Below are 110,790 nucleotides of genomic sequence, written 5' to 3' on the forward strand. Positions count from 1 at the left end.
CTGAGCCGCGTCTTCAAAAATGTTGGGGGGGCTCGGGCCCATGGGCCCTATAGAAGTTTACGCCTATGGTGCGTACCCTAATGGAACGAAAAAAAAGTCCTAGGGGCTCCTTATTTTCCCAGACACACAAAGTCAGTCAGTCGGAGCGGCTCAAGATCTTTAATACAGCTTTGCAATCAGTTCAGTATTGTAGCGCCATCTGTTGTCAACAGAGAACGTTTTTGTCTTGATGTAATATGGGCAGAGCTAAGCTTGTTGAACTGGTAAAAAAATATAAAAATAACATATAAAATAATATATATTTGATATAATTTAATAATAATATATATTATATATATTTGATATAATTTAACAATAATATATATTATATATATTTGATCGAAATGTTTTTCTGGTCAGTAAACGAAAAAGTCAACATCGATTTTAGTGGTCTTAATCGTAACATTAATCGTAATCGTAGCGATATTCAGGGTAGAGAAGCAGAAGAAAATCCAAGAGGATAAGGAGAATTGTTTTATTTGGCAATCGCAGAGTATTGTGTGGAGACGTGAGTTGAATGCTCCAGTGACATTGCAATATTTACTTCGTAGAAATAAATTGAACCATGGATATATATTATTATTGTTATTTCTCCAAAACAAGTGCTTTGTGTCGCGATTATTGATGCACTGCAATAATTATAATAATTATCACCGTGAAAAGTGAAAAAAGATTAGAACTGAAGCTTCTGTGTTATGAAGTACCCAAAGCCATACTGTAAGCATGGACGAAGAAAGCGGAAGTACTCAGGTTGGTAAAAAAAAGCCAATAACAATCATTATTATTAATTTCAGTATGAATACATTTGTCTAATATTCATATTGATTTCATACAGACCTTGTATATTTCTTTGAAATCACACGCATATCATTCTATGACCCAGTTTGACAAAAAAAAAAAAAGATTTCCCAGTTCCAGCTGTAATAATTCCTTTAAATTTAATAATTCTTTTTAATTAAACTTCGTGCGGAGAAACCTGTGTATAGAAAACCTTTGAACTTCAAAACTGATGCAAAATCTGTTACATCAATTTTCTGTAATTCAATTTGAAGGAATTTCAATTTATTGGGTTAATGAAGAGAGACTTCATTTTTTAAATATGTTTACATTGGATGAGCACTGGTGTCGGGGAGATATGATGGATTCAAAATTTTCAACGGGATGGATAGGATGGACCATGAACTTTTAGTACACCGCCAATTGACTGCTTTTACAATGGGACTCCAGTATGGATTGGTAAAGGACAATGCGAGATTATGGTGTCTGTCGCAGGGAGTTTCCTCTAATAGGGTTGTTAATAAATGGAATAGCTTATCCCTGGAGGTAGTAAATTGTAACATGATTGACACGTTTAAAATGAAATACAATAAACATGTTGGAGTAAATCGAGAAGCTATCCATACTTGGAATAAGACAACCATAATTTTCTTTATGGGCATTGTATCATGTGTATATGTTGTTTATAATTTTTGTGATTGTGTTTTTAATTGGGTTGCTGTATTTTTGTGGAAATATATGACATCCATATTTGTTATGGGCATCTTTTTCTCAGCCACCTCGTTGGACATTTTGCCTGTTGTGGATTTGTATTCTTAGTTTTTTTTGGAGTAAGGTAACTTGCACAAATGCGCACTTGCCCCCATGCAAAAATTAGGCCTAGTATTAGCCATGTCCAATTAGTCTTTTCCATGTACAGTTAGACCCCTGTATAACATCACCCATGGGGACTGAAAAAAATGACTTTAAAAGCAAGGTGACTTAATGAGCAAACCCAATTCACTAATTATTCTAAGTAGGGCCCCCACAAAAAATGCACACTTATTTTGCATAATGACTCTAAGGTGTTCGCTCAAGGAGTCACGCTACACCCTGTATAGGGGCATAGAAATGTTATATACAGGATGGTGTTATAGGTGACTGATATTAAGTACTCAGGTTGGTAAAAAAACCAATAAAACACTTATTATTAATTTGAGTGTGAATATATATTGTGATCTAAATATTCATATTGATTTTATTAAGACCTTATATATTTCTTTCAAATTGCATGCACATCATGCCCCAAAGCAGATTATGCTGATATCTGTGACATACTGCACAGACTATCAGTGTTACTGCCGAACAATCTGGAAAGATTTCAAGAAAAGTATAGAAAACACTATTATGGGAATTGTATAGAAAACACTATTATGGGAATTGTATAGAAAACACTATTATGGGAATTGTATAGAAAACACTATTATGGGAATTGTATAGAAAACACTATTATGGGAATTGTATAGAAAACACTATTATGGGAATTGTATAGAAAACACTATTATGGGAATTGTATAGAAAACACTATTATGGGAATTGTATAGAAAACACTATTATGGGAATTGTATAGAAAACACTATTATGGGAATTGTATAGAAAACACTATTATGGAAATTATCACCGCAGAACATTTGTAGCCAGTAAAGGGCTCATTGTGGATCAATGCAAAACATTCTACTTTGGTAATGATTATGACCAATTCAAAAATAAATACAAGTATGCCTGGGCTGGACAAATCCTAGTCGCCAGGTCACCATGGCAACTAGAAAATCTGTATTGGCATCTAAAATTTTCTCAATGTGGTTGCTAAATTAGAGTTTTAGGATAACACAAAATTTTCAGATTTCATTACACCATGGTAGGGACTTGCATAATGAAAATGTTATTGGCAAGATGATGTCATCAGCTATTGATATTATATTGAGGTGTTACTGTCCAATGAAACCTTGCTACTACGCGATACTTGATATAACAATAAATCCCTCTACAACAATATTTTTTCAAGTCTTGTATTGAAATGTCTGTACCCTAATGTTAAACTGCTGCCTCTCGATATAACAATCCTGCTACAATGATATTTTTTCTGGGTCTGGAGATTATTGTTATATCATGGTCTCATTGTTATTATACAGTTAAACCTCTCTTACCATCCCCAAAGCAAAATGTTTTGCATTGTTCTGCAATGAAGCCAGCCTTTGATGACTGGAAATTTTCTGCAGTGAAAGTTCCCATGATAGTTTTTTTACATAACAGTGTTTTTTTTAAACTTCTTCCTGATTGTGCCGCAGTAGCACTGATTGTTCTGCAACGTACATCACAGATTTTTAGGCCCTTTGGGTTTTTTCGTTAGGACTGGGAGCATTATATCCACTATAAGGCAGCTATTGCTTCATCTCTGGTAATGTTAAATACAGTGAAATGACTTTATTGAATTTGTTTACTGTGTAATTTATTCATAAACCCATTACATGGGAAAATAGTTTTTCCCCGTCATATCCAGCATGCTAGGAAACATTTGGGGAGACCAGCATGCTGAAAAACACAAAATTACAGATTCTGGAAAATTCTTAAATATCTTTATTATAAAAATCCATGGGATTTGCTGAATGCATATGGTGATCCTTATTAAACTTCACTTTTCCTGGCATGCTGGGAATGAACTAGACCCCAACATTAAAAAATCTGGTGGCGCTCTACATTGGCGGCATGCTGGCTAATGCAGTAAAACACAGTATTTGATTTTTATCCATCAAGACTAAAAAAAATTATACTAATGCAGTATAGGCTACTTGTGTGCTGCTATGGTGGTTGAGTGGTTATAGTGACGTACTCACATCACAAGGACCCTTGTTCAAACCCCACTGTCACCACAGTGGTGGTCGGCTGAAGTTGGTTTTCTGTGGTTTCCAACTTTGAGGCACGAATGCGAGCCAATCTCCTTCTTTAAAAGGTCTTCCTGCAGAGAGCAACAGGCTTACTACGGTTATACAATTATTCAATCATTGCACTTCACTCATAGTTAGAAAAATTGAGGGAAATGGCAGCGCTACACATAACAAGCATTACACAGAAAACAAATTTCACGTCAGATTCACTACACATATACACGCGCATTCCAACATGTACCAATTTGTTAGAAGTTCCACAGAGGAATATGAACAAGGTACATGGGGAGTTTAGTAGAAGTAGTTTTATCTAATTCTCATCCACTAATATATTTATCACTGACTAGCTGTAATACCCAGTGCTGACTCGTTTTCCCTCTATATACTGGGAGCATTAAAGAAGTTACAAACAATTGTGGAGAAGTGAACATGTCTGCAATGCATTGGGGTTTGATCTTGGATCCCCCACGGTGGAAGTCCATCACTGTGACCACATGACTGCACTTTACCTGACTTAAAAAATAGGCCTATATGCTTATATATCTGATACCTACAAAAACAAGAGGCCCATCTACATATTTGATTCTTATCTACTGAAACTCTGTGTCCACTTCTCCAATATTTCTTCACTAACACAGTAGGCCTACTATTCACTTATTCCAATTTTTCCTTTTTAAAAGAGTAGGCCTACCTGCTTATCCGATTTTCTCGTACTAAAACAGTGTCATTATCAGACTTTTTCACACAAAAACAATATCCACTTATCATATTTGCAACCAGATCATGACCCGCTGCTCTGTCTCAATGAAGAGATATAAGCAGGTGATTGAAGAAGAGCTGTGTTGTGAGCCTAACCTGAAGGGGGGGGGGGGGTTTGGTGCAAATGCTTGTTACAGTGCTGCCATCTGCCATCAATTTTTGTGCCATAAGTACAGGTGAAGTGTAATGATTGAATAATTGTATCGTTGTAGGCCTAGTACTCTCTGTGGTGAGACATTTTAACGAGGAGATCGACTCTCATTCATGCCTCAAAGTTGGGAACCATAGAAAACCAAATTCAGCAGACCATTACTGTACTACTTCACCAAACACTAACTCTGGCTATATCGCTATATTGCAATTTACTGTCATTAATGAAATGAAGGCGCTGTCTATCAGTGGTCGCCTCAAGTTCGTTAGGGAAAATATCTTGTCTATATTCTGCCTTGGGTTCAAACCCGGGACCGTGACAGCAACCTTCACGGTAGTAGGCGAACATCGTACCACCACGCCACTTGGCCGTGATCATTACTGTACTTGTTGCTGCTGGTGGGGGGTTCAATTCTGTGGTAGTCCTGATGGAGGCCGTCACTATGATACACTTATCTAAATTTCAATCATGAAAATAGTATCCAGTCATGCAGTCTGGGCATAGGAAAATATTTCAGACCTGTGTAGGTGCTCATCATGAACTTTACGTAGGAAATGTTTTTGATTAACATTGGAAATATTAAATTTGATTATTGGAAATGTCTTTTTTATTTAAATTTAAATACATTAATTGGTATTAAGATTCTTGACCTCTGATTTATCTGGCGTTGAACAAAATTTCTCAGATTGTCTTTGTCCACATTTGCAGAGAAGTTTCTCATTAGCTCAAAAGTTATGTCAGTGTATCTCAGGGCCGTCTTAAGAGCATCATGGGCCCCCATGTGCCAAGTGATTTTTCTGAGGCCCTACCAAGAAAATTCTCGAAAGTTTCAACCAGATCTCATTTTTGTGAGGCCCCTCTTATCTTGAGGCCCATGCCATAAGACGGCACTGATATATCTGCCAACAGAGAAAGACAGTCATTACACTCTAGAAAAGTTGTAAAAACATTATTTTACGCAGCTTTCTTGAAATGAAAATAAGTGTGCTTAACACCTAAATTTTTGGCATAGTGAGATAATAAAAGTTGGGTTTTATTATGAATGCTAAAAGGTATCTGAGAAATATGAGACATCCAACTGATGGCTTGTTACTATTTTACCGGACTATTGATTCTTTTCAAGTGCGCATTCAGGTGTAGGGGATATTGTGCAGTGTTTGTGATTTCCTTACATTTTTTAAGTTATATGTATATCATCAGACAAAGTTTATGATCTGAATAATATAAATGAATATAAACTGTTGCATTATTATACTGCACCATGGGGCCAGATCGACGGATAGAAAAAATAAAATAATCAATGAGAGAATGGAGAAATTAAAGAAAATTTAAAAGAGAATACAAGTTATATTGAAAAAACGTTATTACAAAATTAGTTGTTGTGCTTAGATTTACACAGATATTCGGCAAAAGGGCCGAATACCGAATAGTGTCCGAATATTCGTCCTATCTCTAATTTTTATTTAAATTATTTTGAGCAATATTTATATTTGGCTATATAGCCATATAATTACCAGTGTTCTGTTCATTTTCCTAAACCAGACAAATTTCCACAAGCATTTCAGAATAATAAAATAATTTTTCAAAGTACTCAAAACTATTTATTTCAGTGAATTTTTTTTTTCTGTGCTAATGTCCATACCTTATAAAGCCAATTTTTTTTCCATGTCCAGAATTTTTTCCTTAAACATTATTTACCTATATTAAAGAACTAGGCCTATCTCTCCAAAGGACCGGTTTTTATGAATAACTGAGGATGACCCTCTTAGCGGTATGGTTATGTATGTATCGGGGATTGACAAATCGTAAGAATATTTAGGCTGCGGCCAAATTTCTAAAAAGCCAAGCAGATTTTTGCTCAAGAACAATAGTTCTTGATAATTTTTTTCCTATTACTTTTTTGGAACTTTGTAACTTCTTCTCATATTAAAAGACTAACTGTAACGCAATCAGAAAAGTTTGTTTTATCCTTATAAACTACACTTCAGCAATCACATTTAGAAAATTTTAGGCGCCAATACAGATTTCCCAGTCACCATGGGAACTTGGTGCGTGGGATTTGTCAAACCCTGTTATAGATGATAATTCAAATTTTATCAGAGGCATGCTTTGATCACTTTGATCTATTATAATAGTGATCAAATCATGCCTCTTGTAAACTTCAAAACAATCGTGTTTTCCAACACGCCTTATTTCAGTGGTTTCCAAGGTTTTTGTTTTTCATTTGAACCCTCAATAATGTACTGATCTCTAGAATCTTCAACATTTATTTCCTTTGACCTTATTTTTTTGTAAGTTTATAGACATCAACCTAGAATTAAATTTCCTGCCCGTTTTCCGGTCTCGCCCTATGTACATAGGAACTATGTAATTTTTTTTTGAGTGAGTGATTTAAAAAAAAATTCGTTTAAATGATAAATGAAATGTTTTCTTCTAAATTACGTTCAGAGTCTCAAACCTTCGGGGGGGAGAAAAACTATTTCATCAAGGAAAATATTTTAAAAAAAATTAATGAAACAAATGCTCCCAATTAAGAACATTTACCGTTAAAATGTTAATGTTTATCCCTTCAAAGTCCATTTCTTTAAACAAATAAAATTTTATCTTTTCTACCCATACAAAAATGATACTCTCTACGAGTTATGTAATTAATTCCATTTACAGAGTTCAAAGTAACTGGATATGGAAGCAATTATTTTTGTTCCAGTAGTAAGAGGTACGTGTAATATGGGTATAAACGAAAATTCCACAGAATAAATTGGGCCACACGAATGATCGCGTGCCCTAAGGCCAGTGACTAAAACTTCTTTTTTATATGTTTGAGAAGAACGAAAAATCACTTCCTCTTGAATTGAAAGCAAAAAAATGCGCGTACTATATGAGAGATTTTGTCTCGCATTTAAAAGGATGACGAAAGAACATTAAAAAAAAATCTGATCTCTATCCTTTGATTTTTGTTCAATAACACCACGAGGAATACGATTTTTTTTTTAATACGTATCATTATTGCCATTGTGACCATCAGACCATTGAAAATGATCACGAGCTCTAAGAAATAATAAAGGGGAGGGAGAAAGAAAAACATATCCAACTTGAAGAGCATTACTATTCAAGACACGGACCAATCGAAGAATTTTTTTTTTTTTCCAACTCCCAACGAAAAGTTAAAAGCAAGAAATAATCTTCTGGAATATATTTTTTTTCCTCTCTCTCCACGTGATAGTAACGAGAGTATGCCTCTTTACGCTGTTGAGTGTGACGTATGTTGCGTCATCTATGACATTGGAAACTCATTAAGGAGTTTTCATTATGGGTCGAGAATGACGTCACGCGATTATTTAAAAAAAAAAGTGTCTTCATGGATTATAATACAAGGTTAAGTGCAGTAAAACCTCGCTAAGAAAAAAAAAATGAAACAACCACTCTTCGTTACTTTTGTAACGAGCCTGGCAGAGAATTGGCCTTTAGCCGTGGCTTGACAAATCCCAGGCGCCAGGTCGCCATGCTGACTATGCAATCGATATTGGTGCCTAAAATTCTCACACAATTTCGACGAAATTTTCTGATTTCCATGACTGTGTGTATTTTAACATACGAAAAGGATGTAAAGGAAAAAAACGGAAAAACACTCTTTAGGTCCATTTTTCTTAAGATTAAAATCATTCTTGGCTCCCAAGAAATTTAGTTGGCGCGTAAAATGTTTATCGATTTGTCAAACCCTGCCCTTAACCACTTGACTCCCGCGTACGTCCTCTCATTTAAATATTAAGCGACAAAGACGTACACCCTGTACGTCGTTCCTGTAATTCCTGACTATTTAAACCTAATTAATCGGTGATAAGAAACTCAAATAACACGATTCTGGTCGGGAGGTTAAAATAAGATCCCGAACAAAAACACCTGTGGGAATAAAGCCTGGGAGTCAAGGGTTTAAATAGAGTTGCACCGAAGAATAGTGTTTCAGGCTACAAATTTGCAGAAATGTTTTCCTGTCATTTAATATCGTATAATTATATTGCATTGAAAAAATACCGGCGGAAGTTACTTTTTTGGCATGAAATGGTTAGAGAAAACATTGTCAGCTAAATGTATTGGGTCCTGGTTCGATTCCAGGTTTCGGCAACGGCATGTAGCGTCCGAGTAATGGTAAGATGCTCGTCTGCCATTGTGAAGTGAAGATTGCCGTCAGGTCCCACGTTCAAACCTGGGGAAGAATATATTTCCCTAAATATATTGTGTGAGGTGACCATCGATAGATGGTACCTTCATTTCCAACCTAATTCGTTAATGGCAGTGAATTGCAGTATAGTGATATGGCCGAAGTCGGTGTGTGGTGAAATACCAAAATGTCTTGAGAGCCAAGCCCTTTTTTTCCTGAAAAAAAAAACCTGCCGAAGTTTTGTTTGACTTTTCCGGGACGTTCGTATAATATGGGCTCTAGCCGCAACGGGATACAACAATGAGCTCTTTCGCCAGGGCAAAACCGTGCATTTTGGCGCTTCTTGATGTGGCATCCAAGGCGCCAGACTCGAAAAAGGACCCCACCCCCCGTTTCTTGATTACGGCCCTGACCTTACCCGTTTATAAACAAATACATTTGAATCGGTACGGCAACTTTTTTGACAATCAAGTCGATAGTTCTAAAACTTTTGTGACTGGTGGCTCTCTTGCCTCTAATGGCCGTACACGCACAACGCTTTCGTAGCTGACATTTGTGCAAATATTCGGATAAATTCTGATTTCTACTAATCACTATATGTAGGTGCACACCACAACGTTCTCTGCCCTTCTCTTCGTGAGGCCCTTTGATAGTTTCGTCCTGCCAAGTCAGAGAATCGCCAAATCAAGTACAGTCGAACTTGGTTAATTCGAAGTAAAAAGTGAGTGTAATAAAGTTCAAATTATCCAATTAATCCACCCTGGATCACGTAAAATTGCAACTTATTCATCAGCATTCACATAGGACGGGCATCTTCAACCCGTTGCTCGCGAGCACCATCGTGCTCCCTGAGTGCTCGATGCTCGTGTCCAATTTCGTGCTCGCGAGCACTTGATCAACGTTCAAAATTAAAATACCTTGTAAAAATTGCATTCAAGGATTGAAATCATCCTGATTTCACGCATTCGCATGTTAAACTTGCCGTAAGAGTGCTATTCTTTTGAGGACGGGTACAGGGCTCGCGACTAGAAAATAAATTGAAGGCCTCTGACGTAAAATAATGATTAGGCCTATCAGTTATTAAAATTTTGACAGTTATGAATCTTCCCCAAATTTTAATTCATTTATTATAACTCTTAGCTCTTAAATTATTGACTGTTCTGGGATCAACGTAACCGCAGAATTTCTCGATTACTGATTCTACATTAAATTGGATAAAAAAACTCAAGGACAGTTCGTAAAAGTTCGAATAATCTAGCATCCGAACTAACCAATTTCTACTGTAATAGCAATATGACATTCATTTAATTTTTATGCCATACAAGTGTGAAGTCAAAGTCGTGAAAGAGAAGGAAGCCGTTCGCCCCTCTCACCAAACGTGGCCCTTAAAGGGAAGTAGCCAGATGGAAGTGGCTCTTAAAAGGAGGGAAAATTAAGAAAAAGTATGAACCAGAAACAAAGTGGCCCCATATAGAGATTTGGTCTTTTAGAGACGTTTATTATTCTGTTCAGTGCGTGAGAAATTTATTCATAGAAATCGGTTTCTAAATGTAAGGAAAGAAAAATTAAGAACATCTTTTTGAAGCAGGAAGTGCGATTTACGAACGTGTTGACCATTCTCCACTTTTAACACAAGTTCTTTTAAAGATGCATTGATATAAATTGAAAAACGAGCTCTAATAAAAGACTATCGTCGCTCTTTGAGTCATAAGGAACAAATCCCCGCTCTTCTATTTTACTTTTTTCTTGACAATTGAGATATTTACAATACTTTTTGTAGCTCTCCTAAAGTATAAAAAAAAAAAAATCGTGTACGAAGAGACATACATGCACAAAAGAGAAAGTCTATGAATGTATAATAAAAAGATAAAAGATTTTTTTAAGCTTTTGTAAAACGTCTATTTCATTATTGAGATGACCTACTTTCATGATGCCCGTAAAAACTGTACATCTCTCTCATTAGGTGAATACGCTTCCTTGTAAGATTGTATAAAGAAGAAAAACAATTCTTTTCATTGCTTCTTCCGCCTTCGAAGAAACATTTAAAAGGTTTTTTTTTTTTTTGCAGCATTTCTAACATGTAAATAATTTTTTATTTCATTTCTCTGGACGTAATGTGCATACACTTTTTTTTTTGGTGATTCATACCCTTGCGGAAAGAGAAATTATCGGTGACGTCATTGCAGGGTCAGTGTTACCTCAATTAATTCAATGTATATGTTCGTCTAGGGCTTTTTTTTTTTTGGTTCGTCTATTTCAAATTCGCTTTTCTCTCTCTCTCTCTCTATTGTGAACCTGGTAAATTGTGTAAGTTATGGACAAAGCTGGCTACCCTTTAAGCTGGTCTTTAACCAGCTTTGGGTATGGAAGAGCTTTTGTTGATAGTTTTTTTTTTTTGTTATAAACAAGAAAATGCGTGCATTTGAATACATAAGGCATAAAGAGTCGATCAAAATAAATCATTCAGATGGATTTCATATACGATGCATATCTAATGGCCTGGGAAAATTAAACGACGCAGTAGGCATGTATAAAGAAGTCAAATAAAGCAATTTAGCTCATAAACAGGGTGACCATACGTTCCGTTTCTCCCGAGATAGTTCCGGGTTTTTTTTTGTCCGTCCCGACTTTTTTTGCAAAAAAATGTCCTGGTTTTTCCCGTTTTCTATACAGTTTACTTGAATTTGTTATTTTCATCAAAAAAATTTGAATCTATTTATGAGAAACAAAATACTGTATTCAGAATTTTCGAATCTCCACAAACGAACTCATTCTGAAAATCGTTTCAAACTTGGGGATTGAAAACAGCTATTTTTGCGGTAGTTTAGTAAAGTTTTGTGCCATAATTGGCAATTTCGCGCGTAATTTAGTGACAGTTGGGCCATGCCCCGTATGTTCTCGTATTTTTCTCGAGGAAATGTGGTCACCCTACTTATAAAGAACCAGGAATACACTTGTGTAAGTTGGAAGAAGTCAATACAGACCTGAACATTTATTTAGGCAGGCGCCGAACTTCTTTAGAAGATAGATACCGAGGAATGAGCATTCGGACGGTTAGCTATACATGCCACATTGGGAATCCTCTATAAAGTCATAATGTTTTAGCGACCCGGTATGCATTCATGCGGTGGGAATTTTTTTTTTCGACCGACAATGCTTGTTGTCATGATGCGATCATTGTACAGAATGCTTTAGTACAGCGGTTCTCAACCTTTTCTGCTCGCGGAGCCCTTTTCAGTGAATAATTTCTATGGCGGAGCCCTGCTTAACACGAGGAGTCCTTTTTAGGAGCCCCTGGGAAGTGCACACTGAGCCCCAAGGGCTCCGCGGAGCATCGGTGGAGAACCGCTGCTTTAGTATGAGAATAACATGAAGTATTGCACCGTCTTTGCACAATGTTTCTTAATCTTTTTTCTGCCTTTGCCCCCATCCCTTTGGTCCATATTTTATTCTCGTGGCCCCCCATCTCATCCCCGGCCCTTACCTTCACCCGGGAGCGAAAACCTTTCCACTTATTAAATGAATTTATGGTGAACATATATAGCCGAAATAAAAGAGGGTTATAAGAACGTGAGATATCTTGTAATTTCCGAAATAAAAGGCATCAAGTTAAACGAGATGTCTCGTCATTGCCGCTGTAAGGGTTTATAATCCACTGGGAACGAGTTTTACTTGATTCATCCTTATAAAATATCGATATAATATCGGAAATGGGAATTATATCAGTTCTCAGGATATAATAGTTTGTAATCGAACGTTAACTGCGCTGATCGAATAACGTGTAAACAAACACTTCGATGATGAATCTCAAATTGTGTTCGTGCTGTTGATTGGTTTCGGTTTCCGTGCTTTCACGATTGAACTGAAAATCTAAACTTTTTTTTTTCTGGGAAATTACTTAAACCGTAACTTGAGTAGTCGTCTAGCGTTTTCACGAATGGAAGTACGTAGCTACTGTAGGTATCGCATTCATGGCTGCAATTAAATAATTTGAAAGCAATATTGTGATTATAGGTTTGTATGTTTTTTGGCGATCAATTGATATTCGTATTTTTGTATACTTGCATTATGGAAGTGGAAAAGAAATATCTCGCATCCTAGAACTCCGGATTTTGGTTTTATAGGAGAACACGTGGCCGGAAAGGATTAATCGCGTAAATAGGCCAAAAGTAATTGGTTGTGTTCTGAATAACCAGAATCAACACAGCTGCAACTGTCTCAAACATCATCTTGTCGAGTCTTTTCCGAAAAGAATATATTCCCTTTTATATCTTTTTTTTTAAAGAAACCAGAGGAGTGAGAATGTCTCAAACCAATAATTACATAGCGAATATCACCGGCAAATTATGGTTACGAAGTACATTTTTTTTTTAAAATTGACATAATTTTATAAATTATCCAGCAAACCAGTTGATTCCGAACTCTGTGCCTGAGGAGTACGCAGGAGGGGGGGGGGGGACACAAGTGGGTGGGCTTTCCCCCATAATCGGATACAGGTTCCTACAACGGAAGGAGGGCAAATCACTGAAATGTAGTGAACGTGAATGTCCACCTCCCCTCTCCCACCTATGCCAATAACATATTTTCTTCACTAAACGGGGGGGGGGGGGGTAATTGCTACCTTCTCTCCCTCCCCCACAAGATTATCAAAAATTAAAAAAAATACTTCGTACTTATTAAAAAAAAATTTCGGAAAGAACACGCCTTTATACTCTTTCTTAATGAATTTCTGTTTGTTTAAAATGCTCTTTTGCAGGTTGGTCACCCAAAATTTCTACGGAAGAGATTCTTTGTGCCCCTGTCGATCCTGGGTGCGTTCCTGGTCGCAGATAGGGCCAAAACCAAAGAGGGTACGGGGGGGGGGGGGTGCAGCTGCCCTTGGGGGTACAATGTTGAAGGGGCGGTAAAATTATGAATAAAAATAGAAAACAATATTTATAATAAAATTTTTTCAAAACTATTTGAAAAATAAATGAATAAAAACGAAGAACTTTGTCAGTGTTATAGTAGAAAAAGAGGCGGCAAAATCAAGTTTGCCTCTTCTGAAAAAATTCACAGTTACGGTGTTGGTCATAACACCCTCAGGCATGGCCTCCACAAGGATGGGGGGAGCTGACAGGGCTCTAGCCAGAGGCACGACATGATCTTTTCCAATTTTTTTTTTTTTTTGTATTCTCGTACTATGAATTCACTATAAAGGGGACTCGTGATAATGCTAGCCTGAGACTCCTCTGCAGTGCCGTCTTAACACATGGGCCTATCCGGGCACCTCGAGAAGAGGTGCCTTACAAAAATGAGAATGGATTGAAATTCAAAAATTTTCCAGATAGTGTCTCCGAAAAATCACTTGGCCGGGGACCCATGATGCTCTTAAGATGGCCCTGTCCTGTTGTAGGATGTGGGGGGGGGGACATGTTCCACACCCAGGGTTCCGTAAGGTAGGTCAAGGATGTAATTGAAGTAGCCGATTCAACATAAAAATTGTTTCACCATCAGTTGTCTCCAATTTTTTGAATCACTAGCACCATCAGTGGCCATTATCAGAATAGCCCTCGCATGTAGGATGACCAGATTTCATAGTGACGTAACAGAACATCTAGCGAATTCTCGACCAAATTATTAATTATGTCCTCCCAGACCCCTCTCCCGAAACAATGCAAAAATCGGCCTTGACGCCAAGCTAGTCGCCCTACGGCCATATAGCAAGTATGACGTACGTGCAATACTCAAGTCATCACAATGCTAGACCTTGAATGGGTTGTTTAGTTGGGATGTGTTGACCGGAACCCTCGAGAATCAGACTTTACGCATTGAGCACTGTTGGGTGCTTAATTTTGTTTGCGAGCGAAAAGGTTGAAGATGCCTGGTGTATATAATTTATTCTATAGAGCCGTAATTATTTTAAAGCGTTTACGAGTGTGGTGTTCGAGTTTGGCTTATTTTGTAAGTCATTAGCTTGTCAGGCTAAATATTTGTTATTCTTCTGCATCGTACGTCGCGTCCTTCAATGGAATTTGTAACAAGAAAGAAAATTTACCGCCGCGTGTTGTTCCTAGCATAAAAATGCGGATTCTTGTCTTTCTACAAAAATACGTGGATTCCGTCTTATTGTGTTTTTCTTTAAAATACCTTTTTTGGGGCGGACATCGGTGTTTATCCGAGCATAGAAAAGAGGTTAAGCGCGTTTCGGCAGAAAAGAAAAAGCAGCGAGGCTTTCTTACTATATGCGTACGTATTTTCGCATAGCTCTCAGTAGAGAGGGGAGCTTTTCTTTTCGCCATGGGATAGTTAGCAAGGCTTAAAACCTAGTGAGACGAACTTCACAGATGGACTAGAAAAAAAAGCGCGTATTTTTCTCTTATTATTCTCTCTCCTACGTGGATTCCTCGAGCATGTACTTACGAGTATATTTTCGCATCTTTTTGACCGCAGCCGACGGTGCATGATGCGTGTCACGCTAGAAATCCTTATGAATATATTAAGAGTCTTTTCTCACTGTTTTGTTTTGTACACCCGCTACCTTGAAAGGAATTAGTAAATGCGTGTGCATGTGCGTGTGTGAGAAAGTTGAGATCTTCCTGGGATACTGCTATACAGCCTAGAGGGGGTTGCGGAAAGTAAAATAGAAATTGTGGAGTGCCGGAACATCCCCGACAACATGTAAAGCAAGAGCGAGTATGGATTTAACTAATAAAAAAGTGATTAATCCTACAGCGATGGGAAGAAGAAACCCTGGAGGATCTGTAGAAATTTATATTGTCTTATTATATTTTCGCGGGGAGGAAGCTATTTCAACTGTCCTCTCGGTGTTCGTTTTCATTCAGGGCTATACTTAAGGTTTTGGATTTTTTTGAGTATTGTATTGGTTTTATTTATCTGAATCTTTATTGCAATGCGAAATTCAACACTAAATTATAAGATTTGGCTGAATATGATTTTAAAAAAAAAATCATAACTTTGGTGAGAATTCTGCACAGTGTAAGTTCAGTCTATAGTCAACTTATAGTGTTATGAGATATTTCATGGAAGCGTAATCGTCAGCGATTTTCTCTGATCCTTGGAAGCAAGAAAAGGATTTCAAGATAAACTTGCTTCAGTAGTGAAGCTGCATGAGGGTTCTCAGCTGACTTTTTATCAGTTAATGACTGGAATTAAAAATAAAAAAGGCTATAAGTGCCATTTTTCAAAAATTATTTTTTCCCGCAAAAAAGAATAAGTTCAATGCAATGAAATGAGGCTGAAAGTTTTCTGGCAATTGGTTAGTTTGTTGTAGCTCCCACTATAGGTAGCGCTTGATGTATCTTCCAATACATCCGTTTTACTCTTTACTATGCCCCTATCCTTCTCATACGTTTTCAAGTTTTTTTCCATTGCGGGATTTTAAAAAAACTTGACAATGTGACTCCCCTGCCCTTGTGGTCATGTACCTACTGCTCTTTCAATTCAATATCAACCGTTAGTACAACCTTTATGACAGTGAACGCATTTGGAGCCCTAACAACGGCACAGGCGAGGCTCATAGATTCTAATGTGTACCATCCGAAAAATGGCGCTCATTAACCATGATTTTCAGTTTTCCCCGAGTAAAACATTTGATTTGGTAAAGGGAAAGTTCCGCAAATGCAACCTGAAAACGTGTCTTAGGGTATGAACGTAGTGCACACTGGTTTCTGATTCCGCTAGTCGGTGCCGTTACGAACTGGTTAAAAAAAACTTGAAATTCAGGTTCTTAACCGATCCGTAACGGCGCCGACACGCAGAATCGGAAACCAGCGTGCATCATGTTCGTATCCTTAGTTGTGAGAACCGTCGTCATCCACGACTCGTTGATGCTAGAGGAGATAGGTGGCCTGTTACTTATTTTTCGCCGCAGCTGCATGGTAACAGTGCATGAACTGGCTGACAATCACATCAGTGGTGTCCAGAACAATTTATCTGAGCGCACTGCGCAACGGAGCCCTTTGCGTATAGGTCCCGCATACTAGACGCAGACCAGCGTATTAGAATGATGGTGCGAATGAAATCGCTTTCTGATGTACCTGTCCGGTAAACTCTTGATTCTTAGAAACCACTGGATATATACAAATCAACATCCTAAGCTCGGCGCTGTATCATTCACAGCATTTGAAGCCTCGTCGCGCACACTGCTCCGTTGCTAATTAATTTCTGTTATTGTTTGAGTATATTATTGCCGCAATCGAGCAATTCGACACCTAAAATGGTTTTTGTCACACCCAAGCTGCACGAAGCTCCACTGAAACATTCTGACCTTTAGAGAGAGAAAGAAAACGCAGTGCTCTTTATTTTTTCGTATTTGTCATTGGTGGGATGGAAAAAGAGGAAGTTCTACCAGACCAAATAAAAGAAGTAAAACAATAGCGGATGGATTTAACAGCTACGGGAAGCGGCTGCCGGTTCGGACACAAACACGGCATTCGTCATTTGGCCTTGATGGACCCTATATATATATTTTTTTTTTCATTAAATGATTCCGCATCCCGTGCTCTGCTCCACACCTTGTGAACTTTACCAGAAGCTCTACTTTTTCATGACACATCCGTTTTTTTAGTTGAGAGGACTCTCCATGCAAGCGAGTCGTTCGTTTTACGCTTCGGTTATTACTGATTTGAATGCTTTTCTATCAAAGATGGAAAAAAACTAAAAAAACCTGTTACGCAATCATTCCAGCTGATAGATTGATATGTACGATGTAAAAATTCATCTGTGTATAGTCAACGTCCATGGGCTACGTAAGAATCTCGTGTTGAGGGAAAGGAAGGAACTACGACGTTATTAAAATCTATACCATATTTTTTCCGCTATTTATCAAGTAGCAAATGAATCTTGAAGTTGAAAAATTATCGCTTCTTCTCCATACTCGGATTCGCTTCGCTGATATACGCGTTTAGTTCTTAGCTTATTTATGCACACGGGTTCGAACCGGAGCGAACGCTCGATTAATCAGCCTGGAAGATTCTGTTACTTTATTTTTCGGTAGAGATTCGTGGCATCATTATAACTCTTTGATGAACGAGAGTTTTCCCGCCGCCATGCCCAGATGGACACTGAATCGATTGCATCCGTTTCGAGTGTTTGGTTTCTGTTGGCATTAACGAAAAAGAAGATTCAAACAAAAATGCTTGAATTACCCAAGTAGATCAGTTTATCCGTAGCGTTTCACAATGATATGAACTCCCCCCTTTTTTAATGATAAACAGAAACTTCTAATGCTGCTATACAACAATTTTTTTAACATAAGCAAGGTTATGTTCTGAACTTAATTTTGTAGATATTGGTGCAGAGATGAATTTCAGATAGAAAAATTGTTTGTCTCCATCGGGAATAAAATCCAGGTGTACTTGCAGTCCGGGCAAGCGCGAGCCAGCACCGTCATTTAGGGGGGGGGGGGCAGGGATCCCCTGGCTTTTGAAAATACACTAAAAATGGTATATATATATATATATATATATATACATTGAGTACATGTGCTTTGCCCCCCCCCCCCATCCCTGGAAAAAGTTGAAATGACGGTCCTGGCGCGAGCTACCCAATAACATCAGAAACAAAACTCCGAGTAAACACTCATTCAGTAACATCTTTCTCCTTTGATACTTGCGATCACAGGGCAAGGGTGCCACTACTATTAATATTTGCTAATTTTTCCGACACACCCCGGCCTCTTTTGAGGTAACGGAAGTTAAGTTGCTTTGTATCAGTCCGGGGTTGTGAGCGGTTCTATCTATCCATTTTCTGAACCGTTTCTTTCAAAAAAAAAAAATATTCGAAAGTATTATAATTTTTCTGAAAATATTGAATACGAAATCCTAATTTTCATTTTTTCGAAATCGTATGGACACGTTCAATTAATAATTTGTGTATCCACCGGATTTCTTGATGACTCCGGATACACGATTTGCCTCGTTATCCATAGGATAACTCAAGTACGCATATACTCCTGTTGTCAAAAACCATTTCGCGTGCTATTGGCAACATGTAAGCAAGCTTTATCTTTTCGAAAGATCCGGGAATGACGTCCAAATGCCTCCTTTGCAAATATAAATAAAACACTCTTCCCTCCCAGCATCTATTGATGCTTCACCGCATTTATACAATCAGATGGAAACGCAATGCTCATTTTTCCATTGCTTCCGAAACTAGCCCACGCCATGACTTGCTACAGCGAAAAACATTTTTGTCTCTCAACCGTCTTGAAAGAATCATGGACCAGATGGCCTGTGGCCCTCCACCTAGCTGAAAATTCCCACGCTCTTACTGTGCAAAATCGTAGTAGGCCTACCGAATTTTATGATCACGAGTTCCATTATCTATTTGAGTCCCAGATGGGCTCGCGCGTTAAGACGGCCATGCTCTCAAGGTTTTTAAGTGATCTAAAAGTCTGGTCCTCTGTTTTATTTTCAGCGAAACTCTCTTGAGGGCCACTTCTTCCCGAATGGCCAGTTTATTTATAAACGGGTTTGGCCGTCTTACTTGGAGGTTTTTACTGATTAAGGGAATTTCGAAAAAGATCAGCGGGAGCAAGCGGATTCATATGGGAAACAATTCGTACTGAAACTCTGGAAAAGTCATGGGAAGGCCAGTTATCCGAACAATCCCCAGTTTAGATAACCGCATACGAGCAATTAATCACGAATAAAGACCCCCCCCCCCGTGCTTGCTGTTCTTAAGTGGTTCGGATCGTATTAGGTCAATAGACGTTTCTCGGGTGATGCAAGTCACGGAAGTGACCCCGGTGTGTAGAATGTAGAAGGGGGTTCACGCGAAGACCGGACTGGAAATAATTTCTCGGGATCCTTAAATATTTCTTGAATTTTGTATTTTCAATTTTTTTTTCAAATGGCTTCTCTACGTCCCAATTTTTCTCTTTTCTATATCATTTAATACGTTTGTTATACAACCCGAGAAATATTCTATACACTGTAAAGAAATAATTGAATAGACTTTTCTGTGTTATTTTTACGTTATTCCAAAAGAAAAAAAAAATCAACGTGTTGGAAATCCCACGATTGTTTTCGAAAGTGTATCTCATTTCTGTATTGTTTGTATATAAGAAAAAAAAAAATTTCACGAATAATGGGGGTTTTCTATGTGTATATTCGCTAAGTGTGACATGAATGGCACTGTGTCATTCAGCTTATGTCACTGCATCGCGTCATACCAAAAATAAAATAAATAAATGGGTCCTAAATATGGCTTTTTAACCTAAATCTTTTGTTATGTGAGCAATTGTATAGGCGTCAGGAGGTTTTTATTTCGTATCCACGTTTTGGATTTTTCCCCTCTTCCGTATTATGGTTTGCTGACTCCGTTGTTCGATTAATATATTTGATTCCTGTCCTGAGACGGGTCCATTACTCATCAGAAAAGGCACACGTATTAAAACTATAAGGTAAGGGGGTCGTCGACCTGTTCTGTGGATAAACGGAGTTCTCCCCAATTTAATGCTTCTATATAACATGCCTTGCCCGTATTATGTTATTGCCGCGTATAATAATGTTCGCCCCCATTGTCCTTGGGCATCGATCGAATGCTGGTCAGCGAGAGGTTTTGTGGCTTTTTGTCACGCGATGAGGCTGCCAAGATGCTTCGAGAGGCCCCTTCTTCCTCTCGGAGCGCATTTGTTATGTGCTATCGGGTGTGATTGTTTCGAACGTCTTTGAATAATTTATGAAGACACTATTCCTGTCTGGGAAAATGTCTTTTGGTATTTTGCAAGATTGGTATTGAAAAATGGCTTTTCTCCAAAAATTTTCGCACATGATGAAAAGATCATCCGTATTTAGATGAGGGGTGTGAACACGATTGTCCTCCTCCCCTTTCTGGAAAAATCGTTCGGAACAAATCCGTGTGGTGCCCGTGCATTAAGAATGCTAATACCTTTTTCTGAAAATCGTGAATGTTTCACTCGTCGTCGTCATGCAATTGAGTCATTCTAAGTCAGAACCATTATTTTTTTTCTATTGCTGAGTTTATATTCTTTTGAATATTTCATTGTGTTGAAATTTCCCAGAAGCTTCGCGATGAAATTTATTTAAAACAGTGTAAACACGTTCTTTTTTGTCTATGTCAGTTTCCTAAGGTTTCATTCAAACAGTGTTTCCACTATGTGGACACGAGTCCTGTAATTTTTATTTCTGGAAGGGGTGTGGGAAAACCCGGAGAAAGAATTATTGAAAATATTCTGTATTGCAGCGTTTTTCAACCTATGGTCTGCAGGCGAAATTTGAAAATTTTATTTTATTTGGAGCTTCAAATGAAAATTATTCGATTTTGTAAACCACAAAATATTCATATAGGTTCGAATCAAAGATTAGACCTGCATAATGTGGGTTAAGAGGTCCGCTAAATTGTTTCATTCTTTTCTACTACTACTTGACCCCTTGAGGGGCGGTGGTTTCATTGTTCTATCCTCAAGTGGGTGGTTTTCGATTTGGAAAAATATGTTTTCTAAGATGCAATAAAGCTATTAGATGGCTGCACAATTTTTTTTTTTTTTTTTATTGACTTATACGTGAACAAACTTATAGTACAGGAAGATAGAAAACATTTGATTTTTCTCGTTTAATATCCAAACAATATGATCGATAATCTGGGCAAAAATTCCAGATAACTTTCTGTAATTTATGATTTTATTTCGCACATTTTCTTATGTTCAGTAGTGGCTGATACAAAATCGTACGAAATAGAATCGGAATAAATACAACATTTATCGTTACATTTTTAACTAACCTAAAAGTTTTCGAAAATTTTGTTTTTTTTATAAATATTCACCAATGAAATGATAAATAATTATTACTATATTTATACTTTTCATATAAAACGAACATCTTAAACATTCATCAATATCATGATATACAAAGGTGCTAAACCATTACCCACCTTCCATTTCCGGGATGCAAAAAAAAAAAATTGTCACCATATTTTCGCATTTATAAAAGGCCCAGACATTTATCAAGTTATTTTATTAAATATTGCAGAAAATGAAAAGCGCCCCTCAAAGGGTTAAACCATACACGCACCTCGTAAACATTTCTCTGCTGAATTTCTAACGAATCGGTACATGTTGGAGTTCGTGTCCTTACTGTGTAGAGCACCAACGTATTTACGTTGCCAGAGTTACGCATTTTTTTAGCATTTTCTAAATAGTGCTGCCATCTGTCTTCCATATTTTGCAGAGGAAATGGCAGATGCCTGCATTTTTCATGTAGTACCGTAATAGCCCGAAGCATACGGGATGGGTGAGACCGACGACAACCGCGTAGTGTCTGATACAATTTCGCATAAGAACACAAGTATCAGTTAACTGAGACCAGAAATTAGGGAAAGCGCGTGTGCCCCCCCCCCCCTATTACAGTTGGTCTTACTTTCCTATGACTGCATAAAATTGAATAAACTTGCCCTCTAACTGCAATTCCGTTTTCGAAAAAAAAAAAAAAATTCTGTAATTCCCTAAAATCCGTGCAAATGAGGATCGCGCTTTGAATGTTAACACTTTGGGCTATCGTAAAAATTGAGCTGTTTGTGTTTGTAAGCAAGAAAACAGCTATCACCCCTGGGTTGAATTAGTGTAGAGTTGCAGACCAGGCACATTGTAAATAATGGGAATCAACATCACATTAAACGTTTGGCTTCAGGAATAGAATTGTGACCACCTCTGCCAAAAAGGTACAGACACCAAATAGATTTTTTGATTCCATTCTAAAATCATCTTTATGTACTGTAACCGCGGGGGCCGTCTTGAGAGTATTATGGGCCCCTCGAGCAAATTCATTTTTCTCAGTTCTAGCACTGACTAAAAATGACTGCTTAACAATTTACATAATCTCGAAAATCTTAACCTATTCTTTTCGCCCCGTCCCCCAAAGCATTCGTTGTTCCCGAGTGTGCCCATTCGTTAACACGGCATTTGTAGCCCCACAAAAATCAGTGTACAGTAGGGCATCGATTATCCGAATACCAATCAACCGAAAGCGTTCTAGTCGGTGAATTCACTGCCTTAAGACGGCTATAAAGAGGTTAGAACAACAAGAAGAATGTGATGCTGTCCAATTGGTGTCTTTAATGCGGTTGCGAGATTTAGCGGCAAAAAAGACGAGTCTCAGCTCTGAAGCAAATAAAATTTTGGACTTTTTCTTAAATTGTAAGCCTACTTTAATGGCCATTTTGAACTTTTCAAACTAGGCTAGTCAGTATTCTGTGTTATGTGTAAGCCGTGTGGCAAAAAAAGGTATACAGTTTTGAGTTTAATATAACTGTTTCTTTGTTTCATATTGCTCCTATGACACTGGTACAATTTTTTTTTTTTTTCGTGAATGATCGGTTATCCGAAAAATCAGTTATCTGAACACCCCCCCCCAGTCCTCAATTGCTTCAGATAATCGATGCTCTACTGTAATTTCATTAAATAGTCAATTCGCGATAACTCGAATATCTGTTGAAGTTTGTGTGAAGTTTTCAATCAGCCCCAGAACTTTTTCCGTATTTTAGTGTTGAAAGTTTTCCTTTAATTTGACGTTTTCTTCCGAAAAGTCGAAATTTTCGGAAATGAGAGGAAATTTAAAAAATAGCATCTAAATTCAGCATTTGGCAATAGAATGTCGCAGAATCATTTGTCTGCTTGCAAAAGGTGAATGACTTTCTTACGAAGAAAGAGAACGAAAGAGACAGACAATCAAAAATCGCTGCATTTTTTTGACAAAAGAATCCTGTATACACTTCATTTATGTAATTCGTTTTATTTATACGATTATCATGTATGCGTCCGTATCCATAATAGCGTATGTACGTCTAGTTTTATTTCTAAACATTCTCTTTAATAATTAAATATGAATAAATTAGAATAACTTATCTCTTTTTTTTCGAATTTCTTAATCTCCAGTAGTTTGACATGTTTTTTTTAATAAATCTTTCTTTTTCCTACTCTGAAATCGGAGTTTCCTATAACTCGAAGTTTTCTGTCGGCCGCTGCAAATTCGACTTATCGAGATTTGACTGTATTGTCATACTTTACAGTAGATGTCAAACAATGCAAGTCCGAGATGGATTTAATACTATCAGTATTCCATTCTCACTATAAGATCTTAGCGTGCAGAATATTTCGAACTAAATAAGTTGTTTAATGAACAATGCACAGTCATTATATTGTTTGCGAATGCAACATTATCCCATTTTGATGTTAATATTTCCGAGATTAATTCCTGATGATGTGCAAATAAGAGAGCCGCGGGGGTGCCCGTATATTTCAAATACTTCGAATTTCTTTCATCTTTTACGCTATTGGATGCCGTCGAGACAATTATTGTGAAAAGAAAATTATTTCGGGTTAACAATGGTTTTCTTCGATCATGCATCATTACAATGACTTTTTCCACACTTATAACGTCTTTGAACAATCAGTATTGGCATGTAGGAGAACAAAAGTCCATGTAAATATGAATTGATGTTCCATTGTTTGATATATTTTATTTTTCTTCTAAAGCTGATGCTCTAGATATGCTTAGTAATTTGTGCTTGCTTGAGTGTGCAGTCACCAGTTTTTTTTATGTGTGATAATTTCATCACGGAACCGTGAATATATTTTGTCAGCCTCGTTTAAATGACTACCATGTAATGAAGTGTGCGAGAACGAGTTCCTTACTAGAGTTCGATGAATTCTGTGTTGTTTTTTTTTCTTAAAATGGTGTTCGGATACATTTTTTTTTTTTCGCGTGTGTGCGTTCTCGGCGTATCTGTGCATTTGTACTTGGACTTTAGTGCTTTAATTCTTTTCTTATTTCGTTAAGAAGCGATTCGAAAACGAAATAACAAGAGATGGGGCTGTATATACATCGCCTGTGGTGCTTCGAGAAAAATTTCCAGCAAGCTACCAACATCACCACAAAATTGCTCGACGCGTGTTTCTCCAAGCGGAGGAATGTTGAGGATATTTGCCTCCTTAGCATCGTCTTTGGTCCGTGAAGGTTACTTTAAAAGTCATCTTTTACTCATACTTTGTGTTTTTGGGTAATGGGTTATTTAATCGAGCATTCACTTTCACCATTACTCTTTTTTGTTTTATTTATATATTTCTTTTCGCCATTCTCTATTCAAGATGTTTGCTTGGGTGGATTGCCGTAGACCATAATTCTATTGGAATTTTCAGGGTATTGTCTTCTCGTAGTTGAGAGAAAAGAAAAGATTTTTTTCTTTGTGCTGAAAAATAGTAAGGTTGTAACAACATCTCGGCTATAACGTCAATAATTTTTGGTGTTCGCTCTTACTCCCATAGAGAATAGTGTTCGGGAATCTTGCTTATAATGTCGAAGAAGTGTCGACCTTGGATATAACGACACACGTTTGGCCAAGTCTGGACCGCACGGTGGATGTTGAACAAATCGATTGACCTTGATGAAAGGTCAGCTACTGCACATCGTAGACGAATGATGCTTATGTTTTACGTCTATGTGCTGCATCGTTTGATGATGGATAATGCATCCTCTGTCTTTGGACGTTGTTGACGACTTGGAGAAAAGCACTCGTGGGAAAATAAGTTGACGAGCGTCATACGACATTGATATGTTTCTATTTTAATGGAAGGGGGAGAGACTTAATGGCTATAATTTTCTTGAAGGAAGAGCCTATCATTTCGTGACCAACACTTCTAAAGATTTTCTGCGGTGTCTCGTCATTTTCGAATGATCTCATTGACGGATTCAAAAGTTTCATAATTTCCCTAAACATATTTCCGAAACAACTTTGTCAAATTTGTCCATTTTAAATTGCACCAATATGATACTCTTTGCTGATCGGAACTGTATCAATAATATTAAATATCGGTAATCTGTTTTTTGCTAAACTGAATTCACCAATTTCTCTCTTGCTTGTACGAAATGTACTATCTCGTTTGCCGATCTTAATGTGACACATCAGTTCGTGTTGTTACTAGAAAAAATGATAGTGAAAAATGTTATTCTCCGCTGAAATGCTCAAGGCACATAGCTCTCCAGTTTCTCGACTACTTCACCATACGTCAACTCTGGACATATGACTATACCGCCATTAAATTATTTACTGTCATTAACGAGATGGGTTAGAAATGAAGGCGCCATCTATCGGAGGTCACCTGAAGATCGTTAGGAAAAATATCTTGTTCCATATTCTTCCTCCGGTTCGAACCTGGGATCTGACAGCAACCTTCATGCCGGTAGACGATCATCTTAACACCATGCCACTCGGGTGCTGAAATTATCTGGTCTCCGAAGGGATTCGAACCCAGACCCTCTTGCAAACCAGGCAAGTATTCTACCATCTACGCCACTGGAGACATTGTTTTTTCATCAAGTCACCTTGCATTGGTGTCTACAGTAGTAGTGAGTCTTATCTCACTACTACTACTGTACTTAGGGCATTTTGACGAGTCACAGCTGCGGAAGGTGGCTCGCTTGATTGTTTATCTTGCAGACCTATTCTGGCACAACGAAATTCAGTAAATCGCCCTTGTTTGTGAAAAGTTATGTTTCTTCCTCCATTTTTGTAATTATGCAAGTTCACAACATGTTCCATAATTACAAAAATGGAGAATGAAAGCTCGCAACATGTATTCTCCCACATTTTTGTGCCCTGGGTTACGCCGGGTATTTCTGCTATTTATGTACGAGGTATTGATTCTCTGGAGTTTTTTTCCCTACATCCCGAAACTCTGTGTTACCTACGTGTTCATGAACCTGATTATAATTCAAACTGAACACTCGGTAAGAGAATCTCTTACCCATGCGAAAGGGAAAACGCTGTCTGTCTTCGTAAGCGGGTAAATTGGAATGTACTGTACACCCCTTTTGTGCCGACAGTTTCTTGGATCCGAGCCCAGCTATTACCTTTAAGTACCGACTATTCCACTCGATTAATTCCAAAATTTTCATGGAAAGAGGAAATCGATATTGTAGAGATGACGTCAGTTGCAGTTTCGTGCTATTCTGTCCCGTCTGTTATGAAAGAAATAGGATTTGAATGTGATTTTTTTTGGGCGGCGTTTATCTGATTGTGTGTGTGTGCAGCTTCTATATGGTGCAATACGATTTTTTAAACGCCATGTTTGAGGAGAAAAATATCTTCCATGCTCGACCTGTCGCCTATACGTTATTGCAAATTTGGATTACGCGTGATTTGCGTGGTTGAATGTGTGGTGGTTTCTTTAAGTACGTGACTGTGAAACTTTACTTCGATAAGCTAGTTCAAAGGAACTAATGAACCGTGTTTTATGTGTCTCTCTCTATCTCGATCTGTGAAAGTAAAATGACGCTTCGGTATCACTGTAAAGTTGTTGAGGTTACGCTTTGGTGTGAATGTGCGTATGTTTGCGTTCTTTGTTTACCTTGAAAAATTCTGAAATTTCTTTAATTGGAATAGACTCATTAGAAAGGTCGGCTGTCGGAATTTAGATAATTCGGTGGCCACGAGCCTGTTTACAATTAAATATTTTCATAGTAACATCAACCCCCCTTTTCTTTCTGTTTAGTGTAAGTTAATGTGTCGCAAGAGTACTCTGCAGTGTAGGACGGCCTATAGTGTTACGCAAAAACATTTTTTTGTGTCATGGAGCTGAGGCTCAATTCATGCACGATTCCTGCATGATAAAAAGTATTATGCATTCGGAGAAGTAATTGAATGATAAAAAAAAAGCGCACAGAAACAATGGCAATCGTAATAGTTATTGTTTGCTCTAGCAGGCGTGACCCGAACGAATTTTTTTTTTCCCGACGCTTTCACTGCAGAACTATATCATCCTATATGAGCCATGGAAATGCCCTTTCTTTTATTATCGCTTATACGTGAAATTTTGATTAATACGAGTTTCGATAAAGGGATTTCAAAGCGTCGCCTTTCGACATGGGGGAAAAATTGTCAACATATATAATTAGATGTGTGTGACATGTCACAGATAGCGGAAAGTTGACAAATGTGACCGCGAAGGGTCATTGTTCACGAATAACAATAATTCTTGAGTATTGCCCGCCTTTTGTTGTTTATCGGAAGGAAAAAGGCGGAGTTTAATTATCGATCTCTTTTCTTTTTTGCGTAGTTGACGTCATTTATTTTATCGTTGATCTCTGTATTGTGTGGCAAGTTAAGAGAACTTCAATTTTTGATGTGAGCGTTGACATAATGATGCGCTTTTATGCTTAAACCGCAGTTCATAATACATAATGGTCTTCGCCATTCCATTGGATTCCTATGACAAAGGATCAGGTTTTTTAATAATCTGATGATACTTGTTAGCGGTGCTTGAAAAAAAATCAAAAAAAAAATTTGGCGCCAAACATTATTTTTTTAGAAAAAAGTTGTCCAAAATAATAAATTTTTTTTTTTTTTTCGATTTTTCTGGGATTTGCATGTTAACCGACATTGAATAGGATCCACTAACATGAAACTCAGCAAATATTTGTTGGACAGGGACTTAATTTAGTTTTCACATACAGAAAATGTATGGCGCAAATACCAACCTATTGCGTGGGATTTATCCAGCCCAGTCAAAAGCCTGGGAAATCAGAAGGAAATTTAAGCATCAGTCAAATTTCTTGGGAGCTAATAATTATTATTGGATAGTTAATTAATAATTATTAATTAACTATCGATTAATTTTTTTCCTTCTATTTTTCTGCCACATATTGACCTATTGGTATGTCGGTAGAAATGATAGCAAATTCCAAAAATTTTGTGTTGCATTCATGCTCTCAGGTCTGGTCCGATTAATGGGATCGGTTAGTCGATCATTTGTTAATCGTAGTTAAAATTTTTAGTTGAATTAATCGTTTCGATTAATCCGATTAAAATTTCAGTAGAAAGTTAATAATTTGGCTTCATTTATGTAACGAAACCGATTAAATGTCCTAAATTATTGTAGCAATATATAACATTTTCAATAAATGGCCATATTTAGAAATATTTGAATTAATATTTTGATCAAATTTTTCGGCATTGGGAAATGTAAGTCCATCCAATAAAAAATTGTGATCATTTAAGCTTCAAATCGTGTTTAAGATGGGAGTTTTAGAATTAAAATTACCAAAATTTATTGTCTCCACTTTAAATAGTAGTTGTTCGTATTCGGAAGTATCAGTTCCTTTCCTCGCTAGAAGAGTTGTTTGAAGGAAAACTAGTAACATTGTGATCAAAAGTAGTTTCTAAATCAGTGACTAACCTAAAATAATAGATAACAAAAAACACCACAAAATCCAAATGAAATTCCAGGTTTTAAAAATATATTAAATGTGTTTAACGTACGAGTATTAAATTGCTTCATGTGTTAGCCTTAATTTCTTAGCCTATTACTATACCTGTTTACATCTAGCGAATAGGTGCGTGAAATTAATAAATTACATTTTTATAGCATCAATTAATATCATATAGCTACGCAAAAATAACCGATTAAAATTCGATTAATCGGTCGATTAAAAAAAAATTTTGATTAACCAGTTGAAAATGTTAATCCATTCCCACTCCTGAGTGAAGGAAAAAAAATTGTGCCAATCGAATTTCTTACGAGCCAAGCATATACGAGGTATCCCATAAATTCGTAAATAGTTTGAAAATTGAAGGAATTGTTACATTTAAATGAGGTTCTCGAAAAATTCATTCTCGCGAAGGGGATATTTTTGGTACAGAAAAATTGGTCCAAATTTTCGTCGATAGAGGACGCTGCAATTTTTTCACCATCAGTTATTGGACCAACCTTTAATATCCTTTGCACCCGAAACGTTCGTAAAACATCAGCCGGAGATTCAGGGTTGAAGTAAAACAACTTCGCCAATAACGCTTTATCCGCCAGTAACAGGAAAATTAGAAAATGAGCTGCTAATCGCGAACCTTGCACTTTATAGGACTTTGATTTGCATATTTCCATTGATTAGCGTGGTGTAGATCCCTCTATTGACGAAAGTTTGGACTTTTTGTATCAAACGAAATTCCCTTTGTGAGAGTAATTTTTTCGCAAATCGCATTCAAGAGTATACCAATTCTTTCAATTTTTTTAATTTTTTTAACTATTCACGAGTTCATGGGACATTTTGTATTTATTATTTTTATTTTATTTTTTTTTTTTGAGAAAAATAGTTGAAGTAATTTTTTGAAATATATATTTTCGTCAAAATTATAAATGCACACCATTAAAGGATTTGTTTTGCCATCGGAATCCTGTTTGGTAATATCTCGGTACAACGATACTCTGCAGTACCAAGAAAAAATATCGTTGTAGGGGGATTATCGCGTTATATAGAGAGGCAACATTGTCATTACATGCCACCAAATTTATGCTGTTATTGGCATCTTTTCCAAATCTGCGTCGTTAGAACCAACACTGTAATTAATTAGTAGATTAATGAAATTTATTCCAGATGCATTGCCCTGTAAAGAAGTTTGCCGTTTTGCACTTTGTGTCTTACCGAAAAAAAGTGGCAATACCAACACCTTCGTCGACATTGTTGGTAATCATGTGGTGCAAAACACCGATGTTATTAGACGCTCTCTTGGATGAATGAAAACAAGTGATAAGGTTAAATTCAAGACGATTTTGAGCGAAATATAAAACAAAAGTGTCGTTTTTTTAAGAGAGAGAGCGGTATCAAAATCTCTAAAAAATAATATTATAGAGGATATCGTTGCATCGAGAGGAGTTTAAAATTAGACTATGGGCAATTCCAAACAAGATTTGAAAAAATACTAATTGTAGAGAGATTTGTCGTTATATCGAGTATTGTTGTAGAGAGGTTTCACTGTATTAGCAAATTTAAGGTCCCGATGCACATTTTTTAGTCCCCTTGGTGAACTGATGACTAAAATTTATCAGTCCTGCCGTACAGGGTTGTTCATTCATCATATTGGAATATAAAAGATCGTATGGAAAAAAAAATGAAATTTTCAATCGTTTTAGTATTGAATAGAAGTGGCATTAAAAATTATATTACGTTCGGCGCCCCCTGTGCAAGGTTGTTATGCGGAAATATCCCCTATAAAATAGTAGTTATATATTTTTTTAATTCGATTGAATTTTTATTCAATTTTCAAGGAGAAGAAAACAGTCGCACGAGGCCGCTTTGACCCATGTTGCCATCATCCATGTCTGAAATGCATAAATAAACGTGTTTCAAATGCTCCGTGGACAGAAGAATGGCGTTCTATAAATTCTTTCGAAATATGTAGTTTTATTCTGACAGAGAAAGTAATTCGTCCTCGAAATTACTTTATATTTCGAATAAAAGGCATCTTACGTACATGTATACGCATTTTTTACACATACTATCAAGAGAAGTGACAGTTGTATATACGCATATACTTAAAGGCTTGTATGGAGAATTATGTTCTAGTGGCCTTCCTACACCTTGTGTGTGTTGTTTTTATGATTTTTTTTTTTGCATTTCCATTCACTTCAAGTGGGTGACTGCGCAAATAGGTCGCCTTGATTCATAGCGCTACGCCTAAAGCGAGAGTCTGTCGTATACAATACATATTTACGTATTGCTCCTCTCGTGTATATACATATATTTTTTTACGGGTCTGGGAAATATTGCATATGTTCAATGAATAATAAGAATGACCTTTTTTCCCGTTGATACGAAAAAAAAAAGATAGTATCCAAAATTCAGGTTGTATCAGAAACACGTGAACTCCAGAGTTCGTTTTGCTTTTTCTTGTTTTTCGTTTGGGCCGGTGGCCGGTTTTACCCGCTGCTCGTTGGACATGCCCTTCGGGCTGTTCATGAATTTTTACCGTTCCACGGTCGATTCGCATCATCCGTAGAATTGAATTTCGCCCACTCGTTGGTTATGATTGCTCGTTTTTGATTTGAAAATTATATGCCTTATTAGATTCGGTGTTTAGTATCGATCTTTCCCTGAGGTTTATTTCGAATGATGAATGATTTACGAACTGGTTTATTTCAAAGATTTAATATAGAAGAAGTGCCTTTGAATGTTTAGAATATATTTCGTTTAACAACGATCAGTTGTGCTGCTTATTATCGTTCATATTCCCCCCGGTGAGGAAAATATTCGGGTCAAGTTCCAAAAAGTTTAGGCTGGCCATGTCTTCTCGCGAGATTACGTGACATTACGTACGGTCCAACTTCGGATTTTCGGTTTTTTTCCCCGAAACATTTTCGAGACTTGTACCTCGAGACGAAACCTGTAGTTTGATGGAGTAATCGTTGTTTACACTGTACGATGTGTCCGAATTTTTGTGTCAAATTATGGATTTTCCCCTTGCATTTCATGCCTATAAGTTGAATTCATTTTTAAGTCGAAGCATTTTTCTTTCAGTATTTTATGCTGTAATTCGGATTAATCATTGTACAAGCCTATAAGGGAGAAAAATAATAATATAATGAAATTTTATTGGGTAAAAACAACCATAAACCTCAGTTTCCTTAAAATAAGCACTTCTAGATGGGGTTGCTAAACATTCTGATTTTGAAATTACCCCCAGTTGAACAAAATGTCTGTATAGTTATGTTCAACTATATTGGTGATACTGTGAGAACAATTTCTATGGGACCGGAAGAAATTATCCACTATAGAATTTCCGTATTCGTTTTTCACAAAGAATCACGTGTGTAACTATTGGGCGGTCTATAGTTACCCTGCTGTATATATCTATATATATAAAATAGCATGTCCTGACTGACTGACTTTATCATCGCCGAGCCGAAACCACTGAATTTATAAAATTCGGTCAGTACTATTCCATGACGTAAAGACTCATTAAGAAAGGTTTTTTTAATTCGACCCCTAAGGGGGTTCAAACATTACATAAAAAAATCACTAAGAGCCGAAACCACTGAAGCCTGTAAATGAATTTGGTCTGTAGTTTTATTTTATAATGTAGAGACTCACACTGAGAAGGGATTTTTCAAAATTCAGCCTCTAAGGGGTGGGAGTCATAAGACGGTTCAAAGGTTGTATGGGGCAATCATGGGAAAGAGCTGAAGCTATAAATATGAAATTTGGTCAGTATTATATTTTACTAAGGTATTGTTTGTCAGTATATTATATTTCGTTATTACCCACTAAGAGGGGGATTTCTGAAAATTTAGCCCTCAAAGGGTGAGGGGTCATCGCAGAGTAATTTTTCAGATTTCTAAATCCACGGGTTACAGCTAGTACACACACACACAACGTGGTAAATTCGAATTATCTATAATTCGAACTCGTACGAACTCCCATTGAGTTTTCTATCTAACTTAATGTTAGTTTCTCGTTTAATTCGGAATGTTTTGGGTAATTTGAAGATGCAGGAAAAAAATGATTTTTTTTTATGAGCAAATTCTCAAAAATTCTACAGGTAAGACTCCGCTTTTCTCGACCAATTCATTAACAAACAAATCTTTAAAGAGAAATAAAAGTTTTGAAAATTCAGTTTTTCTCTACTCTTTCTTCTATAGTTTAATGTCTATTTTCACATTGTTCTACTGGAACGCATCTAGAATGAGTACCACCTATAGAGGCTATATATTGCTTAACCTGTGAACCAAAATGTACCATTCAAAATCTGAATTTTTTTTTAATCGTGTATCTGAAAGTACAAATTGTAATACGTTAATGATATTAATATTTTCTTAGTAGCATAATAATGATGAGCAAAATGATCATGTACTGTTTCCCTTAAATCAGGCTTTGACCATGGTCAAGAAATTGTGCAGTGATGCTGATTCCAGAACAGTGGAAAAGGGAAGCAGCTAAGATCAATTATTATAATTATAAATTATTAAAATTTGTTGAACAGTTTCGTAACTGGTGATAAAATTTTAATAATTGATAATTATCCTATGTCAGTGTTCACGATAAAGTTGCAGTTTGTAGTCATTTTACTGATCCAGGATAGATCAATTAGATAATTCGAACTTTTTTCCAGTTACTTTGGATTTCGAATTAACCAAGTTTGGCTATTTGACTGTATATTTGGCGAGAATCGGCTGGATGTACCGGTAATGTTACTTTAAAATCTTAGAAGCCGAGAGATACCCAAGACCCATCGTCATGCCACAATATCGGCTCTTTGTCCTCACGGACACGGGTATCTCTGTAGTCTTCATTTATGTTCAGGATGAAAACACAAGTCCGTTTCAGTTCAAATAATCCGTTAACCTACGGTTATAGAAACATACGCCTGATGACATCCATACTGTATCTGTCATGGGTAAGTATTATAAATATTATTAGGTATTTTGCAATCTGGTAACCGTACTACTATACACACTGAAGTGCCAAAAAAGTCATGCGATACCTCTTAATATTGCTGCACTTTTCGCCGGGTAAAAGGAGGTCCCACACGATATTAAGAGGTATCCCATGACTTTTAAAGTCATGGATATTTCTTAATATCGTATCGGGAAACTTACACTTATCTTTCCAAATGTATATGGATAACACTGTCTTTGGAAATTCTACAGTTTTTGCAACAATCACTTCCAATCAGTGGTCTTTGACATGAATGGGGCTCACTACTGGATAAAAGCTGGAGAGTGCTGTCATAAAGTGTATGTTTTTCATATTCTAAATAAATTCTTTTTTGCAAACAAAATAATTTCAAACCCAAATTTTAGGCTATTAAGAAAAGCCTCTTTTACGAGCAATAAAAATTTTACTGATTCTTTTTTTAGTAAGCATAAAACCATGTGAAACGTACACGTGTCTGGAAAAATGAAAGACTGCGAATTTCATGCTATCAGTCTGACTGAAATCAGTTTCGGTAGTTTTATATACCGGAAATTTTATGAATGCGTGCTTTTGTATTGTGAAAACAAACAATTGAAGAAGAACAAGTTCTTTCATGATGTTTTTTTTCTTTTTTAAGAAGCAGTTCCACCGTGAAATCTGATCCGCAGTTCAGTCATAGATACCTATCAATATGTGATCAATCGGAAGTTGTAGAATGGTGACTATTGTTCTATACAGATTGAAAAATGGATAAATGCTATCAAGTGTTTTGACACATAACCGATGACGTTACGCTATTTTGAGGATGATCATCATCATATTTCGTAGATAATAATTTATATTTAAGACGGCTTTGGGTTTATCGGACCGAGGAGTTCTGATATCAGCAATTGTTTCGTCTTATTATTATTTTTATCTTATCGATTGCAACCTGTTTTCTTAAGATTGGTAATTTCATTAATTTATATTTCTGAATAGTTTCACATTGAATCTTAAGTGCAATTATTCAATATGGTTCTTGCGGTGTTTTTTTTTTCTAACGTTATTTTTCCCACTGCCCATTGGATCGAATCTTCCATAGAGCTATTTGCTTGGTTGGCCCAGTTTCTATCGTGATCGACTTGACTGACAAAAAAAAAGTATTTTTCTTTCCTCCAAGAAAAAGATGCCAAAATGAAGATCAGAAAAAAGGAACAAAAATTCTAAGTAATTTTTTTCTCTCACATGTATTTGTGAGACTTTTGGGAGAAAAAAAAATATTTTTCTTGTATCCAACGTTGACGTGAGAACAGGGAAGTCATTTTCACATAATGATTCCTTTGATTCTCTTTTCCTTGATTAGAAATTTCATTGTATTTCACATCATTCTAACCTTAAAAAACACGTTTAAGGTATGTAATGTGTCTATATATGTAAAAAAAAACGTTTAAAAGAAAATGTATGTTAGTGAAATTATTCTTTTTTCCTCATTGGAAATTTTTCCAAGTAGGTTATGTGTCTAATGAATTAGATTCTAATTATGCTATTTTTTTCCCATCTTTTCCATGGATTTGAAATTTCATTATAATTGTGTGTGTGTTGATAGTGATGTGATACATTGAATTTCTTTTTTTTCTTTTGGATCTGCGATTTTCTATGTGTTCTCATAATTAGGTCTTTGTTCTAAAATAAGATGTCAGAAAATTTTTGAAAATTGTGCCTTGAACAATAAGAAAAAAAAAACTGAGGTTTTACAAGGATGATAAAATAGCTGAGGTTTTTTTATTTTTAAATTATATTTTTTTCGGGTCAATTTATGATGAGAAGTCGCTGACCCCTGTAAATCTAGAAGGGTTATTCCAGATTTTTTTCTTTCTTTACGTATTGTGAATGATTGTTTATAGCTGCTCTTATAAATATTCATAAAATGTCTAAAAAGGCGTGGGAATGTTTGATTTATCCTTCAGAAAGGAATGACGTTCCTTGAAATTTGTGATTGACAATTGAAGAGTTTACTGCAAAGAAGACCTCACTTTGATAGAAATTTTCATTTGTATAAATTTTTACGAAGCAAAAAAAATGTGATTTCAATTTTTAAGTTTCTGTTTGCTATTTTTCCTTACAATTAGGTTATATTTAGCACGGAAAAAAATATCGCCTGTATGCTTTCAGTTTTTGGAACTAATCTCCTTTTCTGCCTATAAAATTTTTTGAAATTTGAGGAAAGAATTATGTAGCATTATAAAACTCGTGTCACTTTTTAGAATTTCAATTTCCAAATAAGAAATGCGAAATTCACTTTTTTCTTCTTCAATCAATATTGTTTTTGTCGGCGGACATCATTCTCGATGTCAAATGCCTTACTGGTTTGTTATCGGTCTTCTGTAGAACCACATTTCATTCAGTCTGTTGTATTTTCGAGCATTGGCGGAGATACGGGGGGAGGGGGGGGCAGCCTCAAAGGTGGAGTCGGCTGATCTAATGTATATGTGCATATACGAATCGACATCATCGTGCGGCTCCCCCCCCCCCCTCCAGACTTCCAAGTCTATCTCCACCTATGTTTTCGAGGAATTTTCATCTCATAAGAAAATTAATTTACGTGCCAGCCAGATTTCTTGGGAGCCGAGCCTGTTTTTTTTCATAAGGGGAGGAAAGATTCAAAATACAGTAGACCCCCGAACTATCTTTCATAATGTAACGGAAGGGTGGGCCGGATAACAGAAAAACCGAATAGGTCGGAGTTCTATAAATACAGTCGTCCCTACCCATGCCATAAATATATCTTTTTTTGTACCAAAACCCGTTCTTATTCATATTTACTGACCTTGAGGTACAGGCGAATATTTAATAAATGATTGCCATGCACCTCTTTGAACAGTTCTGTTCTAAAAATTTACTACAGAAAACGAAAGTCAAAGAACAAAAATATGTGCACATTTCAAAATAAACTTTATAATGTCTAACTTAATTGCAGGAAACATAAAATCATATACATTGTACGGCAATGTTTCTTTAACTTACCCCCGTGGGTCCATGGGATCGTTTTCATTTACTGTTATTGTATGAAGGGCACATTTAGTATTGTGAAATCGTAATTTACTGCTTTTCAGTTTATCATATGTAAATTTAATTAGCATATTTAATGATATTCCAAATTAAATTTGCATATCATAAAAAATTGAAATTGTTCTATAATTTAATTATAAAAAACAACACTTTTTGGATTTCATGGAGAGGCAGCGTGGATATTAACCTCCGCTACAGGAATTCTGTGGTGCCTTGACCTTTACTAAAGGGGGTCCACTAAAAGTTTGGGAAACACTGCTATTCAGTACAAATACACATACTTTCGAAATGAACAAAACATAATCATGAAACGTAGGCTAAGTTCTCACAAAAATTATTTAAACTTATTTTACTGTTCATTGATCAATGATTACACAAATGTGAAAATTAATATTGTAATTTCATTAATGTATTATTATTGTTAATAATAGACACTGCCGTTTTCCATGTTAGTAGGATACGCTGACACAATTTCTAAACATTCTGTGTTGCCGTCAGACTCCAGTTTAGTAACCACACGTAAAATATTTATGGTGTCTGCCGATTTCTCAGGCACCGCGGCTCCCTGGTGGCTGGGATTAGTCAGCTCTGTCCTTCAAGAAGGGAGCATCTCCCGCATCAGCCTCTTTGATACAGTCGATCAAAAGGTCCAGCTTTTCCAGTCGAGGTTATGGGTCCCTTTACACAATAATATCCATATTTTTCATGGACATCTTTTTTCAGTCACATCGTTGGGAATTTGGCCTATGTTTGCGCATTTGTATAAATGTAAAAACAATAAATAGTTCCTGATCCAAGTCAAGATCACAGACTCCCCTAATCTCTCCAAACACCCCTGTTAAGAACCACCATCACTACTACTTTATCTTTACATGCGCCTCTAAATATTATTCTAAGAAACTTCTAACGAATTGGTATATGCGTGGCCGTAACGCATGTTGTCAGATTTGTGCTTGCTCCATGTTCTTGCTGGTGCTGCCATCTGTCTTCCATATTTTAAAGCGAATATAGTAAATGTGCTTGAATTTGTGTTATGTATCATGTTGAAGGTCTGCCTGCTCTCTGCGGAGAAACTTTTTCAAATGGGGGACCGGCTCCCATAAGTGCCTCGAAATCGGAGATTAAGAACCACTACTATACAGGGCCGTACTTGATCAATAGGCAACTTGAATACCTTGAAAAAAAGTTCTATAAATGTTGGAAAATATCCATATATTCGAACTCTGTGAATGTCACATACTCAGCGGTGTCGCATAGTAGGTGTCACGCAACTTAGACGAATCGTTGGGAAGATGGGAGAGGAGAGAAATTATTTTTGTGACATCATCGCCAATTACTAGGCTTGAATACATCCCATGTTTGCATCACTAATATCGCGTAGGACGAACTTTCTTTCGAAATCATACAAACGTCGTTTACGAGGTGTTCTTCATCTGAGACCGTTGTCATGCGACGTTTTCTCGTATTGCAGCAATCGGGTAAATGGTCCAGAGCTTATTTTGTTTGAGCCCATCCCCTGGTGGTGGGTGATTTCATGCGCTGTAATATCTCTCGTAGGAGTGAATTCGGGCGTCTATTCCGTTCGTGGTTTGTTTATTTCGTTTGAAAATCACTGTTTTTCAAGAAGGGTGTCGTGGCAACCAAAAAGTGTTGTATCTTTCTCTCTCCCGAAGGGTTTTTGCACGCAACCTAAATCTGGTGTTGAGATCGGGTCATTTTATCATCGTTGCGTGTATAAAACCTTCTTTTTTTTTACGATCTTCCCACCTTTTCATCATAGTATTTTTTTTTTCCTCCTTTATTTATTACTTTGCTCAGCCATGCGAATACAACGAGCAGTTTTGTTGGTTGGATGTAAAGTGTAATGTTAGCAGTATACATATAAGACGGATTGGTAAATGGCCATACTGCTTAAGGGATAACACAAACCGCAATATACGATACGTATCATTACCAAATGAAGTTTGTTGCTTCATCAGATTGTTGTTGTTGAGTCACACAATTACTTGCTTCTTTGGCAAAATACCGAAATCCCTGGGTGTCCTCATACGTGACCGACGTCGAATCAAATAGAGCTTGTTGATGATCACGATCGGGGGAATGTCCATCATCCGGTATTCGAAGCATTTGAAATTCAATGGAGTTCATAATTGTGTCGCGGAGGAGAAAGAAGAGAATATCTACCCACGACTTCTTACCTGAATTTTGACGGATCCTTCTCTTTAAGTGGAGGGAAATTAGACCGGCGTAAACGATAATTATACACAGAGAAAGCACAATTAAAACAAATCTGTTTATAGAGAATCTCATTATCTATTGAACCGAATCGAACAAGATTCGGTGGAGAATAATTTGAAAATAAATGTACACATTGTATTTTCAATAGCAGGGAAATGGGAACGTGACGCTCCAAATGGTGCGAAAACGAAAATTTGTTAATTAAAAATGTGCATCAATTCATCCAATTTCTTTTGCATAAATACAGTCGACCTTCTTGTCCAATTACCCTGTTTTATTTTTTTAGTTTGTGGTGGATTGAAAAAGTCCCTGCAGAGAGTAAACAGACCTTCAATATTATACGTGCACAACATAAAGATTTACCATCTTCACTTCAAAAAAATGGAAGACAGATGGCAGAACACGAAACAATCGCAACTATGAAAACATAACTGTTAGGAGGAGGCACACATTCACTCAGAACGTATATTCCAGCATGTACTGATTCGTTAGAAATTCCGGAGAGGAATGTGTACGAGTTGCATTGTAACTAGGATTTACTTAATTGTACTACGATTAAGTAATAGTAGTTTGTGGTGCACATTTGCTTTTTTTTGTCATCCTGAATTAGTTAGATCAGGGGGTTGCAAACAGAAGGGCCATATACGGTCTCGAAAGCTATGTACCAGATTCGCAACTCATAATGTGATTGAACTTTCAATTTTAAGATATTTTTTTTTCTTCATATGTTTTTGTATTTTGAGTGAGAGCATAGTTGTATCACATTTTTTCCTGCATATATGATCCGTAGATTACGTAGTTATTTTGCTTTTTGCGTAGGTTACTTTAAAAAACATTGGAATTTCTGTGCGGATTATATTCCGCTACGTATTCTCTGCAGCCTTTCTCCCCCCCCCCCCCACCGAGAGGCTGAAATAGAAATTAATATTTTTAAATTGGTTTTTAAAAATAATCAACAGATTTTTAAAATAGTTATTAGTTTTTAAGAATTACTACTTATTTTTAATAATAGGATTTACAGATGGTGTATAACACGTAGAAAATCGCGCCCGCCATTTTTTCGATAAAAAATCTCTTCCTTTCCTTAACCCTTTACGAGCCAGTCAAATAAATTCAAAAACAAGTTCTCTGTTTTTTTCCTCTCTCTTCACCATCGTGAAGCTTTATTGTAACTATAATTTTTTCCCCCTCCTCTGTTTTTTCCATATTCGTGGTAGTGATTTCTTTACCCATGTGTAATGCATCTTCCTACTGTATATATATATATACATACACGTAAGAGCGGAAGAGAACAAGTAGGGTGAGAGTGAAAAGAAACTGAAAAAAACTCTTATGGGGTCATTCAAGTATTATGTCAGCATCGAGGGGGAGGGGATTTCGGATTTGCTGACTTTTGATGACAAGGAGGGAGGTCAAAAATGGCTGAAAATCTGCTTACGTAATACTTGAATGGCCCCTATCTATACTTTTTTTTTACCTTGTCTATATTTTTTCTTATGTATTTTTTCCTTCCTTTATTCTAACGTGCGGTTAGATTAGGACGAGGTTACCAGATTTATCGCCAATTCATCAAATACAGATAATCCAAATTTCTTACCAAAAGCTTTTACGTGAAGTGGTTAAAATTTCATTGAAATTCGCATCTGTGGATTATACGCAGGACATTACGGTACATTCAAAATTAAATTGGCATTTTGGAAAGATGGGGGGAAAGAGGTAAACTAACGTAGAGGTAAAAACACTGGCACCATAGGAAGGTAGCACTTCAGTGTGTCACCCCCCCCCCGTGCTAGATGGATCTTTTGCTATAAGCTTACTTCTTTTTTTGGTATCAAACGCTGCAGCATTATAGATATCTACCGCTGTTACATCTAATCGTGGTTGTCGAACCTGGGTACTCCTTGAAACTTTGTTAGAGGCGCCTATATAATTTTTCATGAGTATGGACCTGGGCATCCATTGAGCCTCTTAAAAAAATTCGTCAGGGTTGCCCAATTTACTTGATGTGAAATCGAGCGCAATTCACAGGGTGATCCATAAATTCGTAGTTTAAAAATTGAAGGAATCGGTTACTTTTGAATGATGTTCGTGAAAAAGTTATTTTTATGAAGAGGGATTATTTTGGAAAGAAAAACATTTCAGTACTATTTTTTGTCGTTGATATTTTAGTCTCGATCCGGAGTTGTTGTTTGTGCCTGAACCTTTCTCTAATCTCTTCTGTATTTGAAACGTTCGAAAAGCTATAACCGGATTTTCGTGGCTGAGGCAAAACAACTTCACCAATAGTGTTTTATCCACCAATGTCAACATCGCAATGAAAACCATAATATGTAAGAACCAGTAACAGTAAAATTCAGAAATGGGCTGTTAATCGTGCGCCCTGGATTTTATAGGACTCTGATTTGCATATTTCCTGGAATTTGCTTTTGTTGAGTACCCTCTACCGACACAAATTTTAATCAAATTTTTTTTTCTGCACCAAAAAAATTCCCCCTTCGTAGAAATAACTTTTTCGCAAACAAACCTCTCAATTCCTTCAATTTTTAAACTTTACAAATTCATGAGACACCTTATTTATGGTATGTAAAGCAACCGATGCCAAAACAATCGTTTCCCGGATTATATGATTGTAATCATTATTTGAGCTATGTGCCGAAACAAGTAAAAATTAATAATTAACATAACTTCCAGTCACCCCCTCCCCCTTCGTGTCGGCACCCATCAGCCCAATTCATACACATCGTTATAATTAGTTTTTGTGAGATAGTCATATCTTGTATTTTGGTTGTGATGGTGGCGTAACATGTAGGTGTCTGTTTGGCGGAATAATTGACGTCACGACGACGCAAATTCAAAATACGCCGCTCTGTACACATGAAATTACTTTTCTAACTAAACGCGTTCCAGATTTAAAAAAAAAAATACAACTGGATTATAAGGATTGTTCTGTGTTCAAGATGACAGTGATATAGTAAATGTGAGTAAACATTTGTGTTTTCTAAAATGTATTTTAGAACTTCACATTGTCATCAAATTCATTCAACCGTTAAGGATTAATCACCATTTCAAGAGGAGAATAACTAATTTACTCAATCATTTTTACTGTGGATGATTTTTTTTTTTTTGGTGGTGAGATTCAAGTTTTACAATTTAATTATTAAACTTGATGAAATTGTTTTCCAAAAATAGAATTTTGCTCGGATAGTAACGACGTCCTTAAAAAAAACCTCCTCACTTCGTAAATTGTTTCAACTTGGTCGTGTCATCATTGAGTGATCGGGAAGTACAATAAGAAATTATCGCTGCAAAAATATATGCGCGATTATATTTATAGAAAATCCTGTCATTTTACGTTGATAGATCATCTAAACTATTGCAGTCTCTGAATTCAATTGATTTCGTAATCGGTATATTTCTTAAAAATAGTATATAATTTTGTATTTATGCCAATGTGTGTGTGTGTGATCCAAGTCATATGATGGCGTATAAAATTACATGAGCGACTGTTTGCTTCCTCGATCTGTCTGATCGTTGTTGTGATTATTGATTTGTTTTCGTGTTCGATGTTTCCTCGTATTTTTAAAAATCTTTATTTTTCCTTCTAAGAATGTAAGTCGATTATATTTTAACTTGAGTAATAAGGGTTTAGTTTATTTTAAAGGGAACCTCGAAATAGCCGATATAATTTTCTAAATTGGAAATTCAAACTCTGTTTTTTTTAAATGACAGTCGGTTAAAATGTAACGACCTCGGATATAACCACACACTTTTCAAGACATTTTTAATATAACTTTTTAACTTAACCGATATATTACCGGATTTCTAACCCTTTCAATACCGTATTATAAAAAAAATTTTAATGTAAATTTTTTGTTAAAACATTTTAGTTCTAATTAAAGCCCTTAAAAATCAATTCACAGCGAATTAATTACTCTACTTGGAAGTACTATACGCTTACAATAAAAGAAAATTATATATCAATTCTCTCAAATGTGTTAAATTAATATTTATCATTACGCTTCAATAATTTCAACCAAAGAACGCCATAATGTGTTTCATACATTCGTTAGGGAACATTTTGTAAAAGCAGTGTTTTATTGCCTCGCACTTTTGTGTAATGCGCATTACAGGGCGAAACATTTAATTTTATTTTATTAACATGGCGTTTTCTCAATCTTTCTACACCCAAGGACCAGTAAAATCTCGAACAATTTGACGGACTAATCACAACACGACTAGTGGCCACGTGTCCAGTATTTTACGATACGTTCTCGTATTTTCATACCTTTTAGGCTTTCCGACATTCTTAGAATTGTCCCTTTTTTTTAAACGAAGCTTATTTAAATTTATAATCTTTACCGAAATCGTTAATGAAGAAAGTTTTCATAACTTACAGCCATAACTATCATATAATTTATCTCATCTACTTTGTCATGTTCAACATTTTTTTCCGTTAACTACATTCCGATTTACTGCAGTTTCCAAGAGCCCACCCATTGGAATTTTTTTAATTATTTTTATCAGCAGTTGCCGATTTATGACAACGCTTTCGGCGAAAATTACTGATGTTTCGTATTTTGCCTTTTAATATTCCAGTTCTCCGTATTTGGCGAATTGGCCCTTTATTTCCTCGCATTTCACAATTTTGGTAAATTCGTCCAAAATTTTGAATTTTTTGGCTACTGTGTACTATATCCTGGATTTTTCGTGATGTAATATGCTGTAATCATCCGAAGTATGAATTTTTCATTCGGATATTCTTTTTATAAACTATCGAATATTTTTTAATTCATTTAGAATTAAAATATCGAGTCAGCCTGCGGACTACAAGTTGAGAAACGCTGAATTAACAAATTAAAAACTAGCTTTCCCACTCTTGAGCTTTCACCTGGTAATCGTATAGTTATATAACCTTTATACTTGCCGCTGTGGTGGTCGAGTGGTCATAGTGACGGACTCGCCTCGCGATAACCCAGGTTCAACCCCCCACTGTCACCACGATGGCCTGCTGAAGTTTGTTTTCTGCGGTTTCTAACTTCGACGTGCGAATGCGAGCCGATCTCCCCTTTAAAAAGCCTCGACACAGAGAGCAAAATGCACGCCTTCAACGATACGAATTAATTATTCAATCATAATTCATTCATAGTTAGAAAAATCCATGGCACATGGCAGCACTACACACATTACTAGCATTACACAGAAACAAACCACGTTACGTTCACTACATACACGTTCTAACGTGCAAAGTAAGTTACATTTTATTCATTCATGTAGGTATACAAAATGACTTAAGGTCTCCCAGAAATATGAGTCCCAGCCCAAGCTGCCGATATCGTTAAGACACTTCTGAAACCAGTGGTGCAACTAATGGATATATTACCGGATTGCAAGTGCATTAGTACAACCCGTTTCGGTTTTAGGATCCTAGGACTGCCGAGTATATTTTTCATAACGATATCTTAAAACACTCAACGTTGGTTACAACAGCATAGTTTTGCTGTTCCCAGGATGTAGTTATAACAGAAGAGCAAGATAATACTAAACAGTTTAACTTGGTTGTAACATTCAATTGATTGCAAGATTTCGTCAGTTTAAAAGAGATTATGTCAATGCCGCTGTAAGGGTTAAGGATATCTATCCCTCCCTAACTGTATGCCTTGTATTTCGGTAATTACGAAACATCTCACCACCTTAAAATCCTCTTATTTTGACAACGACGGGCGCAGTTATCTCTGCCAGGCAAGCTTTGTCACAGTTATCGATTTACGAGGCAAACATTTCGTCAAGGTGAGCAAAAATTCGAAATTTCTTAATGGAGAGGGTTTTTCCCTAAACCGAACACAATTCCTGTCCATCGCCATAGGCAATTTACGACCAAATGAGTTGTGCTAGAAGTGTACATGTGTAAATACGTATCTAGTTTGTGTGTGAATTTTTAGTGCTGCTACCTATTTTCAAAATTAAAATGAGTGGTGTAATTTATAATATAGGGAATAGGATTTCTATGCCCCTCCAAAGCAATGTTATGCATTGCTCTGCACGAGCCCTCGGCTGAAAATCCGATTCTGCGGTAAAAATCCCCCAATAGTATTTCCTGTTAAAATTGTTCGATTCTGCAGAAACACTAATTGTTCGGCACTTTCTGCATTGTATATTTTTTTTATTTTTGTGTATTTCACTATTTTTACGTTATAGAGCATATTATAATGATTTTGAGGCATTATTTTGTATATTTCTGCATTTTCGATGAGAAATATTTTTCCCCTTGCCACATCTCATTTTTTACTGAAAGACTTGTACAAGGCCGAGAGAAAAAAAAAAATCTTGGTGTTTTCCACCAATGCCTCCTCTCCCCCCCCCCCTCCTTTCTTCACGCTAGACAGAATTTTGCGAAATATTCTCCCATTTTAGCTTCAAGATACAAATTTATTACACAATAAACTGTTATTTTTTCTCTTTTGAAAGCAAGTTAGTAAATTGAAGAATTCAAGTTCTCAAACTGCAACTGAGGATTTAAAATAGCTTTAATTGCATTATTTTTCCTGATTGGTAGTCTACATCATTTCATTACAATTAACTTTACCGGAAATGGGAGAGAGAAAAATTTTATAACGCCATTTTTCTTGTTTTATATAGAGCATATACACTCAAACCTATGTATAACGATACTATCTATAATGATAAACTTGCCTATAACAATATTTTCTTTGGTCCTGGCGGAATTCCTATTCAGTAGGGAATCCTCAAACTATCTACAACGAAAACTTATCTATAATTTTTTTTCTAGGTCCCTACAGTATCGTAGACAGGTTTTACTGTATTTTTTATAGAACATTTTCAAACAGTTTTTAAATCATAAAAATCCTAGTCTGTTACTTGAATGTTTTACTTAACTCATTTATCCACTATTTGTTATAATTACACTTACAAGCGAAATTGCAATTATAACAAAAATGATTGAAAGGTTCAGGTAAAAAAAATTGCTCATGTGTACCAGATGGCCCCGAAACACGTTGAGATTTGTGTATGCAGTCATACCAATGAGGTAAATTTGAACGCGTGTAGTGGCCTTTCAATCCGAGGTTGTTGCATTTTCACTGACGCTAAAACCGACGTTCATTAACATTCTCTCCATAGAAACCGACAACGACCGTTTACTGACGTTATATCCAAAGTACAGTCGAATACCGTTATAGCGAAATTCTCGTTTTAACGAACACTTTTCTAATCCCTCAAATACTTACATAGGGACAATGCTAGGTAACCTGGAATTCCTTTATAACGAAATTTCGTTTTAACGAAGTGATTCCGTCGGTCTCTTGGCGTTCGTTATAACGGGATTCGACTGTATAACAGAATTTTAATGCATTAATTCCACGTCTTGAAACGGACAAAAAGGTCTCTGGAGGAGTGCATGAGGATAAGAAAGGTAAAGGAGTGTTAATTCCCAGACTTTCACGTAAACCATATCAAAAATTCAGGTTATTCGGTTCACATGTAAAAGCATTCCTTAACGTGAAGTACACGCCCAATAATCCCTAGGAAACTCGGCATTTCCCTACGCATTTTAGAAGAAAGCACTTAATTGTATTCAAATCTTCAATCATTAGGTTGAAATTGAATCTCCCTGGAGGGTGGGGATTTCCCTCAAGTTGATATGAACTGACGGGAATCCCTTTCATGTCATTTTCCCCCCTTTGTAAGTTTTAATCGAGGGTGGGAAAAACATAGGTGTAATTCTGGCTTTGCTAAAATACCTTCCCTCGGATTAAATCTGGTATACGACTAATCGCACATGACTACACAAATATGCATTTGCTTTTATTTAGGGAAAAAAATAATATTTATAGAGAAAGGAAATCCGCGGTGTGCTTTAATCCGGAATCTCCTCCTTTTGATGGTCGGTTTGAATGCACGATTTAATAGGATTATATTTTGGGATTTCAAGGAAAAAAACACGAAATTGACGTTTAAAAGCGTGGATTTTTTTTAAAATAAATCCCGTGTGCAATGACGGAATCATATTTCGGTAAAATAAACTCTATGACGGTGTTATTCGTGCACGAATAAAGTGCAATGAACCCCCCTTCACTTTATATTGCTTATCATTTTATTCATTAGTTCCCACACCATAGCTATAAAAAAATGTTAAGTAATGCAAATTGCGGTTGTAAAACGAGTAAGTTTTAATCATTTTTGGGGTTTGTTTTTTTTTCAATGAATTCTCACTCAGTGACCTGTTATAAACTTAATGGCCCTAGTACCTTATGACCAGGATCCGAAACCTCAATCGGGAGACTCGCTGACATGGCTGTGGGACAATGTTAACTCGCGCTTTAAGAGATACGGTGCGTGGGTCAGCGAGCATCGTTCTACCAGATGATTATGAATGAACTTATTGCTCAAAATAGCTCCTCACTACCGAGTTTTAGCCGGAAAACTCAGGAACTGATCAATGCCGTGTCCCTCCCACCTATAAGCTTTAGCGAACCGGGTGTATGTAGAGAAAGATGTCCACACTTTAAAAAAAAAGATATACAGGAAACTGGGTATACGTAGAGATTTTAGCTTTTTCTTTCCTTAAGAAAAATTAATCTCTCCCTTTACGGTGATTCGAACCTACGCCGACGAGTGCGCTACTACTACGTTATAGAAGCAAATAGAATATTTCTTCCTTGGAGCGTTTAAAAAAAACGTATCTACTTTTAGCCAAATATACAAAATAGTAGCAATATACAAAAATTATATCTTCTAAGTAATTGGGTCAGGTTTTGTTGTGGATACCTTTTCCATCGCATGCAGAGTAATTTATATCGCTTGCGTGTTATAATGTTCCAAGAATGTGAAACGTTCTTGCGGCGGCACCCTTGCTCGATCTCGAAGCACTCTGATGGCTCCTGAAAATGCTCTGCTACTCATCAATGGGAATCCCTTGAAGTTTTCCGAATCCTGGCTGCAAAAAAAAAAAAAAAAAAAAAAAAAAATACCCTCATCGATTGCTATCATTGGCTTTGTCATCTTCACGGCGCTCACCGGTTGAAAACCCACTTGTCTATCTGCAATTAATTCCGAGACTTTTCTTTCCAGCTTTACACGCCTTGGTGTATTGCCACTATAGTTCGTTCCAGGTTAACTTTGCAGTGGAAGGGAAGCTACGAGGGAACCGCATCACACGTTGCTATGACAACGAAAGCCTTTCAACCAATGTATCGATGCGCGGTCGCGGTAAGGTATAGCTTATTCTCACTGAGAAAAATCTTTTCACGTATAATGGTGACCATTTTTTTTTCTAATTTAAAATTCTTAAACGAATAAAGATCGATTCAGAACAATATTTTTTCAGTATTTTCTTCAATCATTCAAAAAATTGAAATATTCTGCATAAATGATCATCGTAAGCATCCGATATATGGGAACTATATTTTGTGGCGAAGGAATACCTTCTCTACCTTTCTCTGCACTGCAAAGTTAACCTGAAACGGACTATAGAGGCAATTTCCCTTCCGAAGAAACAGCTGTCGGTATTATTCTTACGGAAGGTAAATGTGCATATATATGTAAGTTTCGTGCATGTGTCTCCAGGTGCCTCTATCCAAATACAGTAAAACCTGTCAGTTCGGACACCTGGACACCTCCCTATATTAGACGGTTTCTGAACGAAACCGGTCTTAATCCTATATAATACAATATCCACATCGCATTTTTGTCCCCTCTATCTTGGACAACTCTAACTGGGACAGATTTTAATGGAACCGTAGGTGTCAACAACAGGTTTTACTGTATCTTCTGAAGAGTAAAACTGGCAATGAATGAATGTGTTCTTGAGCAAATGCAATTTAAATATTCTGTCGCTATTAATTACGAGTATATTAGCTGTTATTCGCTGTGGCGAAATTTTTCCAAAAGGGGAGAACCCGGCTCGAAATTGAAGATTCCGAGATTAGCCTACTGAGAAATCCTTTTTTTTTTTGCTCTTCGTGAATCTGAGTTTCTAACGCGTGCTAATGACTGACATTCATGATGTCGGCAATTCGTATTACTGCCATCTATTTTCATATTGTGAAAGGGATTTATTTTTTTATGGAAGTGTATTGAAGGTCTGCGTCCTGTCCGTGAGACCTGTTTCAATGCGAGACTACTTCACCGAACACCAACTCTGGCCATATCGCTATATTGCAATTTACTGCCATTAATGAGATGGTTTTGAAATGAAGGCGCTATCTATCGGTGGTTGCCTCAAATTCGTTAGGGAAAATATCTTATCTATATCCTCCCTCGGGTTCGAACCCGGGACCGTTAGAGCAACCTTCACGGTTGTAGACGAGCATCTTGCCACTCGGGCACCTGAAATGCGAGAGTGGCCGGCATTCGTACCTCGAAGTTTTAAAATTGCATAAAATCAACTTCAGCCGACCTGTATGGATTGAACCCATCACGATACCCACACTTCAGAGACTGTAGAATGACTTAATGGTGGTCAGAGTTTCGTTGTAGCCCATTATGACTATTAGCTCCATGTTCAGATACTACAACAGCATTTCCCAACCTTCTTGATGCCGCGGGCTCCCTGTAACAAAGTTCACTGTCGAGGCCTCTTCCCCCGTAAAATCCAAAATATATATGATATTTTGCTTTATGTCCAAATCGTGAAAAATTTACGGAATAAAGATTTCAAGCGGCACTAAATGCTGATCACTATCACATAAAATGTTGATAAATTAGAATGGTCCTGCAGACTCCTTGTGAAGTACTCACGGATCCCCAGGAGTCCGGTGACCATAGGTTAAAAAACACTATACAGTATCATAGCCGTTCGGCTATTAACCAACTTGTTATGTAAAAACAAATCTCATTCGAATAGCCTCTCTTGCTAGATTATAACATTATCCGTCGATAGCTCAGTTGGCAGAGCGGTTGACTGTAGATGGTTTAATCAGGATATAGCATCGTGATAATTTTCATCAGGGTTAAACACTCCGACATTTTCTATTTTTAAGCGTTAACTGTGTCATAAACTCTATACGTATGTCTCATAATGAACATAATTTTATCCAACATCGAAATTATTATTAGAATTTTTCGTAATTAAAATATCGCTGTAGGGGTTATCGGTAGAAAAAATATCCGTATCATATAATGATGTCAAAGGAGAAAGGCAGCCTAATTTTAGAAATTTTTTTTAGTGATCATAGCTAGTGCTTCCTAGATTGATCCAATTTTCTTGAAGTCTTCTGCTGGGCTTATGTTATCGATGAAAATGTCTCGTCAGAATAAAAAAAACTAACAAACATTACTACTTACGAATGTATCCTTGTCAAATAAGGATACATATGCGATTGGCCAATTCAATATCAGATATAATATGCATACGTTATATAAAGAACTTCCTTGCGTGTTACAGCATGTATTCATAACAATTAGTTTCGGATCACTGACTGCTACAATAACCTGACCGTATATAGGAATAATTAACTGTAATGATCAATAAAAAAGTTCGCAGATTTTTGATTGAGATTTTGATGTGTATTTATAGACAACTCTTACGCAATGTCGTTTTTCAGCTAGAGGTTTGATCTCAATGAAATATCGAGTCTCCTTACTTAGGCCGGGATTACACTATTAAAGTTCTTTTACAAAAATTGGAAAATGCAATCAATACATTGATGCAACCGCTTACTGGTTGTGTTTTTTTCCTTTTCAAGTTTTATGAAATAGCTTTCACAAAACTCATAGTGTAATTTTGTCCTTAGGCATACGAAAAGAAAGTCGCCTTTAATATACCGTAGTACGCAGGATTGGTAAAATTCGCGAAATAATGTTGGATAATAATGCTGAGATCGGATTCGTTCTTGAGAAAATTGGGGAAGCATTGTTGGTTGTGAGAAATTTTGAAAACGTTAGCCGTGAGAAAGTTTGAACGTTGTTGGACATGAAAACCCTGTGAACATTGATGGAATGGAGTAAGCCTGTGAACACTGTTGGACGTGAAGGAAGCTTGTTTGCATTGTTGAAAAGAACCAAGCTTGTGTCAGACATGAGGAAACTTGTGAACATTGTTGGAAAGAAGTAAGCTTGTGTGTGTGCACATTATTAGCAAGGAGTATGTCTGTTGGACGTGAATATATTTTGTGAACATTGTTGGACGTGAATATATTTTGTGAACATTGTTGGACGTGAATATATTTTGTGAACATTGTTGGACGTGAATATATTTTGTGAACATTGTTGGACGTGAATATATTTTGTGAACATTGTTGGACGTGAATATATTTTGTGAACATTGTTGGACGTGAATATATCTTGTGAACATTGTTGAACGTGAATATATTTTGTGAACATTGTTGGACGTGAATATATCTTGTGAACATTGTTGAACGTGAATATATCTTGTGAACATAGTTAGACGTGAAGAAAGCCTGTGAGCATTGCTGGAAAGGTGTAAGCTTATATATGTACACTGTTTGACGTTAGAAAGTTTGCGTACACTAACTGGACATCCGGCGTTATGTTCCCGGTGTTTTTAATTTTAATTAATTTTTTTCAATTTAATATGTAAAAACTATACGTGTAGAATGTTTAGCTCCATCATTGCAGTTGCTTTTCACTTTTGATTGTAGGCATTTATTTATAGGCAAATATTTATCTCAATTACGATATTACTTGAAAATATCTTGATAAATATAAAAACTGATTCTCATAAATTATGTGTAAAACCCATGTTGTCATATATTCGTAAGTTCCGAGGGAAAATATTGTGCAGGCCTACCCGATTTATATTTCAGCAGTTTTGATTGCCTGGAAGTTTGATATCATTAGCCAAACTTCAATGCCTATTTATAAATGTGGTTTTTCCCTACTCCAAAGTAAGATAAATTGAATATTCAAATTACAGATTATTCAAATTTCCTGATTTTATCTTTGAAAAAAGTAAATATACATTATGGCACGAGTTGAATGGTAACTCAGTGACCGCTTTTCGAAATATGAATATGTATTCCCGATCCGACTTAAATTTTGATCAATGTAGAATATAAATATTCATAATTTTCATGTTTTATTGATTTGTTTTCAGTCGGTGGTCTTTATACTTTTGGCGTAATCATAGCTCCGTATATCTACGACGCTTTCGCTGCATTAAGTTTTGCAAACTTATCGCTGTGTATCCAGGGTCTTTCAAAGTTTGACTCTCCTTGGAGCTACGGCACACGATTTGAGAATCAGTGACTTGAACATTGAACCATCAATGCCTGAAAATCCGATTATCTCTTGGAGAGACTTCATGTATTGTTATTGGCGATGTGTCTTGATTCGATTGAAATTAAGCTTATTCAAATTTTTGTGCCATCAGAAGGTATCCGTATGGAATATAGTGGGATTTTACAATGTGCACATGTAGCTTCGCATAACACAAAAGCTCCTTTACATTCAATGGAAAGGTTTTCGGTATGAAATCGTGCAAGTAATTTAGATGCAGTTCCCGATAATAAGTCACGCAAGAGAAGAAAGTTGTACGTATTGCTGTTTTTTCCTGTCTGAATTTATTCCATCGCGCACATCTGTCTGTCGCGTCGCATCACTGAGACTTCAAATGGCTTTCGTCCCGAGGACGGAGAAATAAATAAAAAATGGCGGGCGTATATGTTGTAGGATAGACACGATGGCATGTTTTGTTTTTGAGTGCGATTTTGTGTGGGATATTGACCTAAAAAAAAATGTTTATTCCTCCCTCGTACATACCGGGCTTTGTAGCGCTTCACTGCTCGGGAAATGGCGTAGCGACATGGCCAGAGACGAATCACAGCTCGTATAACGCATTTTATTTTGCATTTCACTTTTATGTGCGTTCCTACGACTCGCATCCACGGAATGATGAGAGGTCCCAAAAATGAATGGAAGGACCCTGATTATATTTATATTTTGCGAGACGAAGGGAACCAGCATCCACAAGTTCATACATTATTACAGAAAAAACAATGCCGAAAAATATCCATATAGAAAAAATACTGTACAATTTTGAATGTACCGAATTCATCGGTCCATGAATTCGAAAATAATTTAAAAATTCATAAAAAAAATTGAAGGGATTGGTATATTTGAATTCAATCGTATTCATGCGGTTTGAGAAAAAGTTATTCCGACCAAGGGGCTTTTTTAATGGAAAAAAAATCCTAATTTTTGTCGATAAAAGGCGCATCAAGTAACCAAATCACTGGAAATATACAAATCGTCCAATAAATGCATTGTGTACTGTTGTGATTCAGCACATTCTGAATTTTCCTGTCACTAGAGCTTATATAATCATTGTTATATCTTATCATTGTGATGTTGACCATTTATACAAATACAACGCCACAACAGGCAAAATGCCCAACGAGGTGGCTGTGAAAAACATGCCCATAATAAATATGGATGTCATATATTTCAAAAATACAGCAACCCAATTAAAAACACAATCACAAAAATTATAAATATATACATATGATAAAATATACAATGCCTATAAAGATTTGTATGGATAAAACACTATTGGTGATAGTTTTACCGCATCGACGAATAGCTGGCTGATTAACTGATTAGTAATGAGAATTCAGAATTTATTAAAGAAATTATTTGAGAATTTATTAAAGAAATTATTTGAGAATTTATTAAAGAAATTATTTGAGAATTTATTAAAGAAATTATTTGAGAATTTATTAAAGAAATTATTTGAGAATTTATTAAAGAAATTATTTGAGAATTTATTAAAGAAATTATTTGAGAATTTATTAAAGAAATTATTTGAGAATTTATTAAAGAAATTATTTGAGAATTTATTAAAGAAATTATTTGAGAATTTATTAAAGAAATTATTTGAGAATTTATTAAAGAAATTATTTGAGAATTTATTAAAGAAATTATTTGGGAATTTATTAAAGAAATTATTTGAGAATTTATTAAAGAAATTATTTGAGAATTTATTAAAGAAATTATTTGAGAATTTATTAAAGAAATTATTTGAGAATTTATTAAAGAAATTATTTGAGAATTTATTAAAGAAATTATTTGAGAATTTATTAAAGAAATTATTTGAGAATTTATTAAAGAAATTATTTGAGAATTTATTAAAGAAATTATTTGAGAATTTATTAAAGAAATTATTTGAGAAATGATTCATTTCAGAATGTATTTCTGAGTATGTGAAAAAAAATTATTTCAAAATATTATGAAATTCTTCAATAATCTCCCCCCCCCCCCTCCCTCCCAACAGGGCTTCTTTGGTCCAGAACTAGACACAAAAATGCATTTGGCCACTCTGGGCAAACATCTATTTTTGCGCTCCTCTCTGATTTTCGAAAATATTCAAAATAAAGGATGAATCGGGCTCCCAAGCCTAGCTATTACTTAACGACAAAGTTTCCTTCGTAAGATGAAAAAAATTCTTTTTATTAATGTTAGCATTTTCATAGTTGAAGCTCAGACGCCTTGTGGGGACAGTTCTGATCTCCCCCCCCCCATGTTAATCGTCTCTCTATATCGTAATCTGACGCTGAGATTGACACTGAGTGACACCCTGTATATTGAACCCGGTTATGATCATAAGGATTGCGATGGGGGAAAAGTCTTGAGCAAAGCGGTCAAGAAATTTGATTGGTGAATGTTGAAGTGTACAATGATTAGATTTGGCGTACCGTAATATGTGGTTCCTTGCAAATGACCCACTCGTTTACATGAAAATGTGTTCCAGTCAAGCTCGGTTTATTTAAACGCAGTGTCTTCTAATAGAAATTCGTTTTTTTACCTTGAAAAATTGTAATTAAACGTTAAATGCTTTTTTCAAGCGGATAAGTGTTTTTCATAGGTGATGACGTATTTGAAGCAAGATGATTCTGAATTTTTGCGAAATTTACCTTTTATATATAATTTGAAGAAATCACCGAAAAGGTTTGAAGGAAATTCATCGTTAAACTGCTCTGAGGAGCCGCCGACGAACGTTGCTCAGGGAAAGGGGCGCCACGGGTGGATGTCTTTGTTCTAGAGCAGGGATCTCCAATCTTTTAGATATTGTGGTCCAAGTCAAACTTTCAACGAAGCTCGCGGGCCACCAAATCGTACCGTAATATTCCAACACCACCTATAGAACAAGGCCTCCGCACGAAGCTCGTGACGTCACTGAGGCAGGCCATTTCACCTATTTCCATTTGATATAGCAGGCCGACGCATGCGATATCTTTACCCTTTCTTTTGCAGTATATCCAATGACAATAATTCTAAAATTAATTTTTCATTAATTTTAAATTTTCATTAAGAATTTTTGAAAAGAATTTTTTCATGAGTTATGACAATTAACATTTCTGAAATTAAAATTAACAATTCTGAAATTACTCTTGACAATTCTTAAATTCTTAATAATTCTTAAATTACTCTTGACAATTCTTAAATTCTTAATAATTCTTAAATTCTTAATTCTTAAATTACTCTTGACAATTCTTAAATTCTTAATAATTCTTAAATTCTTAATAATTCTTAAATTCTTAATAATTCTTAAATTCTTAATAATTCTTAAATTCTTAATTCTTAAATTACTCTTGACAATTCTTAAATTCTTAATAATTCTTAAATTCTTAATAATTCTTAAATTCTTAATAATTCTTAAATTATTTCTATTAGTATCTCTGCAATTATGTCTTTCAGTAATAATTTTTTCATTAATTATAAATTTTCATGAATTATGAAATTATTTCTTTCATTAAGGTGTTTTTGCGTTTTTATAAATTCTGTAATTAAGCATACCGTCTGGACGACGAATTTGGCCTCTCGACATATGTAACCTATATGAAATCATTGGCCTCAAATTGTTTTGACTCTGGTCCCTCGACTTCGTTACGACGGTCCTTCTAATGCAGGCATCTTCAATCCGTTGCACCACGGTGCTCCCTGAAGTACCTAGAGTGCTCGATGCTCGTGCCTAATTTCGTGCTCGCGAGCACTTGATCAACGTTCCACTTAAATACCTTGTAGAAATTTCATCCACGGATTGATATCATCCTGATTTCATGTATTCGTATCTCAAACTTGCCGTAAGGGTTGCTATTTTTTTTATGATGGGTACAGGCAGTGCTCGGGACTTCTGTTCTAATGTATCAAATGTACATCATTACTATTGAATCTGGAAAGTTCTAAATACAGTAGTACAGATTTCAGCGGCCAGAGCACTCTAACGATTTTTAATCGTTTTTCTATATTAAGTATTGTAGCTATTTTCTAAAAATGATCAGCGGGCCACGGGTTGAAGACCCCTATTCTAAAGGTACATATATGTGGACTCTCAGGTTTAACGGTTTTTAATGATTATTTTTTCAGGTTAAGGCCTGAGGTACATGTGTACCTAACTCCAAAGACCCCGAATTATTATTTTTTTAATGAAATTCTTTTCAAGGGGCATTTCGACATACAATATACACAAATCAATAAAAAAAAAAGTTAAATAGCCAGTTTTGGTTCAGGAGTGAAAAGGATAAGCTGTAAATATTACGAAGATTGGAGAAGCTAAATGTTAATTTGATGCGTTTTTTCCAGGTGAAACATGGCAGTCCAATGACAGTCCATGCTGTAGCACCAGCATCTACCACCCTATCGCATGACGGTTGCCTCTCCGAATGTAACAAGAATAGCCAAGTGTGTATGCCCATCTGTTTCCTGGTAAAGGAACAAGCCAAGTCACAAGTTGCGATACAGGTGAGAAAAATCAATATGAATTTCAGTGTTTCGCTGAAAGCTCTGAACACGTTTTAATGAATTCTTAATACTCCTCTCATCGCAATTATCATAACCGAATTTAATTATTTTATCGCCAAATGATATTTAGTTTTTTCTAAACTGTTTTTTCTTGATTCGTCCCTCCCGCTATGGACTATCGAATTTCTAGGGTTTACAGACTTGAAATGACGAGTGTCAACCACTGATGGATTTTTTTTCTCTTTTAGGATCTACAAAAGCGCATGTATAATCTGGAAGGTGCCCAAGATGAGGTGATTACAGCAATCTCTGAAGTACACGAATACTTGTCCGGAAGCGTGGACAGTGAAAATGCTCTCCATTCTCCGGCCAGTTCCCCGAGTGGCGGCATGGCTTCTGCCGCGATGCAACACCTGAATGTGCCAAGATCCGTATCCCAGATTCTGCCGCCATCTCCGATGAAGCCGAGGCGGAGCAGCTCCAGGACCGATCTGGCTTGTTCGATGTCTTTCACGGACGCCTGGAAGAACGCCCAGAAGAAAACCGATGCCGATTGCAGCATCCAGGTCCAGTCTCCCCCGGCTCGCCAGAAGTTTCTCGACGGCGTACGAGGGAAGGATTCTGCCCCAGACAGTGATAAGCAGGACAGCGGCTTGGAGTCGGACTGCCGGGAACACGGCCAGGAAAGCAACCCTCCCCACAGCAGCAACGGAGCTCTTCCCAGTTCGATAGAGAGGCGAGATCACGGTGGCAGAGGCGACGAACTGATGGAGCTCCTGGACGAAATAGGGGAGAAATCCGAGATTATTCGCCAAAACATGTCCCCTGGTGGCGACGCGGATTTTGAGAAATCCCCATGCTTGACCTCGGAAATGAGCCGAGCTCAGTTTGAAAGGATCGGTTTGCAGCACATGCTGAGCAGTATCAAGGGGGAGCGTGACGTCCTCAAATCCCGTGTCGAGGATCTCGAGACCACCACAGAGGAACTGGCGTCCGAGAAGAAGAATCTCGAGCAAAGGTTCGTTTCGACGCTCATGGAGAAGCACAAGCTTGAGGCCAGGCTTCAAGGCTACGACGTGCCCATGGCTGGCTCGGCTGGTTCCAACAAGGGCCACGATGCAATGAACGATTCTTCGGCATCTAGTGATTCGAACGCGTACAGACTAGAATCATCGGGTTCGTCCAAGAAAATGGGCTGCAGAGTAAATAGCGCCGACGTGTCGGCAGTTTTGAAGGAGACTAACTCAGTTGATCTCCAGAAACAAGTGCTGACGTACATGATGGAGAACAAAGTCCTGCAGACGAAATTGGAGCAGGTGGAACAGTTAATGGCCATGAAGGACATCGAGAAAGACTGTCTTGAGAAGGTCCACAGGGAGGAGATCAGGCAATATGCCTACGAGATCGAGCAGTTCAAGATGGTGTTCGAAGAGCAGAAGATGGAGACGACCTCTCTCAGAGCGAAGGTGCGTATGCTGGAAAGAGTGCTGCAGTCAGTCACGATGGAGAACCGCGACCTCAACGTCCTTCTCGGGGAGTCGATGTACTTGAAAGAAGCCCTTCATAAAAGCAGGATATCGGTGCAGAGGCCGTGTACGTCTTCCCCGCCGGCTGTCCGTTACAGCCTGCCGGCCCAAAATGCCCACGAGGATGACGTTAATGTCAGATGCACCAAAACGAAGTTCTTGCCCAACTCGAGCAGTTTCCTCGACGTCACTGTCGAGGATCCATATGCCTCGGACAACGACCTGGGCTTCACGATCGGGCCTTTAGGCTTCAGTCAGAGGAAGTCATCGACCCCTCTAGCACCCTCCAACAGGCTGGAGAAGCCTAACTTCTTAGACATCGGTAGACCGTCGCCCGTCTCGGAATTCTCGTCGACCAGCCGGATGAATCCGAACACCTTCCGGAAGTCCGGCAAACGTTTGACTTTCAGTTCAGTGAAGCCTTTGGTCCATTCCACGAACCTTTCTGCCGCCGATCTCGCAAGGTCCAGGGACTTTCGCGCAGCAGTCGCCGCCACCGAATCCTCCTGTGATAGAGTAATGACATCGCGGTCCGACACTTCAGTTATGAGAAACCAAGAAGTCGTTCGGGACAGCGGAAACGATCCGAGAAAGTTCCCGTTCTACACTATCCTCGAGAAGTTGAAAGCCAGCTCCGAGTACAAGCTGACCACTACCGGTAGGACGACGGCACGAGGAGAAGGTGACGTCGGGGAAGACTCTCAGGGCTGCGATAAGGTTTCGCAGGCAACTGGCGGCAAATCTGATAACATTTGTTCTTTGGCTCAAGATGGCATGAAAATCGGCAGGTCGTCTCCTGACCGCAAATGCAAAGTCACCGTCAGTTCTCCAGAGCCTGGCCACGCCAGGAACGACAGGAAGAGCAATCCTAAGAGTCTCCATAGGAGAATGCATAACATTTTCGATCGCATTACTGCAGAGACTGATGATGCCGTAATATGATCATGTCAATGATAATGTCTTCTCTGTGTGTATTCTTTCTGTGCATTTGTGTTTTTAATGTTATTTCGAGGCAACTGGTGATATTTTCTATGTGTAATGGGGGAAAAAAATGTTCAGAATATACTGTGATTATCTTCATTTCCATGTCAAGTATGTTCGTCAAAAAAAAAAACACATCAATGCATGTTTATTATAATAATACACTATTACAATGGCTCTTTATTCGTGTAATTTTAATTTATGCATGAGCAGCTATGTACCAAAATCAAAAATCATGTTATTCCATAATACATTCAATCTTTGTTCCATGTCTGCATGTGCAAGCATTGTTTTTTTAGAACACTTCAATTCATGTAAACATGATGAAAGGAGGTTTCGTTACAAATACTATGTAAAAATTCCTAGGAATGTTTCATCCATGTAATTTATTAGCATATAAATCTAGTCTCGTCATGTTTATAACAGCATAAAAAAATTATATATAATCAATACACTGAGCGGCCTGATAAATATTGGTCTATTTTTATTAAATTATCATTATATGCAATTCAGAGCACATTATGTTCTCATATATAAGCTTATATAAAAGCTCCAATAGTGATACAATATAGTTACTGCATTTTTAGTGATGAATAGACAAAATATTTATGTCAAAATCACGTGATCATATCTCTTTATATATTAAGATTCAAAATATATATAGTTTTTGATTGTCTCTATCAGAATTTGCACTGTGTATATGTGGTTTATGGGGAGTTTTTGTCCTTTTTCCTTCCTATACAAAAAGCTGTACCATTCAAACTGCCTTGTTTTCTTTTTAAAATTTTGTATTTTAAATCCTTTCTAGAGTATAATGTTGTAGTTTTCGTGTCCAATGTGTTCATTTTTGCTTTTCCTCCCACCTTTTTCTTTTATGGGCTTTTATTGTGTGAAACCGTGTGTCTGTATGCGATGAGTGTTTCTTGTAGAACAAGGGGACCATGATGTAAATTTTTTATTCATTTTTTGAGTAAATTAAATTATTTTCAAAGGATGCGTTTTTTTTTAATGTCTTGAATTTTTCTTATTCCACTCGTACTCGGGTAATCTTTCAGCGGTACAACAGAAATCGCTGAACACCTCCCTCTATAATGTCACTTTTTTTTTAATAAAGTAGGTTTCCTTCCGATTTACAAGGAAAGGGTCCCAAGGTGGCGTCTTCAAAAAGTTCTGAACCAATTACCCCACTGAGATTCCACTCATTTTATTTAATATGTACAAAAATATGAAAAAATCCGAAGGAATTACGGGTCTCAAAAAAAAAATTTCAAATTTTTTAACGCTAATTGAGGCTTTTCGAATCACGTGATATTTTTTTTTTAGGGACATACAAGAAGTAATCAATATATGGCGACTTCCTATGCTATTCATGAAAGAGAAAAAAAATCTAAATTAAAGAAACATTTATAGAAATGAATCGTTTTTTCTTTTTAATGGGGGCTAGAAATTTCGAATTTTTTTTTTAACTTCAAGTTATCGATCTGCCTGTTTTTCCTTCAAAAAATCCTTGATTAAAGCTGCGGTTCGTCGATGTAATTTATATGGGCCCATAATTTAAAAACATCCTAAATTATATGGATTGATGCAATTGGATAATAGACAATACGGAGACATTGATTCTTATTTTCCGGCTTGAGAAGATATAAATAAAAATTTGAAATCAATGTTATTGCATGGATATCCACCTCAAAAGAGTGGGTCTGGCTCATTATTTTACATTAAATTTTCTAGGCTTCGTATATCTAGCGAGCGCAATATTTCGAAAACCAGAAAATTCAATTTTTAAAATTGATGTGGCGGAAAACCCCACTAAATTTCCACATTTCTACGCAAAAATCGGCAATTTTAATGATCTCTATGGGGATCATCTAGTGTATGTTCCTCAGGAGTGATTATGATGTCTATTCGAAAAGCCTCAGAGAGATAAGGAATAAATTCAAAAATCCCGCAACTCTAGTGACGTCATTAAAACACATGATCGGGTACAGCGCAGGCTAAGAAAAAATTTTATAGATATCGCCAAAAAGAGAAGCGCCAAAGGCAATGAGTAGCTAAGTGTCATTTTTAATTTTTTGCGGATTTAATAATTGCCCTCAGCCGCTAATTGTTTTTATGAAAGCCTGTTCGATGTGAGTTTGTTAATGACGACCCTTTCTTTAAAGAAAAATGTTCCATTTAGGAAACCGACTTCACAAAATATCTACGCTTGTCGATGCCGTTGAAAGGGTTGAAGATATCCAAGTCTCAGTCGTCATAATACGCAAAATATCGGGACGAAAATAGTCATCTAGATGAGAGTCGCATCGTTAGGCTGTGTGCCCACGTGTCCAGCCGAGTCCTGTACTGTCATAGGTTGTTCGTGTGCGAGTTGTGTGGCCGCTTCACCATTGGCCATGATCGTCAAATGTTGGAGGTAGATATGTTTTTTACCCTTACACATACATTTCGAATTTGCAGCTTGGCAGTTGTGTGGTTAGCGTACCAGCTACCGACTGTGAAGGTCTCCATTCGAATTCAATGAGTGCATAAGACTAAACCCACCATCTAACTGCTATAGATGGTGGCGCTAAAGCCGGGATTATGCTATAAAACTTTGATAAAAGATCTTTTACAAAACTTGGGAAAAAACAACTAATTTTTGTATCCAAGCTCCGACATTATAAAGTACTTTTAAGGGGGGACCCCCCCTTTTTTTTCAGACGTACAAAAATGTCGACTCCCCTCCCCGAGAAATATTTTCCTTCGCTTATGTGCGACCGTTACATTCGAAACCAATAGGCTTATTGATTGTTTCAAGTTTTATAAAAGCTCATCATCAATTTTTATACTGTAATCTGGCCTGAGGCACCTGTAAAGAAGAGCGGAATGGTCATCCATATTTTGAGCGAAGAGCTGTGGGTTACCGCTTCAAAATCTCGCCAAATCGCTGAAATAAGGAACAGCGACTGACTATAACGGTTATACTGATATCACACTTCTGCTTAGAGATGACGGAGTAGTCAGCCCGATATTTCAAGGAGCTCTATGCAAGATAGACCAGAATACACATAAAATTATTATGGATCCATGAATGTGGAGGACGGGGGGTTATTGTAACACCTGATATAAGATCATACGAAGAAACAATAATTAACACTCGGAAAGAAAAGTCATTTATTCTCCGCCGGGAATAGAGCCCAGTCCTCTTCCAATCCAAGCGAGCTATCCATGTACACCACTGGAGACACGACCAATCCTTCCTTATAATTTACACACAGAAGCAAAATGTTCAACTCGGCATAATATGCAGAAAAAAATGTCTTTCCTTTATCCATTGGGATGAGAAAAAAAATCATCTAACACTGACTGGTCTTATCTTATTATCCATTGGCTATTCCGTCTAAATGGTGTGCGCCCAGCTTAATATTTTCATTATGATGTTGAAATTGGTGGCGTTGTTTCACTTCAGCCATGAATCAACAGCTGAAACTTCCCGAACGTTTCGGCCACAGAAGAGGTTGAAGTTTAGGTCCCCTATCACTTCTGATCTGCTTTCGTGCAGCGAAATTTATAGACAAAAGTTCGAATTTTTTTTTTAGTACCAAAAAAAATCCTCCTTTGTGAGAATAACTCTCTCGCAAATCGCATTCAGATACACAAATTCCTTCAATTTTTATAAATTTTTCAACTGTTTAAGAATTTATGGGGCACCCTGTACATTCAAAGCCACTACGATTTGGAAATTGAGTCTTTTTACTCATTTTTGGCATAATTTTTAGTGAAAATTTCGAATTTCACGTATCTCTCCAAAATCGAAATTTTAATTCTCGTCATTTTTTTTCAGAAAATATGGTCAACAGTATTAAAAATCTATATATATATCTTCACCTGTTTATGGAATTCTCTTGCGCTACGAAACTTGATGGAATTTAGTTTCTCTCATATGGCAACATCGGTGACAGCGGTTTTTTAAACTTTTTCCCCCCCTTACATAAACTCTGAAGGTAAATATTCAAACGTTGAATGTAATTTTATTTAAATTGCTCAATTATATTATTTTGAACGGAAAATATTTTCTTAAGAACTTGGCGTCAAAACCAAAAAGCCTTTGGCGGTACTTCAATTATATTTTTATAGCCAATATATTTCCTTTGTGTTACTGCAACGTATTCTGTTGAATTGTTATTCAAAAGTATGAAATTGTATTGAATTTTTGTCGATCTTCAAGAGCCCCCTACAAGAGTTGGGGGGGGGGGGGCTGGTGTTGCCCGCGACAATTCTTATTTTTTTCTTTCTGTAAATTCCTTATGAGGGAAGAGGAAGTGGGGTCCCCTGCCATATACCCAGTTCTAGGGGCCCTGCTGCAGAATGTGAGGGGGCTCATGGTCATTTTTCAGTACCAAAGTACTGATTGGCTAGAACTCTGATTGTGGGGTCACATGAAATTTGGCAATTATATTTTGTCGCCAACTGATCTTGTGATGTGTCTGGAAAATTCACCAACAATAATTCACTGCTAGGAAAATTCACAGTCAACAGATTGACATGAGTGAATGAACACGTGAGTGAGTAAATGATGGCCGTATTCACGGACAGAGTTTAAAACTACAATCGCAGGTTAAAGGATTAGCGATCGACACGGATTAGTTAAAATCTTGAATTTAACCAATCAGTTTCGATCTTCGATCCTTTCACCTGCGATTGCAGTTTAAACTCTGTCTGTGAATACAGCGGTGAGTCACTGAGTGAAAAAACAGTGAGTAAGGTAATGAGCGAGTGAGCTAATGAGACAGTGAGTGAGTGAATGATCTCTATTACATTGTTCTCTATATCATTAATTCAACTCACTAGGTTGTTTACGCTGTTACACACTCAATTACCTGCTTGCCCACTAATTAGGTTGCTCACTCTCACTTGCTTACTTCCTGACTACGTTGCTCGCTCAGTTACACACTCAATAACTGATTGTTCTCTATCACTTGCTAACTAGGTTGCTCATTTATCACTAACTCATCAGGTTGCTCTCTTTTATTCTCTAACTCGGTCATACACTCTGTTGCTCCCTGACTAGATTGCTCATTCTATCACTCACTGACTGGGTCACTCATTCTGTCACACCCTCAATCACCAAGTTTCACACTTACTTACTCATTACATCAATCAGTCTGTCACAGGGTTGTTCACTAACCACTCTGACACTCACTAATTATTGTATCATTTACTGACTCGGTCTTTCCTTATTTACAGACTCGTGTGAAACTGCTGTCTGTGAATTTTCTGTAAATTAGCGCTTTGGCTCTTTCGAAACTTTTTGTTGGCAACAATGATGTTTTTCGAGCTAATCTATTTTGGCGCTATTTTCATTTCTTATTGTCACCAGCATCATTATCACAAGTGTCTTAAGTCTTGTTTTTGTGTTCGTTCTTTGAAATTTATTGAGCAATATAGGCCATTGTGCATCTTTCGCTTGAGAATTTTCTGTTGGAGAATTTTTTCTTTATGGATGAGTATTCTTCAGACAGAAGAAAAACACTTCTGTTTTTGGCAGAAGTCGTCATGATACTAACCACAAAAGAAAGTTTCTCAACCGAAATGTGCCACTAGCATGGTTTTGCAGCAATCACTCACCAAAAAATTAGACTGGCTTTGGATTTTTGTACTAGAATAGGAAGCCAAAATGTAATGGGTGAGTGAATTTTGTGGTGAGAATTTCTCCTCTTGATGTTCTTGCCAAGAAAAGAAGTGTCAAATTTCTTTTTTGTTCGATTTTTCAAGACATTATAGATGTTGGTGAGCGAAAGAATTCCAGGTCATCATAGGGGTAAAAAAACTTTGACAAAATTTTAAATAGCCAAATTTAGCGCAACCACGCTGACAAAATCTTGCCCCACTAATTTAATGGTATCATTTTTAGATATATAGGGTGGTCATAAAATAACTTTGTCGATATACAATCTCCCAGTGTCCATGAAAATCAATGAATTGCAAATGAAATTTGAGATATGGGCATTTCAAAGTATGCGCTCAAAAATGAAGAGAAATGCGAAACCCATATCTCTTGTGGTTATGAATAAAAAAAATTTGCAAAATTCAAATGGCAACACTCATTTTTATACATTGAAAAGTAATCGGCACAGTAAAAAAAAAAACAAATTGCAAATAACTATAACCACCGGTACAGGACGCAGACCACGAAAGAGGAGAACATCTGAAGAATATGCCACCCAGTGTTTTGTGCGTTAATATCTCAGTCGAGGACTTCTTCAAATCTGGAGAAGGTAGCACACAAACCCTTTGACAAGATCTTTATTTGTCTGCGTTTTGCAAAAGTATTTATAGCGCTACAGCAGGGCCTGACAAATCAAAAGAATATTTAGGCGCCAGCCCAATTTCTTAGGGGCCAAACAGTGTATTTTGCTATAGAAAATCGGTTCTAAATAATTTTTTCCCTTACTTTTTCCCATATTTAAAGATATAGCGTAATCATATCAGAAAATTTTGTGTCACCCATTCAGAAATTTACTACACATTTAGAAAACTTTAACATCCGATACTGATTTTTCTAGTCACCATGGCCACCTGGTATTTGTCTAGGCTTGTGCTACTGGTACTGTTCTAGCGCAATTTATGGGTTTTTTTTTGCCTCGTAGATAATTTTGGAGTTCATAAGAGTCCTCAAAGCAGAATGTTTTGCGATGTTCTGCAACGTGCCCTCATCTGACTAAAAATGTTCTGCAGTAAAAATTCGCATATACATAATAGCGTTTTTCTACACTATTCTTAAAATTCTTCCAGATTGTTCTGCAACAGCACTGGTTGTTCTGCGACGTACGTCGCACATTTTGGCACATTCTGCTCTGGGGATAAGAGTGAGTGCTGCAATTAGAATTCTTCAAAATTTTCTTTTGCTCTGAGCTAGAATTTCCTCTACTCATTCTCGGAAACACGCCTATATTTCAAATTTCATTTGCATTCATTTTTTATTTTTTTTTTGCGCTATGAGGTCGTATATCAGCAAAGTTATTTTATGAGCACTCTGTATTAATTACATTTGATAAAAACATGTATAAAATTTGTATAAAAACATGCTTTGTCATTTTTTTTCATTGCAGCGTCCAGCCTACTCCTCACCATGCCTTCAAAGACGCTGTCTTACGCTGCTTTGAATGGACAGTATATCCTTCATAAGACTCTTGGTACAGGTAATGATGTTTATCAATTCCATTCAATCATATGCCATATTTATGATCTTTTGAGCAATATTACTCAGAATCAAGTGACACAGCTCTCGTGGGTCCTTGGAACCCAGGTTATTGAAGAACCTGGGTCCTTAACAAGCAGAGCTGTCTTACATTTGTCCAACCATGGTCTCACATGCAAGGGGGGTGTTGTGATTGTATAGGGTAATCATAAAATAACTTCAATGATATGAGTCCTTAGTGGCAGCAAAAATTAATGGTGTTTGGATACCCTTCAGAAAGTTGTCAAATGGGGCATCTTCGTCACATATGCTTATTTTCTCTGTGCTTGCCTGCTACAATTAGATTTTATTGCTAATAATGACATAATAATAATAATAATAATGGTTTTTCCTATTCAATTCAAATATGGTTTGGGCATGGCCTCCACATCCTACTTCACCAAACACCAACTCTGGCCATATTGCTATGTTCAAATTTACTGCCATATTAATGAGATGGGTTGGAAATGAAGGCGCTGTCTATTGGTGGTTGCCTCAAGTTCATTAGGGACTGTGGTTCCCAACTTCAAGGCTTTCCAACTTCTGCTGCAAATGTGAGCCGATCTCCCTGTTAGAAAAAGTCTCGCCACAGAGAGCAACAGGCCTACAAATAGTACAAATATTCAATCATTATACTTCACTTCTGAAATGTAGATGGCAGTGCTGAAAAATCATTATGGAGTAGATTTTCCTCTCTTACATTTACAGCAGTACTCCACAATCGACACTTGTAAAATAAAAACTAGAGCGAAATATCAGTTTTGTCTGTCATTTTCATTTTCAGCAGTATCAAATCCATATGAATTCGCTACTTTTGTTCAATTTGCAATTGTGTTGTTGACCAGTGTTATTTACTCTTAATCCTGTTTCTGTTATAGGGGGTTTTGCAAAAGTAAAGCTGGCGACTCATATTTTGACTGGTGAAAAAGTTGCCATAAAAATCATGAGTAAAGAATCTCTTGGGGTAAGTGAGCATTAATGTATTCGTCTAAATTGATTTTTTTATTGTATTCATTGTTCATGTTCCCACCATATTCATAATCACCATTCCTTTCCAAGAATCTTTGCCCTTAGGTGAGTGCTGATTGAGAAACCATTGTCCCCAAAGCAGAATGTGTCAAAATCTGCAACGTATGTCGCATAACAGTTACCGCTACTGCAGAACAATTTGGAAGAATTTTAAGAAAAAGTGCAAAAAACACTATTACATGAATGGGGATTTTTACTGCAGAACATTTTCAGTTAACTGAGGGTTCATCGCAGAACAGTGCTAAATATTCTGCTTTGGGGACCATGGTCACAGTGTATTTTTCACTTAAAAGTATGGACTCTGTCAAACCTTATTTATTGAGGCAAAAGCTCAAAATTATATAGAGCAGATCATCACTGGTGCCCAGCAGTAGGTTGAATTAAGCTGCTGTGCGTTCGTGTTGGGCCCGTCGGCTTTGGATGTCTGTGCTACCTGTCTACCTTATTCGTAGAAACGCCAGGAGTCTTTATATCTTCCTGTACAGGATCATGTATTGAGCCACGTATATCAACAAAGATGGGCCTACGTTTTATATTGAAAGCCATACGATTTCCGTCCTGTACTTCAGGGTCATCTACCATTTTGGTGAGATTTCATTAACCATTGCATTGGGACTTTTCAGGAATGTACCTTAACAAGGCTATGACCACTGCCCCAAGAGACACTATTTAGCATGACAGATGCTAGAGTGTTTGTCTTCACATGGAATCAAGAACTTTTGGAAGATTACAATGTTCATTTTAAAGTTGATTATTATTTTTTTTTAAATTTAATTTTATTGTATATTATTATCTGCCCATCGGTAAGTATTGATTATGTGTGAATCTGTATGCATATAAAATATTTGTATTTATTTTGAAGAGACTAGGCTTTCAATAATCCGATCGTGCGTTAATCCGACCCATCCAGTAATCCACCATTTTTAGATGGGTTTTCTTAAAGTATATAAGAGGGAAAACATGTTATACACCGTATGTCTGTGTGCAGAAGTTTTTTTTATTTCAATGGGCTTTTTCAATTGAATTCCAGTAATCCAGCGATTTTGATAATTTGGCACACCCTGCTCTGATACGTGCCGGATTAGAAGGAGTCTACTATATTTAATCAAATTTCCAGACACACCCATCCTTCTGGAATGCTTAGATACTGCATAGAGATGGGAATCGATATGTGTTTGGTCACTCAAGGGTCACAACATCGCGAGGGACTCGTATTGCAAGGAGGTAGGCGGTGCAGTGGTGGTTGGTGGCTGAAGTTAGTTTCCTGTGGTTGCCTAACTTTGATGTACTCTCTGGTGCTATATATATGTTTTTGTTGTTTTTTTTATTTTGGCCGGGATGAATGCACTTTAATTTTTTCAAAATTTTTTGAGGAAAACACCTTGGGACCCTTTCTTGTAAGAAATTTTCTCATTCAGAAGCGTGCTACATTTTTAAAAAATAACGACATTTCAACTTTTAGACAGACAAGGACCTTGAAAATGTGGAGTGTCTACTATATTATATGTCTAATGTAGGACTTCACAAATTCTAAGTCGCCATAGTGATTAAAAAAATGGGATTGATGCCTAAAATTTTTTATATGTGGTTACTTAATTGTGTGTGTGTGTGAGGTCAGAACATTAACTTTTTGAAATTCTTATAAGCATATCTACCAACATTAAAAGTGTTCTGGTCTAATTATCATAATCATCATAGTATCATTATTTACATTTTGGTTTTATAACTTATTGTTTATTTCTGGCAGGATGATTTACCACGGATAAAGCTGGAAATGGAAGCTTTAAAAGAACTCAGTCACCAGAACATATGCAAACTCTACCAAATAATTGAAACAAGTTCTCATATTTTCTTGGTTTTAGAGGTAACTTATTTCTGATACATTTTCATTTTTAACTTTTAAAAGTTATTTACTTAGTTTTAATTCCTAGGAGGTCGCAGACATTTATAATTTTCAGAATCTGGCTCTGAGCAACGATTGTCAATTCAATTGGGTCCTGTAAGAAAACAATAAATTGTCAGCGATGAGAAAATCAAATCATTCTACATTAAAAATATGGGAGTGTATTGTATAGTGAAAACCCTATATGGTCATACACTTTATAACGATAATCTCCTATATAGGGATGTTTATCATCATGGAAAGACACAGTTCTAAAAAATGTCATTAAGTTTAAGGGTCATGAAAAGAAGGGTCACTGAAATTGAGAAAAAGTCTTTCAAATAAGGGTGGTCACATTTTTTTTACAAGTTGTTTTTTTGGATTGTTCTTGTGCCAGTTTTTATCACAAAATCAGGGCCCCTTATTATAGATTTCCATATGTACTAGTGTATAAGTCGAACCCCCCACTCTTCATTTCAGGACCACCAAAATCAATGAATTGAAAACCCGCATATAAGTTGACCCGTAAAAATCAGTGCATTTGAGATGAAAAAAAAAGTATATTTTCATGCAATTGAAGTTACAATGAAAATGATTCGAACTTTCTAATCCATGCCTTCTAATTCTCCAAGCTCTACACATCATCATACAATGCGACATCTTCATTTTCCAACTTCAACTGTGCTATCATCGCCATCACCACTTTCAAAGAGGATGTTGCCTTCAGTTCCATCTATTGCTTTACTGATACAACACTTTTTAAAGAATTTGATGATGATTTCTGTGAAAACAGAATTCCATGCCTCATGAACTAACTCACTTTCACACTAAGCCAATGTCTGGTTCCTTTAATTCACCACTGTTTTGCTGTTTATTTCCGGAACTCATTCATTGGGTTCATAAATTCCTTAAATAATCTTTAAAAGGCTTGTTCATGCTCAAATCTATAGGCTGTAAAATCAATGTTAGTTCACAGTGTTCAAAGCCAGTGACATTTTTGATTTTTTTGCATTGGCTTTAACATAATTGGCTCTGTAGGTTTGATCATAGCTACAAAAATCACTCCACTGATTAGTAACATAACCTAAAGTTGTTCAATGATGTCACAGATCTTCAAGTTAACGTTGTGCAGAGGCCACGTAGCTATATGATTTGGTAAAGCAAGTGTTCGATATTTTCTCCTCAAACTGACCTGTACATAAGCTGAACCCCCCCCCCCCTCCTCCAAAATTAAAGAACAAATTTTTAGACAAGAAGGAAGTTTTTATACACAAATATCTACACAGTAGATTATAAGATGCCTACGATTGTGCAGTGGTGGTCAGCGGAGGATGATTTTTTCCAACTTTAATCGTGAATGGGAATTTTTTCCCATTTAAATAAAAAGGGGCCACAACAGCGAGTAGCAGAGTATGAAAAACATGATTAAAATTTTAAAAAACTGATTCATTTGATTTAAATTAACTGATTGCTTACTATTAGCAAAATTAATCTAGTTAATCATTTAGAATTTATACTTTTTCATCTAATTTAGAATTAACAATTTTTTTTAAACACACTAACCAACAAGAAATATGAACACCAAAAATATGTTTTTATGCAACATGAAAGTTTGTTGAGCCTGAATCAACTTCAGGGAAAAACTATTTTCTTGTCATTATAATTGCTGTCATTTATGAGGACTACCCTCTTTGGTAAAGTAAATGCCTGGTAGCAACTTGGTGAGGTTGTAGCTGGGAGGGGGTAATTTGTGATAAAATGCCAAAAAAAGATGGCCAAATATATTGTTCTATCACTTTGGTCTCTCTCTCTCCCCTCTCTCCCCCCCCCCCACCCAAAATGAAAGTGGTCCTTCTTTGAATGAAATTTCTGGTTACTTGATATCACATATCGTGCAAGGCACTCATACAGCTAAGAAGGCTCACATCAAGCATGAAATTTGAAATTATTATATTGACTATTGTTTCATACCCAATCAGTTGATGGATTTATTATGATATATTTCTGACTTTAATTATGTTGCTGAATAATTTACAAATTTTTATTTTCTCACTCATTTAATGAGTTTTAGCAAAAAATAAGAAACTCTAAACCTTTTACTTTTTGTACCAACAGAATCCAATTGCATTTATGTTGATACAACACCTATTGATATTTTCAATAAACAATATTACAACATAGAATTCAATGCTTTATACAAAAAAATAATTTCCCCTGCTTTTTCATTAGCAGAAATCCTGTTGTAATTCATTGAAAATAATTGTAAGTTGAACTCCTTATATTTTTCTGCAATTTTTTCCCTTATACAAGCAAATCTAGTAATAGATTAGCTATCCCTCTGTTCTCTCTCTCTCTCTGTGGATGACGTTCAAGTCTATATTTATCAGATCTATATTTCTTTTAATCAAGAATTTTATGACTTTTCTACATTTCAGTACCATTCCTACCATACTGTTATTACTTTAAATAATTAAAATATTAATTTTTTTATTCTAAATATTTTTTACTATAAATGAAGTTTTTAGGAGAGAAAAAATAGAATTTGAATCAATGATTTTAAAAAAAAGCTAATTAAGTCTTGATTTTAATCAAAATTTGAATTGGAGTACCTTTCAAATAGTAGCTGCAATCAGGGTTTTTATTGTCTGCTATCATTGCACCAAATCACAATGAAATGTTTCATTTTGTGAGCAAAAGAGCTATCCGAGGATGATGCCACTCTCTGCTATCATCCATGGTCCGGCCGTCCATGTACAGTCCGATTAGTGCACATGAGCTCCAAGGAAAGATTGAGATATTCGTTGTGTTTGTAGTCTAGTAGTCTAGGGCGTTCACCCAAAAAGTGAAAGGACACAAGTTCAATTCTCCGCAATGGCAGTTCAATTTTCTGTCTTTCCTAAATATATCTTTTGCATCAGCCAGCTGTTAAAAACCTTCGTGAAAGAGCTATTCCATTAGATAATGAATGCTAAGTTGGTTAAGTTACCAAATAATGGTTGTTCAATCTCTGTCACCAAATAACAAATAGTTATTTAAATAATTTTGTATTTCATAGTGATTGTTAACTGGGGAAAATTATTCAGTTGTCCACTTATATGATATTCATACATGAATTGCTTTAAAGTGTGCTTCAAATTGCTTTGCATGGCGTATCTCTTACCCTTCAGTATTGTCCTGGTGGAGAGCTGTTTGACTATATCATAGAGAAAGAACGTTTGACAGAAGATGAGGCTAGACTCTTCTTTCGCCAAATTGTGTCAGCTGTGGCGTATATACATAAAAAAGGGTATGCTCACAGAGATTTGAAACCTGTAAGTATACAATTCATATCTGTAGTTTGTTATTTGTAATTTCTGAGTACCCTAATTAAGCTTTCTTCATTTCAGTAGAAAACTATTTTATTATCATTCTGATTAAAAATTATTCTATTCACAGATCTGAAATTTCTAATTGCCACACTTTTATTTCTCTAAATACCTAACTAATTTCACTGATAATGTAGAAAAGTCCAAATTTGATGCAGTGAAAACTCTCTGCGATGCTCTGAATATCTCTCACATTTTCACAGTTATACAATTCATTCCACTCGATTAATATTCAGGTTTAGTTTGAAATAAGGATTTCAAAAGAATAGTCAATTTTACACGCAAGGAAAGAATTATGACACAAACATGAACAAGGCTGGTTATCAACAATTTTTATATAGTTTTCTCCAAAAAATGAACCTCTCAAAAATGGTGATTTCCCAATAATACACACATTTTCATGGTGTCGTTGGTGGCCATTTTTTGAAAGGTTTCACTATATATTGATGATTATACAGTGATATCTCTGCTAACGAAGACGATTTATTCCGGAATCATGTTCATTAGCTGAAACATGATTTCCCTTGGGTTTCTATGGAAAATTCTTTGACTCGTTCCAGCTTCTGCCCAAAATTTAAAGATGAGTTTTTTTGAAACACCAGGGAATGTTATAAAAAAGCCAAAAACTGACTGAAGGCTGAAATGAACAGCTTCAAAATTGGATGAATGAGAATCTACAGGAATGTGAGAGATATTGAAGATCTTTTTAATCTCCAGTATGTGCACAACCAACACCAACTTTAGTCTATTAAAGCTCTTGTTGACACAACCCAATGGAGTTTGTATCCCATTCATTTGTGATTTGTTTAGCTCATTTCTGTGTCTAATACATGCAGATAAGAAAATTATTTTATGCAGATGCATGAAGATAATCTCCTAGAATGTCTAGCCTTCAGTTTGATGCCAAGAGTCTTGCAATGAACGAACGTGTGCCCTGAAAACATAGGCTTCTCCTTTTTTCAAGGCATTTCCTATGAGCTGAATCTTTCATTTTACATGAAATGATTCAAAGAATTTCAAAAAGAGAAGTGTAGGTACATGTAGAAAAAGATTCTGAGGCGGACATGAGTTAATCAGGCTCTTGTGACAGTAATTCTAATTGTGATTGGTGTGAAAATTCAGCTAACAGCGCAGCTATTTTATGTTATCGCATGCATTCATATCAACAAAAATATTTTTAGCTAAGGTATCACTGTATTTCATTACCAATTAGTAGCTTACAGGCTTTTTATATTACTAATCACATTTCTATTGATGATAATTTATTGATTTATTGATTTCATTGATGATAAAACACTATATTTTAAATTTACATAAATGAATTATTTTATCGACTGATTCTGTGCTTTTTTAAAGGAAAATTTGCTTTTGCACACTGGCAGGAAACTGAAGCTTATTGATTTTGGACTATGTGCTAAACCAAAAGTGAGTTACTTTCACTATATGGCGAATGTTGGCTAATGTAAATTTTCAATCAAAGAAACTGTGACTGTACATTATTTACTCATTTGTTTGAATGTTGAAGGAGAAAAAAGGACTAGAGGGGACTTTTTTTTGCATTACCAAACTTGTTTCGAATCACCAAAGGCAGGGCAATTTATTATCAATTAAATGGGATTCAAATTCTTTTACTTTGAACAAACACAATTCAAAACTAATGTTGTTAGTTGTCATTATTTGTCATCTATGTCAGTATTCTTCAATCTTTTTACAGCTGCAGATTGGTGAAAGTAGTTGAAATTTTTGTGGATCATTTGTAAATGTGAAAAATAATTTGCAGACCATTAAAAAAATGAATAAATAGGGAAATAATTTGTAGACAAAAACAACAAAACCATATTATAAATAAAAGGAATAGTTTGCAGACTGGTAAAAAGTAAATAAATAGGATGAATAATTTACCGACCAGCAAAATATTAATGGGAGAAATAATTTATAGACTAGAAAAATGTAAATATTTTGTCACCTTATAATGAAAACCTTGTATATATAACAATAAAATTGATATATCAATTTTGTGGTTTCAAAAATGACTTTTTGACAGTTTTGGAGTGAGAAGATCATGTCTCGCTTATTACAGCTTGAAAAAAAATCAGCAACGATCTGTTCTCTATAAAGAAAAAAAAGAATCCCTTTTGTGTGTTATTCAATGGGAGGTCCCATTCCCTTTTGCTCTTCCTGTTTGGGAATTTAATTTCGTAATTTTTTTATATTCAAGATTTTCGTTATAAACTAACGATATAAGGAATAATTTACAGACTTTCTAACATACTAAAGCAGTTTTAACGTTTGCGGAGCGACCGTTTCGAAATGCACTAGTGCTTTTGCATTTCATGTTAGACCATGCATTCTTTGAAGACAATTGTTGGTATTGGTGTGTACTATCACCTCTTAAAGTTTTCCCATCTTTTCTGAATCACCCTGTATACTAAACAGGATCCAAATTTAGTGATAGGTTACTTTAAAAGTAAAGTTTGTCAGATCAAGGCAAATACCTGGAATAGGCGAGAAACCGTCTGGCAACAATGGTTTGTTGTACATAACAATTCCATTCTAAATGGTTCTTACTTTCGTTCCCTGACAATGTGTTTTAGACATGTTTGTTCCTTTACAATGGTTTGTCACTTCACTTTTCCCAGTAATTAGAGGAAAACCTGGACAAAGGGTCATATATTATGACTAGTAAAATGTATTATCCAGATGACTTTATGAATAAGTTGATTACATCCTAGTAATACATAATTTAAAGCTTGCACCATCTTCAGGTTAGGTCTTGATATACAGAGATGCAGCTAAATTGAATAAAAACTAGTTTTTGATTCAAGCTCAAATGCAATCGATGGCAAATCGATTCCGACTGATAAATAAGGCACATTTCGGAAACCCGACTATAGGTGGCACTACGAAAACTAACGGGACAGCTCAAAGTCCTGGTAGAGGGCGCTAGTAGTAAGGGGAATGGCTTGAGGACGCCTTTAGTTAAAGGCCCTTCATACTAAAATATTCATTATTGTTAATGAATGTTATATTTTGAATCCACACAATGTTTCCTGATTGAATACGTTTGTGTTTCTGATGTGGTTGTTAAAGCTTATTTTTTTACATAAGATAATTACAAAGAATTTTCTCTAATGATATTTTTTATTACAGTGTGGAATGCAACAACACCTTGAGACATGTTGTGGAAGTCCAGCCTATGCTGCTCCAGAGCTTATAAATGGTAGTGATTATAATGGAAGCAAGGTAAAATATTATGCATGCATTAACTTTTAAACTTTGTTCAATATTATTTCCAATATTTGAAATTTAAATAATCAATACTTATCGCAGGGCTTGGTAAATTTCACTCATAAAAACAAAAACTCTCAAAATGCCAATGCCAATGCATGTGAGAAATAGTTAAATAGTTGCATACTGTTTGAATTCAATTCCTAATGATTGCTGAAATCCTTTAATTTCATTATTAGGTGGATGTATGGAGTATGGGTGTACTTCTTTATGCTCTTCTCTGTGGATTTCTTCCTTTTGATGATGAAAATGTATCCAAACTGTACAGAAAGATTCAAGTAAGGACATTCCCCCCCCCCCCAATCTCCACTGAATTGTTTCTGGGACCAAACCTATCATAATTCTGTACCATAGAATTTTTAATATATTAGACAAAAAGTACTTACCTGAAGATTTCTGTGAAAAAAAGTGTGCCCATATTTTATTATTCATATTCTTGATGCAAATTTTTTAATTGAAATGATTACGTTAATGAAAAATGATGTCAAGCAACTGCAATTTCCAATAATCTGGTTTGAATGCTTTGCTACTCGCTCATAATTCCAATGTTTTATTACTACAGTACAAACACAATGCCACAACAGGCAAAATGCCCAACGAGGTGGCTGAGAAAAAGGTGCCGATAATAAATATGGATGTCATATATTTCAAAAATACAGCAACCCAATTGAAAATGCGATTACAAACAATATATATATATATATAAACCTCTCTTTTGTGGATGCAGGACAAAAATATTTGTTCGTAAAAGAGGGGTGACTGTTAATCAGAGGTGTGAAATGTATACTTTTATTATATAAGGGGAAATTATTATTTGCCTGTAAAAGAGGGATGGCCGCATCTGAGGGTTGTCTGTTGAGAGGGGTTTTACTGTAATATTAAAATTAACATTTCCCAAGTAAAATTAATTATTACAGTAGAACCTCTTGATAACAAACACCCATGAGACCAAACATTTTGTTGTCTCTGACAGAGTATTCACTAATAGGAAGGTGCGATATACTTTGGAACCTCAATTATATGACTTTCACATTTTTACAAAACATTTGGCTTTGGTCGCTATATATTTTAATGTTAAAATGCATGCTACTGTGTAAAAGTGATATACTAGTGGTTATGCATCACCAATCCTCTCGATAAAGAAAGTTTGGTTAAAGTTCACTGCATTTATCACTTTTACCAGAGGAATTATTCATAATTCCCAAATAAAGTTAGAAAATCTGATAAAATGAAAACAATTATTCTTCTCTTCTTAATTATTCGTATTCTTCTCTTTATTAAACCAATTAATTATTTTTACCCATGCATGATGCATGCACAACACATATTTTACTATAAAAATCAAACTGAATTAAAATGAATATGAAGATGAAAACATTCAACAAACAAACAACATTATCGGTCTTATAATATATATATATATATATATGTTGGCTTTCTTCACTCACAAACAAAACTAAAATTACCATTAGAATTCACCATCCTAGACCATAGTTATGTTCAATTTATTAAGTAATTAATCTATGATTTATCGTATTTACCAACGTGAGCTTGGGATTAAACCTAATCTTAGTTGGACATTATAAATGCTTGGTTTATGTTCAAAATTAAATAAATTAGAATTGCCGCCTAGCATTCTAGGGGTTAGGGAGCTAGCTTCTGACTGTGCAGGTCTGGGTTCGAATCTTGGTTCGGGCATGGATGTCTGCTAACACACTAACAAATTCCTAGGCAGATTGTAAAGATCTCTTGGGAATATGTGATGATCATGTTCACGTTAAAATTTGGAAAAAATTAGAGTTCACCTGATTTTACTGTCTGATATGGAGAGTGTATATAAATGGGGAGGGAAGTACATTAAAGCCCTATCTCACAGGACCAGTGATCAGAAAAGTGTCCATTAACAGGGAGTTTCGGTTAAAGGAGGTTCCACTGCATTTTTAAATTGCTCCATTTCTACTGCAGCAACTTTTATTCTTGTGCTTATTTAAATTTTTATATGTTCAATTCTATGTTCTGTCTTAGAGAGGTAGGGTGTCCTTCCCATCATGGTTGACTGAGGGCAGTAAAAATATTTTGACTGAAATGCTGCAGGTTGATCCTGACAAACGTATTGACATCGAAGGTTTGTTATGTCATCCTTGGATTCTAAAAAACTGCAGATCTTCGGTGCAGTGGAAGAGCATATATGAGGTGGGTGTATGTAAACATGTTTCTTGGTAAAAAATATATAGCAAATAGAGCCGTAAGTCTTTTTCTAAAGATTTAATATATATATATAATTTTTTTTTTTGCCAATTAGTTTGATTTCAAAACATATATATGTCAAAATTACAGACAAAAAAGTGAAAGTATGCTATTTCCTTTTTTTTCATGGGTCTTGTTTTTATGTTGTTCTCCTTGAACTTGATAAAACGGGAAGCGTTATAAATAATTAGGATATTTATATGAAGCATAGTTTCTGATTTATTCATAGTTATAATGTACTATTAAGCATGGTTATATGATTAAAAATGAATTAAACACATTCAAAAGAAAAATTCTACGACTTTTCATTTACTTGTCGAAGACTTCAAACATACACCAAGTAAATGATATTCATATCTAACCATGTGTTTAAAAAAATAATCATGTAAAATATGAGCTTTGAGAGACATAGTTGCCAAAGATGTTTATTTCATGAAAAGAAAGTTTTTCTATATAGTTCATTCAATGGGAATAACCATAAACTCATGTTTTTAAGGTGGAGGAATAAATACTGAGCGGCTATTTCTTGCAGAAACATTGAAAGGCACTCACTAAAAAAATTTTTCTCAGTAGCCATTATGTCCCCTGGCAAAAAAAAAGTGCACTGAAGTCCCTACCAGCCTATTCAGTTTTCATTTTTTGCAATGCAAAATTATTACGAGATCATTGGAACTTTCCAGGGTGGTTAGCACTTTGAAATGACATCTAATACAGATCTTTTGTATGTGACTTGCAAGCTGTAAATATGAGATATTGTAGACTTGTTTAATCTGTCGTCTGAAGAGTCTTTGTTATGCACCTGTGTTCATTATTTTTTACCTATCCAATGTTATATAAATTCAACCTATTATTTTGAGAAAGATGAATAAAACTGATGTGGAAAGTTTGTGTACAAAAAGTTAAGGAAATCAAAAAATTTTTGGATGTGTGCAAGTTTTTATTTCTTTTGTGTTGTGATTATTCAGCTCCTGGAGGCTTTCACAGGTTTTAAGTTAAAATATTTAATTTGACATATGAACAATTTATAGCAGTACATATTTTTTTTTTTGGGGGGGGGGGGTTGGCTGAAAGAAGTCACAGTAGATTCTTGACTATACAGCTTGTGATTATCCAGCCTAGTTAAATAATTATAATTCTCCATAATGAAATAAGGAACAAGTTACTTTATGTAATCATTTATGAATGGACAATGAAACTAATTTATTTGAATAATTGTTGCAAGAGTTAAGCCTATGTTTTACGTTAATGTTTAGTTTTTTTAAATGTGTATTTTTTCTTACTGTACAGTACACAGGATTTCATGACAGTACATAAAAAAATTTATAAAGCACTGGTCTGTACTAAGTCCACCTGCTTATATCTCTTCATTGGTGGGTAATAGTCTGGTTAGGAGAAGATCTGTACTAAGAGAGGTTAGAAAATATGAATAAGAGCAGCCTTTGGTATAAAATGAGTTTTTAATGGTGTGGGTGGGGATATAAATTGAGCATTTATATATATGCTTTCGGCCTATCCAGTTTTTTGTTATCCAGCCTGCTCTTCCACTACATTAGTACAGATAGTTGAGAGTCTACTGTTATTAATGAATGTTTTTTATTTTTATTTTTTTCTTATATATGATGTAAAAACTATAAAATTTAATGTGCAAAATGTAAATTTATATAATCATTTTTCCTACAGGAAAAATCATATGATCCAGAATGTCTTGCCGCAATGTCTGTGTATTATGGAAAAAATATGAAGTCCATTCAATCTATTCTTGATGAGGTAATTTAATTGCTGCATGAAGTGTCATGAAATTTGCACATTTTATGAGATTAACTTCTCATCCAAATATGCTTAAGTAAACATGCATATTAAAGAGATTAGGACCCACTTGTAAAAATAGTTGTACAGGACTGTAAAATAAATTTGCTGCATTTAATATTTGTACTGATTGCCGTAGCATGAGTTAATATCAGACCTGCCAACTCTCTCTGGATTTAGGCGGGAGACTCTAGATTTTTCACCCTTCTTCCTGCTTTCCAGATTTGTTGAAATTTCTCCAGATTTTAGCCAAAAATTAGATTTCCTACTAGCTTTCACATTGTTGTAACTTCCGTGACTACTGTCGTCATTAGGGAAAACACCCATAGAGGGCATCTGTAGGGATTTCCATTGAGCAGCAATAAAAAAGGGTTTTGGTGACTGCATTTAAGCAATTGACAAAGAGGTGACTTTGTTTACTTAGTGTTTATTGGCAATCATTTATCAGGGGGATGACCTTGGTTGTCGAAATTCCTGTATAATCATTGTATCCCATTAACAGCCATGCAGTAAATACAAGTTTTTTTCATCAGCAGCTTTATATTTTGAAGTTTCTAATTGTTCCTCTGATTAAATATGTCATCAGAAAGAAAATATAAAACTGCTTTTAAGAGTTCATATACCCAAGATTTTTTATCAATCACTGATAGCATCCGGGTCATTCCATTTCAAATCACCCGGCAAAATGCCAAAATGACACCCATAGTCTCAGATTTCAATGATTTTTTTTTTATTTGTTGCATTTACCATCCTTATTAACTGTGTGAAATATTATTTGCATATCTCTAAAACTTTTTGAGAAAAAAAATATTGAAATTTATCAAAAACTGATGCAGATGACTTTTCCGAGGCTCAATTTTTAAGCGGCATTGTTTGAGAAAATAAATCATAACTTTTTCAATTTTCAATATATTCATGTGAAATTTTCACTAAAGTGTTCACAAAAGCATACAGAATACGAATAAAAATAATTCATACACTTACATTTGAAATTTACATGCAAAAAAATTATGTAAACTTTGTTTTTGTGGAATTTTTCGTTAGAAAAAATACAATTTTTCAAACGTATTTTTAGACCAGAGGCACAGCAGTTACCAAAACAACTTTTATTTTAAATTTCTCCTAAATATATGAAGTAAAATACTGGAGAAAAAAAATAATGGTTTTTTGACCGTTAATATGTTTATTCCGGCTCGCAACGCAAAATTCATCGAAATAAGACTGGATCGTTCCGATTTCAAATCATTCAACTAGATACTGAAATGCAACCCATCATCCCGGATTCCAATTATTATTTTTTATTAATTGCTTCTACCATGCTTGTTGACCATGCAAAGTTTCATGTACATATCTCAATAACTTTTTGAGAAAAAAAAATGTTTTCTAACCTCACGAATGACGTCTCTTAGGCTAACCCCATTCAAGCAATATTATTTGTGAAAATATATCATAACTTTGCAGATTTTCAATATATTCAAATGAAATTTCCACTAAAACGCTCACAAAAAATGTAGATTATGACTAGGAAAGAAAATTTAAACCTTTGCATTAAAAAATTAGATTGCAAAAAAATCGGTGAAATTTAATTTTTGATTCTTTTTATAATAAAAACACAATGGCTCCCCTTTGCTTTTTCATTTACAAAAGCTCTCCTGCACAGCATATTCAGTGGCATTGAACTCTTCAGATTTTTTTTCCTTGTTCCCCTTTCTTAAAGCAAGGGCCAGAGTTAAAAATTGCAGTTTTCCCCTTGTGATGGTTAAATTGAGTCTTATTTCTAATTAACTTTATCAAAATAATCATATTGGCTTTCTGTTTAATATCTTCATTAAGTGTGCTTTGAGATTCATTTTCTGGTAATTCTTCTAAAACTTTACAAACATTTGATTTTAATGTGTTGCAAGCAAATTCAACTTTTCTTTTGGCATTGTTTGACTGGCACTGTGGAGCTACTCTATGAAGTTTAATTGATGACTCTTCTATGTTCTGTAGAGATGAATTTATTTCTTCAAGTGCTTCTTGTTTAATAATTGGCCTTTTTTCAAGTTACTTCTCTACATTACTATCACTGTTCATCTCTTCACAGTATTCAGTTTCTTCACCTAATTGATTGTTGTTTATATTCACTGTTCCTACAGGCATGGCATATTTTTAGTCCTGGAATTGATTTTGTACAACCATTTATTTCATTTATACATGAAAAATACAAGTTTACTATCCTTAAACCTTTTTTTATTTTTTCTTATGACATTTTAAAGGATTAAAGCATGCTTTCGGATACATTTCATACTTTGAGAAAAAAGCTCTATGACACACAGTAGATAAATGTTCAGAACTTGCTCCACTCCTCAATATTGATGTCTGATGGGTCCAATGATGTAATGGGTAACAGATTTTACACTTTTGCATAACACTTTTTATGACAGTCAGATCCAGTTTTTTTCCCAACACTATAAATTTCAGTGTCTTTTCTGACATTTTACTTTGAATTCAAAAATGATCATATAAAATATTTAGCTCAAATGGAAATTGTGTTATAAGAAAAATTTGCTAACCCTGGAGTAGGCTACTTTATGGAGCACATTTTCTGTCTTCAGCAAGATCATAATTGAGACTTGCATCATTTGATCCAGGGGGGGGGGCAGTTTAGTTCTAACACTTTTGTTTTAGTCTTCCCAATGAAGCAGCAGCAATTACTCTATCACCTGCTGGGATGATAAAGTCTTATAATTAAATAAGACACCTGGGGCTCGACCATCTACTTGTCGTTCATAACAACCTGTCCCTCGCTGAACGACAATTCTGAAAGACAAGCTGAAGGACAAAAGTCTCAGCGATAATTCTGAGCGACCATTTTCCACTCGTTGAAGATTGTCGTTCAGACCACGTGATACGATAAGTACGCGAAAATGCTTCTTCGAGAGTAATTCATCTTCTGACCAATCAGCACTATGTTAAGGAAATACGACAACTACTATGTTTTTTATTTTAATTGTTCTTCCTGCCGGTGGCAGCAGAAACATTCTGTTTATTTACTTTCTGTCCCTTCCGTGTGTTTTTTTTCCCTATCGCAATGAATGGTGCTCAACCCAAGCGATGCTCCAAGACCATCGCCGCTCAGTATGAGGTGATAATTTTTTTGGAGAAACGCCATGTTTTAATTCAGGGGAAGCTGTCCTCTGACCTCACAAGTCACGACAAAAATACAACATGGTCACTGCTGGCGACAAAATTAAATGCCATTCCGTATGGTCCCAACAAAGATGGGAAGGATTGGAAAAAGGTGAGTACTTCAAAGTTTGTTGAATTTTACCTTGTAATTTATGAAATATAGTTAATTTATTAAATATGTTTCATTTATAAAACCAAAAATTTTGTTTCCTGCTGATGTTAGAAAAATTACAGAAACGAAATAAGGAAATATTGCATTTAATCGCTTAAACTAAATTTTTTTTTTTATCAACATCTCTCAAAGGAAAAAAAATCTAATGTAATTGTTTTTTATGTGGTTTATATAAACAATGGTAGAATGTTACAAAAATTAACAGCGGTCCAAACAGGCCTTTTTGAATCTGGTTTTTGAAGGTTGAATTAATGTGGCAGTTATGCATAGGATGATTATTTAAACCACATTTCTTTTTGTGTAGACATGGACTCACTACAAGAGTGCTGTGAAAAAAAAATGTGAAATTCACTTCATCCAATGTCACATTTTCTCACAAGCGAAGAGCTTCTTTACATTGTGATCTCATTAAATTTAACTTTTGGGATACTGTGCCTATTACCTCTGGCATACAGAAATGTTTCACACATTTCCAATTGAGTTTTGTGGTCTTCCAGTTAGTGCCGTCTTAATGCATAGTCCCCCCCCCCCCCACCAGGTTTGAGACTGCTCTGCATTTTCAGAAACTTATAACACATACAGTTGTGACATGATGGCATTGGGTTGTATCATTATTGTATATAACTGTCTGAAAGTTTGATGCATAATGGATATGATTATGAGCTATTATTTGTTAAATCTCCTTCACTTGAATACACATTTCAGGTCCTGCTGATGTATCCCTTACTGTTCCTTCCCATCAAGAGGAAACAGTCTCAGCTTCATTGAACAGGACGCCACCACAACGAAGAAAAAAAAAAAAAAGAATGCTATAGAAGAGCTCATTCAGGCACAGGAGGAAACTGCAATAACCTTCAAAGAAGTACCCACTTCTTTAAACAATCTTTCATCACAGTTATGTAACATGTTTAAAGATTTTATTGAAGTATATAAGAAAAATTAAAATTGTGATTTTTTTTTCCTTTTTATTGATTGAATTTGTATTGCTGTATTTCATTTAGATAGGTCACTTTTTAATCTCCCACAGGAGACTGGAGGATAATATGGCCCTGTTTACAGTTAAATTCAACCATTTAAAAATTCATGAAATGTATGCATTGGCTAACAGAGATCAGGAAATTACAGATTGTTCATTTTAACTTTCCAAACATTTGGAAGGATCAAGATCACTAAAAATATTTTAATAAAAACTATTTCCGATATCTTTTTAAAACCAAAATCAATGAATTCCTCACACCTTGATTAAGTAATGAGTCAACTCTCAGTTACATTTAGTTTCATTGTGCATTTATTATTTTCTTTTCTTGCAAAATTTGAGGTGTGGCAAAAATTTAACTGCCAGCACAATACATTACAGCATAAAACATTCGAAACACAAGACATTTTATAAGCAATACTACATTCAAAAACTGAAAACATCACAATCAAAAATTCACAAAGATAAAACATGGAAGACAAACGCAACATTTGTGCATGCCCTTCTGGTCAATAATGCTTTCCCTCCTTATTTTTGACTGCATTCACACATATAGGTTGGAAAAACACACCCGCAGTCAGTGTTTACCGCTCCAAAAAAAAAAACCACACAGTTCACTAGCAATAGTCATCATTACCGCTGAGCATCCATTGCCTCGATGTTAAGAGTCAGAAGTTCTGTCTGAAATAATAAAAAAAACTATGTAATGATAGTTAAAAAGACTGCATAGAAGCATGTGAATTATTAAAACCTGACATTGTGTCAGACAGAAATCATTACAAATATCCTGAAATTTAGTAATGGAAAAAAAATTTCTTTACATAAAGGTCGAGAACAGTGTTCAGACAACATACGTGTATAGTACTACAAGAATAAATTCTGTTTGATAGTTTGTATAAAGATATCACACCTTTTCTTATTTTATGTCATTGCATAGTGACAGTTTTCATGGAACGTATCATAAATGACTACTAAACCAGACATGCGCCTCAGCCATATTGCTCTGTGGAACTTCTAGCAAATCGATACATGTTTGAATGTGTGTGTCCGTGTTGTGAACCTAATGTGAAGCTTGTTTCTGTCTAATGTTTGGTATAGTGATGCCATGTGGCACCCATAGGCATAAACTCATTGAAAATTTGGAGGGAGGGGTTCAGGCTCCAATAATGGTGTCGTATAAATGCAAAAACCATATAACTGGCGCTTTTAAAAAATTAATTTCCCCCCCCCCTTTCCACAGACGTTTCCCAAAATTCAAAATCATAAAGGATGATTATTGGCAAGAAGTTGAAATACTATATTTCTCACCAATTGTGCGTTGACGTAGGAAGGCTCTGGATACTTCTTGTCAAACTTTGATGGTGCCACAACAGGTACTCCCAAAAACTCTCTTGCAGGTCGACATATTGGGACATCTCACATACTTATGTAGCATCAACGTATTGATGGCCTCAGTAACTGTATGGATAGAGTTACTCACAGACTGTTCGTACATCCCCAAACTGACGTCTTGGCTCAGGCTTCTTTGGTAGGCACCAGTGACATGCACATAGAACCTGCGCAAAAGTCAAACATGAGGTAGTTGTTCAAGATATATTGTAAAACTATTATATTTGAATAAACTAATGTTATGGTAAAGTGCTACGAGAAACTTCTGTTAGAAACAAATGCTAACGCGCTCTCGGAAAATGTAACCATCACCACCCCCCCCCCAAAACATGAAAAACAATGACATATAGTGTAACTATCGGTTAGTAATGGAATGGTCATTATAACGAGCATATAGACTGTATACCGTATCTCTCACTCATCCCCCCATTGCAAAAGTACAAGGGAAGAACATGCATAAGTGAGAGCAGGGCCGCTACTAGGGGGGGAGCAGATGGGTATCGGGCACTAGACCCGAGGGGGGTGCAAATTTCATTCTGATACCTCTCCAAAACGTTACAAAGGGGCATCAAAATACTCGCTTGCCCCGGGTGACCAAGCATCTAGTTCTGGACCTCAGTGAGAGAGGCATACAAGCGAATAGCATTATTATCCATGCAGTGTGTAATCGCTTCAGTACTCACAAAAATAGGTAAACCATTAAGTGAATATTTCATTGGAACAACTGTGATGGACAAAGGGTGATCTAAACAAAATACTGTAAACTTGTTTAGGGTACTTATTAATTTTACACACACACATATATATATATATATATACAGGCAAGGCTTGACAAATGGAAAAAATATTTAGGCGCCAGCGTAATTTCTTAGCTGCCCTGCAAAATTTGGTAATCACAGGTTTGAGGTTGTCTCAAGAACGCAATGGGTCCATGTGCCCCTATTCCGCAGGACCCCTACGCTTGGATCTTTGCCGGTCCTTTCCAGAAAAGGTGAATTTAGAGTGTAAAACAATGAAAAATGATAGAAATCGTCCCCGGGCCCCTTCAGCCCCACCCTTGTGGGTACCATGCATGGGCCTCAGGCAAAGTTATATTCTAGGACCCCCCCTAATTAACTGAAAGGGCCTGTAGCTTATAAGTTTTATGCTTTCCTCGCGAGAATCATAGCACCAACTCTTACGAGGCCACTTATGCACATCGGGTCGTGCCCGGAAGGGGCCCCACGTGTTAAGACGGCACTGCACAGAACTACATATTTTGTGCATGAGTTTTTCAAAATACTTTTATTTTGAAAGCCTAGTGTTTTTTAATGAATATCAAAATTACCTGAAAACATCATGAACATAAAAAATGTATAGGCCTAAATAGGCTTACGTTAAGTACTTGATTCGTTTTCCATTATTAATAAAAAAACATTCATTCAAAATGAAATACCACTACAACCAATAATTTCTGATTAAAATTATTTTAATTTAAACGTTAATTATTACTTACCTTTCTCTCAACTGTCAGCGGTGTCCGGTGTCTCGAGTTCCGACCTATGGGCCAACATCGGCGCAATTCCTCGAACATTTTCCTCGTAGCATTTTTCTTCAACCTAAAAAGGTTCACGAATTCTTTATCCGACAGCTTAAACGCATCCATGACGTATCTATTTCAAACCGGAGCACGTGCAGGCATTTGAGAATCGTAATAATCATTTAACAACACGTAAGTCGACGCCATCGCCATTGTTAAGCCTACTGAAATAATTGTCCTTCCGCTGAACGAGAGGTTCCCGGCTCTCGTTCACAATTGTCCCTCCCAGCGATCCGCATTTATCGTTCACGAAGAATATGGTCGCAAAAACTTCCCTTTTATCGCTCATAACGAGAAATCGCTGAGTGAACGATAAAATCGTTACCGGGGACAAGTAGATGGTCGAGCCCCAGCTGCTCTCTGAAGGACAAAAACCATTGTGCCATAGTTTATATCTTCACAGAAGCTATTATTTTTTACAATCGTCATCACAACAAGAAACATCACATCTTATACATCACCACCAGGCATTACATACATTAGGTTTTCAATTCTACTCTCTTCCATCTGCCTCAGCTACAGCAATTAGGTTGTAGCTGATAATTATTTCATTCTTTGTGATTTAATGCCTCATATTCTGGCTTTTTATCAGCAATTTTAAATTATTTCTTGGGAAAAATATATATAGACTTGTGTTAAATATTATAATGTAGATTTTTTTTCACACAAGTATAACCATTTCATATTTATCATATACATTAAATATATGTTTATTAAAATATATGCTGTAAAAATCAAAGTAATTAAAAAAAATTTAACACTGTTGTGGTAAAATAACTTTATAATTAAGCATGTTGAAAAACTTCAAAAATACATCTATATATATGATTAATATTATCTGGGTTTATCAAATACAAAATAATTCTTTATGCAAAAATATATCAGATTGCAAAAGTTCATCTTTGTTGCATCATAAGAAATATTTATACATCAATTAAAAGTGAAATTAATTATTTGGAATTTGAACACTTCTAAGAATCTGAACATGAAGGTTTAAATTGAAAAATTATTTTATTCACCCAAAACCTTTTTTTTTCACCAACTCCCATTTGACACATTACATTAACATTTCTAATTATTTCATGAATTCATTTAATCCTAGAATTTTAAAATTTATTAATTGTTTTGAATTATTGGGCATTAACTACTCATGAAACTTAATTTAGTGAATACTGTAATAAATGTATAAGCGTACATGAAAAATAAAATATAAATTTCTTTTTACTAAGCATGAATCATATTAAGTCAAAATGTACAAATATAATTAATGTAGGCATATAAGTACATTGTGTTTTGTTACTCAAATGTATTAACTGTCAAAATAATGTTTACTTTTCTACAGTCTTCTTAATATATTAATAGGATTAAATTTTAAAAAAAATTGAAAATTCATGCTGTGCATCCAAAAAAAAGTGTTTAAAAAATTGTGTTAAAAATAAAAAAAATTAAAAAATTAAATTTAAATGACTTTTTTCCTCTAAGGTTTACATTTTGTCTATTCATAATCTGCATTTTTTTGTGAGCATTTTAGTGGAAATTTCATTTGAATATATTGAAAATCTGCAAAGTTATGATATATTTTCACAAATAATATTGCTTGAATGGGGTTAGCCTAAGAGACGTCATTCGTGAGGTTAGAAAACATTTTTTTTTCTCAAAAAGTTATTGAGATATGTACATGAAACTTTGCATGGTCAACAAGCATGGTAGAAGCAATTAATAAAAAATAATAATTGGAATCCGGGATGATGGGTTGCATTTCAGTATCTAGTTGAATGATTTGAAATCGGAACGATCCAGTCTTATTTCGATGAATTTTGCGTTGCGAGCCGGAATAAACATATTAACGGTCAAAAAACCATTATTTTTTTTCTCCAGTATTTTACTTCATATATTTAGGAGAAATTTAAAATAAAAGTTGTTTTGGTAACTGCTGTGCCTCTGGTCTAAAAATACGTTTGAAAAATTGTATTTTTTCTAACGAAAAATTCCACAAAAACAAAGTTTACATAATTTTTTTGCATGTAAATTTCAAATGTAAGTGTATGAATTATTTTTATTCGTATTCTGTATGCTTTTGTGAACACTTTAGTGAAAATTTCACATGAATATATTGAAAATTGAAAAAGTTATGATTTATTTTCTCAAACAATGCCGCTTAAAAATTGAGCCTCGGAAAAGTCACCTGCATCAGTTTTTGATAAATTTCAACATTTTTTTTCTCAAAAAGTTTTAGAGATATGCAAATAATATTTCACACAGTTAATAAGGATGGTAAATGCAACAAATAAAAAAAAATCATTGAAATCTGAGACTATGGGTGTCATGGCTGGGTGATTTGACATGGAATGACCCATCCACTAAAGGAAACACTTATCTTTTATGAACAGTACATAGATGTGATTTCCCTATTCTGCGTTAAAGACTGACATTCAATTATATTTTGCTCAGGGGCAATGCAGAACCTGCCTGGGGGGAGGGGGTGGAACTTTTTCTTAATTAAAAACAAAAAATAATTTTTTTTTATCTGGTCTATGATACCCCCCCCCCCCCCCACCTTTTAGGAGAATCTCCGGATTTCTGGATTCCAAAAGTTGACATGTCTGGTTAATGTAATGAATGAACTTAAAGTTTACTTTAAAACTTATGTTTTTATATACCTAATACTGAATTGCTTTTTTTTCCATGATGAGTTTCCTGAATCATGATATAATTATTTGCAGCTTATCACAGTCAATTAACCTTAGTATTTTACTTCTAGAACAAGTTCAATTACTTGACTGTAACATATTTGCTGCTCACACTGAAAAAAGCACAAGGGAAGCAGGTTTCTCTATGCAGAATAAACAATGGAGTTTTAAAAGAATCAAAGGTTTGTTTATACTTATGTTCGGTTAACAGAAATAACTTAGAAAAAAATTACCACATATGATTATGAAGTAATTTTAATTTATATCCCAGGTTCCAAGAGTATGGGAGCATAACTTGCGTATCTTGCAAGTTTTTCTATTATCTGAAATCATGGTTTTCATTTTTCCCATATGCAGTCTCACCTCAGCTAACAAAGATAATTCGTTCTGAAATCACATTCTTTATCTGAAACACAATTTCCCATAAGCTTCTTTGGGAAATTTCGTTATTTCAAAGATGATGCCCAAAAATGTTTAAGATAAATTTTAAAGCAATGCAAAAAAAAAGCAAAAACTCGCCAATGGCTGATATGAACATCTTCACATCATCATCTTGGGTGAAGGAGAATTTTTGAAGAAAGATGAAATGCTGGAGATCTTTTTATTTTAGACTATGTTCACACAGCCGAGTCTTCATTTAGTTCACCCACGCTCCCAGGTGTTTTATGTGGATGTGGTTAGCTCATTTCTGTCTCTCGTACATTTTGCAGAGGGAAAATATAATCTCCTAAAATGTCCAGACTGTTTAGTTTGATGACAGATCTTGCACTGAAAACATTCAAGTCTAGGCTTTTTTTAATGCACTACTCATTTCATGTAAAATGACTCAAAACATTTCTGAAATGGGAAAAACATGAAAAGTGATTCTAAGGCAGACAAATTAATTTAGCTTGAGAGACAGTAATTTTTATGATAATTGCATGTAAATTCTGCTTATGATTCTGTTGTGTTATGTAAGCCCGAGCAATATGCAAAAAGGAGGAACTAATTCATAAACATAATTGAATTATTGCAGAATTTTATCCAAATACTACGTATAAAAATAATGTATAAAAGTATAGGAAACATTAATTCCTTTGTACATTTATGGACTTATTTTTTCAAAACCATATTCTTAGTTTAAAATTTGTATTTTCAACAGCAATGTAATCGCAATCTGCTATCCTCATTTGGGACTCCGATCAAGGAAAAACATTTATCCATGGATGATTTAGACGATATTGATCTTTTAACAATGCTGAGTCCAAAGAACAGTCCAATGAATGTACAGAATGGAGAAACTGTTATTCAACACATCACACAATCACAGGAGAATGAGGATAAAGAGAACTTTGTTTTGCCAGCTGTCCCAACACCAAGAGTTTACAAGAAAGTCAAAGCTAAGACCTCGAATGAAACAACTGGTAAGGTTAGGCCAACTGTTCATAACTCTTTTGAAAGTTATATTCTCTGATTGATCTGTTTTATTGCATGTTAGTTATGGATTTAGTATATGTAGTTTTTATGCCAGATATGTTCAATGTCATCAAATCAATAAATTACATTCACACTTATATGCACAGAAAAACCTCCCATAACAGTCACCTCTGAACAATGGTAACATTTGATCAACAGCCATATTTTCTTGGAACACAACACATCCCATTAGATTAACATTAAGGTTAACCTCCAAACAACAATTTCCGAATAATGGGCACTTTCAGAAATTAAAATGCAAGCAAAATTTTGCATTTTATCATATAAGAAAAATAACCCTCAAGATTTGCTTTGAAGGAGTTTTTTCCCCCTGAGCCCTTCAAACATATAGAAATAACTATGGGTTCGTTTCTACATCAGTGGTTTCCAAAATGTGCTTTGCGGGCCCCAGTAGTTAATTAAGTAGATGTTAACTGGTGCGCTAGACATTCTTCAGAAAGAACATAGTAGGAAATGGCAGTAGAATTAAGCAAGCATCTATGCCATAGACCAAAGAATCAGGTAAGCACTAATTAAAAATACTACCCTTATAACAAAAAAATGGCTGATTACATCGGACAGGACCATCATTTCAACTTTTTCCGGGGAGAACAAAAACATATGCTCGATATGTGTATACTATGTATGTATACCATCTCTAGAGTGTATTTTCTAAAACCGACCCCCAAATGACAGGTCTGGCATTGGATGATGGATCTCATATAAAGAATGCATGTCTGAAGATACAGGGATTAGGGCACAATTGTATGCATTTTTCTTCATGAAATTTTTGAACAGTAGAAAATCACAAAGTTATTTATGAAAAATTCATGCAGCTTCAATACAAAATGTCTTCTGCTTACAAAGAACAGCTTTTTCTAATTAATTCTAGCATGGGTTGTTACAACTTTACAAGCAGCCAAAAAATTAAACCTATGTTTCAGAAATACTGAACCTTTTAAAAATAGTAACCCTTCCAATAATGGTTACATTTGCTCTGTCCTGTTACTGGCTGTTGTTGGGAGGTTTCACTGTATTATGATATGCTAACTGTGATCAGAGTTTTATTCTGTTGATTATGCCTAGACTTTACTCTTTATTTTGATTTTGTTATGGATTATTTATTCAAATTTGTATATTTGGCATCATTAGCTGTTCCAAATATACAAATTTGAATAAATAATTCATAACATAAAATATAATTTCATTCTGCTCATGAAATGTAATTTCCTAGTAACCAGCACTTTCTTTTTGAAGCTTTTATTAGGTCAATATTAGAATACAAAACTAATTTTTGCTTTGTTTACCAATTCCTTATCGCTTTTTCCACCACCAACACCATAATATTCCACAGTGACTCTTGATTCATCTAACATTTTCAAGTCTTTCAATTGCTACTATTTATTTTCCCATAGATAACACAACTTATTTAATTTGTTACAGGAACTCTTAGTTTTTCAATTGTATAAAAAGGAATGTGTAACCAGCCGCCCTTGGCCTGGCTACATGCCTTGATTGAAAGGGGCTCAGTTAAACAAAGTTCTACTTAATTAATTGTATTATATCTGTTTGACTGTATTATCTTTTATAAATAAAATTTCTCTTTCTAAAACATTGTTGATTATCAAAATTTAGTTTGTAACATTTTCAGTGTTTATTTTTTCAGGTTTGTCAAGTACAATAGATTTCACTGCCAACCAGAGCCCATTAGTTGTTCCTTTTTCCAATCCACCATTGGTGTCCGATAAAAGGTATGTTTTAAATGCTCTGGTATGGAATTCAAATAATTTTTTTTGGGCAATACTATATTACTCTGTATAGAAACTGAGTAACATTGATCAAAATAATCGAACCTACCACTTTCTTTCCTCAATTTTTTTGGTGTTTTAGAAAGTATATCTTTTAGTGTTATTTCAGTACAAAATACAGCTATATAAGTAAAATACATTTTTTTTAAAATAGAAAGAATTGATTCCTTGTCAGTATAATTTTTTGAGAGCTGTTGACATTTCACATGTGCTCAGAGATTTATAAAATTGTGCCAAATTGAGGGAATCTTATAAAAACATGATTTTTTACTTATTCAAGGTAAAAACTATTCAACTTTGCTAAGCAAGACTTTATCTGTTTATTAATTTCATTAAAATCAAGGCAATTTTAAGTATGTTTTGCCCTTAATTAAAATTTTTATCTAATTAAATTCATTCTAATTAATTAAATTGTTGTGATGTTTTAATTAAAAAAATATGCTAAAAGCACCAATTTGCATCTTTGCAAGGAAAAAAAATTTAATATTTTATGGGGGTGAACCATAGAATGTTAAATTATTATTAAATGCATATTTAATAATACATACATGGATATTTCAGAAGAATGGTTTTTATTAATTCAGAATATAACAAGGAACGTGATGGTCTAGTGATGAAGTCATCAAGATTCTACTGAAAATGTGTCTGAACTGAGGATTAATTTTGTTTTAGAGCATGTTGTTTTCAATATGTCAATATTACCATTGATTCCAACTAGCATCGAGATATACAGTAACGATTTTGACGAATGAATTTATTTCAGATTTGAATACATACTTTTTTTGTATAAAAATTGTATTACAATCTGCATCATAATTATTATTAGAATTTATTAATATCAAATGACACAAATTTTAAGCGGAACAGCTTTGGCCCCTCTTGGTGACTTTTTTCAGCACCAAACACATTTGACAACCGCACAAAAAAAATTGCCAAGGCCGTAACTGATGCTACAGATGCCTCCCCCCGCAAAAAAAAAAATCACAACAGAAACAGGACTTTATTTTAAATAATAAACTGATCAGGGCATAAAAATCTCTGTGTTTTGTCAATGAAAACAAGCAGGATTAAAACTCCAGAATAATGGCTAGTATGTATAAAAACGTTATAAAAACGGAAATATATTAGGCTTGTATGTATATACAAAGATACAACCTGTGATCATATTAAAGGTCAAATAATCCAAGACAACTGATGCGTTGAGAAAAAAATGAAATGAAACAGCTGTTTTTCAAATTTCAAAAAGGAGGAACCCATTTGAGAGAGAACCCCGTAGAACTAGTGCCTCCTGGATAGAAAGGGTGCAAGAGATACGGAAACTCAATGCCTTAGTAACTTGTCGTGTAGAAAAAAGTCACCAATGGAAGTGGTGGGTTATACCAAAGCTGTTTCCTTGAAGCTTGCATGTACAATTAATTACCACTTGATTATTTTTTTAAATTCATATTTTAGAGCTAAGTCATTTGATTCACCTCTCGAAGCATCTTCTGTTACAACGCCCATAAAAAAATCTCATGCCGCATGGGAAAATGCTAGTCTTTCAGCGAAAAAAGTTTTTGGTAGCATTGAGAAAAGTCTGGACAAAATGAAAAGTATGCTTACTCCGAATAAGAGGATATATAGCTGTGGTGTCAGTGTACCTCGGAAAGTCAAGGTATCTCTTTTCTGTTGTGCAAATATTTCTTCTATATTTAAGTTTCCAAATGCTTATTTTCCTGAAAAAAATTGCAATGAATAGTGTGGTTAAGTTTGTTTATAACCTATGGGTCACAAAACTAGTGGTGTTTAAGAAGAAATAGGAGTGGTACCCGAGTAATGCAGTGGTAAGATGCTCATCTTCCACCATGAAGGTTACCATCAAAGTCCACGAGTTCGAATCCAGGGAAGAACATAAACAAGTTTTTTACCTACTGAGCCTGGGATAATGACCGATAGATGGCACCCAACTCCACTGGTTGGAAATTGTCATATGGCGATATATGAACAGAGTAGGTGTGCGGTAAAGTATAGAAGAAATATTGAAAAAGGGCTAACTATATATATACTTGGACACGCACACAGGATTATCAGTCTTTCACAACTGACCTAATGTTAGATATTACTAGAGTGGATGCTCATTTTCACAAACCTCTAGTTCATAAAAATGTGTAGTTTGTAAATTAATTTTCTGGTCCCAAACAATATACTATTCTTTTAAATGCCTTTCCTATTTATGAACTAGTTTTTCACATGTACAGGTTCATCAAAATGAGTGTAAAGTGTACTACTTAACTGTGCATGCACCTTGCAAACGTTTCTCGGAGAAATTGCTAATGAAATAGTACATGCAGGAATGTGGTGTGAGTGCCAATGTATTTATGTTGTCTGAATTATGCTTGTTTCATGTTATACTAGTGTTGTTTCATGTTATACTATTTAGGTATGACAAAATGTTTTCATAATTATTATGAAAATTTCTATTTGAATTTTTGTAATACAGTAAAACCTGTCTAACTGAGCCTGTATTAAGCGGAAACCTGTCTCCAATGGAAAAAAACTGTGGTCCTGTGATTTCAATACCAAAATACACATAAAAAAAACCTGGATTAAACAGAACCTGTCTAATGTGGAAACGGAAAAGAAAATTGTACTTCATGGAAAATTTTACACGAACGCTGAGTGTTTGGCGACCAACAGACCAAAGAATTGTACAAAATGTTAAAGTGCTCCACTGAAACTTCTTACGCAATCTATGCTTGGAAATGCGAGTTCTACATCATTCACTCTTAGATTAGTGAAAATCTGTTTCTGTACTTGATGCTGTGCCTTTGATAAATCATGCGTAGTAAAGCAGTTGCTTTCTGAAACTGTGACAAAATTTTTCGGAAAAGCAGGCCTTTCCACGGGAGAAATCAGTGTAAAAGTTGAATTTCTGAATGATATGCAAGACTTACAAAACTGTATGCAAGCTGTGTCCATTCCGTGATCCCAAGGCTGACCAGGACTAAAATTAATCGGAGAGGAAAAGGGAGCAACTGCCCTTACGGCAAAATTTAGGTGGGAACAAAAACATTGTTATAAAATCATCAAATTTTACAGTGGTAGGGGCGGGAAAATCATGTTGCTCTCTCTCTCTCCCCTCACAAAATTCTTAGTTATTGTACTCATGCTGTGGATTATATAAACATAGACGATAATGTACAAACGGAATCCAAACTTGATAGATATTGACACCCTAATTGAAAATTTTTGAGGAAGTTAAAAAGGATGTAAATGTGTGTGTGTCGTTATTTTAGAATAAAAATAGTGTAGGTTGGAATTTTATATGGTTGCTATCAAAACCTAAATATAGTAGTTAGTAATTGAAGACAAATTATTTATTTACTTTTAAATTATTTACTTCATCTTCAATTCATTTTTTTATTTTATTTCAATTATACACGAGATCATTACATAATTTTACACATTTTTTCAATTGAACCTTTATTAAGCAGAAACCTGTGTTCTCTGGAAAAAAAATCTGTCTCTTGCGATTCCATTGAAGACAGGTTTTACTGTAATTTGAATAGCTACTATGGTGAAAGAAAGAGAAATGAGATTTGATCACATTTCTGAAAAGCACTATAAAGAATGAAAACCGAAGGTAGAGAGAAACAACTTTATAATTGGATGGAAGAAATTTAAAAGATGAGAAAGTGAAGATCTTTTTATTTTACCCTGTGTACACTCTCTAGTTAAATTTGTAGGTGTTTATCTGTTATGCAGTCAGCTTATTTTTCTGTCTCATGCATGCAGATGGAATTGGATGAGCTCCTAGAATGCCCATACCATTCAGATTGACGCTAAGAGTGTGCACTAAAAACATTCTAGTGCAGTCAAAAAAAGAGTTGTTCTCTATTTTTTTCTCAATGCATATTCTCTTAGCTTAATCTTTCACTGTAGGAAAATGGTAGTACAGGAAATGATTTTTGAAAGAGAAATAGAGTATATGCAGAAATAGATTCAGAGACAGGTTCAAGTGACAGTAATGGCGATTATGATTGGTGTAAAAATTTAGTTTACAATGCAGTAGTGTTATATTAGCATGTGCATCTATATCAAATAAAACTTTTAGTCGAGGCCAAAATTATTTTGACCAAAAAATGTGCAAGCAGAAAGGCATCACTGAATTTGCATCCCATACGAACCAGCTCTTTTCTCTCATTCAATTCCCCTCGTCAAATTTCCCATAATTGTGGGCTTTTTACAATAACTTGAAACCGTTTTTGTATCACGATACATATTTTCTTGTGTAAGTCTCTGCTAACCAGTTATTGTACAAATAAATAATTCTTAATTGGTAATATTTTTTTTTTAATGCTACATATTGCAATTCAAACTCAAATGTCTTTTTTCTTTATTCAGACTTTGTGTAATGTATCTGCCATGAATGAGAAAATAACGCCTGAAGAACTGTTGGAATCTCTATACAATGCTCTAATTCAGAAGGGGATTCAATGCAAGCAGAAAGGGTAAGTTCAAATCTGTTGCAACTTATGCACATCATCACACCCTTTGAACATCTGAAAGTATGGGTGCAATTACATTGCTCAAAAGTTGTTTTTCATGTTCTTAAGGAAATTTTAATGATTTTAGAGTATATTGGGGTTTCTGATTCCGAATCTGGCATTGGTTTTGTCAAATTGACTCTAGTTTTTGAGATAAAGTGAAAATTAAATTTCAGTGGTAATACATAAGCAACATACAAAATCACATTGAAACTATGTGTTATAAATAAACACAGCAAATCATTAGCAAAAATATTTCCAGTGATTTGTGTCATTTTGGTGTGCTGATTCTGAATCGCATTGGTTTTGTGAATTGATTCTAGTTTTTGAGATAATGCATACTCTCAACAATGTGATTTTGTGTATGCAACTTATGTATTACCATTGAGATTTAATTTTCACTTTATCCTAAAAACTGGAGGCAGTTTGACAAAACCAATGCCAGATTCGAAATCAGTGCCCTAAAATCACCTGAAATATCTTTCAGAATGAGTGTCGAGCTGTGTTATTGTATTTGCTGGCACATTAGATGCATGAATGTAAGATGTATCCCTCTATTCTTTTTATTCAAACATTTTGTTAATGGTCAATGAGATATACAGTCAAACCTTGATTTAACTTCACCATGGTATTATATTGAATCACAGTCGAACCTGTGTAATCCCTATACATAGAAGATTTGCTCACTGAAAATGTTTGGTGCCAAGCAAGGTTGGTGGGACTTAGAGGGACAGGGCATAATAGGGTGTGGTTGTAATTTGTTTTTCATACCTATTTTCAAATTAAAAAGAGATATGGTCTATATAATATATGAGGTCTTATATGTCAGCAAAGAGTGGTATATCAGGGATGGTAAACTGATGAAACATAATAGGAACATGGCAGCTTACATTGTTGCAACAAATTATGGTGGTAATTGAAACATGAAGGCAAAATGAAATGGCAGTTACTCTGCTTTATTGATCCAGTTCATTGTTTACCTTGAACTGTTCCGTTAGGAATAGGAATGTAATACTTGATGAATGTACTTCTATAACTCCTATCACAGAGGCAAGTGACAACATGTGTGATACTTGTGCATTATTTCTGTTTTTTTTACCCTCTGAAATTCTGTGGTTCCTGAAAAAAACAAGGCCTTTGATGCTATAATTTGATGCAGTTCATAGCTTTTGGGATAATAGGCCAATGAAGTTGATAGCCTTCTTTTTTTAAATTCCATTCACACAAGAGGTGAGAATATGTTTGAAACGAGTTTCTTACAATATCTGATAATAATGCATACAATTAAATTTTTTCCTGTGTGACACTATCTCAAACAGGATTGGTCAGTTGCACGCACAGGTTCAAAACACTTCTGTCTGTGTTGTTACTGCTTTGTATGGAATAGAGGTGTTTTTCATCTTATTAATTCCAGAATTCTGGTGGAATAACAAGTTTGGGATCATTAATAAATATTCATAATGTTTATTCATTTCATAATGAAATTATAGTTGAATCTTTTGTAAACCCTATATAGGTGCAGATTTTACGGACTTCTGATTTACAAACCAACATGCTTTTGTAAATTAGTCCTTGACAATATGTCATTTCTTTACACATCTTTCCTATTTAATTATTCAAGTCATCTGAGTTTTTAAAATGAATATCAACTGTGTATGAAACATTTACTCTCTGAAAATTCTGGTAATATCAGGGGTTGGCCCTATATTGGGGTTTGGCTGTACAGAGATGACAACATATGAAAAACATTGAGGGAAATTGAAAGTTGTCAGTCGTCCTGTATATAATGGGACTCAAGTGCATATGGAAGAGATTGAGGTGCGTGCTTAGCATTGTACATTCAGTCATGTTTATTTGGACTGAAGGGCTCTGTCCCCTTGGAAAATGTAACGGGGGAGGGCTTAAATAGTTTCAGCCCCAGTTTTGAACACAATGGCTGTATATCTAAAAAAAGTTTATTGTCCAATTTATTTTCTCTTTCTGTAGGTACACTCTACATGGTAAGATACAGGAAGCCACCACTGGAAAATTTCTGCTCAAATTCGAACTTGAAGTTTGTCATTTAGCTCAACACCATCTGGTTGGGGTACAGAGAAAGAGGTTGGTTGGTGATGCTTGGCACTACAAGCGCATTTGTGAGGAAGTCCTCAAGCTAGCTCTGTTGGCTAAAAATCACTGATGGGAAGGAAAAAAAATGAAGGTATGAGAAATAAGATATCCTATATGAACTGTTGAGTACAATAGTGGTGTAAGTCAAAAAATTTGCTTTATAATTAGTCCTTTGTGAGAAGTTCTGTAAATTTTGAGTTAGTGAATGAAACACTTTTTTTTCACCGTCAGCTCAGTAATGAACATCTCTAACTATTTGCGCACATTTCAGTGATACTTATTCAGAATTGGATGAATTATTCTGTAGTAAATTGACTTAACCCACTTTTGCAGAAAAAATTTCCTGTGAAATATTTACACTGCTTTTCATGTAATGAAATTTCATTTTTGTCGCTCTCGTAAAAAAAATCGTAAAAGAATAAGGTGTGAAACTGGAAGTAGAATTCTACTGCAATAAGGTGAAAGAGAGCATAAATTGTACAAGTTAATTACTGAGGGATTTGTCTGGAGGCAAAGAGGGACGAAGAATATCTAAAGAGAAAAGAAAACAAGCAAATCAGTTGTAAATTTTATGATACGTTACTAGTTGAGAGTAAATAATGATTGACATTTTCTTAATTTAGGTCTGAAATTTTTTGGCAGGTATTTGTAAAAGAAATCAATTCATTAACCCTCTATCAATTCTTAACCCTTTTTTATCATTAAATCCCCTCCCCCTCCTTCAAAATTCCATATCTTTTTTTAATGAAGTAGGCTTTGTTTCGATTTTCAGCAGGTGCAAACTAAGGGATATGGAGGGAAAAGCGTTCAATTGAGAAATCAACTTTACTAAATATTGAGGCTTGTCAGTGCTAAAATAAGAAGCTTTTAAGGAGGCGAAATATCTCATAAATCTGCTCTTGAAAGGCAAAGTAATAATAAAATACAATGTATCATCTGTTAATTTTGATTGATAGTATCATGCCATTAAAAATCTTTTTATCACCAGTTTTTTTTCAATATTTATTCAAATAATAAATTGCACGATTAAAAATTAAATTTCAATTATTTTAAATTATCAATAATTTTATTTCTAAATAAAAAAACCAATTTTATTTACACTTGTGATGAATTTTAAGTAAAGTTTGTATTCAGCCAAATCACTATATATATTTGCACCATCTCTAATTACATTAACTGCCATGCACTGTATAAACGTTTTTAAGTCACTAGTGACTCATAACTACCTGTAACCAAAAGTATATCTTTGTAAACATATGCATTTATTTTATTTATTTTTTCATTTCAGTGATTGCACTTAAATCTGAGTCAGCAACCGTTCTTTCATTCAAGAAAAGTTATGGTGATCAACCTTTTTTTACTTATTGGGGGCAAGTTTATTCAAGGAAACATAGCGTACAAGATTAGTTTTGTAGTTTTTGTTTTGTGTGGTGCCATATATGTTGGATATTATGATGAACTGGATTTCAGTAAATGTCTGGAACATGCTGTATAAAAAAAACGACCTTGAAATGTGATTGTTGTAAATAAATAAATGAATAAGTATTCAGAATAGGTCAGATCTCATTTTTAATTTCTAATTTGAAGTTATTCAATTTTTTTTTTTTTTGGATGCATTAAAAAATGATTAAATTTATTCTGCAAAACAGTCCAAGAAGGTAAGATCCAAGAAAGTAAAATTGTAAAAAAAAAAAAAAAAATAGAATTTTAAAAATTTGATAAAAAAAATTGTAGAACTAATCTATGGCTGGTTTTTTTAATCTGATAAATGACACTGTTTTATAGGAAGTGGATACATTTTAAGCAATACCAACTTTGATGTATTGGGTTGTTCGGAAAGTAATTTCGTTTTTTCCAACAGAGGAGGATTTAATTGTATTTTTTCACAACCAACTTCACACTTAAGCCATTATCATTTTATATTTTGACAGCTGATATAGCAAGGCTTACTTGTGAAAAAGTTTGATTCTATGCAGTAGTTTTTGATTGGTGCCCTTTCAAATATGGAAAGTGAAGAGCAGCATTTTCGGCATATTTTACTTTTTTTACTATAGAAAAGGTAAAAATGCTATTCAAGCAAGAAAAAAATTATCCGATGTGTAGAAAAAGTAGTTCATCTAACACCATGAATATGATAAAAAAATGTTTGACTTATTAGCAATTGGTTTAAATTTGGGAGATAACATTGTGAGGACGCCTGGGGCTAATACTCCACTTGCATGTACGTAGGCCCAAATTGTACAGTATCTTTTACAAATAAGTAAATAAGTTCTTACCCGTATCACTTTAATCGTAATTGTTAGACATGAATAACATTTTTATAATAATATAATTACAAATATAAGGCCACAACAGGCAAAATGCCTAATGAGGTGGCTGAGAAAAAGATTCCCATAACAAATATATGGATGTCATATGTTTCTAAAATACAGCTACCCAATTAAAAATGCAGTTATAAAAACTAAAAACTAATATATATATATATATATATATATATATATATATATATATATATATATATATATATATATATATATATATATATATATATATATATATATATATATGAGAAAATATACAACACATAAAATATATTTACGATTGTCTTATTCTAAGTGTGTTACAATTTACTACCTCCGGGGGTAAGCTATTCCATTTATTAAACATAGATAGATATATAACATATATTTTTTATTCGATCCATTCTGTGAATTCTGTTACAATTCCACCTAACAAAAAATTCTTGATCTAACCTTTTTTATGATCACTGACATAATAAGCCATTATGCCCAAACACCTGTGGAATAAATTCAAACAAGTTTTCTTTTCTTTTCTCTTTCTTCACCATCGTGAAGCTTTATAATAACCCTGTTATCGACAGTAGTTACTTTTTCTGTTCTTCCTTTCTTATATAATGTATCTTTCTGCTATAAGAGCAAAAGGAAACTCTAAAATTAAAAACTCTTCTATTATACTTTTTGCTTTTATATATATTTTTTCTTTCCCCCTTTTTCTTTTTTTCTAATGTGCTGTTAGGTTAGGACAAGGTATATCACTGATTTGGTAATTATAGATAATCCAAATTTCTTGCCAAAACCTTGTAAGTGAAGTGGTGAACTGTGGTTTTCAGAATTTTGTGATCCTCTTCCCCATTATTGTCTGTATTCACCTATACGTATCTAGATGCGTGATTTGCACATCAACATTTAATTTTATCCCTTTGAATTTCATTCGAGGAGTGAAAATACTCCAAATTTTAGGTAATTTTCTTTATTAGAGTTTTTTTTACTGGGTCCAGGAAAAAGATGTCCCTCTTTTTTACAAAAATACCCCTTTTGATGAGTGAAATTACTCCTTGATATTATTTTTCGGATAACGCTTCCTCCGATAAACGAGGTGGTTCTGCAATTTTCCTACGGAAGATTACTCGCTACGTCATCTCTCAATAAACTTTGTGACTAGTTTGTAGAACATGTTTGCTTCAAAATATTTAAGGAATTTTTCAAAATAAGAATACACATTTAACAGTGAATTTTTATTGCAACAAAAATGATGTATTTATTTCTAAAATAGGTTAATCACTTTTTTGAATGCTAAAATATCTTCAGTAACATTTTATTCACATTTTTAACAAAATAATATACAATAATATTTGTAATCCTCGAAATTTATTTTTGAAACTGTATTATCTGATGTAGTAAAAGATGTTTTAACCCTTGCAAATTGTTGACAACGTAAATCTATGTACTAATATTGTATTGTAGTGAGAATATTTTATGTATCAGTTTTATATAATTAAAAAAAATCGCCGATGGTTGTTTTTAAGCAACCACATTTTGCCATTGACTGATCAATATTTCTACCTAAGTAGAGAAACTAAGACGAGAGCTCGGTACTTCGCACCAACCAACCAACTAACAACAGCAACATTATATAAGTTTATTAACGTAACTTCTTTTCCATATAGTGATAAGAGTAGGGGCTACCCCCTCAATCGTATTCAAACTTTGAGGTCAAGATAAACGATTCATTATCAGAAAAAAAATGCATAACCGCAAGAATTACCAAGATTCTAACTTTGGGACAAAGTTAGAATCTTGGTTTAACAAAGTTAGAATCTCAGACGATTCCAGAATCTCGTCCTCGAGCGCTTCACTGGAGCACCAAAATTTTTCCGCTTCACCGATCTGCACAAAGATTTGAAAGCGTCGGCCATGTATTCCCACACCAAGAAATTATCTCGAAAAACAAGAAAGGTCGTGTCGCTAATATCAGAGAGAGATCTGCAATTATGATGTTCGCGAGTTTCTGAGAAACATCAAAGACCTAAAAGAATAATACTCTATGCAGAATATGTGGTCAAATTCTGAAAATGTGTGTGCGCTTGGTATAGGCCTACATATACATACACTCGAATCTCGTTTTAACGAACACTTTCCTATTCCCTCAGATAAGTTTACATAGGGGAGCTATGCAAAAATCTTGAATTCCTTTATAAGGAAATTTGGTTTTAGCGAAGTGATTTCTCCGGTCTCTTGGAGCTCGTTATAACGGGATTCGACGGTATATACAGGGTGTATGGGTAACAGGGAGCACACATGGTATTTTACGAGAGAACCGTTGATCCTAGAGGCATACTTGTAATTACACTCATGTCCATAAATTAAGGATAATTCAGAATCACGGAAATCGAAATCTAAACTAAAAATTTCACCTGTAGAATTATCACACACATCTGCAAGAATGATATAAAAATTTCAGGAAGCCACCAGATCATGCCGATAGTACGTCACAATGACGAGAGTGCAAGAGGGGGGTATATAAGGAATGGTGGAAAAGAAGTAAAATTATTCACAAGAGTAAGGCGCTCAGTGCCATAAGCGAATAGTTATGTCACTGAGGACGCATGTGGATGATTTTTTACGTGGTAGAATTATCGTTCTCCTTGAATGTGGGCGTACTTAGATGGAAGTATCCGAGGAACTTGGAATTGCCCAAAGTGTCATCTCTAGGCTTTGGCAACGATTCCAAGATAACGAAAATGTCAGTAGACGTTACAGTACAGGTCGCCCCCGAGTTACAACGCCGAATGAAGACCGGTATTTGGCAGTAACTGCCAAAAGAAGCAGACGGAGCACAGCATCCGACCTCTAGCTATCTGCAGCCACGGCTACCACAGTTTCAAGGCAAACTGTATACAGACGTTTGGGAGATATTGGTCTATATGCTCGCAGGCCTGTCAGATGTGTTCCGCTCACGGTAACTCACTGTCGGCAGTGATTAGCCTGGAGTAGAGAACATGCAATGTGGACATCGTCACAGTGGGCTTGTGTGATGTTTTCCGACGAGTCCAGGTTTAGCTTACAGTCTGATTCACGTCGGACTTTCATATGGAGAACGCCAGGTACCCGTTACCACCAAGACAGCATCATTGAACGACATCGTTACGGTGGTGCAGCATTGCTCGTTTGGGGTGGAATTATACTGGGTTCCAGAACAGATCTGCATGTTCGAACCGAAACCGTGAAAGCCAAAATTTATCGGGACATTATTCTGGAACAACATGTACGTTTGTTTAGGGGTGCCATGGGCGCAGAATTTGTGTTTATGGATGACAACGCCCGTCCTCACCGAACAGACATCGTAAACGAATGCCTTGAATCTGAGGATATAACCCGTATGGAATGGCCAGCATTCTCACCTGACTTGAATCCGATAGAGCATGTGTAGGACATGCTTGGCCGACGAGTTGCAGCCCGTCAACCACCTCCTTCATGTGTACCGGAACTTCGGAGAGCATTGCTTGCTGAGTGGAGTGATCTTCCCCAAGATCAGATCGATAATTTGATACTCAGCATGCCTAGGCGTTGTACGGACTGTATTTCATCGCATGGGAGACATACAATGTTTTAACCATCATACCAACCATGTAATAGTAAGTTTTTGTAAAGGAGATATTTTTTACAATTGCTCCAGGGAGCAAAAATCGTAGTTTTTATGAATGGTCTCATACATACACCATCGTTTTTGTTCATTTGTTTAATAAATGGGCTTTATGAATAAGTAACGTTTGTTTTGTTTCTGAACCTTTATTTGCCGGAGCTGGCATTATCCTCAATTTATGGACATGAGTGTAGAAATAGTATCCAAATACTCAGATATGTGATTCATGTTATAAGTTGTTGTATATTATTTGGATCCTTTTCTAACTGGACGTGTGCGCCTGGGATCGACGGTTGGCCAGTAAAATTTGGCTCAGCGCTTTCCTTACTACCCTGTATAATCCACACCGAGAAATTCCAGTACTTTACCGTATAATTACGAAGGAAAATGCGGTACAAAATTGTGAAGGGGTAACAAAATACCCGAATTATAACATTCGTGATTTCAATAAGCGGCGTAGACTTGCTACTCACAATGGGAAATAAACGAAATGCTTGCAATTTTTAAGAACTTTGGCAATGTCGTTAACTCGGACACACACAATCGGTGGAATAAATAAATATAAGCGTATACATATAAACCTTCGAATAAGGGACCAGACATTTTTGAGGTGTCTCTTATGCGGAGTGAGAAGAATGTTACGCCGAGATTTGTCTTCAAGACTTGCATTCGGTTTAACCATTTGAGCAGCATTGACAAGACATGTCGTCTCCTTGTTTTAGCATTGACACCCCCCAGAGCAGCACAAAATGCCTTGGGGGGGAGGGGAAGAAACAATTTTTTTTTTCTGGAGAAATTTTGAGTTACCAAGCTTCAAAGAAAGCATAAATTAATTAAAATAGGATATAAAATCTTTCAGTATTTCAATTTTTTAATGAAAATATTTTTAGTTTTTGGTTGGTTTGTGAGGGGGAAACGCGAGGCTCTGTACCCCACCCCCCTTCTCGGCGTATATCTCTTACAAGACCAGATATTTTGCAATGCTGATTTCTGAATGGAACACTTTTCCCTATACCCCCTTTTTTCAGCGTATGTCCTCATGGGTGGGACACTTAATGTTTTTGCTTGCATACCCTTTCATTTACACCTGCTGAATCGGAAGAAAGTCTAGTTCATTAAAAAAGGTATGGAATTTTATGGCGGGTGGAGAGAGGAGTAGTGATTTCTGCTGTACCGCTTAAAGGGTAAGCGAAGGTCTGACAGGGTAAAGCTTAAACGGAAATTTAACTGCACTTTACCACAACGAAAACTACCCGTTAACGGACACTTCACTGGGCCTCGATGCATTTCCTTATTGTCAGCATTTTCCGGTAATTTCGTCCTTCTCGACTGTTGTTAATGAGTTTAGATTAGTGTTAGAAACTGCACTAGAGGCGAAAACACCGAGAAAAAAATTGTTCTACCCGATAGGTCTCCCAACTTTTCAAATCTCGAGAACCGTTTTGCCTAGCATCACAAGAAGAGCACCCATATGACGATTCGGACGTGTTTTCAAATTATAAGCTGGATGGCGTAAATCTGTGTAGATGAGATGTATTTTTTGATGTCGATCTCAGCAGTCGAAAAGAGCATCGAGCAATAGTGGATTCTTCGGTGTGTGTACTCCGGTGCTCGACTATAATAGGTCGAGATACCTGAAATATATAATACATTTATGATGTGATTTATAGCGTCCACTGCCTACCTGGACGATTCCATCGCCTTCAGGGGCTATACTGCACACTTTGGGAAACACTGTTATAGCCAATTGCTGCACAAAGCGGTTAATTATATCAAATATCTCACCAGTCCTCACTAAATATTACCAATCATCTCGCCAAATACCATTTCTACTTGTAGTGCTGCGATTAATATTACAGGGTGTCCCATAAATTAGTAAATAGCCTAAAAATTCATTGAAATTGAAGGAATTAGTATATTTTAATGTGGTGTTTACGAAAAAGTTATTCTCACGAAGGGGGATTTTTTCCCATGTAAAAAAAAATATTTAAAATTTTTGTCGGTAGAGAGTGCATTGCACGAAAGCAAATCAGTGGAAATATGCAAATCAGAGTCCTATAAAACGCAGGATGTACGATTAACAGCTTATTTCTGAATTTTCCTGTTTCTGGCGCTTGCATAAGGTTTCCATTGTGATGTTGGTGTATAAAGCACTATCGATGAAGTTGTTCTACCTTAGCCACGAATAGCCGGCTGAAGTCTTGAGAGCGTTTCGGACACTGAAGAGATTGAAGAAAGTTTAAGGTCCAGAATTTTGAGATTTGCTTTCGTGCCGTGTCCTCTACCGACAAAAATCTGAACCATTTTTTCCTCTGCCAAAAAAATTCCTCTTTTTCAGAATAACTTTTTCGCAAACCGTATTCAAATATACCGATTACTGAAATTTTTTATGAAGTTTTAAACATATTTATATACTAATTTATGGTACACACTGTATATCTCCCGAAATAGTTAAAACATTCATACGGTAAAAAATAAACGGGAAAGAAAAAATTATATTGATATTACATATTATCCTAATCAAATTCATCATCTCTATCGTAAATTTTTATATTCATTTATTTTTAAATTATTTTTTTCCAAAACGTGAAATTTTATTTCCACATTGAAAGCTTAATTTGATTTCTTTTGATTGGAGAGACTTAACATCATAAGGAACATCCTGTGATGAAGCAATAAATAGAATAAGTTTACTAAACTGAACAAATATTGCGAAGTAAATGTAATTGAAATGTATTTCATGTAATTCTTCTTCTTTTTTTTTTTATATTATTATTATTATTAACGTTTAATTCATGATTTTTCACTCTTGCAGCATTCTTTATGTGATTGGGGGGGAAAAATAAATACGCAAGTTCAACATATTTGCTCATGATTGATTCTGTTTGAATAATAAAAATAATAACAACAAAAAAAATTATATTTATGTGTTATGTGTGAAAAGAAAAATGGACAACAGAAAACTTCCGGTTTCCCAAGTTCACCGTCCGCGGCCATATTTAGTCCAATCACCCTTCCTTACGAAATTATAGTAAGTCTTTTTCTTTACCTTGTTAAATGGCCATTGGAAAGGGGAAGGGCTATTTCAAGACTGGAAATATTATAGGAGGGGGGGGGGGGAGAATAAGTAAGTTAACGTTTCGGCAGTCTTTCAACCAAGTTTTTAAGAAATTGTTTTTCCCCTTTATTTTATTTCCCCCCCATGTAATAACTTGAGAGCAATTTCCTCTCTCATTGTGTGAATTCAAATTCTTAAATATTGTCCTTCAATCATCCCTCGATTCTACCAAGATAGAGTCTCGATGTTTCGAATGGATTTAGCTAACGGTTTAGACGCAGACAGCAATGTGTGTAAAGTGTGAATATATGACACGTATTTTATGGGATATTACTGTGTTTTTCCATAATTTTAGCTATCCTGTCGTTTAAAAAAAGTCCTGCTGTTTCTCGTATTTTTTATGAAGATTGCTTGAATTTTTATGCATTACCGAAATCCGGGGCTACTTTGTACCTAGAGCATGGGCGGAGATACCTCCCCCCCCCCCCCCAGCGTCGAAGGTGGAGTCGGCTGATCTGATGTATACATGAATTGACATCATCCCCATCATGCCCCCCAGCAATAATGAACGTGCTCCCCAGACTTCCAAGTCTACCTCCGCCTATGACCTAGAGGGATAACTTTGCACCAATCCTGACAAAAAAGAGATTCATCATTGCCTAGCGGCTATGCTAATGAAAATTTCAAGTTCAAAAAGACAACTCAAAATTATATGTTTTGAGACAATCTACATTTTTTTAACACTAGAAGGGCATACAGGGTGTCTATAAAATGACTTTCCAACTATAAATATGAAAATTTAGTGGACGATTGTGGACAAAATTCACCATGAAAAAAAAAAGATAGATAATCATTGCATTCACATCACATCGTGCATTGCTCCATTTTGATGATGTAGGCTACACCTTCTTCTATGTATATCACGGTCTTTTTTTATTCACTTCATTTAGCTGTTCGCGCACGCTACGGATTATATGTACTATTACGCCACTTTAAATTTGCACTATTGAGGAAAAACCAGGGCACTATTAAAATTTCATACTCTACAAATTAACTTATAAAAAATATACAATTAAAAAAAATTGCATCTTTATCTTTCTTTTTCATCAGTATTCTCTGATTTATAGAACAGTCACTTCCGGAAAATCACTAATTTCTCTTTCGGGTAAATATAGCAGAAAATTATGATTTTGGTTGTCAGAGTTAGCATCGTAAGTCTCCTCAGACTGTATTGTCCGAAATATCATTCAGCACTGATAAAATTAGACTGTTCTTCTAATCCATCCTTTTTCTAAGAGCCATTTCTACGTACTGTGAATGAACCTCTGTTTCTTAGGAAGCTTTCAAAGCAGATGGTGGCGTGAAGAATTATGAAGTGTCAAACTAAAACAAAAACATAGATTGCCAGGTGAACGATCAGAAAAAGAAAATTTCCTAAACTATAGCTGAATAATATACAGTGTTTTGATTATGGATGTATACTATCCCTGCCTATAGAGATTTTAGATTGCCCAGTAACACGATGCAAAACAAATAGCATTATTTTATCTTTTCTCATT

At 35.4% G+C, this 110,790-nt stretch overlaps 2 protein-coding genes and 1 long non-coding RNA gene across 7 annotated transcripts; 2 read left to right on the forward strand and 1 right to left on the reverse strand.

Annotated features, from left to right (window-relative positions):
• The first annotated feature begins 506 nt into the window (after positions 1-506).
• Positions 507-60,513, forward strand: LOC149064686 (uncharacterized). 2 transcript variants are annotated; one of them, XM_089254878.1, is made up of 3 exons: positions 507-789; positions 56,854-57,012; positions 57,261-60,513. In XM_089254878.1, exons 1-3 carry the CDS (start codon positions 763-765, stop codon positions 59,478-59,480), a joined length of 2,406 nt encoding a protein of 801 aa, XP_089111004.1. In that variant the 5' UTR covers positions 507-762; the 3' UTR covers positions 59,481-60,513. The 2 variants fall into 2 exon arrangements, with proteins under 2 accessions (XP_089111004.1, XP_089111006.1); XM_089254880.1 differs by lacking the exon at positions 507-789 and adding an exon at positions 42,064-42,274.
• A 2,938-nt stretch (positions 60,514-63,451) lies between these two features.
• On the forward strand, positions 63,452-101,775 carry LOC149064687 (maternal embryonic leucine zipper kinase-like). 2 transcript variants are annotated; one of them, XM_089254760.1, is made up of 17 exons: positions 63,452-63,502; positions 66,611-66,700; positions 67,617-67,702; positions 69,515-69,631; positions 72,817-72,960; positions 74,371-74,439; positions 76,165-76,257; positions 76,482-76,580; positions 78,328-78,495; positions 80,230-80,316; positions 90,404-90,514; positions 91,474-91,735; positions 93,454-93,538; positions 95,048-95,249; positions 97,979-98,085; positions 100,108-100,321; positions 101,519-101,775. In XM_089254760.1, the coding sequence occupies exons 2-16, from the start codon at positions 66,631-66,633 to the stop codon at positions 100,298-100,300; spliced, it is 1,893 nt and encodes a 630-aa protein (XP_089110886.1). In that variant the 5' UTR covers positions 63,452-63,502; positions 66,611-66,630; the 3' UTR covers positions 100,301-100,321; positions 101,519-101,775. The 2 variants fall into 2 exon arrangements, with proteins under 2 accessions (XP_089110886.1, XP_089110887.1); XM_089254761.1 differs by having other exon boundaries at positions 63,492-63,612.
• Positions 85,171-87,835, reverse strand: LOC149064688 (uncharacterized). Of its 3 annotated transcripts, none has more exons than XR_016195704.1 (2): positions 87,559-87,835; positions 85,171-85,355 (listed from the first exon to the last, which is right to left on the reverse strand). It is a non-coding gene; the product is annotated as an uncharacterized LOC149064688 (long non-coding RNA). The 3 variants fall into 3 exon arrangements; XR_016195705.1 differs by lacking the exon at positions 87,559-87,835 and adding an exon at positions 85,983-86,107 and having other exon boundaries at positions 85,245-85,355; XR_016195703.1 differs by lacking the exon at positions 85,171-85,355 and adding an exon at positions 86,015-86,230.
• Positions 101,776-110,790: the final 9,015 nt, after the last annotated feature.

The sequence above is a fragment of the Pholcus phalangioides genome, unplaced genomic scaffold, assembly GCF_987345545.1.
Source record: "Pholcus phalangioides strain wild (caught in Gottingen) unplaced genomic scaffold, Ppha-v1.0 ptg000042l_1, whole genome shotgun sequence".
Taxonomy (NCBI): Eukaryota; Metazoa; Arthropoda; class Arachnida; order Araneae; family Pholcidae; genus Pholcus; species Pholcus phalangioides.

What these genes read in the sequence shown, in the direction of transcription:
- LOC149064687 (XM_089254760.1), top strand. Translation starts at nt 66,631, where the DNA reads ATGCCTTCAAAGACGCTGTCTTACGCTGCTTTGAATGGACAGTATATC. An exon ending in CTCACAGAGATTTGAAACCT is followed by an intron (nt 72,961 to 74,370) that starts GTAAGTATACAA and finishes GCTTTTTTAAAG; the next exon opens with GAAAATTTGCTTTTGCACAC. An exon ending in CCATTGGTGTCCGATAAAAG is followed by an intron (nt 93,539 to 95,047) that starts GTATGTTTTAAA and finishes TTCATATTTTAG; the next exon opens with AGCTAAGTCATTTGATTCAC.
- LOC149064686 (XM_089254878.1), top strand. Translation starts at nt 763, where the DNA reads ATGGACGAAGAAAGCGGAAGTACTCAG. An exon ending in AAGAAAGCGGAAGTACTCAG is followed by an intron (nt 790 to 56,853) that starts GTTGGTAAAAAA and finishes CGTTTTTTCCAG; the next exon opens with GTGAAACATGGCAGTCCAAT. An exon ending in AGTCACAAGTTGCGATACAG is followed by an intron (nt 57,013 to 57,260) that starts GTGAGAAAAATC and finishes TTTCTCTTTTAG; the next exon opens with GATCTACAAAAGCGCATGTA.